Genomic DNA, 144,179 nt, shown 5'->3' on the forward strand with positions numbered 1-144,179 from the left:
AAGTGTGCGCGCATGGAGGGTGATAAAGGCCCATAACTGGAAAACAGTATACACCCTACGATAAGTGGGCACTGTGTAAACGCATCCAAAGAGAGGCCAAAAAATGCTATAAGCCCAACTACATAGGCTGGCTCAAACATCCAGATAGGAAAAACAAGCGCTTAAATCGCGCCCCTGCCGGAATAACCCTATAAATGAGAATAATTAAATAATAAACAAAATAATAACAATGGTATGAACTGTGAAAAAATAATAAAGAGTAAGTAAAATAAAACAAAAAAGAAGAAATGATAATTAACATAATAATAAGAATAACCTATCCAACGAAATAAGTAATAAACTAAATATAAATAAATATAAAGTTAAATAAGGAGTACCACCAGATGTATTAAATGTACAAAGGACAAAAATGGTAACCCCGAATAGAGACTCTCAAAGAATGACAGAAAAAAGAATGAATAAGAAATACAGTTAGGGCCAGAAATATTTGGACAGTGACACAAGTTTTGTTATTTTAGCTGTTTACAAAAACATGTTCAGAAATACAATTATATATATAATATGGGCTGAAAGTGCACACTCCCAGCTGCAATATGATAGTTTCCACATCCAAATCGGAGAAAGGGTTTAGGAATCATAGCTCTGTAATGCATAGCGTTCTCTTTTTCAAGGGACCAAAAGTAATTGGACAATGGACTCTAAGGGCTGCAATTAACTCTGAAGGCGTCTCCCTCGTTAACCTGTAATCAATGAAGTAGTTAAAAGGTCAGGGGTGGATTCCAGGTGTGTGGTTTTGCATTTGGAAGCTGTTGCTGTGAGCAGACAACATGCGGTCAAAGGAACTCTCAATTGAGGTGAAGCAGAACATCCTGAGGCTGAAAAAAAAGGAAAAATCCATCAGAGAGATAGCAGACATGCTTGGAGTAGCAAAATCAACAGTTGGGTACATTCTGAGAAAAAAGGAATTGACTGGTGAGCTTGGGAACTCAAAAAGGCCTGGGCGTCCACGGATGACAACAGTGGTGGATGATCGCCGCATACTTAATTTGGTGAAGAAGAACCCGTTCACAACATCAACTGAAGTCCAGAACACTCTCAGTGAAGTAGGTGTATCTGTCTCTAAGTCAACAGTAAAGAGAAGACTCCATGACAGTAAATACAAAGGGTTCACATCTAGATGCAAACCATTCATCAATACCAAAAATAGACAGGCCAGAGTTAAATTTGCAGAAAAACACCTCAAGAAGCCAGCTCAGTTCTGGAAAAGTATTCTATGGACAGATGAGACAAAGATCAACCTGTACCAGAATGATGGGAAGAAAAAAGTTTGGAGAAGAAAGGGAACGGCACATGATCCAAGGCACACCACATCCTCTGTAAAACATGGTGGAGGCAACGTGATGGCATGGGCATGCATGGCTTTCAATGGCACTGGGTCACTTGTGTTTATTGATGACATAAGAGCAGACAAGAGTAGCCGGATGAATTCTGAAGTGTACCGGGATATACTTTCAGCCCAGATTCAGCCAAATGCTGCAAAGTTGATTGGACGGCGCTTCATAGTACAGATGGACAATGACCCCAAGCATACAGCCAAAGCTACCCAGGAGTTCATGAGTGCCAAAAACTGGAACATTCTGCAATGGCCAAGTCAATCTCCAGATCTAAACCCAATTGAGCATGCATTTCACTTGCTCAAATCCAGACTTAAGATGGAAAGACCCACAAACAAGCAAGACCTGAAGGCTGCGGCTGTAAAGGCCTGGCAAAGCATTAAGAAGGAGGAAACCCAGCGTTTGGTGATGTCCATGGGTTCCAGACTTAAGGCAGTGATTGCCTCCAAAGGATTTGCAACAAAATATTGAAAATAAAAATATTTTGTTTGGGTTATGTTTATTTGTCCAATTACTTTTGACCTCCTAAAATGTGGAGTGTTTGTAAAGAAATGTGTACAATTCCTACATTTTCTATCAGATATTTTTGTTCAACCCTTCAAATTAAACGTTACAATCTGCACTTGAATTCTGTTGTAGAGGTTTCATTTCAAATCCAATGTGGTGGCATGCAGAGCCCAACTCGCGAAAATTGTGTCACTGTGCAAATATTTCTGGCCCTAACTGTAAATAGTAAATAATAAGCAAAAGATGAGTAATAACCAAATGCATTGTAAAAAATACAAAAAGGAATAGAAATTTGATAATTTAATATAAATGAACACAAATATAGGGAAACCAGCAAGGTACAGATGTAACAGGCTCCCGTTGAAGCCCTATGTGGGCTGAAAAGCCTCATGGTAGTCCACGCACGTAACCCGTATACTGATGAGGACTAGCAAAGACATAGGAAAAATGGCCCCACTCAAATACACGAATACGAAAGCAAAAGAGCCATACTGACATCCCACTCGGATGAGTTAATAGGTTAACCCCTTCCCGACCCATGACGCCACGTAGGCGTCATGAAAGTCAGTGCCAATCCGACCCATGACGCCTATGTGGCGTCATGGAAAGATCGCGTCCCTGCAGATCGGGTGAAAGGGTTAACTCCCATTTCACCCGATCTGCAGGGACAGGGGGAGTGGTAGTTTAGCCCGGGGGGGTGGCTTCACCCCCCCCCTGGCTACGATCGCTCTGATTGGCTGTTGAAAGGGAAACTGCCAATCAGAGCGATTTGTAATATTTCACCTATTATAACGGGTGAAATATTACAATCCAGCCATGGCCGATGCTGCAATATCATCGGCCATGGCTGGAAATACTAATGTGCCCCCACCCCACCGATCACCCCCCCAGCCCTCCGATCTGCCCGGTACACTGCCCCGCTCCCCTCCATCCTGTGCTCCGCTCCCCCCGTGCTCTTGTCCGCTCACCCCCGTGCTCCAATCACCCCCCCGTGCTCCAATCACCCCCCCGCACTCCGATCCACCTCCCCGTGCTCCGTTCCACCCCCCCATGCTCCGTTCCACACCCCCCCGTGCTCCGTTCCACCCCCCCTGTGCTCAGTTCCACCCCTCCCGCGTTCCGCTCCACCCCCCCATGCTCCGATCCCCCCCCGTGCTCCCCCCCCACCCCATCATACTTACCGATCCTACCGGGGTCCGTCCGTCTTCTCCCTGGGCGCCGCCATCTTCCAAAATGGCGGGCGCATGCGCAGTGCAAAGTGCATTTTGATCACTGAGATATAATCTATCCCAGTGATCAAAATAAAAAAATGATAAATGACCCCCCCCCCCCTTTGTCACCCCCATAGGTAGGGACAATAAAAAAAATATAGAATTTTTTTTTTCCACTAATGTTAGAATAGGGTTAAGGGTAGGGTTAGTGGTAGGGTTAGGGCTAGGGCTAGGGTTAGGGTTAGGGGTAGGGTTAGGGCTAGGGTTAGGGGTAGGGCTAGGGTTAGGGCTAGGGTTAGGGTTAGAGCTAGGGTTAGGGTTAGAGCTAGGGTTAGGGTTAGAGTTAGGGCTAGGGTTAGGGTTAGAGCTAGGGTTAGGGCTAGGGTTAGGGTTTTGGTATGTGCACACGAATTCTGGTCCTCTGCGGATTTTTCCGCTGCGGATTTGATAAATCCGCAGTGCTAAACCGCTGCAGATTTATGGCGGATTTACCATGTTTTTTCTGCGTATTTCACTGCAGTTTTACAACTGCGGTTTTCTATTGGAGCAGTTGTAAAACCGCTGCGGGATCCGCAGAAAGAAGAGACATGCTGCAGAATGTAAACCGCTGCGTTTCCGTGCAGTTTTTCTGCAGCATGTGTACAGCGATTTTTGTTTCCCATAGGTTTACATTGAACTGTAAACTCATGGGAAACTGCTGCGGATCCGCAGCGTTTCCCGCAGCGTGTGCACATACCTTTAGAATTAGGCCATGTGCACACGGTGCGGATTTGGCTGTGGATCCGCAGCGGATTGGCCGCTGCGGATTCGCAGCAGTGTTCCATCAGGTTTACAGTACCAAGTAAACCTATGGAAAACCAAATCCGCTGTGCCCATGGTGCGGAAAATACCGTGCGGAATCCGCAGATGAAATCCGCACAAAAAACTGGAAATCCGCGGAAAATCCGCAGGTAAAACGCAGTGCCTTTTACCCGCGGATTTTTCAAAAATGATGCTGAAAAATCTCACACGAATCCGCAATGTGGGCACATAGCCTTAGGGTTAGGGTTGGAATTAGGGTTGTGGTTAGGGGTGTGATTAGGGTTATGGCTACAGTTGGGATTAGGGTTACGGGTGTGGGGGGGTTAGTGTTGGAGTTAGAATTGAGGGGTTTCCACTGTTTAGGCACATCAGGGGTCTCCAAACGCAACATGGCGCCACCATTGATTCCAGCCAATCTTGTATTCAAAAAGTCAAATGGTGCTCCCTCAATTCAGAGCCCCGACGTGTGCCCAAACAGTGGTTTACCCCCACATATGGGGTACCAGCATACTCAGGATAAACTGCGCAACAATTACTGGGGTCCAATTTCTCCTGTTACCCTTGTGAAAATAAAAAAATGCTTGCTAAAACATCATTTTTGAGGAAAGAAAAATGATTTTTTATTTTCACGGCTCTGCGTTGTAAACGTCTGTGAAGCACTTGAGGGTTCAAAGTGCTCACCACATATCTAGATAAGTTCCTTGGGGGGTCTAGTTTCTAAAATGGGGTCACTTGTGGGGGGTTTCTACTGTTTAGGCACACCAGGGGCTCTGCAAACGCAACGTGACGCCCGCAGACCATTCCATCAAAGTCTGCATTTCAAAAGTCACTACTTCCCTTCTGAGCCCCGACGTGTGCCCAAACAGTGGTTTACCCCCACACATGGGGTATCAGCGTACTCAGGAGAAACTGGACAACAACTTTTGGGGTCCAATTTCTCCTGTAACCCTTGGGAAAATAAAAAATTCTGGGCTAAAAATTATTTTTGAGGAAAGAAAACGTATTTATTATTTTCACGGCTCTGCGTTGTAAACTTCTGTGAAGCACTTGGGGGTTCAAAGTGCTCACCACACATCTAGATAAGTTCCTTTCGGGGTCTAGTTTCCAAAATGGGGTCACTTGTGGGGGGTTTCTACTGTTTAGCCACATCAGGGGCTCTGCAAACGCAACGTGACGCCCGCAGAGCATTCCATCAAAGTCTGCATTTCAAAACGTCACTACTTCACTTCCGAGCCCCGGCGTGTGCCCAAACAGTGGTTTACCCCCACACATGGGGTATCAGTGTACTCAGGAGAAACTGGACAACAACTTTTGGGGTGAAATTTCTCCTGTTACCCTTGGGAAAATAAAAAATTGCAAGCTAAAAGATCATTTTTGAGAAAATAATTTTAATTTTTTATTTTCATGGCTCTGCGTTATAAACTTCTGTGAAGCACTTGGGGGTTCAAAGTCCTCACCACACATCTAGATTAGTTCCTTTGGGGGTCTAGTTTCCAAAATGGGGTCATTTGTGGGGGATCTCTAATGTTTAGGCATACAGGGGCTCTCCAAACGTGACATGGTGTCCGCTAATGATTGGAGCTAATTTTCCATTTAAAAAGCCAAATGGCGTGCCTTCCCTTCCGAGCCCTGCCGTGCGCCCAAACAGAGGTTTACCCCCACATATGGGGTATCAGCATACTCAGGACAAACTGGACAAGAACATTTGGGGTCCAATTTCTCCTATTACCCTTGGCAAAATAGGAAATTCCAGGCTAAAAAATCATTTTTGAGGAAAGAAAAATTATTATGCGTTATAAACTTCTGTGAAGCACCTGGGGGTTTAAAGTGCTCAATATGCATCTAGATAAGTTCATTGGGGGGTCTAGTTTCCAAAATGGGGTCACTTGTGGGGGAGCTCCAATTTTTAGGCACACGGGGGCTCTCCAAACGTGACATGGTGTCCGCTAAAGAGTGGAGCCAATTTTTCATTCAAAAAGTCAAATGGCGCTCCTTCCCTTCCAAGCCCTGCCGTGCGCCCAAACAGTGGTTTACCCCAACATATGAGGTATCAGCGTACTCAGGACAAATTGGACAACAACTTTCATGGTTCAGTTTCTCCTTTTACCATTGGGAAAATAAAAAAATTGTTGCTAAAAGATAATTTTTGTGACTAAAAAGTTAAATGTTCATTTTTTCCTTCCATGTTGCTTCTGCTGCTGTGAAGTACCTGAAGGGTTAATAAACTTCTTGAATGTGGTTTTGAGTACCTTGAGGGGTGCATTTTTTAGAATTGTGTCACTTTTGGGTATTTTCAGCGATATAGACCCCTCAAACTGACTTCAAATGTGAGGTGGTCCCTAAAAAAAATGGTTTTGTAAATTTCGTTGTAAAAATGAGAAATCGCTGGTCAAATTTTAACCCTTATAACTTCCTAGCAAAAAAAAATTTTGTTTCCAAAATTGTGCTGATGTAAAGTATACATGTGGGAAATGTTATTTATTAACTATTTTGTGTCACATAACTCTCTGGTTTAACAGAATAAAAATTCAAAATGTGAAAATTGCGAAATTTTCAAAATTTTCGCCAAATTTCCGTTTTTATCACAAATAAACGCAGAATTTATTGACCTAAATTTACCACTAACATGAAGCCCAATATGTCACGAAAAAACAATCTCAGAACCGCTAGGATCCGTTGAAGCGTTCCTGAGTTATTACCTCATAAAGGGACACTGGTCAGAATTGCAAAAAATGGCAAGGTCTTTAAGGTCAAAATAGGCTGGGTCATGAAGGGGTTAAAAGACAAGAAGAACGGGCAGTGGTTCACTGGCCAAACGTATCACACACCTATTGTTTACACAACTTATTGTTTGTAAAAGCCAGTGAACAATAAATCTTCGTTGATGCCTATGGAAATGACACAATTCAAGTCGAAGATCCACTTTGATTCCCGCTTTAGAAGTTCAAGGGTGACATTACCGCCCCTAATGTTCATATGAACTGCTTCAAGTCCCAAAATCTTAGTGCCAGCCCATTGTGAATTGTGTTCAACCAAGAAATGCGCAGCCACTGATGTAAGGGTATTTCCTTTTGACTTGTCCCTTTTTGCCGTTGTAATATTGGAAAAATGTTGCTGTATGCGTCTTCTGAGCTCCTGTGTGGTTTGGCCCACATACACTTTAGGGCATGGAAACACCAACGCATAGACCAAATTCCGGGACCTACAGGTGAAATAAGCCTTGACGGGAGTCTGTGGAAACAAAGAAGGCACCATGATTTTTTCATCACCACTGGTGAAAGGGCAAATACTACAATTTCCACACGGGAAAGTACCCATGAGTCTGACCCCTCTACGGAGTTTTGTGACCGGTCGTTGGAAGTGACTGTGGCTTAAACAGTCCCTGAGGCTTCTAGTCCTCCTGGCTACCAGATTGGGTTGAGGGGCAATATGGGGGAGAAGCTTCGACTCACTCTGTAAGATACCCCAATATTTAGAGAGAATACCCCGTAGATCCCGCCTCTGGTTATTATAGATTGTTATAATTCCTAACGGTTTCTCAGTTGTCCTGGTTCTACTTTGTAAAAGGTCCTCCCTATTGCTGTTGTTGGCCGCGGAAAAAGCCCGGGAGATAACCCGTTTGGGGTAGCCCCTCTCCCGGAAACGTGCAGTGAGATCACGGTATTGTATGGTAAAATCCCCATGTTCACTGCAATTCCTCCTAACTCTATAAAATTGGCCCTTTGGAATACCTGTTTTGAGATGCAAAGGGTGGAAACTCGCAAAGTGCAGCAAGCGGTTAGTGGCCGTGGGTTTCCGATATAGAGTCATCAGAATTTTTGATTCCTTCACCTGCAATCTCAGATCCAAAAACTCAATATCCATCTGGGAATATTGTGATGTAAGGCAAATGTTCCAGGGATTGTCGTTCAATATGGCCACAAAATCATTACACTGTTCCAGGGTGCCTGTCCAGATAAACACAACATCATCAATATATCGGAACCACCTAATGACATGTTCAGGAAAGTAATCCAGACAGAACACCCTTGTGACCTCCCACCAACCCCAAAAAAGGTTGGCGTACAAAGAGGCGCAACGAGCCCCCATAGCAGTGCCCCTCACTTGCCTGTAGAAGACACGATCGAAGATAAAATAGTTTTGATCCAGAACGAACAGCAACAGATCCAAAATAAACAAATCGTGTCCTCTGTCTCCCGTGGTGTTAGAGTCCAGAAAAAAAGATACAGCGCGTATGGCCAATTCGTGTCCAATGCACGTTGTAAAGAGACTCTACATCCAGTGTAACAAGCCACGCCCCTGGCGGGATCTCCAAGTCCTGGAGTTGCAGGATGAGGAATGTGGAATCCTTGACGTACGACTTGAGAGACACAACTAAAGGCTGAAGAAAAAAATCAATATAAACACACGGCCATTCAAGTAACCCACCAATCCCGGAAACTATAGGCCTACCCGGACGAGCCTGTAAAGATTTATGCACCTTCGGGAGCATATAGAAGGTGGGAATCCTGGGATGGTGGTTAGTTAGAAAATCTTGTTCACGTTTGTTAATAATATTGCGTGTGTATGCAGCCTCCAATAGACGACTCAATTTACCCTGCAAGACACAAGTGGGATCAGAGGGAAACACTTGATAACACTCTGTATTGCCCAATTGGCGCATGGCTTCTTGTGTATAGAGGTCAACCGGCCAAATGACCAAGTTACCCCCTTGTCCGCTTCGCGCATGACAAAATCCCTGTTGGAACCTAATTTAGCCAAATTGACCTGATCCTTATGGCTAATGTTTCTCCCCATGGTCGGGTCAAGCTTGAGATCATGTACCTCTCTGCACACAGCATTGAAGAAGCTCTGTACCGCCGGGAACAAGGTAAACGGGGGAGTAGCTTGTGAGGGAAGCCTGCCGGTAAATTTTCTTCTGGGCTGGCACTCATCACCTTCATCCAGAAGGTCCAGGAGATCTTTCAGGACAAGTCTGTCAGCCATGGGCAGTTCATCTAGGGCCGAAGAACGGTGATAAAGCAGTTTAAAAGGTAAGCTGTTTGCAGAACAGATAGACATCTTTGATGAAAGTAAATTTATCAAGCTCACTGGAAGGGCAAAAAGAAAGACCCTTTTCTAACAAGGTAATTTCACGTTCTGATAAAACATATTTAGATAAATTAATGATTTGCAACTTACCAGTGGCTCGAGATGGATCTGATATTAGCGTCTCCTGTTCTGCCGAGTCTCCCGTTTGTACCGAGGCGACCATGCTTTGCGGTTCCGAGTGTGCCTCTTTTGAGATACGTCTCCTCCTCCGGCCCCTCCTCCTGCGCCTTCGGTGTCGCTCAGTTCGGACGATAAAAAAACGTCACTGGAGGGTATGTCCGATATTGTGGCAAAGTTATTCTCAGCCTGATCCGGCCCATTTCCAAACCTCCTATTCCCCTTATGTGTCTACTTGAAGGCTTGACCATTTTTGAAATCCGTTTGATCCCTCTTGAACTTCTGTCTCTTTTTGGTAGTAATGTCTTTTTCAAAACTATCTAAAGTAGTCTTGAGCTGCTCCTGAAACGGTTCCACCAACAATTTGCGGTCAAAACTATCCAATTTACCCTCACATGTTTGGAGTTTATCCTTCAGGGACCTAAGGACCCCCTGATCATGTTCAATCAACATGTCCAAAATAATGAAGGAGCATATGGACAGACCAGACTCCCAAGTCTTTTGAAACCCATCGTCAACCTCCCAGGCAGGGAATATTTGTACCCTAAGACCCCTCGGGATAATACCAATTCGCTTGTATTCTTCTAGGGTTTTTAAATTCCACCAGGTTTTGGCGTATGCTTTATGCAGATTAGTTAATTCCCTGGTCACCTGATGAAAGTCATCCATTCCAGACCCAATATCTGTAGCGCTCAAGATGTCATCATTAAACAAAATCTTCACCTTGCTACCCCATGCAGCTTCTCTAGCCGCCAAATCCTTCTTTATAATGAAAAACAAGTAATGCACAATGCTAGATTAAAAATACCTAATACAACACAACCGTGTGCCAACACCCAGAAGATGCGGGCAAAAGCAACCGCATATACACACAGTATACCAGAAAGAAAATAAATGGGGGCACCACGATCAGTGGGACTCAAACCAGGCCTAAAAACTACCAGATATATGCTAAGAGAAGAAAAGTAGGCCTTATGAATGGGGGTCACCACCAGACCAATACAAAATCACAGCTTTATTGAACAAATATACATACAAAAGGCAAAACACACTAAAAACATTTAAAGCAAGGGGATATGAAATAACCCCATACACACTAAAGCCCAAAATAAAGCAAAAAACCCGCGCAGACCCAAACAGAGTGAAATACACATGCCCATAGGAAAAAATGACCTAAATGACAGCATAATAGCAAAATATAGCCAGCCCAACCAGCCCCATATAGTCACTCACATAAAGAGACGTAATGAAACCTGGGAAAAAAGAACATAACCTGGCGAGCACCATACAATAAACGTGCCGTGATGACCACTAATAAAGCGGTACTACAAAAGCGGTACTACAAGAAACCTAAAGCTGGTCATGGTAATGATAAAAGTAAGGCTAAGGCTGCAAATGCAAATCAGAAGGCTGTCCACTACCCACCTAGAATGAGACCGTACGCCTAGAATGGAGTAAGTGCATAAAGTGCATAAATGGCTAAGTCCCATAGGCACCGGTCAAGGGCAGGATCAGAAGGGCATGTGTACCCTGAGCAAGGAGCGTGTGGACTGCAGACACCCAACGCGTGTCGCCACGCTCTGGTGGCTTCGTCAGGGGTAGTGCCTGCATGGCCAGCCACTCGCTTAAATATAGAATAATCACAAAGAATGAATGGCAAACTTGTTATTATAGTATTAGTTATACTGGAGACAGCCCAACTTTACATAAAGTCATTAGAGAAGTGTCACCTTGCCATGGTTGATGGGCACACATGACTTGGCCAATTTATGCGCTAAGAACCTTCATTTTTTTCTAAGTACATTTTATTGAGTAACAATATAGCTTAGACTTAATTTTTCCATTGTTTTCATATATATTGGCCCTTAAAGAGTGCTGTTGTGTTTTCTTTTATATATTATGCAGTCATTGCAGCTTGCACCTATTCAAACTAAGGAGGTGCTAGTCAGGTTTTTTTTTTTTTTTTTTTTACTATAAATAGGGTTTGTAAATGAATATTATATTGTCCATAAATATAAAAAATTAAACAAATTTCTTATAATGTTTTAATATTGTAAACGTACGACCCAAGCCCATTCTCCTATATCAGGGTGGGCAACACTTCACTAAATCTTTAAACATACTGACCAAATAGTCATTAAACTATACGACCCCAGGAAGAAGCAGGTGTGAAACGCGCGTCGGGGTTGTTTGGAGGCCCAGCACGCCACTGTGGCATCTTACCTTTAAGCATTTGGAGTCAGGTAATGTGTTTTTCAGGGGTTTTTTTACCTCTTCCTCTCACGTTCATGATCTGACATGTATGCTGTGGACTGTGATGCGGTGATTTGCATCTTCTATGAACAGTTTCTACAGGGTGAAAGTCAGCATTTGGGACTTGCTATTATGCTGGAAATTTTGAGCACGCACTCCCATATATAACATGGTGAATTAATTCCATGTAAACAATTGGCTATATCTATAGGTGACTATAAGCCTGTGATTATTTGGTGGCGTATATGACCTGTATACTACCTTAGTACCCTGGGCAACATGTGCAATAATTTTGTTTTGTCGTAGCAAGATTTTGAAGGGGAGGATGTTTATCCTATGAGCACGATATGATAACATATATCCATGTGCTTTAGCTGGCCCATATATAATTTGTATTCGGTTAGAGGCACTGTGTTTTTTATATATTTCTAATAAAGTTGTATTTTATTCTTAAAAACAATGACACTTGTTTGACTTTGTATAGTTTAATGACTATTTGGTCAGTATTTTTTTTTTTAAAATAATATTTTACAGTGTGAAAAAATGTCAGACTGATAATTCATGAAAATGTATTTAAATAAAATAAATAAAAAAATAAATAAAAAACAAAAGGGAATAAAGTATCATTTCTGCAATAGTTTTTAGGGAGATAAAACAAGGTCATTTTAACAATGTGAAAACACACAGGGAAATAATGGGAAGTGGAAATACAAACTCAATCAAGTACTATGAAGTTTCCGGAGAAGATCCATCATTGTCAGAACCCCTTTACTATATGAGTATCGTATGACCAGAGAAAAGACTGCTGACTGCGGAGGATATTGTTTTCTTCATATAAATATTAGCCAGTGAGTTCCCTGTGAGCAGATAGATCATGTACACAATATTTCAGCAGGTTTATAATAAACATTAATCAGTCAGTGACAAAAATTACCACTGATTTTTTTTTACTCTATGAAATAAACAGACAAAAAAAAAAAGTTGAAAATGTTTCCAAATGTTGCTGTTACCGGAACATGGTAAGTCGATGCTTCAAGTAAGCATGGCATCAGAGAGGGAAAGATTGTAGGATATGATCTCAACTAGAGGCAAGAAAACTTGTTCAGAAAACGTTTGCCAGTCTCAAATTCGGCACGAAAGTAGCTCGTTTGGATTCCCCAGCAGTTTCCCTAAAAATCAAACAAAGTTCGGTAAATGACAGAGTTCACAAGGGCTCTTTCACACATCACTGTCATCAGTGTGACACATACCGGCACCTGGCAATCAGTGGTACTTTTTGTGCTGTTCCCCAATGCCGGGGTGCTGAAATGAAGACAGCTCACATCACAATCCTCTGCTCGCACCGTGAGCAGCTCTATTAAGAGACAATGTTGAGAGTTGTATTCAATTGTTAACAGCGAGAGTAAGTGGTGGCTAATGGGAGTATTCATCAGCCCGCATCTATGCTATAAATAATTATATAAAAAAAAAATGACTTGGGGTTTCAGTGAGCCCTGAGACAATACCGTCCATGAGATTATTTGATAATAATTTGGTACGCGGTGTATAGTTTTGTGAGTAGACATTAATCGCAACTTCCTTATTTTCCCCGTTTAAAAAATTCCTGCTAATTTTAGATTTGGTAGTTGGTACTCAATAGGGGAATCCTAATCAATGAATGACTGTTCCTGAATAAGTCTGCATATAGAGATAGTCATCAGTCCCTGACTTCTAGTGCCCAATTGACTGCTAAGCCCAGTCAGTCTATTCTTCAAGTTTGTGAGTAAGAATAATAACATATGTAAGGATCTACTTGCCAGCCGCTATCTTCAGCTCATCCCAGTGCTGGTCTCATTCCTATCCGCCATCTTGCGACCATAACGTCTGACTGACTGGAAGTCATTGGTAACGGTCAAATGTTCTCAATGCAAATCAATGAGAGCCTCATTCTGGTTCTCATAAACTTACATTGAGCAGTGACTTCTAAACCAGAAAACAATGGCGTGATCCGGCCGGTCACAAAAGGCAGAAGATGACCAGGAAAATGCAAACAACAGTAGAATATTGCAGCAGGTAAGTATGACACTAGGGATAGCTTACATTAGTGATATCACTTCAGCGGTAAAAGGTAAAAATAAAAATTCAGGAGTGGTGCTTCAAAGGCGCACTCCCTTGTTTTGTGTATGTAATGTAGTGAAAATGTATTAATATACTCAACTACTGCTCTGTCCGGTGTAATGTTCTCCTAGGGAATCATAATATACATAATATGTATAACATAATCTATTGCTCTGGCAAAAATTAAGAGACCACTGCACAATTTTATAAAAATCAGCTTCTCTACATGTCTGACAGCCATTCCATTCCAGTGTCAGCTGAATTCCAACCAGAGTACACCTCATTCTAATTAATGTGCTTCTGATTAGGTGATCACCTGAACCAAATATTATTTAACGAAGGAAAGAATATAAAACACTGCTGTGATGTTCACAATCCTTTTGCAATGGGACAAGTTGGATGGCGAAACAAGTGCTAGTCATATCCCAAAAGTAATAGGAATAAAAAATAACTTTTAATCATGCCAAAGGAGTTGAAAAGAAAAGTTGAGTGGGGAAAACAAGGGCTCAGTTCTGACTTTCCTAGCAGAGGGACACAGTGAGCGCCATTGTTGCCTCCATCCTTAAAATTTCTAAGTCCATTACAACAAGGTCAAGCAGCAGACATTTGGGACAACAAAGCTACAGACCGGCAGAGGGCAAAAACGAATCTCCACTGACCAGGATGACCACCATCTTATTCGAATGTCACTCAGCAGCCACAGGATATCAAGTGACCTAAAAAAGGAATTTTCAAGTGACAGCTGGGGTGAAGTGCATGGCAAGAACAGTTCATAACAGGCACCTAGAGGCAGGACTCAAGTCATGTAAACCTAGAAAAAAGCCTTTCATCAATGAGAAGCAAAGGAGAGCCAGGCTGAAGTTTGCCAAAAACCATAAGGATTGGACCATAGAGGACTGGAGAAAGGTAATCTTCATTGATGAGTCTAATTTTCAGCTTGCCCAACACCTGGTCATCTAATGGTTAAACTGAGATCTGGAGAGGCGTACAAGCCACAGTGTCTTGCACCCACTGTGAAATTTGGTGGAGGATCAGTGATGATCTGGGGATGCTTCAGCAAGGCTAGAATTCGGCAGGTTATTATAAGATAACCTTGTTTGCAGCTTGCTTCATACGTCCTTCGCAATGTTCACCAACTCTGAAGACTGTTTTTTTTCCAGCAGGACAATGCGCCATGCCACACAGCTAGGTCAATCAAGGTGTGGATGAAGGACCACTACATCAACTCCCTGTCATGGCCAGCCCAATCTCCAGACCTGAACCCCATTGAAAACCTCTGGAATGTAATCAAGAGGATGATGGTCACAAGCCATCAAACAAAGAAGAACTGCTTACATTTTTATACCAGGAGTGGCAGAAGGTCACCCAGAAGCAGTGTGAAAGACTAGTGGAAAGAATGCCAAGATGCATGAAAGCTGTGAATAAAAATCATGGTTGTTCCACAAAATATTGATTTCTGAGCTCTTCCTGAGTTAAAACATTAGTATTGTTGTTTCTAAATGATTATTAACTTGTTTTTTTTTTACATTATTTGAGGTCTGCAAGCAATGCATGTTTTTTTGTTATTTTTATAATTTCTCCTTGTCAGAAAATACAAAATGTATTGCTTGGAACTTCGGAGACATGTTGTCAGTAGTTTATAGAATAAAAGAACAATTTACATTTTACTCAAAAATATAGCTATAAAAGAGAAAAATCAGTCAAAATTTTGCAGCGGTCTCTTAATTTTTGCCAGAGCTGTATGTTACTTAGCCTAGTACAAGCTATCTAAACATTGTTGCTGACCAAGAAAATCCCTTAATTGCACAAGTATTCCCTTTAGCAACACTAACAGCTTTTTATCTGGATTATCCTGATATACTAAGTGATTATAGTAAAAAAAAATAAAAAAAAAAAAAAATATATATATATATATATATATATATATATATATATATATATATATATATATATATATATATATATATATATATATATATATATATATATACACACGGTATATTTGTCCATAAACCACCTTAAAGAGGAGTAAATAAATACTTATTGGTGGCATTGCCCCTTTGTCCAGTAAACTTCAATATTAAGAATGTACACGGGGCCTTTTACTTTTAAATTCTCCAGTATTCGGACATTATGGGAGCAGATGACAAACTTTTGCCGGGGCTTAGTACAACTACACTGCTCTTAAGTCGAACATAATAGGAGTCCGTTTGTACTTAAACTGTGGTAAATGTGTTTTTCGGCCCAGTAGTAAGTTTTGTGACCTGTAACACAAGTCGATAAAAAAATAAAATAAAACCTGCAACATCATCTCCATATGAACTAAGCGTAATCCAGACCATTACAACAGCTGCGTAAAGTGTGAAAAAGGCACATGCATACAGCAATGTTCTGTAACTCTGTGATTTCATATGTAATAATCATTATTGATACACTAACCTATAAAACCGACGTGACAAATTACTGAACAATTCCGTTTCAAGGCAATACAGGGTTTTGTGAAGCTGTAAACCCTCCGATGGTTCCTGAGCCTCCTCTGGATGCTGGTACACACTAGAGAATATTACTTTGGAACTACACTCCTGCCACCTAGTGGTGAACACATTACTTACACAGAATTCTCTTATTTGCGACACATTAGAAAATAATGCGCACATGGAGTTATTGTTAGGTGTTTTTTGACACAGAAACTGAGCAAAGACCCTCCAAGTCTCAAAACTCTTCAAATACTTTGACTTTTTTGGGTTTTTGGAGCAGAAACTGAGTGGAAATAAGCCTATGGGTATGAACACATGAATTTGAAGATCCCATGATGAGTATTTGGCGAGTTTTTGATGTTCTGCAGCAATTGGCTAAATTGGGCTACTTGCTTTTTCCCCTTTACATTTGAGGGGTTTTACATATTTTTTTTATATTGTGTTTTGTCCCGATGTGATATATCATGTTTTAGATAAAACTGATTCGATTTGGAAACTTCCTGTTACTTGGCATCGATAAAACGTTATCGATAAAGTCATTTGTGGAATTATTGTATTTTTTTTGCATTTCCACTGCAGGGACACTAAAAAAAATGCATATACATTTTTACAATCTATGGATTTTTTTTCATTTATTTCAAGTCTACGAGGAACATGTGCAGCTAAAACTCATTTAGTGCAGAAGAAATTGATATATTGGGGATTTCAAAAATTGCCCAAAAGTCAGATTATGCTGCATTATTAACCCCTTCATGACTCAGCCTATTTTGACCTTAATGACCTGGCCGTTTTTTTCAATTCTGACCAGTGTCCCTTTATGAGGTAATAACTCAGGAACGCTTCAATGGATCCTAGCGGTTCTGAGACTGTTTTTTCGTGACATATTGGGCTTCATGTTAATGGTAAATTTAGGTCAATACATTTTGTGTTTATTTGTGATAAAAACAGAAATTTGGCGAAAATTTTGAAAATTTCGCAATTTTCAAATTTTGAATTTTTATTCTGTTAAACCAGGGAGTTATGTGACACAAAATAGTTAATAAATAACATTTCCCACACGTCTACTTTACATCAGCATAATTTTGGAAACAACACTTTTTTTTTGCTAGGAAGTTATAAGGGTTAAAATTTGACCAGCGATTTCTCATTTTTACAGCGAAATTTACAAAACCATTTTTTTTAGGGACCACCTCACATTTGAAGTCAGTTTGAGGGGTCTATATGGCTGAAAATACCCAAAAGTGACACCATTCTAAAAACTGCACCCCTCAAGGTGCACAAAACCACATTCAAGAAGTTTATTAACCCTTCAGGTGCTTCACAGCAGCAGAAGCAACATGGAAGGAAAAAATGAACATTTAACTTTTTAGTCACAAAAATGATCTTTTAGCAACAATTTTTTTATTTTCCCAATGGTAAAAGGAGAAACTGAACCACAAAAGTTGTTGTCCAATTTGTCCTGAGTACGCTGATACCTCATATGTGGGGGTAAACCACTGTTTCGGCGCACGGCAGGGCTTGGAAGGGAAGGAGCGCCATTTGACTTTTTGAATGAAAAATTGGCTGCACTCTTTAGCGGACACCATGTCACGTTTGGAGAGCCCCCGTGTGCCTAAAAGTTGGAGCTCCCCCACAAGTGACCCCATTTTGGAAACTAGACGCCCCAAGGAACTTATTTAGATGCATAGTGAGCACTTTAAACCCCCAGGTGCTTCACAAATTGATCTGTAAAAATGAAAAAGTACTTTTTTTCACAAAAAAATTATTTTAGCCTCAATTTTTTCATTTTCACATGGGCAACAGGATAAAATGGATGCTAAAATTTGTTGGGCAATTTCTCCTGAGTACACCGATACCTCACATGTGGGGGTAAACCTCTGTTTGGGCACATGGTAAGGCTCGGAAGGGAAGGAGCACCATTTGACTTTTTTAATGAAAAATTATCTCCATCGTTTGCGGACACCATGTCGCGTTTGGAGAGCCCCTGTGTGCCTAAACATTGGAGCTCCCCCACAAGTGACCCCATTTTGGAAACTAGACCCCCCAAGGAACTTATCTAGATGCATATTGAGCACTTTAAACCCCCAGGTGCTTCACAGAAGTTTATAACGCAGAGCCATGAAAATAAAAAATAATTTTTCTTTCCTAAAAAATGATTTTTTAGCCTGGAATTTCCTATTTTTCCAAGGGTAATAGGAGAAATTGGACTACAAATGTTGTTGTCCAGTTTGTCCTGAGTACGCGGATACCCCATATGTGGGGGTAAACCACTGTTTGGGCGCACGGCAGGGCTCGGAAGGGAAGGCACACCCTTTGGCTTTTTAAATGGAAAATTAGCTCCAATCATTAGCGGACACCATGTCGCGTTTGGAGAGCCCCTGTGTGCCTAAACATTGGAGATCCCCCACAAATGACCCCATTTTGGAAACTAGACCCCAAAAGGAACTAATCTAGATGTGTGGTGAGCACTTTGAACCCCCAAGTGCTTCACAGAAGTTTATAACGCAGAGCCGTGAAAATAATAAATACGTTTTCTTTCCTCAAAAATAATTTTTTAGCCCAGAATTTTTTATTTTCCCAAGGGTAACAGGAGAAATTGGACCCCAAAAGTTGTTGTCCAGTTTCTCCTGAGTACGCTGATACCCCATGTGTGGGTGTAAACCACTGTTTGGGCACACGTCGGGGCTCAGAAGGGAAGTAGTGACTTTTGAAATGCAGACTTTGATGGAATGCTCTGCGGGCGTCACGTTGCGTTTGCAGAGCCCCTGGTGTGCCTAAACAGCAGAAACCTCCCACAAGTGACCCCATTTTGGAAACTAGACCCCGAAAGGAACTTATCTAGATATATGGTGAGCACTTTGAACCCTCAAGTGCTTCACAGACATGTACAACGCAAAGCCGTGAAAATAAAAAATCATTTTTCTTTCCTCAAAAATGATGTTTTAGCAAGCATATTTTTATTTTCAAAAGGGTAACAGGAGAAATTGGACCCCAGTAATTGTTGCGCAGTTTGTCCTGAGTATGCTGGTACCCCATATGTGGGGGTAAACCACTGTTTGGGCACACGTCAGGGCTCGGAATTGAGGGAGCACCATTTGACTTTTTGAATACGAGATTGGCTGGAATCAATGGTGGCGCCATGTTGCGTTTGGAGACCCCCTGATGTCCCTAAACAGTGGAAACCCCTCAATTCTAAGGGTACCGTCACACTATACGATTTACCTACGATCACGACCAGCGATACGACCTGGCCGTGATCGTAGGTAAATCGTAGTGTGGTCGCTGGGGAGCTGTCACACAGACAGCTCTCCAGCGACCAAGATGCCGAGGTCCCTGGGTAACCAGGGTAAACATCGGGTAACTAAGCGCAGGGCCGCGCTTAGTTACCCGATGTTTACCCTGGTTACAAGCGTTATACTAAAAAAAAACAAACAGCACATACTTACATTCTGGTGTCCGTCAGGTCCCTTGCAGTCTCTGCTTCCCGCACTCAGTGACTGCCGGCCGTAAAGTGAAAGTGAAAGCACAGCCGCTGTGCTCTGCTTTCACTTTACGGCCGGCAGTCACAGTGCTGGAAGCAGACTGCAAGGGACCTGACGGACATCAGAATGTAAGTATGTGCTGTTTTTTTTTTTTTAGTTTAACGCTTGTAACCAGGGTAAACATCGGGTAACTAAGCGCGGCCCTGCGCTTAGTTACCCGATGTTTACCCTGGTTACAAGCGAACGCATCGCTGGATCGCATCGCTAGATCGCTAGATCGGTGTCACACACACCGATCTAGCGATGACAGCGGGAGATCCAGCGATGAAAGAAAGTTCTAAACGATCTGCTACGACGTACGATTCTCAGCAGGATCCCTGATCGCTGCTGTGTGTCAGACACAGCGATATCGTAACGATATCGCTGGAACGTCACGAATCGTACCGTCGTAGCAATCGAAATGTTATAGTGTGACGGTACCCTAAGGGTACCCTGCGCTTAGTTACCCGATGTTTACCCTGGTTACCCAGGGACCTCGGCATCTTGGTCGCTGGAGAGCTGTCTGTGTGACAGCTCCCCAGCGACCACACTACGATTTACCTACGATCACGGCCAGGTCGTATCGCTGGTCGTGATCGTAGGTAAATCGTATAGTGTGACGGTACCCTAACTCCAACACACCCCTATCCCATATTTCAACTGTAGCCATAACCCTAACCACAACCCTAACCCCAACACAACCCTAACCACAACCCTAATTCCAACCCAACCCTAACCCTAAGGCTATGTGCCCATGTTGCGGATTCGTGTGAGATTTTTCAGCACCATTTTTTAAAAATCCGCGGGTAAAAGGCACTGCGTTTTACCTGCGGATTTACCGCAGATTTCCAGTGTTTTTTGTGCGGATTTCACCTGCGGATTCCTATTGAGGAACAGATGTAAAACGCTGCGGAATCCGCACAAAGAATTGACATGCTGCGGAAAATACAACGCAGCGTTTCCGCGCGGTATTTTCCGCACCATGGGCACAGCGGATTTGGTTTTCCATATGTTTACATAGTACTGTAAACCTGATGGAACACTGCTGCGAATCCGCAGCCAAATTCGCACCGTGTGCACATAGCCTAATTCTAAAGGTATGTGCACACGCTGCGGAAAACGCTGCGGATCCGCAGCAGTTTCCCATGAGTTTACAGTTCAATGTAAACCTATGGGAAACAAAAAATCACTGTACACATGCTGCGGAAAAACTGCACAGAAACGCAGCGGTTTACATTCCGCAGCATGTCACTTCTTTCTGAGGATTCCACAGCGGTTTTACAACTGCTCCAATAGAAAATCGCAGTTGTAAAACCGCAGTGAAATGTACAGAAGAACCGCCGTAAATCCGTGATAAATCCACAGCGGTTTAGCACTGCGGATTTATCAAATCCGCTGCGGAAAAATCCGCAGAGGACCATAATATGTGTGCACATACCGAAACCCTAACCCTAACCCTCGTTCTAACCCCAACCTTAGTGGGAAAAAAAAATAAAAATTCTTTATTTTATTATTGTCCCTACCTATGGGGGTGACAAAGGGGGGGGGGGGGTCATTTACTGTTTTTTTTATTTTGATCACTGTGTGGGGGTAGCGGACAGGAGGACAGGGGAGCGGAGCACAGGACGGAGGGGAGCGGACCACAGATCGGAGGACTGGGGGGGCGATCGGTGGGGTGGGGGCACATCAGTGCTTCCAGCCATGGCCGATGATATTGCAGCATCGGCCATGGCTGGATTGTAATATTTCACCAGTTTTTTAGGTGAAATATTACAAATCGCTCTGATTGGTAGTTTCACTTTCAACAGCCAATCAGAGCGATCGTAGCCCCTAGGCTGTACTACCACTCCCCCTGTCCCTGCAGATCAGGTGAAATTGCAGTTAACCCTTTCACCCGATCTGCAGGGACGCGATCTTTCCATGACGCCACATAGGCATCATGGGTCGGATTGGCACCGACTTTCATGACGTCTACGTGGCGTCATGGGTCGGGAAGGGGTTAAAAACCCACAGTGAACATGCTATTGATATAAATCCCATACACTTTACTGGAACTATGTACATGTGTCAATAGTTAGTTACTGCATGGTTTCTACACATTGTTTTTATTCTAGGTTATATTTGTCCGTTAATGGCCACAGTGTGAATGTGCACTTACAGATTACACCATTATCTGCTCCGCTTCCCCCAGGCAGGTGTTATACACCGTTAGACCCAGCTCCTTTTCAACCTTTGTCTATTTCGAGGCTGGATTGGCACATAGTGATGTGAATTACTAGTAAGGGTTCATCCAGATTGGGAACACCTGGTCGCAGCAGGATGGCTTTTATGCTTGTTGTCTAAAATATAAAAAATGTCACCCAAGTATAATATGTGTTTTACATCTTACTGCTGGGTGCAGGGTTTCTAAGCGCTGTTTTTATTCTAGGCTAAATTTTACTTTACTGGAACTGTAATAATCTGCAGCAGCAAAAAACAAACAGTGGAACCAATGCACTAAATACTGTTGCAAAGACTTGGAAGTCCACATGGAAAGGGTCCTGGGGATACACAGGTTGGGTTTATAACAGAAAACGCTTATTCATGGGTATTCGAGCACTTTCCTGATGGATGGATGAATGAATAAAACACAAGTTAGGGATCTTTACAAAGCTCACGATCAATCTGTTTAGCATCTCCTGCTCCATCTATAACATGGTGCCCATAGGTTGCACAATACTTACAAGCTGCACAAATCCCATTAAGAACCTCCATTAGCCATCTGCCTGTACACCGTCAATGTGTAATGCTGTCTGCAGACTACTAAGCCAAGGATGATATACCAAAAATCCCAACTTGAACACAAAAAACCATAATAACCACATAATCAACCATATTGTATTCAAAATGTAAATAATTTTATTAAAGACACCAATCCAATTTTACACAAAGACACAATTAAAAAAAACATATAACAAATCTAAAAACAAGGAGAGCAGAGCACCACACGTACTCCAATTTAATTAATAATATACGGTACTATGTACATCCAGCTGGTCACAATAAATAGGAAAACATATTTCATGTTCATAATCTCATCATCTCAAAAAGTACTCAATAAAGTGCTATGAATATGTATCCAATACTAATAGTACCAAAATTAAATAAAGTGCATATATAATGGGTACATACAATCCTGAGGTATATCATAAGGTGGACATGTGCAAATAATTTGCAATTATTTCTAATAAAGGGGTTATAGAAACATGATATAGACATCTATATACTGACCAGGATTCATTTCCCAAGTGGTGCCGCTGCTACCCCTCACTCCAACGCGCGTTTCACACCTTGCTTCGTCAGGGAGTGATGGGATATGAGGGCTATAAATGGGTAAATATAGGTCCAAATGACCGAATGTAACTAATGGCATTAACCCCTTTCTGACATCGGACGTACTATCCCGTCCATGTGGGGTGGGCCCCTATGACCATGGACGGGATAGTACATCCAGCGCGATCGGCGGCGCTCACGGGGGGAGCGCCGCCGATCGCGACCGGGTGTCAGCTGCCTATCGCAGCTGACATCCGGCACTATGTGCCAGGAGCGGTCACGGACCGCCCCCGGCACATTAACCCCTGGCACACCGCGATCAAAGATGATCGCGATGTGCCGGCGGTGCAGGGAAGCACCACGCAGGGAGGGGGCTCCCTGCGGGCTTCCCTGAGCCCCCCGCAGCAACGCGATGTGATCGCGTTGCTGCGAGGGTCTTACCTCCCTCCCTCCCTGCTCGAGCCCCGGATCCAAGATGGCCGCGGATCCGGGTCCTGCAGGGAGGGAGGTGGCTTCACAGAGCCTGCTCAGAGCAGGCACTGTGAAGGCTGCAGCGCTGCTAGTCAGATCAGTGATCTGACAGAGTGCTGTGCAAACTGTCAGATCACTGATCTGTGATGTCCCCCCCGGGACAAAGTAAAAAAGTAAAAAAAAAAATTTTCAAATGTGTAAAAAAAAATAAAAAAAAATATTCCAAAATAATGAAAAAAAAAAAAATATTATTCCCATAAATACATTTCTTTATCTAAATAAAAAAAACAAAACAATAAAAGTACACATATTTAGTATCGCCGCGTCCGTAACGGCCCGATCTATAAAACTGGCCCACTAGTTAACCCCTTCAGTAAACACCGTAAGGAAAAAAAAAAAAAACGAGGCAAAAAACAAACGCTTTATTATCATACTGCCGAACAAAAAGTGGAACAACACGCAAACAAAAAGTGGAATAACACGCGATCAAAAAGACAGATATAAATAACCATGGTACCGCTGAAAACGTCATCTTGTCCCGCAAAAAACGAGCCACCATACAGCATCATCAGCAAAAAAATAAAAAAGTTATAGTCCTGAGAATAAAGCGATGCAAAAATAATTATTTTTTCTGTAAAATAGTTTTTATCGTATAAAAGCGCCAAAACATAAAAAAATGATATAAATGAGGTGTCGCTGTAATCGTACTGACCCGAAGAATAAAACTGCTTTATCAATTTTACCAAACGCAGAACGGTATAAACGCCTCCCCCAAAAGATATTCATGAATAGCTGGTTTTTGGTCATTCTGCCTCACAAAAATCGGAATAAAAAGCGATCAAAAAATGTCACGTGCCCGAAAATGTTACCAATAAAAACGTCAACTCGTCCCGCAAAAAACAAGACCTCACATGACTCTGTGGACCAAAATATAGAAAAATTATAGCTCTCAAAATGTGGTAACGCAAAAAATATTTTTTGCAATAAAAAGCGTCTTTCAGTGTGTGACGGCTGCCAATCATAAAAATCCGCTAAAAAACCCGCTATAAAAGTAAATCCAACCCACCTTCATCACCCCCTTAGTTAGGGAAAAATTAAAAAAATGTATTTATTTCCATTTTCCCATTAGGGCTAGGGTTAGAGTTAGGGCTAGGGTTAGGGCTAGGGTTAGGGTTAGGGCTAGGGTTAGGGTTAGGGCTAGGGTTAGGGCTAGGGTTAGGGTTAGGGCTAGGGTTAGGGCTAGGGTTAGGGTTAGGGCTAGGGTTAGGGCTAGGGTTAGGGTTAGGGCTAGGGTTAGGGCTAGGGTTAGGGCTAGGGTTAGTGTTAGGGCTAGGGTTAGGGCTAGGGCTAGGGTTAGGATTAGGGTTAGGGCTAGGGCTACAGTTTGGGTTGGGGCTAAAGTTACAGTTAGGGTTTAGATTACATTTACGGTTGGGAATAGGGTTGGGATTAGGGTTAGGGGTGTGTCTGGGTTAGAGGTGTGGTTAGGGTTACTGTTGGGATTAGGGTTAGGGATGTGTTTGGATTAGGGTTTCAGTTATAATTGTGGGGTTTCCACTGTTTAGGCACATCAGGGGCTCTCCAAACGCGACATGGCGTCCGATCTCAATTCCAGCCAATTCTGCGTTGAAAAAGTAAAACAGTGCTTCTTCCCTTCCGAGCTCTCCCGTGTGCCCAAACAGGGGTTTACCCCAACATATGGGGTATCAGCGTACTCAGGACAAATAGGACAACAACTTTTGGGGTCCAATTTCTCCTGTTACCCTTGGGAAAATACAAAACTCGGGGCTAAAACATATTTTTTGTGGGAAAAAAAAAGATTTTTTATTTTCACGGCTCTGCGTTATAAACTGTAGTGAAACACTTGGGGGTTCAAAGTTCTCACAACACATCTAGATTAGTTCCCTGGGGGGTCTAGTTTCCAATATGGGGTCACTTGTGGGGGGTTTCTACTGTTTAGGTACATTAGGGGTTCTGCAAACGTAATGTGACGTCTGCAGACCATTCCATCTAAGTCTGCATTCCAAATGGCGCTTCTTCCCTTCCGAGCTCTGCCATGCGCTCAAACGGTGGTTTCCCCCAACATACGGGGTATCAGCGTACTCAGGACAAATTGGACAACAACTTTTGGGGTCGAATTTCTCCTCTTACCCTCGGGAAAATACAAAACTGGGGGCTAAAAAATAATTTTGGGGGGAAAGATTTTTTTTTTTTAATTTTCACGGCTCTGCGTTACAAACTGTAGTGAATCACTTGGGGGTTCAAAGCTATCACAACACATCTAGATGAGTTCTTTAGGGGGTCTAGTTTCCAAAATGGTGTCACTTGTGGGAGGTTTCTACTGTTTAGGTACATTAGGGGCTCTGCAAATGCAATGTGACACCTGCAGACCATTCCATCTAAGTCCTCATTCCAAATGGAGCTCCTTCCCTTCCGAGCCCTCCCATGCGCCCAAACAGTGGTTCCCCCCCCACATGTGGGGTATCAGCGCACTCAGGACAAATTGGACAACAAATTGTGGGGTCGAATTTCTCCTGTTACCCTCGAGAAAATACAAAACTGGGGGCTAAAAAATAATTTTTGTGGGAAAAAATTTTTGTTTTATTTTTACGGCTCTCCATTATAAACTTCTGTGAAGCCCTTGGTGGGTCAAAGCGCTCAGCACACATCTAGATAAGTTCCTAAAGGGGTCTACTTTCCAAAATGGTGTCACTTGTGGGGGGTTTCTACTGTTTAGGTACATTAGGGGCTCTGCAAACGCAATGTGACACCTGCAGACCATTCCATCTAAGTCTGCATTCAAATGGCACTCCTTCCCTTCTGAGCCCTCCCATGTGCCCAAACTGTGGTTCCCCCCACATATGGTGTATCATCGCACTCAGGACAAATTGGGCAACAAATTTTGGGGTCCAATTTCACCTGTTACCCTCAGGAAAATACAAAACTGGGGGCTAAAAAAATAATTTTTGTGGGAAAAAAATTTGTTTTATTTTTACGGCTCTGCATTATAAACTTCTGTGAAGCACTTGGTGGGTCAAAGTGCTCACCACACCTCTAGATAAGTTCCTTAGGGGGTCTACTTTCCAAAATGGTGTCATTTGTGGGGGGTTTCAATGTTTAGGCACATCAGTGGCTCTTCAAACGCAACATGGCGTTCTATCTCAATTCCTGTCAATTTTGCTTTGAAAAGTCAAACGGCGCTCCTTCCCTTCCGAGCTCTCCCATCCGCCCAAACAGTGGTTTACCCCCACATATGGGGTATCAGCGTACTCAGGACAAATTGTACAACAACTTTTGGGGTCCAATTTCTTCTCTTACCCTTGGGAAAATAAAAAATTGGGGGCGAAAAGATAATTTTTGTGAAAAAATATGATTTTTTATTTTTACGGTTCTACATTATAAACTTCTGTGAAGCACTTGGTGGGTCAAAGTGCTCACCACACCTCTAGATAAGTTCCTTAGGGGGTCTACTTTCCAAAATGGTGTCACTTGTGGGGGGTTTCAATGTTTAGGCACATTAGTGGCTCTTCAAACGCAACATGGCGTCCCATCTCAATTCCTGTCAATTTTGCATTGAAAAGTCAAACGGCGCTCCTTCCCTTCCGAGCTCTCCCATCCGCCCAAACAGTGGTTTACCCCCACATATGGGCTATCAGCGTACTCAGGACAAATTGTACAACAACTTTTGGGGTCCAATTTCTTCTCTTACCCTTGGGAAAATAAAAAATTGGGGGCGAAAAGATAATTTTTGTGAAAAAATATGATTTTTTATTTTTACGGTTCTACATTATAAACTTCTGTGAAGCACTTGGTGGGTCAAAGAGCTCACCACACCTCTAGATAAGTTCTTTAGGGGGTCTACTTTCCAAAATGGTGTCACTTGTGGGGGGTTTCAATGTTTATCCACATCAGGGGCTCTCCAAACGAAACATGGCGTCCCATCTCAATTCCAGTCAATTTTGCATTGAAAAGTCAAATGGCACTCCTTCGCTTCCGAGCTCTGCCATGCGCCCAAACAGTGGTTTACCCCCACATGTGGGGTATTGGCATACTCAGGACAAATTGTACAACAATGTTTGGGGTCCATTTTCTCCTGTTACCCTTGGTAAAATAAAACAAATTGGAGCTGAATTAAATTTTTTGTGAAAAAAAGTGAAATGTTCATTTTTATTTAAACATTCAAAAAATTCCTGTGAAGCACCAGAAGGGTTAATAAACTTCTTGAATATGGTTTTGAGCACCTTGAGGGGTGTAGTTTTTAGAATGGTGTCACACTTGGGTATTTTCTATCATATAGACCCCTCAAAATGACTTCAAATGAGATGTGGTCCCTAAAAAAAAATGGTGTTGTAGAAATGAGAAATTGCTGGTCAACTTTTAACCCTTATAACTCCCTAACAAAAAAAAATTTTGGTTCCAAAATTGTGCTGATGTAAAGTAGACATGTGGGAAATGTTACTTATTAAGTATTTTGTGTGACATATCTCTGTGATTTAATTGCATAAAAATTCAAAGTTGGAAAATTGCGAAATTTTCATAATTTTCGCCAAATTTCCGTTTTTTTCACAAATAAACGCAGGTACTATCAAAGAATTTTTACCATTGTCATGAAGTACAATATGTCACGAGAAAACAATGTCAGAATCACCAGGATCCATTGAAGCGTTCCAGAGTTATAACCTCATAAAGGGACAGTGGTCAGAATTGTAAAAATTGGCCCGGTCATTAACGTGCAAACCACCCTTGGGGGTAAAGGGGTTAATCTTACCCATGTGTGTACTATCCGGCGCTTGATCCACCGCCGCAGCGAACGCAACCATGTCACCGGCCTCGCGGCAACATCACTAGAGGGCGCAGTCGCACCATCTGCAACGTCACAGGCGAGGCACGTCACCAGGTCTGCGTGCAGGGAAGGCAGACCAAGCGCACAACGCAAGAGCGGCCATTGGAGATAAGGGAAACAAAAAGGGCACAGGACAACGCTGATTTAATTAAAAACCCATATATCTACACAATTAATATTTACATGTGCATCAATAATTAATCATATAATGAATCATTAAGAATAAAAAACCACCATATAACAGAGAAACACCAACTCATATCGATATATCAAAAATATTAAGACTATACTGTGTAAAACAATATAATGTATAATAAATAAATATATAATCTGTCACAAGTGATACGTGTAAAGTGAATACAAATAGAAATACAATAAATAAGAATAAATAGACAATTTATTATAAAATAACTGTGAATAGTGAACCAATAAAGATAAATGCAGGTGAGATGAGATATATCAAAAAGCGTTTCCAATATACCGTATATATTTTCCAGATAGACTCTTTTTCATATCCGTGCAGTCTTCCAATCAAAATCAATCTTGTTATAAATAAAGTGCATGAGCCTGAAGACAAAAAATAATTTTAGATAAATATTTACCCAACATATAGATTCCTCATAAAAAGAGATTAAAATTAATAAAAGAAATAAAAACAAAACAAAAACAATATGTACAAAAGAACAAGATATCCAGTAATATAATTATCAATTATTCAAATACATAGAATATATGAAAATATATAATAAGCAAAGAGGCAAATGAGCAGCGACAGAAGGACCACAACCAAAACTACAAGAAGCTGGAGAAACCCCACTGATCATTCAAGCCAAGTGGCTTCATTGTTCTAAGTGTCGTTATCCAACGACATTCCTTCTATGTCAACTTATTCATCAAATGGCCACCAGGAGCTCCCAAATGAACAACATCAATGCCCTTTACTTGCATGTCAATGGTTCCTGTTGGATGAAATTCTCGATAATGTGAGGGTATTGTTTTCAACTTGGCAACTTCTTCTTTATGCAAATCCTCAGGACCAATTAATCTAGCTGCCCGTATATCCCTTATATGCTCCAAAACACGTACATGTAATTGTCTAGATGTAAGGCCTATATAAATAAGCCCACACGGGCAAGTAATATGATACACCACAGCTGTCGTTCTACAATTAATAGGGTGTACAATCCTATAAGTATGGGAATTTGAGGAATTCACAAACGTGTCAGCCTTGATCATATACCGGCACGCACTACAATCGCCACAGGGTCGCAAACCCCAAGTAGGTCCTTTAGAATTGAAAATAAAGTGAGATCTAGGAGGAATATAGTGACTATGCGTAATCATCTCACCTATGGTTTTACTCCTCCTTGCAACAATCCGTGGTGTATCTTTAACAAATTTAGTCAATTCAGGATCCTGTTTCAATATAGGCCAAAATCGGTTCATGATGTCACCCATATCCCTCCATCTGCTATGATAGTTAGTAATAATCCGCAGATGTGGCTCCTCTTTTCCCCATACTTGATCATGAAGAAGACTATTACGGTTCCTGCCTTTAGCCTGTTGATATCCCTTCTCAACATCCTCCATCTCATAACCACGACGAAAAAATCGTGACTTTAAGTCTCTGGCTTGATTTTCAAATTCCTCATCAGAGTCACAGATCCTTCTGGCTCTAATAAATTGTCCTTTAGGAATTGCTCTAATGGTGCATCTTGGATGTGCAGATCTCGCATGTAACAAGGAATTTGTACTAGTTTCTTTATGGTAAATAGTACTACGGATATTACCCAATTGATCAACCGAAAGTTGAAGATCCAAGAAGTCTATTTTATTTTCTGCCACTTTGAAAGTGAACTTGATATTCCAATCATTGGCATTGAGAGGTGTCATAAAGTCATCCAATTCAGCTCTGCTCCCCTGCCAAATAATAAGGACATCATCGATAAAACGCATCCAGCTTAAAACGGTTGGGCCCAATACATTAAATAAGATAACATATGTTCACGTTCCCAATGGCCCATAAACAAGTTTGCGTATGAGGGCGCGAAGCACACCCCCATCACCACTCCCCGTTTCTGTTTAAAATAACGGTCCTTAAAAATGAATTAGATGTGAGTCAGTGCATACTCCAATAACTCCAATAGGAGTTCCAATAATTCCAGATCAATACCCTTATTCATTAGAAAAAATCTAACGGCTGCAATACCTCTCTGGTGCTCGATACAGGTATACAGTGATTCTACATCACCAGAAATGAACAACATGTCTGGTTCAAAAGTGACACCCTGCAGTCTCCTTAGTACATCACCAGAATCTTTAATGTATGATGGTAAGTCCACCACACATGGCTTAAGATAATAGTCCAAAAAACGGGAAATCATCTAATTTAATCCACCACACCCGGAGACAATAGGATGAGCATGGATGTTTGCCCTGTCTGGGCAAAAAAAGGAAAATGACTATAGCCAAGAGCTCATGCTTACAGGTATATTACCGCTCTGTATATTGCAATACGGTATTACAGATTATACTGTGCTTCCCATAGCAATAAATGGGACTAATTGATGGAACATGCCATGCAGGGAAAGGCCAAGGTATTTTGGTGCCCTAGGCACATGAAGCAATAGTGCCTCTCTACCACCTAGATTAAAAAAATACTATAATTGGGGCCTGAGACGAAAGTAACAGATTTCCTAACTACCCTCTCATCCTGCTCTAGCAACTACTTCCACTAGAATGGTTATCTTTCTCTTCCAAAAATACCAGCAAAAGTTAAAAAAATAAATATAAAACAAAAGTGGTGTATTTTAGTGGTGAGGCTCAAAAGGGGGTGAGTTTTCAAAGTTAGATATAAAATTATCCACTGTTTGCAGACCATTTACACAATATGAGAGACAAATAGTGATATTGCTCCCTGACGTCCTATTTTTAAAAGTCAGACCCAAGGATAGTCATGGAACCTAATATAGCTTAAATATAATGGGGCTTTCCATTAAGGTGTCCAGCATTTAGTGGATATCCCAATTGAAACCAAAAAGACACTATTATAGAGAAAGGGTACGTTTGAGGGTTTTTAAGTCCATCATGTGACAACTACAGTTTGCAAATGGTGGTTTTGGTTCCATATTCCTTTAGGGATGGTGGATCTTTTGACATATTCATGTAGTGATTATTTTCATGGTGATGTATTTATCACAAGAACCATTATCAGTACATGAATACAAAAGTAAAATCATCATCAGTACATAAACAGCAAACGCTGCTGCAGAGAAGATATGAATGGCAGCTTCAGCACCAGATGCAGGGGACAGCGCTTATCTCTAGCTCTGTCTCCTGCACGGTGCGTGTGGTACCCAGTCGGCACACGGGCGGCACACATGTGCCGCACGTGTGCCACACTGATGTGCCACTGAAACGCACGGGCACACGGACACGGATAATTCCGGTACCGATTTTTCCGGTACCGGAATTATCTGGACGTCTGGGAGTGCCCTAAAGGTTTAAAATCCTGCAGTGGCCGCAAGGTCCCCCTGCTCAAGCAGGCACATGTGCAGGTCCATCTGAAGTTTGCCAATGAACAACTGGATGATTCTGTGAGTGATTGGGAGAAGGTCCTGTGGTCAGATGAGACAAAAAAATTGAGATATTTGGCATTAACTCAACCCACCGTGTTTGGAGAAAGAGAAATGCTGCCTATGACCCAAAGAACACTGTCCCCACTGTCAAACACGGAAGTGGAAACAAAGTTAAAGCAACAAAGGAGTGGCTCAAAAAGAAGCATATTAAGGTCATGGAGTGGCCTAGGCAGTCTCCAGACCTTAATCCCATAGAAAACTTATGTAGGGAGTTGACAAGTGACAACCTCAAAATCATAATTATTTACAAAAGATCTGCAAAGAGGAGTGGACTAAAATTCCTTCTGACATGTGCGCAAACCTCTTCATCAACTCCAAAAAAGTCTGACTCCTGTGCTTGCCAACAAGGGTTTTGCCACCAAGTATTAAGTCTTTTTTTGCCAGAGGGATCAAATACTTATTTCTCACTGAAAAATGCAAATACGTTTATATCATTTATTCAATGTGACTTTCTGGATTTTTTTTTTATATTCTCAATGTTAAAATTAACCTATCCTTAAAATTATAGACTGTTCATGTCTTTGTCAGTGAGCAAACTTATTAAAAACAGCAAGGGATCAAATACTTATTTCCCCCACAGTAGGTGACTGTGAGGATCTAGGGTTGTGGGTTGTAGTAATCACCTTGGCAGGTTAACAATGCAATTATTTTTTATTCCTTACATTCATGATTTTACATTAACTCCAGGTGTATGGCCCAAATAAAATGTCCCCAGTCCACAAGATCCCCTCCCCATGGCCAGTAATCCCACTGCCCCTGTAACAGGTGATACTGACTGTCTCCCAACTTTTGGTTGGCTCACAGATTTCTTATGTCCTGCTAGTGTAGTTACCCGTTCCAGATTGTGTATGTCACTTTATGTAACCTTGGACCGTGAGTAGCTTATGTACACTGCAATTCACTCCCAAATTATCCTTTTACTATTATATGGTTTAAATGAATCCAAAACTCACTAATCTCATATATTAGTCTCAATGTACGATCTCACACAGAATTGGGTATAGATCCTATTGGTCAGTGACCCTGTCACCAAGATTCAATAGGAGGAGCTACCTCCAGTCTCTGTCTAGACAAGACAGAGATCTGAAAAGTTCCCTGGAGAGACTGATACAAGATGTGACCCAGAGCAGACCTCAGTTAAGGGGTTGCCTGACCCCCTCCAGGCATCATGCCTGGAAGGTCATGCTTCTTTTTATGTTATGCATCTAAAGACTAACAGCCAGGCCTAATGCCTAGGATTTTTCCCTTGGCTTCTCCAGCCAAGATGGCCAAAGACTTTAACATTTTTCTTTTAACCCTGGGTTTTGCTCTGTCTGAATTTACCCATGCTTCTCCAGCGTTAGGTCGCACTGAAGTACACAGAAGAACCTATTGCCTCACATGTTGAGGAAATTGAGGGTCTCCCGCCTCACCGCAAATTATCCGTTATTTACTTCAAGTATATTTCTGCACGGACTGCGACTATACATCTCCTCTTCTACTCATATGCCCCAAAAGACTTTGACCTCTCTTATAATTACCTGCAAGTACTGCTTCTGACTAATACAGGTTCTAAAGCTCCAGAACATTAATTCTGTGTCATAATCCAGTCCTGACCTGTATTGGCCATGGATTCCCCAAGTGAACCATTACTACATGTTATATCTCCCTGTTCTGCTGAAGTAAAGCAGCTGTTATCCCCGAGACCTGTTGTCTGTGGATACTGCATGGGGGTGGATAAGAGGGAACGGAATAGCTCCATACCAGGACTATTGCACTAATATAGCCTGTAGTCACAGTTCACGCAACCAAATCCCATGTATGCAGCAGCAACAGTTGCAGTTAAGAAAGTTCCTGAATTCCAGATGACAGATTCCTCAACAGTAGCACGTGTCCAGCCCAGCCGGCAACTGATCTCCAAACTCCATAGGCCATCCATCCATGTGCTCCAGGACCTCATTGTCGATCCTCTTACTTTGACATCACTCTCCCCAACTCCCTGACTAAACAAGTGGCTTCTTCCTCCCCCCCATGGGATCAGCCCCCTGAATGGACAGAAGTGTTCAGACCCTCCCCCTTAAACATTTGCTTTTACCTCAAAGAATGCAAAATATTCTAGTAACCCATCATCTGGAATTGCCTGTGAGATCCCCTGTGATGACAACTCCCCTGGATCTACTATCTCCATCCACACAATGAACCTAGTGGCTGGGAGAACAATGTCTTAAGGCACCTGAGATACTGATGAGATTAATAGAATGATTGCTTTACATTTGTCTTCTTTGGAAATATCCTGTCTGGCCTTATGTATACATAAGATCCAACCAGCACGTCTTCCTGTGCTAGCTGTCACTGAATGGAAACATTGATTCCTGAGGCTGAACTGATGGGCAATCAAATCTCTAATAAAACACAACAATAATATTGACGTAACCATTGCTTAACCCCTTAACGACCGCCGATACACCTTTTAACGGCGGCAGTTAAGGGTACTTAAACCACAGCACCGTTAATTAATGGCGCTGTGGAAAAAGTGAATAGCGCCCCCCAGAGTCGGATTTTCTCTGGGGTCTCGGTTGCCGGGGGTAGCCGAGACCCCAGAGAACATGATTCGGGGTTTTTTTTACCGACCCCCGGGCTGCGATCGCCGGTAATTAACCGTTTACAGGCTATCACAAAAAAAAACAAAAAAAGCGATTTCCCATTTAATTTCTCTGTCCTCCGATGTGATCGCACATCAGAGGACAGAGAAATGGGGTCCCCAATAGCCCCCCGATACTCACCTGTCTCCCCCGGTGCACCTCGTGGATCCCGATGGGCGCCGCCATCTTGTTCCCGCCAAAAAATGGTGGGTAAACGCAGTGCGCCCGCCGGCTGACACCCGGAGGATCTTTGGGGTCTCGGCTGCCGGGGGTAGCCAAGATCCCAAAGAACATGATCGGGGTCGGTTTTTACCGACCCCTGTTTTGCGATCGCCGGTAATTAACTGTTTACCGGCGATCACAAAAAAAAAAGCGATGTAATTCTCTGTCCTCTGATGTGATCGCACATCAGAGGACAGAGAAATAGGGGGATTCGGGGACCCTATCATACTTACTGGTGTCCCTGGGTCCTCCTGCATCCTCTCCTGCCTACCAGCTTCTTCATCTGGTAAGAAAATGGCGGGCGCATGCGCAGTGCGCCCGCCATATTCTGCCGGCCAGCAGGTGGAGTAGTTGGGGCTAAATTTAGGGTTAGGGTTGGCTCTAAATATAGGGTTAGGGTTGGAGCTAAATTTAGGGTTAGGCTTCTTTCACACTTGCGTCGGTACGGGGCCGTCACAATGCGTCAGCCCGACATACCGACGCACGTTGTGAAAATTGTGCACAATGTGGCCAGCGGCTGCAGTTTTTCAACGCATCCGCTGCCCAGTCTATGTCCTGGGGAGGAGGGGGTAGAGTTACGGCCACGCATGCGCGGTTGGAAATGGTGGACGCGACGTACAAAAAAAACTTTACATTGAACTTTTTTTGTGCCGACGGTCCGCCAAAACACAACTGATCCAGTGCACAACGGACGCGACGTGTGGCCATCCGTCGTGATCCGCCGACAATACACACGATTATTCATATCTTCTCTACAGCAAACGCTGCTGCAGAGAAGATATGAATGGCAGCTTCAGCACCAGATGCAGGGGACAGCGATAAACTTTAGCGCTGTCTCCTGCACGGTGCGTGTGGTACCCAGTGGGCACACGGGCGGCACACGTGTGCCGCTCGTGTGCCACACTGATGTGCCACAGAAACGCAGGGGCACACGGACACGGATAATTCCGGTACCGATTTTTACAGTTCCGGAATTATCTGGACGTGTGAGACTGCCCTAAGATGTGGACTCCGCTCTACATGCATTGGTTCAATAGTGTTTAGTAAGAGACCATCTCCACACAGTGACATCTTCTGATTGAGTTTCTTTCATTTCATCTCAATCTTGCCATGATGCCTTTTCACATCCACAGATCTTCTCTGCAGACTTCCCCATTCTCCGCTCTTCTGCAGCAAATCCCAACATGGCAGCCTTAAAAATAAAAGTGTTATTAAAATGCTCTGAATAAAAATATCTGTCCATACCATGCCCTAAATAAGTTTCACACTGTCTGCATAATTGATCTATAACCACCACACTGTCCGCTGTTTTGAGCTATAGCTACCACTCTTTCTGCCATTAACTTTAACTGCAACACAGTCTGACCTTATGAACCATCACATATACCTTGGGTGTCCCCTCTCCACTGTTTTCACATACACTCTATCTCCACACTGTCCCCAGCCATGCTAACCTCACTCCATACTGTGCCTACACTTCACACTGCCCCCTCTTAATATCCATTCTGAGCTCCATGACACTATGCACTCCTACTGCTCACCACGTTCGTGTCTTCAAACTGTACCTCTTCATGGTATGATGGTCAAACATACACTAAGATATCCACTACAGCTCGTCATTATGTAGTAGGTCACCACTAGGGTTGAGTGAAACGATTGGACAAATTAAAAATTCACCGACTTTCGGCAAAGTCAGGTTTCAGGAAACCCGACCCGATCCTAGTGTGGGATCGGCCATGAGGTCAGCGATCTGCGCGCAAAAGTTGCGTTTCGTATGACGCTTTCAGCACCATTTTTCAGCCAATGAAGGAGGACGCAGAATGTGGGCAGCGTGATGACATAGGTCTCGGTCCCCACCATCTTAGAGAAGGGCATGACAATGATTGGCTTGCTTTCTGCGGTGTCACAGGGGCTATAAAGGGGCGTGCACGCCGGCTGCCATCTTACTTCTGACGATCGTAGCATAGGGAGAGGTTGCTGCAGCTTCATCAGAAGAAGGGATATAGTTAGGGAGGGAAGATTAACCCCCAAACTGCTTGTGCTGTAGCGATTTCCACTGTCCAACACCACCATTTTTTTGCAGGGACAGTGGAGGCTAGATTTTTGTGCATCAGCTCTGTAGCTTATTAGGCTGCCTTATAAGGCTCCCTGATAGCTGCATTGCTGTTTGCACGCTGCTGTGCAAACCAACTGCTTTTTAAAAGCAAAAATCCCGTTGCTCCTTTCTGCACAGTTACCTTTTTATTTGTCTACACTTTTGGGTGCAGCAGGCCTTTTTATTGCTGCTATACTTTTCCTGAGATCATTGTAGGGAGATTGAAATTGTACTACAGTCCTTGTATTTTTTCATATATCTTCCAGCCACTTTCTGCCACTTAGATTGCATTGTTATATACACTGGGCCTGAGTTTTGGTTCAGTCTCCCCCCCAAAAAAAGTGAGATTCAAATTTTCACAAAGTGGATATACTGCAGTCCTGTTAGTTTGTCGTATGTCAGCCAGCCACTTTCTGCCACTTACATTGTGTTGCATTACAGGAGCTCGCTTGCCCAGCTGCTAGTGTGCTATCAGAAAGAGTCTTCAGTGCTGCTGGTTCAATACTGACCAAAAAAAGGACACGTCTGGCTACCCAGAATGTTGATGATCTAACCTTCATTAAAATGAACCAATCATGGATTTCAAATTATTTTGCCCCACCTTCCCCTGCTGACACGTAGCTGGCCTGAAAAATATCTTGCTTTTGGCCTCCTCTTACTGACTTCTCCAATTCCGCTATTTGCAGCTGCTGAATGTCCACCATAGGCCATTTTTATACCTCACTAAATGGGCTGACTCCCGCCACAGGGCCGTGGTCACCACCTGGCGCAAGCACCCGTGCGAGTGCCGTTTGCCTGGTCAGGTGGGTGTGCCCACTCTTGGGCGACTGCACTGGCACATGGTCCCTCATAGTACAATGAAGTGTCTCTGACGGTGGTGGTGCACAACCAACGTCACACACCGTCGTAATATGAGGGGTCCTGTGCCAGTACCGCCGCCCACGAGAGAGTGTTCCCCCCCAGCTCGAACAGTGCTCTACCACTTGCAATACTTACAGTGGGGCAAAAAAGTATTTAGTCAGTCAGCAATAGTGCAAGTTCCACCACTTAAAAAGATGAGAGGCGTCTGTAATTTACATCATAGGTAGACCTCAACTATGGTAGACAAACTGAGAAAAAAAAATCCAGAAAATCACATTGTCTGTTTTTTTAACATTTTATTTGCATATTATGGTGGAAAATAAGTATTTGGTCAGAAACAAAATTTCATCTCAATACTTTGTAATATATCCTTTGTTGGCAATGACAGAGGTCAAATGTTTTCTGTAAGTCTTCACAAGGTTGCCACACACTGTTGTTGGTATGTTGGCCCATTCCTCCATGCAGATCTCCTCTAGAGCAGTGATGTTTTGGCAACACGGACTTTCAACTCCCTCCAAAGGTTTTCTATAGGGTTGAGATCTGGAGACTGGCTAGGCCACTCCAGGACCTTGAAATGCTTCTTACGAAGCCACTCCTTCGTTGCCCTGGCGGTGTGCTTTGGATCATTGTCATGTTGAAAGACCCAGCCACGTTTCATCTTCAATGCCCTTGCTGATGGAAGGAGGTTTGCACTCAAAATCTCACGATACATGGCCCCATTCATTCTTTCATGTACCCGGATCAGTCGTCCTGGCCCTTTTGCAGAGAAACAGCCCCAAAGCATGATGTTTCCACCACCATGCTTTACAGTAGGTATGGTGTTTGATGGATGCAACTCAGTATTCTTTTTCCTCCAAACACGACAAGTTGAGTTTCTACCAAACAGTTCCAGTTTGGTTTCATCAGACCATAGCACATTCTCCCAAAACTCCTCTGGATCATCCAAATGGTCTCTAGCAAACTTCAGACGGGCCCGGACATGTACTGGCTTAAGCAGTGGGACACGTCTGGCACTGCAGGATCTGAGTCCATGGTGGCGTAGTGTGTTACTTATGGTAGGCCTTGTTACAATGGTCCCAGCTCTCTGCAGTTCATTCACTTGGTCCCCCCGCGTGGTTCTGGGATTTTTGCTCACCGTTCTTGTGATAATAATAATAATAATAATAATTTTTATTTATATAGCGCCAACATATTCCGCAGCGCTTTACAAATTATGTGATCATTCTGACCCCACGGGGTGGGATTTTGCGTGGAGCCCCAGATAGAGGGAGATTATCAGTGGTCTTGTATGTCTTCCATTTTCTAGTTATTGCTCCCACTGTTGATTTTTTCACTCCAAGCTGGTTGGCTATTGCAGATTCAGTCTTCCCAGCCTGGTGCAGGGCTACAATTTTGTTTCTGGTGTCCTTTGACAGCTCTTTGGTCTTCACCATAGTGGAGTTTGGAGTCAGACTATTTGAGGATGTGCACAGGTGTCTTTTTATACTGATAACAAGTTTAAACAGGTGCCATTACTACAGGTAATGAGTGGAGGAAAGAGGAGACTCTTAAAGAAGAAGTTACAGGTCTGTGAGAGCCTGAAATCTTGATTGTTTGTTTCTGACCAAATACTTATTTTCCACCATAATATGCAAATAAAATGTTAAAAAAAACAATGTGATTTTCTGAATTTTTTTCTCAGTTTGTCTCCCATAGTTGAGGTCTACCTATGATGTAAATTACAGACGCCTCTCATCTTTTTAAGTGGTGGAACTTGCACTATTGCTGACTGACTAAATACTTTTTTGCCCCACTGTACCTCTCCCTGCTCCACCACTGTAGTCTGTGCTGTTAAATCCTTCAATGGCACTGCCAATACAAATTTGTTGAAATGATAGATGATAGTTAAAATATACAGGGGCCCTGGCTTCTATTTAGACCATTTAATACTTTGCGCCTACTACCACTGTCTGCTACTCAGCAGAGGAGCCCACCCCTGTACCTAGCTATGCCACCTGTTTAGTCCTCTTACCAATTTGAACTGCATTTAGCCTACTTTAGTATTTGGGCCTACTAACTGTGTCTGTCACTCATTACAGTTGTCCTCAACTGAACAAAGCAATGCTGCTTGTTTAGTCCTGTTACCAATTTTGAACTGCATTTAGCCTACTTTATTATTTGGGCCTATATCTGTGTTTCCTCCTCATCCTGCCCATTGCTCAGCCACTGCTAGATGAGTCTGCTGGTACATTGATACAGCAAGGGACAAAGACCACCACATAGTGGAAGGCTCCCAAACTGACCTGTCAAGGGGATTTCCATCTGTCTTTGGGCTGCCTGGACTCCGTCTTTACCTGTTGCCTGTACCCTGGACTGAGGCGGCTTAACACCAGTAAACCAGGTAAAGACTGCAACCCTGTATCCTCCATTTATTTGCCGGAATCCACCATCCCTGCCAAATACACCGGAAGCCCTGGGGACACCGCTTCACCTGTGGGAAGCGACACCATCTTTGCTGCAACACCATCACCCCCAGAGGACACCTTTAATCAGCGTTGGTCACCTCTGACCAGAACCACAGGTGGTGTCATGAACTTTCACTATTTCCACAACCCCTTTAAAGACCGTCCCTTTTACTTGGGCGCCCAGGGCCATGGATCGGGTCGCTGCCACCATGACCACCCCTTTAATTGTGACCGGACCCGGTACCGAGTACCCCACGGCCCGGACGGGTGACTCACATCTGACAGATGCAATTGCATGCATGTACTGAGCGACGGCAGGGGGCAGGCAGAAAGAGGGTTGGGTGGTGTCAGGGAATGACACTGCTCCCCGGTGTGCCTGCACTCCGGCTGTCACCATGTTGAATGTCTGTGGTCGGAGGAAGGTGCTGAGCAGCCAGTCATTCAGTAGTGACAGGGTTTTTTCCCTTAAAATGCACCCCCATTGGGGAGGCAGCACCATAGGCAGGTGCCTACCCCTTGTTCTGGACCGGATGCCATGTATGGTTCCCTTAAGAATTTGAAAGAAAAGGCAATGACACTATCCTAGTTGCTTAGTCTGCTTTTCTACTCTATGATGCTGTATGGGTCCCATTAACATGGCTCAACTATATGCATGAAGCTTAAGTTAAGAGGTGCATGCAGAGGGAAGACACTAGAAATCTTTACCCACAAATTTCTAGGTTGGCTAAATTTAAAATGTGCCCAAAAAAACAAATTTATCATCCAAGTATAAACCACTGAAAAATGTGAAGGATTAGTTCTACCAGCCTAGTTAGGATTTCATTAGTTCAGTGAAGCTGAATGTTAACAGGCTTAGTTTCCTGTTCTCTTGGGATCTCACACAGACAGCTCTCTCCAGCGACCAACGATCAGGGGAAAGACTTCGGCATAGTTGAAACTGTCTTCAACGATGCCGAAGTCCCCCCCGCAGCACCCGGGTAACCAGGCTTCCCCTGACGAAGCCTCATTTGGGAGGCGATACGCATGGGGCTATGGTCCACCCAGCCCCCTGGATACTACGGCCTGTCAGTTTATAGGTCGGTTCATACTCTACCACAGGTATTATGCCTTTTTGACTCTCATATGGGATCTTCCTTTTCCACCATTATATATGGGTGGTTTGTGGCTACTTAGCCCAATTCTTCTTTAGGGTTTGTGAGTTACCGTTGTTATATGGTTACACTTAGATTCCCTATGAGCCGTTAGGTAGGAGAGTATTATTATATACGCTTTGTATATCATATGTGTATATTGACAGGCTGTATCAATTGCTTGTATATAGAAATGTGTATTCTGTATCCAGGTGGTCTGCGGTGGCGTAGTGTTTTTAACTGTTTTTGCCAATAAAGTGTTTTTGTATTTTGCTTACATATTGGGTGGTGTGCATTTCTGTAGCAGTGTTCTTTTATTTCTCTTGTTTATGCAAGGGATGCAGGCCGTCATTAATCCTAAGACTTTCATGCCGTCTCTGAGAGAATTCTGGCTTTGAGCAAACTGATGGACTTTTTCTATTATGCCCCTTAGCCTGTCTTCTGGTAGGTAGGACATCCTTGTCTCCAAACCAGGGATTCAAGCTTCAGGAGGCTAATTTGCATATTCCAGGTGCCTTCTGGGAGAAGCGAAGTCTCCCTAAGCTAGAAGATCGTTGGGTACAGCCGGGACCAGCTGCTTCGAAAGCATCACCAAACCAGGGATTCAAGCTTCAGGAGGCTAATTTGCATATTCCAGGTGCCTTCTGGGAGAAGCGAAGTCTCCCTAAGCTAGAAGATCGTTGGGTACAGCCGGGACCAGCTGCTTCGAAAGCATCACCAAACCAGGGATTCAAGCTTCAGGAGGCTAATTTGCATATTCCAGGTGCCTTCTGGGAGAAGCGAAGTCTCCCTAAGCTAGAAGATCGTTGGGTACAGCCGGGACCAGCTGCTTCGAAAGCATCACCAAACCAGGGATTCAAGCTTCAGGAGGCTAATTTGCATATTCCAGGTGCCTTCTGGGAGAAGCGAAGTCTCCCTAAGCTAGAAGATCGTTGGGTACAGCCGGGACCAGCTGCTTCGAAAGCATCACCAAACCAGGGATTCAAGCTTCAGGAGGCTAATTTGCATATTCCAGGTGCCTTCTGGGAGAAGCGAAGTCTCCCTAAGCTAGAAGATCGTTGGGTACAGCCGGGACCAGCTGCTTCGAAAGCATCACCAAACCGCGCGCCGTAATTTTGCCTGTAGGACATTATTGCAAGAGAGCTTGGCTGAGTAGATTACACAAGAAGGAAAACACACAGCAAGTCAGCAGGATCTAGGAGCAACATGGCAGATGTGACAACCTACATGGTGAGCTGCAGCATGTGCTACATGTTCACAGATCGACCAGAAGAAGAATCCAATTTCACCTGTCAGAAGTGTAGACTAGTGGCCCTTTTAGAAGAAAGAATAGCAACTTTGAAACTCATCAAAGAGAATGAAGACTTTCTAGACAGAACAGAAGCATCTCTACTGGTCACAGAAGGTGCAAAAAGTGTCAGAGAACCTCCAAAAGCAGATGAGTGGAAGCATGTGACCAAAAGAAGCAAGAAGACCATGGAGAAATCACCAACCACACAACTGAAGAACCGATATCAAATCTTTGTAGAGGATGAAGATGGCACACCTAAGAATGAAGCAATACCAGCAAGCAAAAAAGAAAAGGGCACACAGCAACAAGTGACAGCAAAAAGTACAGCCAAGAAGCAACGAAGAGTGGTGGTGGTGGGAGACTCACTACTGAGAGGCACCGAAGCAGCCATCTGCAGACCGGACATAACTGCAAGAGAAGTATGCTGCCTTCCAGGTGCGATGATCAAGGATGTGACCGATAGGATACCAAAGCTCTTCAGCTCCAAGGACGTCCACCCATTTCTTCTGATACATGTTGGCACCAATGACACGGCAAGGAAGGACCTACCGACAATCTGCAAGGACTTTGAAGAGTTGGGGAAGAAAGTAAAGGAACTGGATGCACAGGTAGTTTTTTCTTCTATCCTTCCAGTAGACGGGCATGGCACCAGGAGATGGAACAGGATCCTTGATGCAAACAACTGGCTAAGACGATGGTGCAGACAACAAGGATTTGGATTCCTGGACCACGGTGTGAATTACTGGTATGATGGACTCCTCGCCAGAGACGGACTACACCTCAACAAACCTGGGAAACACACATTCGCCAGAAGACTCGCTACACTCATCAGGAGGGCGTTAAACTAGAAGAAGAGGGGACGGGAAGAAAAACATTAGACTCGAACAAAGACGACCCAGGAAAACATACTCAGAAGGGAGGTAAGAACATTTCTAAAACAATCCACAGTGAGGAGATTGGAACAAAACAAAATCCTCTAAACTGCATGCTCGCAAACGCCAGAAGCCTGACAAACAAGATGGAAGAACTAGAAGCAGAAATATCTACAGGTAACTTTGACATAGTGGGAATAACCGAGACATGGTTAGATGAAAGCTATGACTGGGCAGTTAACTTACAGGGTTACAGTCGGTTTAGAAAGGATCGTAAAAATCGGAGAGGAGGAGGGGTTTGTCTCTATGTAAAGTCTTGTCTAAAGTCCACTTTAAGGGAGGATATTAGCGAAGGGAATGAGGATGTCGAGTCCATATGGGTTGAAATTCATGGAGGGAAAAATGGTAACAAAATTCTCATTGGGGTCTGTTACAAACCCCCAAATATAACAGAAAGCATGGAAAGTCTACTTCTAAAGCAGATAGATGAAGCTGCAACCCATAATGAGGTCCTGGTTATGGGGGACTTTAACTACCCGGATATTAACTGGGAAACAGAAACCTGTGAAACCCATAAAGGCAACAGGTTTCTGCTAATAACCAAGAAAAATTATCTTTCACAATTGGTGCAGAATCCAACCAGAGGAGCAGCACTTTTAGACCTAATACTATCTAATAGACCTGACAGAATAACAAATCTGCAGGTGGTTGGGCATTTAGGAAATAGCGACCACAATATTGTGCAGTTTCACCTGTCTTTCACTAGGGGGACTTGTCAGGGAGTCACAAAAACATTGAACTTTAGGAAGGCAAAGTTTGAACAGCTTAGAGATGCCCTTAATCTGGTAGACTGGGACAATATCCTCAGAAATGAGAATACAGATAATAAATGGGAAATGTTTAAGAACATCCTAAATAGGCAGTGTAAGCGGTTTATACCTTGTGGGAATAAAAGGACTAGAAATAGGAAAAACCCAATGTGGCTAAACAAAGAAGTAAGACAGGCAATTAACAGTAAAAAGAAAGCATTTGCACTACTAAAGCAGGATGGCACCATTGAAGCTCTAAAAAAACTATAGGGAGAAAAATACTTTATCTAAAAAACTAATTAAAGCTGCCAAAAAGGAAACAGAGAAGCACATTGCTAAGGAGAGTAAAACTAATCCCAAACTGTTCTTCAACTATATCAATAGTAAAAGAATAAAAACTGAAAATGTAGGCCCCTTAAAAAATAGTGAGGAAAGAATGGTTGTAGATGACGAGGAAAAAGCTAACATATTAAACACCTTCTTCTCCACGGTATTCACGGTGGAAAATGAAATGCTAGGTGAAATCCCAAGAAACAATGAAAACCCTATATTAAGGGTCACCAATCTAACCCAAGAAGAGGTGCGAAACCGGCTAAATAAGATTAAAATAGATAAATCTCCGGGTCCGGATGGCATACACCCACGAGTACTAAGAGAACTAAGTAATGTAATAGATAAACCATTATTTCTTATTTTTAGTGACTCTATAGCGACAGGGTCTGTTCCGCAGGACTGGCGCATAGCAAATGTGGTGCCAATATTCAAAAAGGGCTCTAAAAGTGAACCTGGAAATTATAGGCCAGTAAGTCTAACCTCTATTGTTGGTAAAATATTTGAAGGGTTTCTGAGGGATGTTATTCTGGATTATCTCAATGAGAATAACTGTTTAACTCCATATCAGCATGGGTTTATGAGAAATCGCTCCTGTCAAACCAATCTAATCAGTTTTTATGAAGAGGTAAGCTATAGACTGGACCACGGTGAGTCATTGGACGTGGTATATCTCGATTTTTCCAAAGCGTTTGATACCGTGCCGCACAAGAGGTTGGTACACAAAATGAGAATGCTTGGTCTGGGGGAAAATGTGTGTAAATGGGTTAGTAACTGGCTTAGTGATAGAAAGCAGAGGGTGGTTATAAATGGTATAGTCTCTAACTGGGTCGCTGTGACCAGTGGGGTACCGCAGGGGTCAGTATTGGGACCTGTTCTCTTCAACATATTCATTAATGATCTGGTAGAAGGTTTACACAGTAAAATATCGATATTTGCAGATGATACAAAACTATGTAAAGCAGTTAATACAAGAGAAGATAGTATTCTGCTACAGATGGATCTGGATAAGTTGGAAACTTGGGCTGAAAGGTGGCAGATGAGGTTTAACAATGATAAATGTAAGGTTATACACATGGGAAGAGGGAATCAATATCACCATTACACACTGAACGGGAAACCACTGGGTAAATCTGACAGGGAGAAGGACTTGGGGATCCTAGTTAATGATAAACTTACCTGGAGCAGCCAGTGCCAGGCAGCAGCTGCCAAGGCAAACAGGATCATGGGGTGCATTAAAAGAGGTCTGGATACACATGATGAGAGCATTATACTGCCTCTGTACAAATCCCTAGTTAGACCGCACATGGAGTACTGTGTCCAGTTTTGGGCACCGGTGCTCAGGAAGGATATAATGGAACTAGAGAGAGTACAAAGGAGGGCAACAAAATTAATAAAGGGGATGGGAGAACTACAATACCCAGATAGATTAGCGAAATTAGGATTATTTAGTCTAGAAAAAAGACGACTGAGGGGCGATCTAATAACCATGTATAAGTATATAAGGGGACAATACAAATATCTCGCTGAGGATCTGTTTATACCAAGGAAGGTGACGGGCACAAGGGGGCATTCTTTGCGTCTGGAGGAGAGAAGGTTTTTCCACCAACATAGAAGAGGATTCTTTACTGTTAGGGCAGTGAGAATCTGGAATTGCTTGCCTGAGGAGGTGGTGATGGCGAACTCAGTCGAGGGGTTCAAGAGAGGCCTGGATGTCTTCCTGGAGCAGAACAATATTGTATCATACAATTATTAGGTTCTGTAGAAGGACGTAGATCTGGGTATTTATTATGATGGAATATAGGCTGAACTGGATGGACAAATGTCTTTTTTCGGCCTTACTAACAATGTTACTATGTTACTATGTAAATCTAGCATGACTTCTAAGAACTTTATTTTGGACTTGGGTATCAGATCCAATTTTGTCCAATTTATGATCCACCCAGACTCTCCAGTGTGGAAATGAGGGATTGACAGTTGATCCTGAGCTGGTTTACTGAGTCTGCCGCTATTAGAAAGTCGTCTAAGTAAGGAATCACAATTATGTTCTGATTTCACAGATATGGTATAGGTGGTGGCATAAGTTTTGCTAGGCCGAAGGGGAGGCAGCGAAATTGAAAATGGTAAATTTTGCCTTCCATATTTACCGCAAACCTCAGAATCTTTTGTTGACTTGGATGAATAGGTACATGGTAATATGCACTCTTTAGATCCAGAGTATACATTAACATACCCTTTCCTAACAGGGGAATGGTTGACTGAATTGACTCCATTTTGAATCTATTGTACATCACCCATTTGTTTAAATGTTTCAGATTTATTATTGTTCTTGACTCTAGACGGTTTTATTATTGAGAAGAGATTTGAGTAATGACCTCTGTACTCTTCCTGAGAGGGTACCGGAACAATTGCTGCCATGTTCAGGAGGTCGTGTATATCTGACCACATGGGGGACGCCGATTTTAGATGGGAGCTGGAAACCAGGAATCTTTCGGGAGGGGGAGATATAAACTCTATTTTGTATCCCTGGGACACCACCAGTAAGGCCCAAGGACTTGTCACTTCCAGCCATCCTCCCAGGAATTGGGCTAGATGACCCCCCACTCTGATGGCGTCATTTCCTTCGGTAACTAGACCCTGAACCTGAGTAGCTCGAGTCTTTGCTTTTAAACCTGTTCTCCCCACCTTTTTGATAACTCCATCTACCCTGCTTTCCTTTCCCCCTGTAATCTGGCTTTTGATTATAGTGGGGTCTACGAAAGGGTTGGAATTTTTTAGGCTTTTCTTCAGGAAACCCTTTCTTTACATCTGAGACCTTCTCTAAAATATCATCGAGGACCGGTCCGAAGACCCTGCCCCCGCAAAAAGGTATAGAACACAGCTTATTCTTAGAATGCATATCTCCCGACCAGCTCTTGAGCCAGATAGCTCTTCGGGCTGCATTAGATAGGGATTGACCCCTAGCTGCAAACCTAACTGATTCTGCAGAGGCATCTGACAAAAAGGTGGTTGCCAATTTTAACAGAGGCAGGGATTTCACGATAGTTTCCCTAGGAGTCTTGGCTGTTAACTGATCCTGAAGATCATCTATCCATAGGTGCATGGAGCGAGCAACTGATGTTGCCTCTATATTGGCTCCAATGACTGCGGCTGAAGCCCTTTTTAAAAGGCCGTCTGCCTTTCTATCCATGGGTTCTTTTAGGTTGGAAGAGTCCTCAAAAGGAATTGCAGTCCTTTTGGACACTTTAGCCAGCGGGATGTCTATTTTAGGAATGTCCACCCATTCTTTAACCTCTTCTGGATCAAACGGCAAGCGGAGTCTGAAGTCTTTAGGAATTATCAGTCTTTTCTATGCTTCCTCCCACTCCTCTAGAATCATGGACCTTAGAGGTTTGGGAGCGTAAACCTCCAAACATCTCATCCTGTACTGAACAAGTTTGTTGAGGCTCTTAAATCTGCATAGTATGCCTTAAAGCCTCTAAAAGTTCTCCCGTGTCTGCAGCGGAAAATAAATATCTTCTCCCTTTTTCGGAGGCTCTTCTCCTATAATCTTGCAGGTGCACGCTTCACACAGGGGTTTCTGCCAGGTATCCATTTTAGCCGCACAGCTTAGATACTTTTTATTCCTGCTGGGCTTCTTTAAGGTTTTATCAGGCAAGGAGGCACCCTACAAGAAATATAGCTTCTGCTACTATTGTGAATTATTTTGTAAGGTTCCAAATATTACAGGGCTTCAGCCCTCACTTACTGGTGCTATGCTCTCCTGCCCCACATCGGATCTAGCCGCGTCCTTCATGATACCAGCTTGGAGATCGCCTAATGCTCACCCCCCCCCCTGCCAAACTTCATACCTTTATGTTCTGCTCATCTGATGCAGCGCTTACGCACCATCCGACCGCTCCGGCTGAAGAGACGCCGCCCGCCCCCCTTGGCCGCAAACCGGAAGTGACGCGCAGCCGGAACTGAGAGCGGTGTAACGTGGCCTGACTTCCCCCGGCACAGCCGCATGGAGATGCCACCATCAGCAGAGGCAGCCGCCGAGTCCGGATACACCAGGGGGTACGGCGGAAGGGTCGAGAGACCCCTGCAGGAGGAAGCGACCCTCAGACCAGGAGCAGTGCTACACTGGTAGGCAGAGGGACCCTTAGCGGGTGTCGGCTGGCAGGTGCCTCATGGTGGGAAGGGTGAAGCCAAGCCCCCGATCCACACCTCCCGCATAGAACGGTCAGTCTTCTCTCTTCCGTTCCTATCCATAATGGGACAGGAAAAACACTGAAGGGTGGTAGGGGGAGGGACCTTTTAACCTCTCGCGTTTCCTGACCCATGATGGATAAGGACGTCCTCCAGTGTGCCGTCAGGTGGTGACCTGGAAATGTAGTTGTTACTTTTTCTTCACCACTCAACGGTGGGGGGCAACGTTAGTCCGCCTCCATGTGGTGCACCCTGGGTAACGCTAAAGGACTAACAATTTTGACGACCAGACAATCAAATTACATCTAGATCTCTTGGTCAATATATTTTACATCATTTCGACTCTGATTTCTGTTCCTTTGTCCCCTTTCAATCAGTTTATTATTTAGTATTCATTCTTATATGAAGTTAAAATATATGTTCATACGATTAAATAAATAAACCACTCAACAGTGTAAAATTTTGTTAAACACCTGTGGTGCCAACATGCTCATTGCCTCCCTGGAGGAATTCATTTTAAGATGTAGTTTGTAAAATGGGGGTCACTTATTGGGGAGGGGGGGGTTATGTTCTGGCACCTCAGGGACTCTGCCACTGTGAGATGGCACCCGCAAACTACTCCAGCAAAATCTGCATTTCAATATGGTTTTAATTTCAGGCACAGTAAAAAGATCAAAAGGATATTTACAACCACACGTGGGTTGTTAGCGTATTCCGAAAAAAAAAAAAAAAGGATCCCATATTTTATTGTACCATTTCTCTTGTGAAAATAAGAAGTTTCGGCTAAACCAACATGTTCATGGTAAAAAAAATTTTTTTCACAACCCAAGATGGTCAACACATACATGTCTGCGTTCTCCAAGGAAACCAATAAAAAAAACAAAACCAAAGAGAACGGTACCACAACCCTTGTACGATCTACATGCTTTCATTCATACAATGTCACATGAAGTTTAAAGGACCAAACCAACTGACCAATGCTGTGACCTGAAGAAAAACCTTTATTAACCCACATACAGTTTGCACAAAAAACCCTTTATAAAGTAACAGTTAAAATACACATTTTCAGTCCATTTGTTTCAGGTATCCACCTTTCATGTAGTTGTCAAATCGCTGTACTGAAAATTGCGCAGCAATCTTACTATCCGAGCAGAGCCGTTCTGTTTAGTGGCAAATCTGTCAAGGCAATGCACATTTAGACAGGGGTGTAAATGTGCCCCAGAGTATTAAGGTACCGAACATTGTGTGTTCACGTCCTGCGGCTCTACAGCTGGTATTGTACCACAAGTACCAGCGTGCTATGAAAGTTCATGTCATGTTCAACACGTCATGTTGATTTCTGCTTCAGTGATACACGACCAAGTTAATACTTTAATGATCTGCTTCACCTCAAACCAAAGAATAATTAATAGAGAGAAAACTGTCACAGAAGTACACACTAAGCATAAGGATTTCATTTTGTCTTTTCCTTATTGACTTTCTACAGGGTAAAAAAAAAAATCATGTTATTTGACACATACTATGACCACAGTCAGCCACTGTAGCAGTGATAGGTACATTTCTATAACTCTTATTTTAAAGAAAAAATTAAAATCCTGCTTGCATGAATTTTTGCACTGTAGAAAGTCTGAACTTAGCACCTCATCCACAAATGTTTATACATGTTACACAAGAGGTAAAAATAATAAATATACACAAGAAAAAAAAAAAAAAAAAAAAAAAAAACAATCTCTGAAAACACCACCTGAGATTTGAAAAAGTGCTTCAAAAATGCTAGAAGGAACGATCAGCACAGCGAGTTGTTTTGGCATTGCTGTGTACTGTATATGTTCAGTCTTGAGCTTTTTCTATCCACTTTAGGCTTTGAAAGTTGCAAAGCTGTTAATAGCGAGCTGAAAATTCAGGCAGCATCTACCTGGAAGATACTCATTACGTTATACATAGAAAAACACCACCAGCTTTTTCCTGAAGCATCTTCTGCTTGTAAAAATTCAATGGTCATGATGGCATCAGACATTGTGTGCACATACCCTAAAATAAGATATTACTAAGAAAATAGCCATGTATTGCATGTATAGGTGTTACAGAGAACATAATCCAACTGTCCCGTGAACAGATCACCAGGATTTAAAAAGACTGTTCTGCCTGCAAGTGGTTCTAAAAAATTTTTTGGACCGTAGGACGCACCTCAGCAGACAAAGCAAAAAAAAAAAAAAAAAAAATTATTCAACTAATTAAAACGTCTCTGGTGTTAATATCACCATTAATGCACTAGTGTAGAATATGGAGAAACCTTTTTAGGCCGTATGTACACAATGAGCCTTTGATGCTGCGGGGTTTTTTTGGCCGCATCAAAATTGCAGTGCTTTACAATCCCAGCAAAGTGGATGGAAATTCTAGAAATCTCTCTCACTATTTATTTTGTTACACTGACCTGCGGCATGTTTCAATTCTGCAACATGTCACTGTCTAATGGGTATGTGCACACATTGCGGTTTTGCCTCTGGAATTTTCTGTGTGGATTCTGCATCTCTTGGCAGAAAACGCAGGTGCAGATTTGATGTGTTTTTCTTGCGGTTTTCCTGCTGATTCTGTGTGGATTTCATGCGTTTTTACCCCTGCGGATTTCTATTAGGCCGGTTTCACAAGTCAGTGGCTCCGGTACGTGGGGTGACAGTTTCCTCACGTACCGGAGCCACTGACACACGTAGACGCATTAAAATCAATGCATCTGTGCAGATGTCATTGATTTTTTGCGGACCGTGTCTCCGTGTGCCAAACACGGAGACATGTCAGTGTTCGTGGGAGCGCACGGATTACACGGACCCATTAAAGTCAATGGGTCCGTGTAAAACACGTCCTGCACACGGACGTTGTCCGTGTGCCGTGCAGGAGACAGCGCTACATTAAGCACTGTCCGCCCCCACTGGTGCTGAAGCCGCGATTCATATCTTCTCTGCAGCAGCGTTTGCTGTAGAGAAGATATGAATAATTGTGTGTAAAATCAAGATCCAGGTCCCAATCCCCCTCCCACCCCCTGTGCGCCGACCCCCCACCCCCCGCTGTGATTAAAATACTCACCCGGCTCCCTCGCAGCGCCCTGTCCTGGCCGCACCTTGTACTGTATGAGCGGTCACGTGGGGCCGCTCATTTACAGTAATGAATATGCAGCTCCACCCCTATGGGAGGTGGAGCTGCATATTCATGACTAATCGGCGGCCCCACGTGACCGCTCATACAGTAGAAGGTGCAGCCAGGACAGGAAGCAGCGCCAGCCAGCGAGGAAGCTGGGTGAGTATTTTCATCACAGCGGGGGGTCGCACAGGTTTTGATGACCTGGATCTTGATTTTACACACAATTATTCATATCTTCTCTACAGCAAACGCTGCTGCAGAGAAGATATGAATGGGGCTTCAGCACCAGATGCAGGGGACAGCGCTAAACTTTAGCGCTGTCTCCGGCACGGTGCGTGTGGTACCCAGTGGGGACACGGGCGGCACGCGTGAGCCGCTCGTGTGCCACACTGATGTGCCACTGAAACGCACCGGCACACGGACACGGATAATTCCGGTACCGATTTTTCCGGTACCAGAATTATCTGGACGTGTGGGACAGCCCTTATGGAGTGGGTGCAGAAACGCTGCAGATCTGCACAAAAGAATTGGCATGGTTTTTTTTCGAATCTGCTGCGTTTTCCGTGCAGAATTTTCCGCACCATTAGCACAGCATTTTTTTTTTACATTGATTTACATTGTACTGTAAATCACTTGCAGATCTGCAGCGTTTGTGCAGAAAAAACGCTGCAGTTCTGCAGGAAATCTGCAACGTGTGCACATGGCCAATGAGATTCCGAGTTTTATGTGCAGCTTTTTCCCATAAATTTGCACTAAATATAGAAAATCTTCAGAAAAAAAATGCATGTGTTTTTAGTGCCTTTTCGCAATGTAAATGCATCAAAGTCACACCTAATACACACGACTAGCAAAGTTGTGTCAAAGCTAAACACCAGGGAATATCAAAAACAATGTAGTTTTGTGTACACTCTGCAGCGCACAGTATATACCCGCAGTTCTGCTACATGCATGCACATCTTTGCTGCCTGTGTATATACTACCACATTATTTAAGTGCCTTACCGGCATAGTTAGGACCTTCAGCATCCGTACAGCTTAGGCTACTTTCACACTAGCGTCGGGCTCGGCCCGTCGCAGTGCGTCGGGCCGAGGTTACCGACGCTAGCTTTGTTTGCGCAGCACAACGGGTGCAGCGGATGCAGATTTTCATCGCATCCGCTGCCCCATTGTGAGGTGCGGGGAGGTGGGGGAGGAGTTCCGGCCGCGCATGCGCGGTCGGAAAAAGCGGTCCGTCGGCAGCAAAAAAACGTTACATGTAGCGTTTTTTTGCTACCGACGGTCCGCCAAAGCACGACACATCCGTCGCACGACGGATGCAACGTGTGGCAATGCGTCGTCAATACAAGTCTATGGGGAAAAAACACATCCTGCAAGCACTTTTGCAGGATGCGTTTTTTCTGCAAAACGACACATTGTGACGGATTGCAGTTAACGCTAGTGTGAAAGTAGCCTTAGTGATGTGCAGTTCTGGTAACTCTCTCCTGTCCTGCACCTGTATAAGCATTCTCCCCAATCTAAAGCCCGGAGGCAGTTAACTACGAGATGCACACTTTCACTAGAGGATTTTTTTATTTCATTTTTTAGCAAAAAAGTAAAGGGAGTCTTCTAGTCTCCAAAATATAGTAATAGTATCATACGTGTATAATTTCCAGACAATCGTCAAATGAAGTCAGCCATATTAGGTGTTGGAAATACAAAAAAACAAAACAAAAAAACCATACAAACAGGTCGCCAAAATTCCCCATTGCTCTTTTTCCTGTTGTGCCTTTAAGTATTCAGGTTAATTTATTTTTTAAAAACAGCCATACGTTTCCCGATAGATTGGCTTTTTTAGGGGATGAAGAGGGATTTCTATGGTTTTACCAAGAAGACTGTGGCTCAGGGTAATAATGCAAAGCAGTCGTAAGACCCGACCAGAGAATCCTGTGTAAGCCACGTCCCCTTGTTAAAAGGAGAATAAAAATTAGCACTAAATTACCAAAAAAAAAAAAAAAAAAAAAAAAGAAAAGCCTGGCACTGTATGGCAAATAAAAAAAAAACAACAAAAAACAAAACCCTCATGCATTGCTTGGGGAAACCGCAGAAATGAAACAAGAGCATGTTGCAGAGTTTTCAGAGCAGAACCTTGGAGTGGAAGCGCTCCAAATCCTTCTCAAAAACTTGGCTTCTGCTCCAGAATCTTAAAAAAAAAAAAAAAACAAAAAAAAAAAAAACCCACACATTAAGGCTATGTGCACACGTTACGGAAAGGTGTGCGGATTTTTCCGCACTGATTTTGGTAAATCCAGACTGCGAATTTACTGCAAAATTACCACGGTTTTTCAGCGGATTTCACCTGTGGTTTTACACCTGTGGATTCCTATTATGGAGCAGGTGTAAACCGCTGCAGCATCCACACAAAGAAATGATATGCTGCAGAGTAAACAACGCAGCATTTCCGCATGGTATTTCCCGCATCATGTGCACTGCGTATTTTGTTTTCCATAGGTTTACATGGTACTGTAAACTCATGGAAAACTGCTGCGGATCCGCAGAAAAATCCGCAATATGTGCACATACCTTAACACAAACATGAAGATGGATCACCTCTTCTGGAGAAAGTAGTAATTTTCAGAAACTGAAATGCCCAGACATACATTGCACCTTACTTCAAATTTGCCTGTAACAATACATTTCATATATTAAAATTAGACATCTTTTTCAATACATTTAGAAAGTTTTCATAAATATTACATTTTACCAGGTTACAATATAGAAACACATTTACACCTTTTACTTGAACATTTCCTTCCACATGAGTCCAATGATTAATAGTTCTATGCAATTTGTGCTTTCTTACAGAAACACCATCACTTACAAGTGGAATAAAGGTATGTGCACACGTCAGGATTTTCTTGCAGAAATTTCCTGACAAAATCAGGACATTTCTGCCAGAAATCCACATGCGTTTTTTGCGCGGATTTTACGTGTTTTTTGTGCGGATTTTTAGCGTTTTTTTTCCGGACACTCCAATTTAATGGGAAATCCGCAAAAATAATGAACATGCTCCTTTTTTTTTTGCGGGAATGTGTTTTTTTTTGCGGAAAAAAACGCAAACGTGCACAAAACATGCAGAATGCATTCTAAATGATAGGATGCATATTGTTTGCGTTTTTTTAGCGATTTTATAGCGTTTATCGGGAAAATCCGCAAAAAAAAAACGCAAAAAATCCTGACGTGTGCACATACCCTAAAAGTTGTACACTTTGTTTTTTTTAAATATCACTTTAGCCAAACACATGAAACTTCCTTAAAAAGGTATTGTCCATTACTTTTTAAAAAAAGGAATCTGTCACCACATTTAACCCATTTAAAGGGAACCTGTCACCCAGTTTTTTCAAGATGAGCTAAAAATAGCGTTAAATAGGGGCAGAGCTGTGCTTTACATTAGTGTATTTTGTGAGCCTTTATTCCCCACCTATGCTGCCGAAATACCTTTGTAAAGTCGCCGTTTTGGGCTGTCACTCACGCTGGTCAGGTGATATGGGCGTGGTGACAGCGCTGTTTCTCCTCCAGATCTCCGTTGGTGGCGTAGTGGTGTGCGCATGTCCAACTGGTGAATCCACTGCACAGCTTGAAGGAAATAGCGCGATCTGCGCTATTCAGCCGTTTATCGTGGGTGCGGCCATCTTTGTGAGGCCGCGCGTGCACAGATGGTTCTTCTCGGCTTCCCGGGGCTTCAGGAAAATGGCCGCCGAGATCTCCATGTGCGCACGCGCGGCATCCCGCGGCCATTTTCCTGGAGCCCCGGGAAGCCGAGAACCATCTGCGCACGCGCGGCCTCACAAAGATGGCCGCGCCCACCGATAAACCGCGGAATAGCGCAGATTGCGCTCTTTTCCTTCACCTGCGCACTGGATTCGCCTGTTGGACATGCGCACACCACTACGCAACCAACGGAGATCTGGGGGAGAAACAGCGCTGTCACCACGCCCATATGACCTGACCAGCGTGAGTGACAGCCCAAAACGGCGACTTTACAAAGGTATTTCAGCAGCATAGGTGGGGAATAAAGGCTCACAAAATACACTAATGTAAAGCACAGCTCTGCCCCTATTTAACAGTATTTGTAGCTTATCTTGAAAAAACGGGGTGACAGGTTCCCTTTAATCCATTAGGCCGGGATCACACTACAGCGAGATACGGCCAAGCCTCGCAGGTGAAAACCCAGCTCTGGCGCCGGCACTCCGGAGCGGAGCGTGCAGCTCCATGTATTGCTGTGCGGCTGCCGGAGTGTCAGTGCCAGAGCTGGGTTTTCACCTGCGAGACTCGGCCGTATCTCGCGTATGTGTGATCCCGGCCTTAATATGAACATGCAGGTTATAGAATGCTGAAACCAGTCATCCCTGCCTCACATCAGCTGAGTTGTTGCTGGGAAATCCTCTTATTACTTTACATAAAAGAGATCTTCCAGGGTCTGGGGAGGACGCTAGTTATACTTACCGTAACATCTGCAGGTTCCTCTCAGCCTCCATCTCACAGGCACACAGAATTGCAATATTGTTACAATACAGCAGAGCTCAGAGAGCTGCAAAAAATGTGTTTTCAAGAAGACTAATTTAATTTCTCCTGTTCTGTTCTAGTTACTTGTCTCACTGGTAACTCCCCCTTCATGCAAAATAAGTATCTAGGGGCAAAGTTATTATCCAGACAACATCATCCCCAAGAAAAATCCGGAGTTCTCTGGAATAAGACATCAGATTGCAGATATCAAGGTGTCGTGTAGACCGCTTAGGAGGGTTGATCTTACAGATTCTCTTCAAAAGATTATTAATGGGCCAGATTGGAGAAAGCAAAAAGAAAAAAAAAAATATATATATCTGTGCGCGCAAACACTTTCCACCGATTGACTGCAGTGGTCACCTAACACCCTCACATCCCACCTGAAAGAGGAAGCCGGGTGACAATTGGGGATAGCACACAAAGTACAGAGGAACATCAGAGGACCATATTTACTGTATGTTGTTCTACAACCCTGGGCCCATTAATAGTCTTCCATAAAGCAGTAGTATTACCTGTAATGTGTCATTCCTTCAAATTGGAAGAAATTGTTAAAATGGAAGAAAATGGCAAATTATAATCCACCTATAGAAACATTTTTAAGCACCACAAATAGTACAGGAGTCCCTAGCGCACATGTGATTTACTGTTACACTTTTTACACTTGATCTTAGTACCTACACTGTCTTTTTAGCGATCAGGGACCCCCCCACACAAGAATACCGGTAAAATAGTTTAGTATTCTTTAGATCGTTCTAGATTTACACTTACAAACTGTGCACAATACAGTGTAGTTTACAAATCACCGAGTTATTCCTTGATAGGTACATTCACACTTGATAACATCTTACAAAATCTTATTTACATGCTAAAATAATCCATTCCAGAGAATAAATGGACTGGTGGCAAGGATCTGGCATCCACAATGAGTCAATTGATCCCGTAGATTTTCAGTGGATCCCCATCCGCCTTTTAATGCAAAGGTTGAAATTTGTGGTAATTTGTACAACTTAGCACCAAAAGTGACAGTGTTCGGTCAACTGGGCCAATAGTTTTCTAACACGCCAAAGTAAGTTTTAATCGTGGATAAAGAACTGTTGTCTAAATTTAAGGGGCTGTCCAGGACTTACATCACCAATATGAGGTAGCTGGGGGTCAGACCCTCCCATCTGCTCTAGCAGCGGACAAAACACAGCAACCCTACCAGGTACTAAACCATCTCCTGTTTACTCACCACTAAGCAGTGTATGGGGCTGCTGTGCTCTGCCCCATACATAGTCCAATTCTGGCCACTGCAGTTTTGGGCTGATTTTAGGAGGTGCCATGTGTCACACCTTCACTGATGTCATATTGAAGCAGCAACCATTAGTAGGTCACCAATTGTGAAGTCCTGCACATCTCCTTTTACAAAGCAAGTAATAGTACAGGAGCCATTTCCAAGAAGGTCTTTGCAGAGTACATAAAAAAACTAATCAGATTGGACACCAGCTGCTTGTTGAAATGAAGTCAAACAACTGTCTTAGGGCTCTTTCACACATCCAAATATTTCTGCTACTGGAAAAACCTGTCCTGGAGATATCAGTGTCTGTGTGTATCATACATGTGGCAACTGTGTGTCGCATCAGTATGACATGTACTGGCGCTTGGGAATCAGCAGTACTGTTCACACTGTTACCTGGAGCCGGGTGCTGAAGACAGCTCACATCACTGTCCCCTGCTCACGCTGCAATCAGTGCTAGAAGGGGACAATGTTTAGGGCTCATACTCATTTGTAAGAAAAAGGGACAAGTGCAATCAGATAAAATTGTTATTCAGTGGGTTACATCTCATCTGTGATTTTTTTCTCAGCTGAAATCGGACTGAGAAAAATGAATAATAAATAATCGCAGCATGCTGTGAATCTCAGACAAGACTCGCCAATGCAAGTCAATGGGTGTGGGAAAAATAAAATAAAAAAAAAATATAGAAAAAAAAAAATTAAAAAAAAAAAAACACACAAAAAAAAACAATCGCATGGCATACGGACTATCCGTATGCCGTACGTTTTTTACAGATACCTTACCACTCGGACATAGAACACTGTAAATGGTCCTGTAAATGATTGTAGAAAAATAGTTGCAAAGAAAAAAAAAAAAAAAAAAAAAAAAGCATACAGTTGTCATACAGATGCTATGTGAGAAAAATCACATTGTACAAGCATGACACTCATCCGTTTTTGTTTTTTTTTTTCGGTCCAGATTAGACCTTTTTTTTCCCCCCACAAATTAGTATGAGCCCTTAGGCCAGGATCACACATGCGAGAAATATGGCAGAGTCTCACATGTTAATACCTGGCATTGCCGCCGTCACTCAGGAGCGGAGCGTGCGGCTCCATGTATTGCTATGCGGCAGCACGCTCCGCTTCTGAGTGACGGCGGACATGACGGGCATTACCATGCGAGACTCAGCCGTATTTCTCACATGTGTAATCCCTGCCTTACAGCTGTATTCAGCTGATCACAGCGAGAACAGCCGCCGCCTGTGCGATAAATAAAAAATAACGGCGTGGGTTCCCCTGTATTTTTGATAACCAGCCAGGCAAGACTGGCAGCTGTGGGCTGCAACCCTCAGCTGTCAGCTTTCGGAAGTGTCTCCGGTACGTGTGAAAACTGCTACCACACGTACCGGACACGCTGACATGTGAAAGAGGCCTTACAGCCTGCTTGAACTGCAGATCTAACGAACAGATGACAAGGTCTACATTTTTGGCTTTAAAGCATCACTGTAAATGTTATCACTTGGAAACTACACAAAAATAAATTAAAAGCAGCATTGATCATGGCAACAACTAGTTAGAAACCATCCATGTAACTTAAAAAAAAAAAAACTCATGTAACATTAACATAGTTCAATTAAGACTTTGGTCACTCAAAAATATGGATTATAAAAGTTCACGATAAGAAGTCTTTAAGCAAATTAAAATAAAAAAACAAAAAAACAAAATATATATTTAGAAAACTGAAAGGCCGGTCTGAGACACTAGGTTTCCTCTTCATCCACAAGCAATGGCTCCACTTCCAGTGCCAGTAGGTTAGACTGGGTGGTCCGATGCTTTCGATAGAAAATGAACTGTGCAGTCATCTGGGGTTTTTAAGTTAAGGAAATCACAGACAAAACATTAGCATACACTTGATAGAGGTTTTGACATCAAAACTAAACATCTGTAAATGTATAAACGTTAATTCAAAAAAATTTGCATTTGGCATGAAGTCATATACTGTAGGTCAGCAATGAGGTTATCCATTGTAACCAGTGTGGGACCAGTGGCCATCAATTGCTCACAGATGTCCATTCACCCTTAGCGGCCAACACAAGTTACTATTACACACACACACTTTAAAACAAAAGTCTACTACATTATTTCAGACTACCCCCCTTTCCCACCTTTGGGGAGGACTACCAGCTTGTTCTTGATGGATGCCAAGGAAGATCTTTTGGGCTCATTTTCGAGTTTGCCAAAAGACATGTGGGAGACTCCCCTCAAATGTATGGAGGAAGGTGCTGTGGTCAAATGAGACCAAAATTGAACTTTTTGGCCACCAAGGTAAACGCTATGTCTCACGTCAAACCAACAAAGCTCGTAACCCCAAGAATACCATCCCCACAGTGAAATATGGTGGTGGCAGCTTCATGCTGTGGAGATGTTTTTCGGCAGGAGGGACAGGAAAAACAGTCTAAGGCAAGGTGAAAATGGACGGTGTGAAATACAGATCTAGTCTTGAGAAAAACCTGTTTTAGTCATTCAGTGATTTGGGACTGGGACGGAGGTTCACCCGACAAGAAAATAATACAGTTCAGAACCCGTGGGCAGCCTTGAAGATTGCTGTTCACCAGGGGATATCTTCCTTGAAGGAGCTGGAGCAGTTTTGCCTTGAGGAATGGGCAAAAATCCCAGTGGCAAAATGTAGAAAGCCCATAGAGACTTATCCAAAAGTAACTTGCAGCTGCAATTGCCACAAAAGGAGACTCTTCAAAGTACTAACTTTAGGGGTGGGGTGAATATTTATGTACACTTAAGTTCAGTTATTTTGTCCTATTTTTTGTTTGTTTCACAAAAAGAAAAACTAAATTTTCAGTTGTTGGCACGTTCTTTACATAAACTGATGCAAATTGCAGGTTGTGAGGTCGCAAAACACGAAAAATGTCAAAGTGGGAGAAAACTTTTGCAAGTCTAGGGCTATGGAGTTGGTGTCAGTGTCCATTTAAAATATATGATAGATTTAGCACCGTAGTACAATCCAGGATGTGCTGCAAATGTTTTCATAAGAATTTTGGAAAGTTATGAAATGTCCAATAAATGTCTGTTCTGTTCCTGATCTCGGGATCTCTGCTTTTAGTTGAGATGAATCTGTGCTGCACTTTATGTACATGTCAGTAGTGACCAGTGCTGTGGAGTCAGTCATGGAAAATTGAGGAGGTTTGGCTTACCGACTCAACAGCCCTGTGCAAGCCACTGTACATTTAGCTAAACTGAACTGATTAAGCATGTTTTATTATAAATTAGTAAAACCTTGACATGCAGTTTAGTGGTCTGATGAAGCAGGCCACAATTTGTTTTCAGTCAAATTCATGGGAAAAACCACATACACACACCTTACGGGCATCATATGTCCTCGAAGGTGAAAGACAAAGACCTCAGTGGGTAGAAACAAAATGTGAAAAAGGTTCCATTTAGGTTAGTGTTCATATGTAACATTTTGGGAGAAGGGATACGGTTTATTTCTCCCCGCTCCACCTGCATTAATATAAACAGGTCATCTGTGGAAGGCTCATCCAGGCCATGACACCGCACTGTGCAGCATCACCTGTCACAGCTCAGTAAAAATTTACCATTCACCGGTATTACTGGTCATAGAAATGCAACTACATGAAGGATACAAAAAAGTCGAGTACAAGAACACCAAAACTTCCAATGAGCCAGGGCAAATGGTGTAATATATAGCGATTCTTACTATATGGAACTGAAGGCAATTTCAACATAAGACTCAACCCGTACGTAAAGTTTCCAAGCATGGCTAATGCAAACAACATATATGATAATCCCTCTGTAGATTTCTTCTGAAACTGTAGGAAGAAGAAGAACAAATCTGGTTACAATTATTCTTTATAAAAATTAATAACTTCGCAAATCCACAAGGGAGCAGAAAATAGAAGTAACCACGGTTCACCAGTATCTAATAGGGATGCACAGTTTACTCCTTGTTACTAGAAGCTGGGGAATGAAGGAACCGCAAACGGTTTTTAGGCTGAAGGAACTGGGAGGACGCTCTGTAAGATAACCGGCCATCCTCCAGGTGTCCTTTGAGCCTCCACATTGCCAGCTTCTTTTAGCTTTCTCTCCATGTTTGCGTGGGTTTCCTCCGGGTTCTCCGGTTTCCTCCCACATTCCAAAGACATACTGATAGGGAATTTAGATTGTGAGCTCCATCGGGGACAGTGATGGTAATGTGTGCAACCTGTAAAGCGCTGCGGAATATGATGGCTATATAAAAATAAAGATTATTATAAAAATAAAGATTATTATTTATGTCAAACTTGTCATGTTTGCAGCACATACTTCTGTAACTTACATTTTAAAAGGGAACTGCACAGGAGACTCATGCTGCCTAAACCACGGGCAGCATAAATCAGACTGGCTGCGCTACTGTAGAAAGTGTACGCTATTCCCACAAAAGCTGCCCGTGTCACAAAACACACTTAAAAGCCAATATGGGACTTGGTGTCTCAGCAGACTAGTCCGAGAGGCAGGGGCCAGACGGCTTCTTCATGCCTCTCCCTATACAAACACAAAGGGAGAGAGCCGTCAGTCTAGGAGACCTGGGCAGGGATATGCTACAGACTTTCAGAGTAAAACAAGGCTGCAATAACGCAGCCAGTGTCGGATTCTGCCGTGGCTGGGTGACTCTCCCATGAGAGTCCCTGTAATCAAGGAAAACCATGAAACTAAAATAGTCAGGCGTTAACCAATGACTAATGTAGACGCTCGTTCCTGGAAACGTCGCTCATGAGGAGCTCACTGAGCAGAGATGGCTCTGCCATTATCAGAAAACTTCTCAAATGTGTAACTTTAAGAATGACTTCATCTAAAGTAGAAAGCTAAAAAGAGCTACTAATATTCATGCAGATGTACGGGCCTCTGGCCACTTAGAAATATGATTACGGTGCAGACCCCGCAGTCCGTGCCGTCTCCTAGCTTTCTGCCTCCAGGACTGCACACTACAATGGAGGTAAGGGCTCATTTGCACACGCGAGATACTCGGATGAGTCTCGCACGTCAATACCCGGCACTGCCCCCGACACTTAGGAGCGGAGCGTGCGGCTGCATGTATTGCTACGCGGCCGCACGCTCCGATCCGAGTGCCGGGTACTGATGTGCGAGACTGATCAGAGTTTCTCGCATGTGAGAATGAGCCCTAAAGAGGGTCCGTGCGGCTATTTCCGGCTCCGGCACTACAGCCGCGTTTCCCTACAGCTGGAGGACACCTTTCAGGTTCTCTAATCAGACATATACTTACATTTTTATGGAGTTGAGGAAAACGAGAGCCCAAATAAAAAACAGAAGAAACATAACCGCAAATAAACCCGGACATCTCCGTAACTCCAAGCGAATGCTAAAAGGAAAAGAAATCATTGCATTTTAAATATTCTCTTTTTAAATTGATGCAACATTTCTATTCGTGATATAAGCATAGAAATTAACTGCACAATGTGTCACAACCATAATCCCACTACATCAACCATTACAGCAGGTTTTGTGCTGCGCCGCTGGAAACATGGGGCAACGAGCTCACTTTACCATACATTGCGATTTAGAAAAAAGTAGTTTTTGCTCATGTGGGAAGTACATGGGACCAGAAAATAAAAATCCCTATTCGAAAACGGTGTGCAGTCATTTTCATGCAGAGCACAACTGCTACATGCAGGCTGAAGTCTTCTTATAATAATACAGGGGTATTCTCAAGTTGTCTCTTGAGCAGCTCGTGATGTAATCTTCTTAGTCTCATTACGTCCTGGTTTCTAGCAGGACGAGCTCTCCTACTATTCACTAGAATGGTCATCCAGAGAGACCTGTAGTATCAGTAGAATTATACAGCTCAGCACAAGTTCTTCTGGAACACCAGTGGTTGGTTCCGAGCCTACACTGCCTTACAGAGTTAACAATGCGTGTGAACATAGCTCTGGAGCAGAGGTTAGGAGATGAAAGCTACAGGCTGGTGATTTATAACCGCATCTCTTCAGGAGATGGAGAGGAGGGAGGAAGGTGAGCAAATAACTGCTGTATAGAAATAAATGGGCTGGAGAGAGCCCACTGGGATGTCAGACTAGTTAACCTTGCTCTTGGAATGTAACTATTGCCCGCTCAGCATAGCTCCATAGAAACGAGCTGTAAACTATAAAAGATAAAAGCTATCGCAGGAGAATGACAGCACGAACAGAAAGAAAGTCCATTGAAAACTTGCTTATTTCACGTTGTGCAACTAAAGCAATTTAAGAACTTGAGAATACCCTGTCAAAGGGAACCTGTCCCTACATCATGCTGCTCTCCGATTAGGTGGCAAAAACCTGGTCAGAGACCCCGAATCTAGCAATGTGTCACTTACTAGGCTGCTTGTTGTATTCTCAATTAAAAAAAAAAAAAAATCATCAGCAGGAGGCTGTCACTACAGGACTAGTAAACCTGCTGCTAGGTAGTCCTTTAAATTAATGAGCTTTGTATAACCCCACCCTCACCATTGGTTGGCAGCTTTCTGTTTACACAGTACATGGGCAGAAAGCTGCCAATCGGTGTTGTGAGCGGGGTTATAGAGACCTGAGCATTCTGAGAACTGCTAGATCTGCAGCAGCGAAAACAGTGATTATATGAAAATGGCAGCAAGTGACATTACTGAAATCAAGGTATCTGCTCCAATATTATACTGTTCTTGGATGATGCAGCAAAAACCTGGTGACAGATTCCATTTAAGGAACAGACACTTGTCTCAGTCATAAATGTTTTATGGATTACAGGCTCGCAGTTCACTTCAACATCTAAAACAGCCTATAACACAGTTGTCATTTCCCAGCAACCACAGATTTAACCCCGATGGCGGCGCTCATTCATTCAGCAATTCTGCTACATACAGGTGCTGATGAGCTTAAGACAGCGTCTAGTCTCCCATGGACTACTAAAGCATGATATATATATGTGCGTGCAAATCACCCCCCTTCTGCCTTAACAAGTAAAATAAACATACACATATTTGGTATCGTCGCGTTCAGAATCACCTGATCAATAAAAAAAATAAATTGTTAACTTGATTACTAAAAGACGTAATGAGAGAAAAAAAAAAAAAAGCACCAGAATTCTGTTTTTTAGCTCCTACAGATCAAGAATAACTACCCTAGCTGCCTACACAGGAACAATACTGCATACATACCTCTTTTCTTTCTCACCTGCCTGTTCACCATCTTCCTCACTCCCTGCCACTATAGGGCCCAGTAGGGTGAGCAGAGAGGGCCGTCGAGGAGCGGGGGCGCCACTGCGCAGGTTTAGGGTGCCAACCTCCGCAAGTAGGTAGGTTGAGTTTAGGCCAGATTAGGGGCAGGCACTCCCCCTGGTTGTTTTTCTTTCTTGTGGTGTTGGTGTGATGTCAAGTTTATATTAGATATTTTATTAAGGTTTAATAAAGGTTTAAAATTTTTAAGTAAAGGGTGGATATCTGTGAGCCTAAAACGAATAATCCCTCTGACATTTATATACAAGTTATTAGTAATCTACTGTATAAGAAGTGACGTTCCCATCAGTGTCTTCCTGCTGCAAATCTCGGCAGGTACGCCGTGTGTAAAATCCATCATGTGCACATACCGCTAATGCATGAAAAAACTCGAAACTATGCATCAATACTAAACACAGTTTATCCAGCTGCAGTATCCGTGCAAGACAAAATGCTGTAGTAATGGATAATATTAGGCTGTAGATTACCGTATATACTCGAGTATAAGCCGAGATTTTCAGCCCCAAAAAATGGGCTGAAAGTGTCCCTCTCGGCTTATACTTGAGTCATGGAAGACGTGGGGGGGTCGGCGGGTGAGGGGGAGCGACGCCTGTCAAATACTCACCTGCTCCCAGCACTCCTGACGCGGTCCCTGCATGTCCCACGGTCTTCGGGCACCTGCAGCTTCTTCCCCTGTTCAGCGGTCACTGGTACCGCTCATTAAAGTTATGAATATGGACTCCACTCCCATAGGGGTGGAGCCGCATATTCATTACTGTAATGAGCTGTACCATGTGGCCGCTCACTACAGGAAGAAGCTGCCGCTCCCGGAGACGTGGGACATGCAGGGACCGCGTCAGGAGCGCCGGGAGCAGGTAAGTATGTCCTATTCACCATTCCGCGTACCACCACCGCCTCGTCTGCCCATCCTCTTGCTGTTACTGTTCAGGTCAGAGGGCGCGATGATGTATTAGTGTGCGCGATGATGTATTAGTGTGCGCGCCGCCCTCTGCCTGAACAGTCAGTGCGGAGAGACGGGACGCTGAGGAGCAGCGACGAGAGGTGAGCATGTCATTTTTTTTTTTTTTAGTGCAGCAGCATTACATGTGGCACAATGCATGTCAAGAAATGCATGGAGCGTCTATGGGGCCGTAACTGCATGGAGCATTATATGGGGCATCTATGGGGCCACAACTGCATTGAGCATTATATGGGGCATCTATGGGGCCGTAACTGCATGGAGCATTATATGGGGCATCTATGGGGCCACAACTGCATGGAGCATTATATGGGGCATCTATGGGGCCATAACTGCATGGAGCATTATATGGGGCATCTATGGGGCCATAACTGCATGGAGCATTATGTGGGGCATCTATGGGGCCATAAAGAACTGAATGGAGCATTATATGGAGCATCTTATGGGGCTATAATGAACTGTATGGAGCATTATATGGGGCCTATTTTGTATGGAGCATCTTATGGGGCCATAATGAACTGTATGGAGCATTATATGGGGCTCTTGATTCAATATGGATATTCAAAAACACTTAACCTACTGATGCCTCAATTTTACTTTTATTGGTATCCATTTTTATTTTTAACATTTACCCGTAGCTGCGGCATTTTCCACCCTAGGCTTATACTCGAGTCAATTAGTTTTCCCAGCTTTTTGTTGCAAAATTAGGGGGGCGCGGCTTATACATGGGTCAGCTTATACTCAAATATATACAGTAATTTGTGCAAAGTAAAATGTTTGTGGTGATAGTAAATTACACTTGAATAGGATATGCCAGCTTTTAATAAAGATGAGCCTTCACAGTTCTCCCATATTAGTACTACTGATCATGCGCTGTGCAGTGATCTGCAGCCGGCCCCATTTACTTCAATGGAGGTGTGCGACATTTCCCTGCACCACGGGCACATGGCAGTGCCGGTATGAAGGAAAAGCACAGGGGGTGTCCCTGCATTCATTGTTGTAAATGTTCAACATAAAACATCAAGTTATCTGTTTTCTATTTAAATATTAAGGAAAAAAAAAAAACTGCTACATTTTCTCGGGTTAAATAATTTACCTGCTCAACATCGGCAATTCTCTCCATGTTCCTCAGAAGCAGCTGACTAGGGAGGATAACAGACAGTGTGATGCATAAGACCACCCATCCTATACAAAAACCTTTCAGGCTTGTACTGCCTATAAAAAAAAAAAATATATATAACATATGTATTAATAAAGACATCTTAAAAGGTGAACTATAACAGTCACAAGTTTACTTTTGTTAACATGTACTGAAGATCATGTCACTGCTAATGTGTTGAGGACTCTCAGGTTGCATGGACGTGTCCCTCGATCCACAAACTTAAATCTTAAAACATACAAAATGATCAGCAATATTGAGATAATCCCATAAGAAGCAACTTTCATTACATCATACAAAATCCAGAAGGCAATGCACTGACCCACGTTTATCAGAAGGCCATGCCTAAGGGTGGTTTCACACTTGCGTTTTTGTCTGCAGCGTTTTTTTTCAAAAAAAACGCATGCGTTTTTTTTCCCTATCTTTAACATTGAAAACGCATGCGTTTTTTTGTGTACGCGTTTGGTCGCGTTTTTTGACGCGTGCGTTTTTTTACTGCATGCGTTCATTTTCTGAAATGCTACTTGTAGTATTTTTAGAAGCGTTTTTTGGACCAAAAAAAAAAAAACGCATGCGTTTTCATGCGTTTTTTGGGGGTCAAAAAATACATTGGAGTCAATGGGGACGCATGCGTTTTTTGGTGCATGCGTTTTTTGCGGTAAAAAACGCATGCGTTTTTTTATTAAAAAACCAGAAAACACACTGATATGCCACCCCCCAACATAAAGGTGATAAAGGGAACCTAACCCTACCCCTAACCCTACCCCTAAGGGATCCTAACCCTACCCCTACACCTAACCCTACCCCTAACCCTAAGGGATCCTAACCCTAACCCTAATCCCTTTATGGTTAGGGGTAGGGTTAGGGTTAGGATCCCTTAGGGTTAGGGTTAGGGGTAGGGTTAGGGTTAGGATCCCTTAGGGTTAGGGTTAGGATCCCTTAGGGTTAGGGGTAGGGTTAGGGGTAGGATCCCTTTAGGGTTAGGGTTATGATCCCTACCCCTACCCCTAACTGTTTCTGTTTATAGTGGGTTTTTTACTTTATTTTGATGATTGGCAGCTGTCAGACATTTCTCAGCATGCATTTAAAAAACGCAAACGCATGTAAAAACGCATGTAAACGCGTCAAAACGCTGCTTTTTTTCACCACATGCAAAAACGCATGCGTCAAAAAAACGCAGCGTTTACACGCGTTTTTTCACCATGCGGTTTTTTGCGTTTTTTACCGCAAAAACGCACCCCAAAAAACGCCAATGTGAAACCAGCCTAACTCAAGCTTCTCTCCCTCTATGAAGCCTTGTCAGGCCAAGTCCAGACGGCCACATTGGAAGTTAGGCCTACTGCTTCTGTAGCTTGGGGACGTGTCGAGCTTGGTGTGTGTTCGCTGCGGACATGTGCTGGAGCTGCCTTTACATTGTCCACTTTATAAACTGGTGTCACACTTGGGTATTTTCTATCATATAGACCCCTCAAAATGACTTCAAATGAGATGTGGTCCCTAAAAAAAAAAAAAAAAATGGTGGTGTAAAAATGAGAAATTGCTGGTCAACTTTTAACCCTTATAACTCCCTAACAAAAAAAAAAATTTTGGTTCCAAAATTGTGCTGATGTAAAGTAGACATGTGGGAAGTGTTACTTATTAAGTATTTTGCGTGACATATCTCTGATTTAATTGCATAAAAATTCAAAGTTGGAAAATTGCAAAATTTTCGCCAAGTTTCCGTTTTTTTCACAAATAAGCGCAGGTAATATCAAATAAATTTTACCACTATCATGAAGTACAATATGTCACGAGAAAATGTCAGAATCACTGGGATCTGTTGAAGCGTTCCAGAGTTAAGGTACCGTCACATTTAGCGACGCTGCAGCGATCTAGACAACGATGCTGATCGCTGCAGCGTCGCTGTGTGGTCGCTGGAGAGCCCTCACACAGACAGCTCTCCAGCGACCAACTATGCGAAGTCCCCTGGTAACCAGGGTAAACATCGGGATACTAAGCGCAGGGCCGCGCTTAGTAACCCGATGTTTACCCTGGTTTCCAGTGTAAATGTAAAAAAAAAAAAAAAAAAAAACACTACATAGTTACATTCCGGTGTCTGTCCCCCGGCGCTCTGCTTCCCGCACTGACTGAGCGCCGGCTGGCCATAAAGCACAGCGGTGACGTCACCGCTGTGCTTTACGGCCGGCCGGCGCTGACAGTACAAAGATCTATCCTTCCTACACTCATGTGTGGCTGCTAGGTATTGGATTAGGCACCTTCTGACATCTAGTGTATGTAATACTCTCTTCCCTGTTCTTTGGATTGGGGCAAAAAGAAGGGATGGAGATCTCCTAAGATGCATGAAAATGCAACACCACTTTTTGTAGGTTGGCTGTGTCGGTCTTAAGAATAACTATCCTCCAAGATTTCTGTGAAGGTAGGGGCCAGCCAATAATGCCTGGATGTCATTGACCCCATGAACTGACGTGAGCTACTAAAAGTGAGGCCTTAAGGGACAGGATTCTCAGCGAAGCGTATGCCAGAGGTTCGGTCAGAGCGGTAAGGACCAAATTTAAATCCCAAGGAGGAGTATTCTGAGGGGATGGGTCTAGACCTGGCCAATGCCTTCATGAATCTGGATATCCATAGATTCCTAGCCAAGTCAAAATTGTATAGGGCCCCTAATGCTGCGGCTTGAACCTTAATAAATATTTTATTATTAAATCTTTATTTTTATATAGCGCTAACATATTCAGCAGCACTTTACAGTTTGCACACATCATCATCACTGTCCCTAATGGGGCTCACAATCTAAATTCCCTATCAGTATGTCTTTGGTATGTGGGAGGAAACCGAAGTACCTGGAGGAAACTCGGGCAACCACGGGGAGAACATACAAACTCTTTGCAGATGTTGTCCAAGGTGGGATTGGAACCCAGGACTCCAGTGCTGGAAGGCTGCAGTGCTATCCACTGAGCCACCGTGCTGCCCTTTAAAGTACTTGTAGCTAGGCCCTGTTCCAACCCCTTCTTTAGGAACTCTAAGATGGCCGTTAGAGGAACCCCTCCTAGCTTGGAACCTGAAAGGAATTTTCGCGATGTTTTCCCATAAAGTTTGGTGGTTACGGGTTTCCTACTTTGTATTAACGTGGAGATTAAATTTTGGGGAAAAAAATCTCTTATTACCCAGCAGAGCCCTCAAATTCCAGGCTGTCATGCATAAGTTTGGTACCTGAGGATGAAGAACCGGTCCCTGGTAAAGAATGTTTGCAAGCTCTGGAAGTCACCTAGGGTCGGAGATGGACATCATCCTCAGCCAAGAAAACCATGTCCTCTTTGGCCAGAAGGGGGCCATAAAGATCACTTTTGCCCTGTCTGACCGAATTTTACTCAGAACCGCCGGAATCAGGGCAATCGGAGGAAAAGCATAGGCTAGATGGTGGTCCCATGGAATCATGAAGGTATCTATCCCTATGGGGTTCCCTTTGGGGGTCTATTGAGCAGAATGTGACTACCTTCCTGTTCTGACTGTTGGCGAATAGATCTATAGAAGGACATCCCCACTTTTCTGTGATCTGATCAAACACTGACTTATTCAGTTCCCAGTCTCCCTGTCTTATCTGGGTCTGACTCAGGAAGTTCGCTCTGTGATTTTCTGTCACTCTTATCTGGAGTGCAGATAGAGACCCAAATTTGCCCTCGACTAACTGAAAAAGACCTTGTCACTTCCATGAGAAGGCAGGACTGGGTTCCTCCCTGGTGATTTAAGTACAGGTCCTTCTCAAAAAATTAGCATATAGTGTTAAATTTCATTATTTACCATAATGTAATGATTACAATTAAACTTTCATATATTATAGATTCATTATCCACCAACTGAAATTTGTCAGGTCTTTTATTGTTTTAATACTGATGATTTTGGCATACAACTCCTGATAACCCAAAAAACCTGTCTCAATAAATTAGCATATCAAGAAAAGGTTCCCTAAACGACCTATTACCCTAATCTTCTGAATCAACTAATTAACTCTAAACACATGCAAAAGATACCTGAGGCTTTTATAAACTCCCTGCCTGGTTCATTACTCAAAACCCCCATCATGGGTAAAGGTACCTTCACACATAACGATATTGTTAACGATATCGTTGCTATTTGTGACGTAGCAACGATATCGTTAATGAAATCGTTATGTGTGACAGCGACCAACGATCAGGCCCCTGCTGGGAGATCGTTGGTCGCTGAATAAAGTCCAGAACTTTATTTAGTCGCTGGATCTCCCGTGGACATCGCTGGATCGGCGTGTGTGACACCGATCCAGTGATGTCTTCACTGGTAACCAGGGTAAACATCGGGTAACTAAGCGCAGGGCCGCGCTTAGTAACCCGATGTTTACCCTGGTTACCATGCTAAAAGTAAAAAAAAACAAACACTACATACTTACCTACAGCCGTCTGTCCTCCAGCGCTGTGCTCTGCACTCCTCCTGTACTGGCTGTGAGCCGGAAAGCAGAGCGGTGACGTCACCGCTCTGCTTTCCGGCTCCCAGACAGTACAAGAGGAGAGCAGAGAAGCAGAGCACAGCGCTGGAGGACAGACAGCGGTAGGTAAGTATGTAGTGTTTGTTTTTTTTTACTTTTAGCATGGTAACCAGGGTAAACATCGGGTTACTAAGCGCGGCCCTGAGCTTAGTTACCCGATGTTTACCCTGGTTACCGGCATCGTTGGTCGCTGGAGAGCGGTCTGTGTGACAGCTCTCCAGCGACCAAACAGCGACGCTGCAGCGATCCGGATCGTTGTCGGTATCGCTGCAGCGTCGCTAAATGTGAAGGGGCCTTAAGACTATCGACCTGACAGATGTCAAGAAGGCCATCATTGACACCCTCAAGCAAGAGGGTAAGACCCAGAAAGAAATTTCTCAACAAATAGGCTGTTCCCAGAGTGCTGTATCAAGGCACCTCAATGGTAAGTCTGTTGGAAGGAAACAATGTGGCAGAAAACGCTGTACAAGAAGAGGAGACCGGACCCTGAGGAAGATTGTGGAGAAGGACCGATTCCAGACCTTGGGGAACCTGAGGAAGCAGTGGACTGAGTCTGGTGTGGAAACATCCAGAGCCACCGTGCACAGGCGTGTGCAGGAAATGGGCTACAGGTGCCGCATTCCCCAGGTAAAGCCACTTTTGAACCATAAACAGCGGCAGAGGCGCCTGACCTGGGCTACAGAGAAGCAGCACTGGACTGTTGCTAAGTGGTCCCAAGTACTTTTTTCTGATGAAAGCAAATTTTGCATGTCATTCGGAAATCAAGGTGCCAGAGTCTGGAGGAAGACTGGGGAGAAGGAAATGCCAAAATGCCTGAAGTCCAGTGTCAAGTACCCACAGTCAGTGATGGTGTGGGGTGCCATGTCACTGCTGGTGTTGGTCCACTGTGTTTCATCAAGGGCAGGGTCAATGCAGCTAGCTATCAGGAGATTTTGGAGCACTTCATGCTTCCATCGGCTGAAATGCTTTATGGAGATGAAGATTTCATTTTTCAGCACGACCTGGCACCTGCTCACAGTGCCAAAAGCACTGGTAAATGGTTTACTGACCATGGTATTACTGTGCTCAATTGGCCTGCCAACTCTCCTGACCTGAACCCCATAGAGAATCTGTGGGATATTGTGAAGAGAAAGTTGAGACGCAAGACCCAACACTCTGGATGAGCTTAAGGCCGCTATTGAAGCATCCTGGGCCTCCATAACATCTCAGCAGTGTCACAGGCTGATTGCCTCCATGCCACGCCGCATTGAAGCAGTCATTTCTGCCAAAGGATTCCCGACCAAGTATTGAGTGCATAACTGAACATTATTATTTGTTGGTTTTTTTGTTTGTTATTAAAAAACACTTTTATTTGATTGGATGGGTGAAATATGCTAATTTATTGAGACAGGTTTTTTGGGTTATCAGGAGTTGTATGCCAAAATCATCAGTATTAAAACAATAAAAGACCTGACAAATTTCAGTTGGTGGATAATGAATCTATAATATATGAAAGTTTAATTGTAATCATTACATTATGGTAAATAATGAAATTTAACACTATATGCTAATTTTTTGAGAAGGACCTGTATGCTACCACTAACCAGTTGTCTGAGAATACTCCTACTTAACTTGTAGGATCGCTACTTTCAACAGGTGGCGCTATATATAGTTCAAGTCCTCTTTCTCTCTGAAGTGGCAATTGCACAATAATTCTAAAAAAGGTGAACTTTACTGCCAATAGTTCCTTCATGTTTGAGGATGCTGATCTTAGGTCCTCTATCCAGACTCCCTTCGCTATCTGGTCGTTCAGGCGAGCCCCCCAACCTCTGGGGCTTGCATCTGTGGTCTGAACCTGAGAGATTGAAGTCGCCCATGGAATGCCCCAGGTTAAAGTTGTTTATTCTCATCCACCATTGTAAAGAAAGTACAGTTTGACGACAAGGTTAACTGCCCTTCAAAATGCCCTTTTAGAGTTTTCGGCTGATAACATTTCCTATTCTAAATCGCTGGTGTGTGTCTGAGCCCATTGAACTGCCAGGATACAGGCAGTCAAGGAACCTAGGATGGACATCCATGACTTTCTTGTTGGTTCTTGCAATGCTGGGGAAGTTGCCCATCAGAAAATTGTCTAGGAATGAAGCATAGTCTTGACTGTGGAGATCTCCTAGCCAACATTTAAGTCAAAGGGCTAGCAGAGCTGCATTAGAGAAGGCTGCTGATCTAACTGCCAGCCTGACCGAGTCCGCTGATGCATCAGCCAAGAAAGTAGCAGCTCCATTCATTACTGGGATGGAGTCTAGTATATTGTCCCTAAAGGTTCTCTCTCAGCTGTGATTCCAGCTAGTCTAGCCAGACCATCAGTGACCTGGCCGTTCAAGTGACAGCTGCCGCAGGTCTTAGTTCCCCCTTTGCGGTCTCCCATGAACTTTTCAGAAAGGCATCTGCTTTTTTGTCCATGGGATCCTTCAATAACCCCATGTCTGCAAAGGAAAGGGAAAACCTTTTGGAAGCCTTAGCAATTGCCACATCTAATTTTGGTGTCTTCTCCCAAAGAGAACATGCCAGGTCATCGAATGGATATTTCGAATGGCCCTTTCTCTCTGGTTTCTTCCACTGTTAATTAGGGAGTGGATTTTCTCATTAATGGTAACTGACTGCTTTAAGGAGGCACCATTTCCTCTAAGGGGAAACAGCTACGACTACCCATGCCCCCGGATGAAGATGCTGATGAATTGGATGTGTCAGAGTCCCTCTCCATCCTCTGAACTGCTAGATCTGGAATCTGGGGACCTGTCTGGACATTTTTTTTTTAAATTCGTTTATTAATTTCAGAATAGACAAACATTGCACATATTACATTTATCATTATTAAACATACCATCAGATACAAATGATTACAAACATCATCGCATCCAAAGTTCAGAGGCAATAGACTGTGCATGTTGAATCACTAGTACCTACAAAATACCTACTATACAACTTAAACAACTTTAACCTTTAGTAATAAGTCGCCAAAAGAAAACAGATTCAAGTTTGCTCTGCAACGATGACCCCAAACCCCATGCCCTCCTCCCCGTGCATATATCTAATCCACGCAGACTACAGAGTATGATGAGATGAGTTCCATCTACCCCAAATTTTTTCGAATTTACCTGGGCATCCTCTATTATGGTACAGTGTTCTTTCATATGGGATAACCGAGTTCACCAGGTCAATCCAAGCTCTGAGAGACGGGGAGGAGCTACCCATCCACCTTAATGCCAGTACCTTTCGTGCTAAGAAGAGCGTTTCTCGAAGGAAGATCCCAGTATGGTGATCCCAGGTCTCTGTATCCCACACCCCAAATAGGCAAGTCAATGGTTCAAGTGGGACAGGGATTAACAATAAAGACGTTAACAATGTCGTGACTTCTTTCCAATAATGAAGGATTACCGGGCACCGCCATATCATGTGGGTAAAATCCGCATCATGTGCGTGACACCGTAAGCAGTCTGACGTCTGAAGGCGGCCCATTTTAAAAAGTCGTGTCGGAGTCAGATAAGTCTGATATGTAATATATAGCTGGGTCATCCTATTGTTAACTGAGGGAGAAACTTTAGTTGGAGATTCCAAAATATCTTCCCACTCCTCTCCCAGTGTATCGGGAAGGAGTCCCTCCCATTTCTTTTTTAAGGTGTTAATAGTGAGCCCATCTCCCACGGATAATAGGTATGTGTATAAAGAGGAAATGAGTCCCTGAGGACCCTGTGATTTGAGAATGCCTATAAGGGGTAAAGATGAAATTGCTCGACCTGCACCTGCATTTCGCATATGTGACTGGAAAGCTGACCTCAGCTGTAAATAACGGAAGAATTGAGATCTTGGGATATTGCAGGTATCCCGCAATTGTTCAAAGGACACAAAAACATCCTGGTTATATAAATTACCTACCGAGAGAACACCACATGAGATCCAGAACTCAGTAGACGGGTGATTTAGTAATTCTGGAAAATAACTATTATACCACAGTGGCATTTCGGCTATTATATCTGTATATTTAATAACTTTTTTAATTTGTCTCCATATTAATCTCGCTTGTCGAAGCAATGGCAGCAAACGGGGAGCACTGACTTTCTCCATTTCCAAAAAACCCAGTGGACAGTCAATACGGGCAGAATGGATTATATGGCTTTCTGAATTAGGTAGGGAGTTGCTAGGCATCCATTTGCTTATCGCCCTAGCCTGCCCAGCAAGATAATATAGATAAAAGTCTGGTAAGGCTGCCCCTCCCCCCCTTGTCGGTCTCTGTAGAGTAGATAGCTTGAGTTTGGGTCTAGTCTTCCCCCATATAAAGGACGTGGTCAGGGAGTTTAAGTTTGCAAAGAAAGATTTGGGTATTGGCACAGCACTATGTTGGAGACAATAATTAAATTTGGGGAGCAATATCATCTTAACTAAATTAATGCGACCTGCAACGGAGAGAGGGAGTTTGCTCCAAGCTATGAATTTAGATTTGGCCAGGTCCAATAGTGGATAAATATTAAGTCGTAGGTCCAGCTGACTATATTGAGACATATGTATTCCTAGATATTTGAAATTGGAGACTACAGGTAGTGACGAGAGATTTTCGAGACGGGGCATCGGCGCATGAGACAGAGGCATCAGAGCAGACTTATCCCAATTGATATAGAGACCAGAGAATTTGCTAAAATTATCTATAGTCGTTATTACTCGCGGTAGTGTTTCTTCTGTTTTATCCATAAATATGATCATATCATCAGCATATAGACCGATGGTATCTACACGATCCGCAATACTTATTCCCTTGATATCCGTGGAAGACCTTATGCGTATTGCCAATGCTTCTATCGCGAGGGCAAAGAGGGCCGGGGACAGAGGACATCCCTGACGGGTTCCCCTATGTAAAGTAAAGGAATCAGAGATAGAATTATTCACAATTACCCGTGCCCTAGGATTCCTATATAGTGTATCTATCCCTCTAATAAATTTATCTCCAAAACCGTATTTCTGCAGACATGCAGAAAGAAAAGGCCATTCAAGGGAGTCAAACGCTTTAGCTGTGTCTAGGGATGCCAGAGCCCAGTTATTATCCAATTCTAGGGAGCTATATTGAATCACTGATTGGACCCGCCGAATATTAATAGAGGTACTTTTCCCAGGCATAAAGCCTGTTTGATCTGGGTGTATAAGATCTAATATGATTGTATTTAGTCTAGTGGCCAATATTTTAGTGAAGATTTTATAATCTACGTTCACCAATGATATGGGGCGATATGATCCACATTCCAAGGGGTCCTTTCCCTCCTTCTTAAGTACAATGATATTTGCATCATAAAATGTTTCAGGCATAATTTCTCCCTCCCATATATTCTGAAGCACCTTCAATAAGAGTGGTGCCAGGTGGTCCCGATATTTTTTATAGAACTCAACGGGAAACCCGTCAGGTCCAGGGGCCTTCCCGGTGGCCATATCCATTATAGCCTGTTCCACCTCCTCCAGAGTAAACTCGGCTTCCATAAAAGCTTGCTGGGTTGGGCTCAGTAAGGGGAATGCCATGTCTGATAGATAGTCTATACATTCAGGGACCCCAAGACCACTACCCGATTTGTACAGTGACTTATAGTAATTACAAAAACTTTGAAGAATTTCCTCGGTGGAGGATACCAACGAACCATCGAGTGTCCGAATCTGTAGTACCGTGTTGGAGGTGTTATGCTGACGTACCAAAAAAGCTAGGAGTTTACTGGCCTGATTCCCCATTTCAAAATAAGACTGACGGGTAAAAAATAATTTACGTTTTGATTTAGTGTCTATATTTTGGGTGTATAATCTTTGGGAAGTGAGCCACTCCACCCTGTTGCCGTTAGTTTGATTGGCCACATAGGCGGCTTCCGAGTCCTTCAGCCGTCGCTCAATCTCGTCATCTTCCCCCGCCGTCACCCTCTTTATATAGGAGATTGTAGAGGACAGACATCCCCTCAAATATGCCTTTAGAGTGTCCCAGAACAGATTGAGATTCGAGGGGTCTGGGTGAGTAGAGACAAAGCAGTTTAACTGATCAACCGTTCTATCACTAGCATCTATTAGTTTCAGCCAGAAGGGATTCAATTTCCAAGGTATATTATTATTTGACTGACCGTATTTAAGTTTGAGAACAATTGGGCTGTGATCTGATATCCCCCTGTTACCATGTTCGACACTATTCACCCACAGCGCTAGGTCGCTAGATCCAAATATGTAATCTATACGGGATAGAGACTGTCTAGTTGAAGAATGACAAGTATATTCCTTTATCTCAGGGTGACGTATTCTCCATAGGTCTAACCATCCGCTACCGTTCATAAATGATGCCAATTGAGAGGGAGATTGAGAAAGGGGCCCCCTTGACATCTCGCCGTCTAGTCTCAGTCTGTCTTTAAGATTATCCATGACTAAATTAAAGTCTCCCATACAGATAACACTAGCATTAGGATAATTTAGGGAGAAACCCAGTGCCATGCGGAGAACCGATATGCCGGCCGGGGGTGGGTTATAAACACATAATATCACATATTCCTTCATATTAATAAAGGCATGAACAAAAACAAAGCGACCTTCGGGATCGCGTCGTGACTCTCTAGCCTCCCACCTGACATTCCTATGTACCAACAGGGAGACCCCTCTGGAGTAACTGGTGTGAAATGCGTGAAGGGACCACTGCACCCACGGCTTTTGCGTACACTTAGCTGTGTCTCTGGTCAAATGCGTCTCCACAAGTGCTACAATATGTGGATGATACCTTTTAATTTGTGAAAATACCTTAATTTTCTTTCGAGGAGTCTTAATACCCCGTACGTTCCACGTCATACATACAATCTCAGATCCCATATCTACGTTCGGGAAAAGGCATAACATACACCACAGCCTGGGCGGGAATCAGGAACATCATACAGAGCATAAGGTTATCACTGGCGACTAATAAACATAACAAACAATTGAAACTGGTGTAAAATACCAAACCAAACAACATTTGAACAGTGGAGGAGTGTAATCCTACACTCCTATAGTTGAGTAGAATAGGGGATACCCTCACTGGAATCAGCGTCCGGTATAGTTGACAAACTCAGCACCCACATAGAGAGCTCTAGATTATGTTGCCATCAGATAGAAAGAGCTACTCAAGAGTCCGGGGTACTAGGCCCCTTGTATGACCGTAACCATTCGACCGCCTCCGCCGGGTCAGTGAAGAACAGGGAGGAGCCTTCATGAACAATACGGAGTCGAGCTGGATAAAGCATGGAGTAAATGATGTTTTTATCCCTGAGCTGCTTTTTGACTTCCATAAATCGAACTCGCTGCTTTTGAAGTTCCATAGAGAAGTCCGGGAAGATTGATATAGTGGCGTTATTGAATTTAATAGGGGCCTTCTGCCTTGCCAAGCGAAGAATTGCATCCCTGTCTCTGCAGTTAAGGAGACGTGCCAGAAAGGGTCGGGGCGGAGTTCCAGGAGGAAGAGGTCTCGTTGGGACCCTATGGGCCCTTTCCACAGAAAATGTTGAGGAGAATCCGTCTCCCAGGGAGGTTTTAAGCCAGTCCTCTAGAAATTGCTCAGGTTGCTGACCCTCCGAGCGTTCTGGTAGGCCAATAATTCGGATATTATTACGGCGCAGCCTGTTTTCCAGGTCATCTGCCTTTTGCTTCCAGGCATTCACAGAGCCAGTGGCCTTTGATAACTTAGCCTCCATTGGGGCAATGGTGTCCTCTATCTGAGACACCCTTGTTTCAACCTCTGAAATACGCCCTCTCATAGTTTGTATATCTTGTCGCAGACGGCCCACTTCAGTATGCACGTCTTCTATTTTCTCAGTGAGAGAGGACCTGGTGAGAGATATAGCCTGCATCAACTGCTCAGATGCTTGTTTAAGAGTCAGTTCGTCTTGTTCTCCCTCCTCATTGCTGTCAGAAAGACGATTTTTGCGTTGACTCTGCGTGGGATTATTTCTGAGAGAGCGTGTATTATCTGGGGCATCTTCTCTGGCATATTTCCTCAACTTGTCAGCAGCCCCCGCTCCTTTAGGATGATGCATGGTGATTGGCAGAAGATCCCCACCAAATGACCAAATTTATTATGGCAGTCTATTCTCCACTAGCAGACCGGACAGGGCCAAACACCGGGATGCACCCCCGAGAGGCAGCAAACCAAGCAAAGAGTCTCAGATGTCTGCAAATGTATCAACTTAGGAGTTTGCCCAGGCACTGTGTCCCAGAGCAGCCACAGTTCCCCAGGAAGAACAGCAGGGAGGGGGGAACGATCCCTCCAAAGTAATGGTGCAAGCAGGGGTTTTGATAAGGGGAGTGCAGGGCCCAATTTTCCAGGGCGCACACCGCTCTGCCCCTTTTAGTGTTTCAGGCCGGTAGCTCACCTCCTGAATGCACCGCAGTCTTGCTATATAGCGCCTCTCTCCTTGCTGCTGGAGAGTGCGCTGTGGTAATGGCCGCCGTCTCCCAGGGCCCGCCCGCCGCTCCAGACCCGGCACCTGTCTCCTGCTCCTCGATGTTCCACAGCGTCCCCGCTGTATGTAAGTGCCTGCCGTGCTCCCCGGGGGATCCACCCGGCTTCAGCCGCCGCCGGCACTGCGTCCCGCCCGTCGGAGCCGCGCTCAAAGATGGCCGCCGCAGCCCAGGGACCTCGCCGCTCCTCCAGGCCGCCACAGATATCGGCTCTCCAGCGTTCCACCGCCGCCACCCGGGGGGGTCGCCGGTCTCCCGAGCTTTCAGAGCACCGCCTCAGCCGGTGCAGCTGCAGTTCAGGGGGATAAATGGCCGGATTCAGATCAGGATAATGGGAGCCTCCAAAAGGTGCGTCTTCTCTCTTGGCTTACATAGCCACGCCCCCACCTGTCTGGACATTTGCAGTTTTTTTTTCCCTTATCCTGAAATTACCTAAAAAGTATTTTCTACCAGCGACTTTATTAAGGACCTAAGATCTGAGGCAAACGTCAGGGTCTCTTCACAGTGTTCTATACAAGAGCTACAGAGTCTATTTTCCCATGTAGAAGTAACTCCTCTGTGCAAAGTGCACAGGTCCTGTGTTCAGTCTTACCCGCACTTTTCCTTCAATGAAGAATAGAAGAGAAAAGAGGAGGGACAGTAATTATGAGGTGGACTTTGAAGTAGCTCACTTACCATTCTGACGGAAGAAGGGTTACCGGGTTAGGAGGAGGAACCATTTTTGTAGACTGGTCCTCTCTTGCATTCGACGCCACACTGGAGTCCTTGCTGCACTGGGACTATCTGTCAGAATGCCCACTCCCATTACAACGCTCGTGATGATGGGAAGGGTCCTTTTTATGTCCGTTGTCGCTGTTGTGGCTGCGACAGTGGCTGCTGCTGGGGTGGTGACTGGACATGTAGCATCTGCACCTCCTGGTGCTCCTGTTCGCTCATGACTTAGGGTGGGGGGGTTGATTGCCAGAGCTCTATCAAAAGCACTGTACTAGTGCTTTCTGGTGCTAAATATGCCCTGGCACTTCCCCTGCACCACCCCAGCATACTTGTGCTGTTTCAGCGTGTCATTAGGCTTAGATATCCGTACGCTCTCCATAGGGCCGCCCTCAGGAAGGTGAGGGGGGGTGCGGCACACATGCAGACAGTATTGGCACGGCACATACACTGCCAGTGAGGACGTGAGCATGCGCCAGCTGGATTTCCCAGTCATACCTTGCAGCGCCGCGTCATAGGGACGTGCCTGCATGCCGGCGCGTGCACACTAGACCCCGGAAGTACCAAGCACACGTTTCACATCAGCCTACAGCATCAGCCTAGCAGAGCTTCCTGCAGAGCAGGTACACAGATTCCATGAAAGGCAGCATACCCAGCGGTGCATCTTTTGTGCTGCCTCTTCCTGTACACCCTAGAGCAGAGGTCCCCAACTCCAGTCCTCAAGGCCCACCAACAGGTCATGTTTTCAGGATTTCCTTTGCATTGCACTGGTGATGCAATTATTACCTGGGCAAGACTAAGGAAATCCTGAAAACATGACCTGTTGGTGGGCCTTGAGGACTGGAGTTGGGGACCTCTGCCCTAGAGGCCCACTGACCCCAGCGGTGGTGCCTCAGGATACCGCGCCAGCCAAGGCAGGGAATTCCCGCTGTATGGATCGGTCTGGCCGGGCCTGGCATCAAACAACGATCTCTTCCTTTGCAGGTGTGTCAACTGTAGGTTCCCAGTTAAGGACAGGAAATCAACTGATGCGGGAGAGGTACCGCCTTTTTATCTGTAAGTTTCCTGTCCTTGAAGGACCGATCCCCTCTCTCCGTGGTGCAGTCATGGTGGAAGGAGAAAAACGCACCAAAAACACAGGCATCTGGTTCTGCATTTTTTTGTGCCAAAACCAGATTCTATAGAATAGGACTTTCTTCCCCAACACTAAACTATCAGCATGCAAAAAGGACAAATCTAGCATGCCAAAACCACAAGCAAGAACCTGTTCAGAGGTTATTTATTAAATATCCTTATTTTAGTAGAATATATACTGCCAAAATAACAAATATACAAGAAACACATACTGTAGTCATTTACTCTTCAGGTTGCAGTACTCTGAGTATTGCTGTTCCGTGAGACACATACCTCACAATGAATACAAATGTATAATTACCTTTTAGCTTCTTGTGTTTCAATTTGTAGTAGGCAAACTGAGATATCATAATTATATCCATGCTGACATAACAAATGGCAGTGACAACCTGAAAAGAAACAAGTAAAACTAAATTAGCATGGAATCTAGAGGATCAGAAACCTAAAATAATTGAGACAGTGGTTGCCTCTTGTGACCAGGTGTCATTGCGGTGTCCATTTTCTACTGCACAGCAAGCATGACTGTGGTGTTAAAGAGATGCTTGAAGGACTATACCTCCGATATCTACGCTCTCTGGAAACCTTCCCCACTGATCAGCTGTTAATACATCCTGCAGGTGGCTGAAATACAAAGAGCCAGAGCACCACAGCGCTGAACACTGCAGGTCAATTCCCACTCACTTTAAAAGAAGTTGTGCCGAGAGCAGCCACAATACGGTGTATGAATATGGGGTGTTCTGGCATCTGGTATTGAGGACTTTATACCATGACATGGTTGTGAATATCATGGTCCCGGACAAACCAAGTACAAATGCCATAGGAAAATATGTCCAGGAGTCTTGCATAACTCACTCCATTACTACACAGGTTAGGGTTCATGCAGACATCCGTGGATCTTGGTGCAAATACGGAATGTATTGAATGGACTGTCGCGGGCCTCTCAACCAGCGCACAACAGATTCATATATTTTTATGAGGCCGTCAAGCCTGGGTGGGGAGATCCACGGCCAGTCAGTGCACGGTGGTCCATCGTAGGACTGAGAGCAACAGATATCTGCATGAGGCCTTAGGAAAAAGGAATTATGGACTCTATCAGTAACTTTGGGCACAATATTTGATGCAACGACCTCACATTGGGTTCTGACTGATGTACCTGTATTGGAAGCTGTTTGGTTAAATAGGACCCGACAAAATTTGTGACGTCCCCTCCGAACCAACAAAATAGAAATCCAAGAGAAAGTGCTTGATCCACTCTTCCGTTCTTGTGGGCAACATACAGCTGGCTGAAGGGAAAACAAAGTCACAGTGTAATAATGACTGACATTGCAACTCCAACAATGGCTGCTCTACACTCCTGAATGGCAGGCTGGCCTGGTTATGGAGTAATATATTCCCGGCTCATATCGCAGCTACGGAGACAGACCACTCATAAAATCCATTTGAGATCCATCTGCATGGTCTCCACATTTGCTGATCACACACAAGGGGTAACAGACAGCCACGCTCTTCTTGGTGACCGCCATCTCCCAATTGCATACTTGCAGTAAAGCCAACCTGATTCACTCAGGGTTTTATCGAGAGAAAACAAATGAGACGCTAGCCGGCTGCAAATATGCAATTCACACCTGGCAGCCGCATGAACCGACAAGTGGAGCTGAATCCCACCAGTGTGTATATTACACATGGTTAGAATTGGGAAAGCTGCTCTGCTTGATGATAGTATTTTAAATGTTTTTTTTCCACTCCAGGGCACACTATGTTGTATTTTATGCTACAAAATGACATAACAGTAGCTAGAATAAAATCCACACTCAGAAAGTGAAGTTTCATGCAAAATTATTACAAATTGTAATGATAATAAAGACAAAAAAAAAATACAATGATGTACAGGATCTACAATAAAAGGTTATAATAATTCACCTTAGCCCTCACCCTGACACCAAAGTACGAAATATTGGAGATATTACAGAGATTGGTCAAACTATGTACTGTACCAGCATGCCTCCAGATTAATCTGCGCCCATCATCTCACTGCAGCATTCTTTATTATTTAAGAACCAACAGACGTTTTCCTAAATATCAAGCAGGACTGAGATCCAGACATCCGAGTCATGGAATCCCACATTTCTTGCACGTATTAGGCCATGTTCACACAGTGCGTTTTTTTCTGCGGAACCGCAGCGTTTTTGCCGCTGCGGTTCCGCAGGTGTTTTCCATGCAGGGTACAGTACAATGTACCCTATGGAAAACAGGAACCACTGTGCACACGATCCTGAAATTCAGAAAAAAAGCCGCGCTGAATAGCTGCGGGAAAAAAGAAGTACCATGTCACTTCTTTTTTCGGAGCCGCAGCGGTTCTGCACCCATAGACCTCCATTGTGAGGTCAAACCCGCAGTAAAACCCGCAGATCAAAAATATATCTGCGGGTTTTATTGCGGTTTGTGGTGCCGAACCGCTGCAGCAGGAAGTGCGGGGAAGCGGGCGGAAGTGCGTGGGCGGAGCGTGGCTGCCCCGATCCCAACCCCCCATGCTCCGATGCCCCCCCCCCGTGTCCTAATCTCCCCCCCTTATACTTACCCGGCCTCCCGGTGTCCGTCCGGCTTCTCCCTGGGCGCCGCCATCTTGCAAAATGGCGGGCGCATGCGCAGTGCGCCCGCCGAATCTGCCGGCCGGCAGATTCGTTCCAAAGTGCATTTTGATCACTGAGATATAACCCATCTTAGTGATCAAAATAAAAAAAAATAGTAAATGACACCCCCCCCCCCCCTTTGTCACCCCCATAGGTAGGGACAATAAAAAAATTAAGAATTTTTTATTTTTTTTTCCACTATGGTTAGGGTTAGGGGTAGGGTTAGGGTATTTTCAGCCATTTTAACCCTAAAAAACTCCCTAGAAAACACACAGACTCTGCATAGAAAACTGCATCAAAAAACGCATCAAAAAACGCATCAAAAAACGCATCAAAAAACGCATCAAAAAACGCATCAAAAAACGCATCAAAAAACGCATCAAAAAACGCATCAAAAAAAGGACCTACGTTTTCTGCAAAGAGCTGCGGTTTTTAGTCCTGAAAAAAAGGATGGAAATCAGGAACGTGTGAACATACCCTTAAGACCCGTACACACGTTGCAGAGTTGTTGCGTTTTTCTGAACAAATCTTGAAGGGTTTCCTGATGTTGGCAAAGTGAATGAGAATCCTGAAGTCTCATGCACATGTTGCTTATTTTTTACTTTGGTGCAGATTTAGATCTGCATTATGTAAATTTTTTAAGTGTTTTTGCAGCAAATTTCACCCATTCTAATGAGTGGAGAAAAATCTGCACCAAAAACATACGTAAAAAAACCATTTACCGTATATATTCGAGTATAAGCCGAGTTTTTCAGCCCATTTGTTTAGGCTGAAAGTGCCCCTCTCGGCTTATACTCGAGTCATTGTCCCAGGGGGTCAGCGGGGCAGATGACACATCATACTCACCCCTTCCCGGCGTGGTCTCTGCAGTCCCTGCTTCTCCGATGGTCTCCGGCAACCAGCAGTCACGTGGTACCGCTCATGAATATGCACTCCCATAGGCGTGGAGCGCATATTCATTACTTTAATGAGCTGTACCACGTGACCACTGAACACAGGAACAAGCTGCCGGCGCCGGAGTCTATCGGAAAAGCAGGGACTTGCAGAGACAGCGCCAGGAGGGGGCGAGTATGACGGGGGAGGGTGAGCCATGCAATATTCACCTGTCCTCGTTCCACCACCACGCTCCGTCTTCTGCGTCCTCTGTGACGTTCAGGTCAGAGGGCGTGATGACGTGGTTAGTGTGCGCCCTCTACCTGAACAGTCACTACAGAGACCCGGAAGACAAAGCGGCACACGGTGCACCTGGCCCCTAGCGACAAGAGGAGCATATGTAATTTTTTTTTAAACCCCTTCACGACATGCACCGTACTAGTACTGCGCATGTCGTGTCTCCCCCTTTGATGTGGGCTCCGGCGCTGAGCCCACATGAAAATCCAAACTGAAGAAAAGGACAGCGCGACACTGGATAGTGAAAAGCAGCTCACATATTCTCATTCAATCAAATATTGCCCCGGATATCTCCACCCCAATACCGGCTATTGAAACACATAATAGATTCCTAGCATTTGAAAATAATGATAATACCCCTGGGATTTCCAGGGAAGAATCTAATTCACAACCTCTACGACAGAAACAGGCGCCATCTTTCATGTTAGGACAGAAAGATAAAAAATTACAACAAAATTAAACCAAAAACCACACAAAGCCATCTCCCTCCTTTTTTTCAAAAGGGACAAAGAAAAAACGAAAAAGGGGATGTAGGGGCGGGAAATCAACCAAAAAAAGAGAGATCAGTGCATCAACAACAGGAAAACATCTCAGCGCAATTAAAACAGAAGATCTTCAATCTGAGTAATCACACATTGAGCAACAATGAGGTTTGCTTACTCAATAGGGGCCTTAAATACGCACCGAGTACAAAGTTCAATAAATTTCAGGCCTATATAGGGGTGAAACTGTTCATGAGGAAACTGGCTATTAAGAAACACTATCTAAAGAAGAAGCTAAGCATGGCAAATAATGATGGATCAATGGATACTTTTGATCCGTATGAACACACCCATCTCAAAAAGAAATCAAACTTTAACCCGATCCAGGAATATTCTGAGGCGTTTGAGGCCTTTCAGAATAACGTGACTCGGGATATTAGAAAAATTTCGGACAGAAAATGTTCTCAGTTCAAGTTAACTTGTCTAATCAAGAACGCAGGGCGATTCAACAACTTCAAGACAACAAACAAAACCATCAGACCGGCCGATAAAGGGGGTGGTATAGTTATACTCAACACTCCCGATTATGATAAAGAATCCCTACGGCTGTTGAGTGACAATCGCACCTATAAAAAACTAACCATGGACCCATCAGCTAACTATTTAAAAGAAATGCAAAGCTTGATACAAACAGGTTTCCAAAAGGGATTTTTAAATAAGAATGAATTTGATTTTGTAAATAACATGCATCCCCGGGCTCCATATTTTTATTATTTACCTAAGGTCCACAAAGATCCACTGCATCCACCAGGCAGACCGATTATATCCGCCATAGGAGGCCTCACATCTAACCTTTCTAAATTTGTGGATTGCTACCTACAGAGACTGTGTCCCCACCTTCCATCCTATTTGAAGGATAGTGCACACATTTTAAATATTCTGCAGAAGATACAATGGGAAGAACACTATATCATGGGGACTTTAGATATAACTTCCCTCTATACTGTGATTGAGCACAAAAAGGGATGTGAAGCAGTTGAATATTTTATGTCAAAGAATAGCCAGACACCCAGGGATCAGAATCTTTTTATTCTAGATTGTATCGATTTTATACTCACTCACAATTATTTTAAATTTGGGGCGGACTACTACTCCCAGGAATGGGGTACTGCCATGGGTACCAGGTTCGCCCCTAGTTACGTCAACCTTTACGTAGGGAGGTGGGAAGAAGAAACCATCTTCAGCGGGGGTGAGCTACGGGCGAACCTGGTCCTATGGCAGAGGTTCATTGACGATATCATATTTATTTGGTCCGGGGGCCCCATTTTATTAAATGATTTTATTCAACACCTAAACACAAATGATTACTTTTTAAAATTCACTTCAGTTATAAATAATAAAGAAATAAATTTTTTAGACTTAAGAATTTTTATTGATAGCAACAAAATACATACTCAAATATATCATAAACCCACTGATTCTGGAAACTATATAGCCTTGGACAGTTGTCATCTTCCCAGTTGGCTTCTCAATGTTCCAAAGAGCCAATTCATCAGGGCACATAGAAATTGCTCTAGACTGGACGACTATAACCCCTTCATGACCCAGCCTATTTTAACCTTAATGACCTGGCCGTTTTTTGCAATTCTGACCAGTGTCCCTTTATGAGGTAATAACTCAGGAACGCTTCAACGGATCCTAGCGGTTCTGAGATTATTTTTTCGTGACATATTGGGCTTCATGTTAGTGGTAAATTTAGGTCAATAAATTCTGCGTTTATTTGTGATAAAAACGGAAATTTGGCGAAAATTTTGAAAATTTCGCAATTTTCACATTTTGAATTTTTATTCTGTTAAACCAGAGAGTTATGTGACACAAAATAGTTAATAAATAACATTTCCCACATGTCTACTTTACACCAGCACAATTTTGGAAACAAAATTTTTTTTTGCTAGGAAGTTATAAGAGTTAAAATTTGACCAGCGATTTGTCATTTTTACAACGAAATTTACAAAACCATTTTTTTAGGGACCACCTCACATTTGAAGTCAGTTTGAGGGGTCTATATGGCTGAAAATACCCAAAAGTGACACCATTCTAAAAAATGCACCCCTCAAGGTGCTCAAAACCACATTCAAGAAGTTTATTAACCCTTCAGGTGCTTCACAGCAGCAGAAGCAACATGGAAGGAAAAAATGAACATTTAACTTTTTAGTCACAAAAATTATCTTTTAGCAACATTTTTTTTATTTTCCCAATGGTACAAGGAGAAACTGAACCACGAAAGTTGTTGTCCAATTTGTCCTGAGTACGCTGATACCTCATATGTGGGGGTAAACCACTGTTTGGGCGCACGGCAGGGCTTGGAAGGGAAGGAGCGTCATTTGACTTTTTGAATGAAAAATTGGCTCCACTCTTTAGCGGACACCATGTCACGTTTGGAGAGCCCCCGTGTGCCTAAAAATTGGAGCTCCCCCACACGTGACCCCATTTTGGAAACTAGACGCCCCAAGGAACTTATCTAGATGCATAGTGAGAACTTTGAACCCCCGGGGGCTTCACAAATTGATCCGTAAAAATGAAAAAGTACTTTTTTTTCACAAAAAAATTCTTTTAGCCTCAATTTTTTTCATTTTCACATGGGTAACAGGATAAAATGGATCCTAAAATGTGTTGGGCAATTTCTCCTGAGTACACCGATACCTCACATGTGGGGGTAAACCACTGTTTGGGCACATGGTAAGGTTCGGAAGGGAAGGAGCGCCATTTGACTTTTCGAATGAAAAATTATCTCCATCGTTAGCGGACACCATGTCGTGTTTGGAGAGCCCCCGTGTGCCTAAACATTGGAGCTCCCCCACAAATGACCCCATTTTGGAAACTAGACCCCCCAAGGAACTTATCTAGATGCATATTGAGCACTTTAAACCCTCAGGTGCTTCACAAATTGATCTGTAAAAATGAAAAAGTACTTTTTTTTTCACAAAAAAATTCTTTTCGCCTCAGTTTTTCATTTTCACATGGGCAATAGGATAAAATGAATCCTAAAATTTGTTGGGCAATTTCTCCCGAGTACGCCGATACCTCATATGTGGGGGTAAACCACTGTTTGGGCACACGGCAGGGCTCGGAAGGGAAGGTGCGCCATTTGACTTTTTGAATGGAAAATTAGCTCCAATTGTTAGCGGACACCATGTCGCGTTTAGAGAGCTCCTGTGTGCCTATGCATTGGAGCTCCCCCACAAGTGACCCCATTTTGGAAACTAGACCCCCCAAGGAACTTATCTAGATGCATATTGAGCACTTTAAACCCCCAGGTGCTTCACAGAAGTTTATAATGCAGAGCCATGAAAATAAAAAATAATTTTTCTTTCCTCAAAAATGATTTTTAGCCTGGAATTTCCTATTTTGCCAAGGGTAATAGGAGAAATTGGACCGCAAATGTTGTTGTCCAGTTTGTCCTGAGTACGCTGATACCCCATATGTGGGGGTAAACCACTGTTTGGGCGCACGGCAGGGCTCGGAAGGGAAGGCACGCCAATTGGCTTTTTAAATGGAAAATTAGCTCCAATCATTAGCGGACACCATGTCACGTTTGGAGAGCCCCTGTGTGCCTAAACATTGGAGATCCCCCACATATGACCCCATTTTGGAAACTAGACCCCCAAAGGAACTAATCTAGATGTGTGGTGAGGACTTTGAACTTCCAAGTGCTTCACAGAAGTTTATAACGCAGAGCCATGAAAATAAAATAAAAATTTTATTTTCTCTAAAATGATTTTTTAGCCTGCAATTTATTATTTTCCCAAGGGTAAAAGGAGAAATTTGACCCCAAAAGTTGTTGTACAGTTTCTCCTGAGTACGCTGATACCCCATATGTGGGGGTAAACCACTGTTTGGGCACATGTCGGGGCTCGGAAGTCAAGTAGTGACATTTTGAAATGCAGACTTTGATGGAATGCTCTGCGGACGTTACGTTGCGTTTGCAGAGCCCCTGATGTGGCTAAACAGTAGAAACCCCCCACAAGTGACCCCATTTTAGAAACTAGACCCCGAAAGGAACTTATCTAGATGTGAGGTGAGCACTTTGAACCCCCAAGTGCTTCACAGAAGTTTATAACACAGAGCAGTGAAAATAATAAATACGTTTTCTTTCCTCAAAAATAATTTTTTAGCCCAGAATTTTTTATTTTCCCAAGGGTTACAGGAGAAATTGGACCCCAAAAGTTGTTGTCCAGTTTCTCCTGAGTACGCTGATACCCCATATGTGGGGGTAAACCACTGTTTGGGCACATGTCGGGGCTCGGAAGTCAAGTAGTGACGTTTTGAAATGCAGACTTTGATGGAATGGTCTGCGGGCGTCACGTTGCGTTTGCAGAGCCCCTGGTGTGCCTAAACAGTAGAAACCCCCCACAAGTGACCCCATTTTGGAAACTAGACCCCCCAAGGAACTTATCTAGATATGTGGTGAGCACTTTGAACCCCCAAGTGCTTCACAGACGTTTACAACGCAGAGCCGTGAAAATAAAAAATCATTTTACTTTCCTCAAAAATGATGTTTTAGCAAGCAATTTTTTATTTTCTCAAGGGTAACAGGAGAAATTGGACCCCAGTAATTGTTGCCCAGTTTGTCCTGAGTACGCTGATACCCCATATGTGGGGGTAAACCACTGTTTGGGCACATGTCGGGGCTCGGAAGTCAAGTAGTGACGTTTTGAAATGCAGACTTTGATGGAATGGTCTGCGGGCGTCACGTTGCGTTTGCAGAGCCCCTGGTGTGCCTAAACAGTAGAAACCCCCCACAAGTGACCCCATTTTGGAAACTAGACCCCCCAAGGAACTTATCTAGATATGTGGTGAGCACTTTGAACCCCCAAGTGCTTCACAGACGTTTACAACGCAGAGCCGTGAAAATAAAAAATCATTTTACTTTCCTCAAAAATGATGTTTTAGCAAGCAATTTTTTATTTTCTCAAGGGTAACAGGAGAAATTGGACCCCAGTAATTGTTGCCCAGTTTGTCCTGAGTACACTGATACCCCATATGTGGGGGTAAACCACTGTTTGGGCACACGTCGGGGCTCGGAAGGGAAGGAGCACCATTTGACTTTTTGAATAAAAGATTGGCTGGAATCAATGGTGGCGCCATGTTGCGTTTGGAGACCCCCTGATGTGCCTAAACAGTGGAAACCCCTCAATTCTAACGCCAACACACCCCTAACCCTTATCCCAACTGTAGCCGTAACCCTAACCACAACCCTAACCGCAACACACCCCTAACCACAACCCTAACCCCAACACACCCCTAACCCTAACCACAACCCTAATTCCAACCCAACCCTAACCCTAAGGCTATGTACCCACGTTGCGGATTCGTGTGAGATTTTTCCGCACCATTTTTGAAAAATCCGCGGGTAAAAGGCACTGCGTTTTACCTGCGGATTTACTGCGGATTTCACCTGCGGATTCCTATTGAGGAATAGGTGTAAAACGCTGCGGAATCCGCACAAAGAATTGACATGCTGCGGAAAATACAACGCAGCGTTTCCGTGCGGTATTTTCCGCACCATGGGCACAGCGGATTTGGTTTTCCATAGGTTTACATGGTACTGTAAACCTGATGGAACACTGCTGCGGATCCGCAGCGGCCAATCCGCTGCGGATCCGCAGCCAAATCCGCACCGTGTGCACATAGCCTAATTCTAAAGGTATGTGCACACGCTTCGGAAAACGCTGCGGATCCGCAGCAGTTTCCCATGAGTTTACATTTCAATGTAAACCTATGGGAAACAAAAATCGCTGTACACATGCTGCGGAAAAACTGCACGGAAACGCAGCGGTTTACATTCCGCAGCATGTCACTTCTTTCTGCGGATTCCACAGCGGTTTTACAACTGCTCCAATAGAAAATCGCAGTTGTAAAACCGCAGTGAAATGCGCAGAAAAACCGCGGTAAATCTGCCATAAATCCGCAGCGGTTTAGCACTGCGGATTTATCAAATCCGCTGCGGAAAAATCCGCAGAGGACCAGAATACGTGTGCACATACCGAAACCCTAACCCTAACCCTACCCCTAACCCTACCCCTAACCCTACCCCTAACCCTACCCCTAACCCTACCCCTAACCCTACCCCTAACCCTACCCCTAACCCTAGTTCTAACTCCAACCTTAGTGAAAAAAAAAAAAAATTCTTTATTTTATTATTGTCCCTATCTATGGGGGACAAATGGGGGGGGTCATTTACTGTTTTTTTATTTTGACCACTGTGATAGATTATATCACAGTGATCAAAATTCACATTGGAACGAATCTGCCGGCCGGCAGATTCGGCGGGCGCACTGCGCATGCGCCCGCCATTTTGGAACATGGCGGCGCTCGGGGAAGAAGACGGACGGGACCCCGCCAGGATCGGTAAGTATAAGGGGGGGAGATCAGGGCACAGGGGGGGGGGAGATCAGGGCACGGGGGGGGCGTCGGAGCACGGGGGGGGAGGGATCGGAGCATGGGGGAGAGTGATCGGTGTGCGGGCGGGTGGATCGGTGTGCAGGGGGGGTGGATCGGTGTGCAGGGGGGGTGGTTCGGAGCACGGGGGGGGATCGGAGTGCGGGGGGGTTTGATTGGAGCATGGGGGGTGTGACTGGAGCACGGGGGGAGCGGACAGGAGGACGGGGGAGCGGAGCACAGGACGGAGGGGAGCGGGCCACAGATCGGAGGGCTGGGGGGGCGATCGGTGGGGTGGGGTGGGTGCACATTAGTATTTCCAGCCATGGCCGATGATATTGCAGCATCGGCCATGGCTGGATTGTAATATTTCACCATTTTTTTAGGTGAAATATTACAAATCGCTCTGATTGGCAGTTTCACTTTCAACAGCCAATCAGAGCGATCGTAGCCACGAGGGGGTGAAGCCACCCCCCCTGGGCTAAACTACCACTCCCCCTGTCCCTGCAGATCGGGTGAAATGGGAGTTAACCCTTTCACCCGGCCTGCAGGGACGCGATCTTTCTGTGACACAGCATATGCGTCACAGGTCGGATTGGCACCGACTTTCATGACGCATACGCTGTGTCACAGGTCGGGAAGGGGTTAAAAACCCACTGATTCTGGAAACTATATAGCCTTGGACAGTTGTCATCTTCCCAGTTGGCTTCTCAATGTTCCAAAGAGCCAATTCATCAGGGCACATAGAAATTGCTCTAGACTGGACGACTATAATAAGGAAGCAAACCTCCTGGTGGAGAAATTTGTAATTAAAGGATATGACAAAAAATTCCTGTTAGAAACTAAGGAACAGGTTGGAGAACACCCGAGGGAAAGGTTCCTGATGCAGATAGAAAAGAAGTCAGAAAAAATGAATGGATAAAAATGGGGAGATTATGAGATTCCAATTATAATGCAATATAATTCTAAAAGTGGAATGCTGAACAAGATTGTAAATAAACATTGGAACATACTCAAAGAGGATAAGATAATTGGGGAGTTACTACCAGTGCGTCCAAAATTCGTTTTCAAAAGGGCAAAAAATTTGGGGAATCTAATTGCCCCAACGATATGTAGACCTCTGGAGAAAGAAGAAAAAAATCATCATTTTTTATCAAAACGCCCCAATGGCTTCTTCCCATGCAACAAATGCTTATCATGTAAGAAACTAGGCACAAAAAAACAAATCTCCATCTCCAATCAGTCAACAGTAATTAACCCCTTCCCGACCTTTGACGCCACGTAGGCGTCATGAAAGTCGGTGCCATTCCGACCCATGACGCCTATGCGGCGTCATGGAAAGATCGCGTCCCTGCAGATCGGGTGAAAGGGTTAACTCCCATTTCACCCGATCTGCAGGGACAGGGGGAGTGGTAGTTTAGCCCAGGGGGGGTGGCTTCACCCCCTCGTGGCTACGGTCGCTCTGATTGGCTGTTGAAAGTGAAACTGCCAATCAGAGCGATTTGTAATATTTCACCCATTATAACGGGTGAAATATTACAATCCAGCCATGGCCGATGCTGAAATATCATCGGCCATGGCTGGAAATACTAGTGTGCCCCCACCCCACCCCTCCGATCGCCCCCCCAACCCCCCGATCTGGCCGGTACACTGCTCCAGCTCCCCTCCGTCCAGTGCTCCGCTCCCCCCCGTGCTCGTGTCCGCTCCCCCCGTGCTCCAATCACCCCCCCGTGCTCCAATCACCCCCCCTGCACTCCGATCCACCCCCTCCCGTGCTCCGTTCCACCCCCCCGTGCTCCATTCCAGCCCCCCGTGCTCCGTTCCACGCCCCCCGCGCTCCGATTCCCCCCCCCGTGGTCCCCCCCCACCCTATCATACTTACCGATCCAGCCGTGGTCCCGTCCGTCTTCTCCCGGGCGCCGCCATCTTCCAAAATGGCGGGCGCATGCGCAGTGCGCCCGCCGAATCTGCCGGCCGGCAGATTCGTTCCAAAGTGCATTTTGATCACTGAGATATAATCTATCTCAGTGATCAAAATAAAAAAAATAATAAATGACCCCCCCCCCCCCCTTTGTCACCCCCATAGGTAGGGACAATAAAAAAATAAAGAATTTTTTTTTTCCACTAATGTTAGAATAGGGTTAGGGTTAGGGGTAGGGTTAGGGTTAAGGTTAGGGCTAGGGGTAGGGTTAGGGTTAGGGTTAGGGCTAGGGTTAGGGCTAGGGTTAGGGCTAGGGCTAGGGCTAGGGCTAGGGTTAGGGCTAGGGCTAGGGTTAGGGCTAGGGTTAGGGCTAGGGTTAGGGCTAGGGTTAGGGCTAGGGTTAGGGCTAGGGTTAGGGCTAGGGTTAGGGCTAGGGTTAGGGCTAGGGTTAGGGTTAGGGCTAGGGTTAGGGCTAGGGTTAGGGCTAGGGTTAGGGCTAGGGCTAGGGTTAGGGCTAGGGTTAGGAATGTGCACACGTATTCTGGTCCTCTGCGGATTTTTCCGCTGCGGATTTGATAAATCCGCAGTGCTAAACCGCTGCGGATTTATGGCGGATTTACCGCGTTTTTTTCTGCGCATTTCACTGCGGTTTTACAATTGCGATTTTCTATTGGAGCAGTTGTAAAACCGCTGCGGAATCCGCACAAAGAAGTGACATGCTGCGGAATGTAAACCGCTGCGTTTCCGTGCAGTTTTTCCGCAGCATGTGTGCAGCGATTTTTGTTTCCCATAGGTTTACATTGAACTGTACACTCATGGGAAACTGCTGCGGATCCGCAGCGTGTGCACATACCTTTAGAATTAGGCTATGTGCACATGGTGCGGATTTGGCTGAGGATTCGTAGCAGTTTTCCATCACGTTTACAGTACCATGTAAACATATGAAAAACCAAATCCGCTGTGCCCATGGTGCGGAAAATACCGCGCGGGAACGCTGCGTTGTATTTTCCGCAGCATGTCAATTCTTTGTGCGGATTCCGCAGCGTTTTACACCTGTTCCTCAATAGGAATCCGCAGGTGAAATCCGCACAAAAAACACTGGAAATCCGCGGAAAATCCGCAGGTAAAACACAGTGCCTTTTACCCGCAGATTTTTCAAAAATGGTGCGGAAATATCTCACACGAATCCGCAACGTGGGCACATAGCCTTAGGGTTAGGGTTGGAATTAGGGTTGTGGTTAGGGTTAGGGGTGTGTTGGGGTTAGTGTTGTGGTTAGGGGTGTGTTGGGGTTAGGGTTGTGATTAGGATTATGGCTACAGTTGGGATTAGGGTTAGGGGTGTGTTGGGGTTAGTGTTGGAGTTAGAATTGAGGGGTTACCACTGTTTAGGCACATCAGGGGTCTCCAAACGCAACATGGCGCCACCATTGATTCCAGCCAATCTCGTATTCAAAAAGTCAAATGGTGCTCCCTCACTTCCGAGCCCTGACGTGTGCCCAAACAGTGGTTTACCCCCACATATGGGGTACCAGCATACTCAGGACAAACTGCGCAACAATTACTGGGGTCCAATTTCTCCTGTTACCCTTGTGAATCTAAAAAAATGCTTGCTAAAACATAATTTTTGAGGAAAGAAAAATGATTTTTTATTTTCACGGCTCTGCGTTGTAAACGTCTGTGAAGCACTTGGGGGTTCAAAGTGCTCACCACATATCTAGATAAGTTCCTTGGGGGGTCTAGTTTCTAAAATGGGGTCACTTGTGGGGGGTCTCTACTGTTTAGGCACACCAGGGGCTCTGCAAACGCAACGTGACACCCGCAGACCATTCCATCAAAGTCTGCATTTCAAAAGTCACTACTTCCCTTCTGAGCCCCGACGTGTGCCCAAACAGTGGTTTACCCCCACATATGGGGTATCAGCGTACTCAGGAGAAACTGGACAACAACTTTTGGGGTCCAATTTCTCCTGTAACCCTTGGGAAAATAAAAAATTCTGGGCTAAATAATTATTTTTGAGGAAAGAAAACGTATTTATTATTTTCACGGCTCTGCATTATAAACTTCTATGAAGCACTTGGGGGTTCAAAGTGCTCACCACACATCTAGATAAGTTCCTTTCAGGGTCTAGTTTCCAAAATGGGGTCACTTGTGGGGGGTTTCTACTGTTTAGGCACATCAGGGGCTCTGCAAACGCAACGTGACGCCCGCAGAGCATTCCATCAAAGTCTGCATTTCAAAACGTCACTACTTCAATTCCAAGCCCCGGCATGTGCCCAAACAGTGATTTACCCCCACATATGGGGTATCAGCGTACTCAGGAGAAACTGGACAACAACTTTTGGGGTCAAATTTCTCCTGTTACCCTTGGGAAAATAAAAAATTGCAGGCTAAAAGATCATTTTTGAGAAAATAATTTTTTTTTTTATTTTCATGGCTCTGCGTTATAAACTTCTGTGAAGCACTTGGGGGTTCAAAGTCCTCACCACACATCTAGATTAGTTCCTTTGGGGGTCTAGTTTCCAAAATGGTGTCATTTCTGGGGGATCTCCAATGTTTAAGCACACAGGGGCTCTCCAAACGTGACATGGTGTCCGCTAATGATTGGAGCTAATTTTCCATTTAAAAAGCCAAATGGCGTGCCATCCCTTCCGAGCCCTGCCGTGCGCCCAAACAGTGGTTTACCCCCACATATGGGGTATCAGCGTACTCAGGACAAACTGGACAACAATATTTGGGGTCCAATTTCTCCCATTATCCTTGGCAAAATAGGAAATTCCAGGCTAAAAAATCATTTTTGAGGAAAGAAAAATTATTTTTTATTTTCATGGCTCTGCGTTATAAACTTCTGTGAAGCACCTGGGGGTTTAAAGTGCTCAATATGCATCTAGATAAGTTCCTTGGGGGGTCTAGTTTCCAAAATGGGGTCACTTGTGGGGGAGCTCCAATGTTTAGGCACACAGGGGGCTCTCCAAACGCGACATGGTGTCCGCTAACAATTGGAGCTAATTTTCCATTCAAAAAGTCAAATGGCGCGCCTTCCCTTCCGAGCCCTGCCGTGTGCCCAAACAGTGGTTTACCCCCACATATGAGGTATCGGCGTACTCGGGAGAAATTGCCCAACAAATTTTATGATCCATTTTATCCTACTGCCCATGTGAAAATGAAAAAATTGAGGCGAAAATTTTTTTGTGAAAAAAAAGTACTTTTTCATTTTTACAGATCAATTTGTGAAGCACCTGGGGGTTTAAAGTGCTCAATATGCATCTAGATAAGTTCCTTGGGGGGTCTAGTTTCCAAAATGGGGTCACTTGTGGGGGAGCGCCAATGTTTAGGCACACAGGAGCTATCCAAACGCGACATGGTGTCCGCTAACGATGGAAATAATTTTTCATTCAAAAAGTCAAATGGCGCTCCTTCCCTTCCGAGCCTTACCATGTGCCCAAACAGTGGTTTACCCCCACATGTGAGGTATTGGTGTACTCAGGAGAAATTGCCCAACACATTTTAGGATCCATTTTATCCTGTTGCCCATGTGAAAATGAAAAAATTGAGGCTAAAAGAATTTTTTTGTGAAAAAAAAAGTACTTTTTCATTTTTACGGATCAATTTGTGAAGCACCTGGGGGTTCAAAGTGCTCAATATGCATCTAGATAAGTTCCTTGGGGCGTCTAGTTTCCAAAATGGGGTCACTTGTGGGGGAGCTCCAATTTTTAGGCACACGGGGGCTCTCCAAACGTGACATGGTGTCCGCTAAAGAGTGGAGCCAATTTTTGATTCAAAAAGTCAAATGGCGCTCCTTCCCTTCCAAGCCCTGCCGTGCGCCCAAACAGTGGTTTACCCCCACATATGAGGTATCAGCGTACTCAGGACAAATTGGACAACAACTTTCGTGGTTCAGTTTCTCCTTTTACCATTGGGAAAATAAAAAAATTGTTGCTAAAAGATAATTTTTGTGACTAAAAAGTTAAATGTTCATTTTTTCCTTCCATGTTGCTTCTGCTGCTGTGAAGCACCTGAAGGGTTAATAAACTTCTTGAATGTGGTTTTGAGTACCTTGAGGGGTGGTTTTTAGAATGGTGTCACTTTTGGGTATTTTCAGCCATATAGACCCCTCAAACTGACTTCAAATGTGAGGTGGTCCCTAAAAAAAATGGTTTTGTAAATTTCGTTGTAAAAATGACAAATCGCTGGTCAAATTTTAACCCTTATAACTTCCTAACAAAAAAAAATTTTGTTTCCAAAATTGTGCTGATGTAAAGTAAACATGTGGGAAATGTTATTTATTAACTATTTTGTGTCACATATCTCTCTGGTTTAACAGAATAAAAATTCAAAATGTGAAAATTGCGAAATTTTCAAAATTTTCCGTGTTTATCACAAATAAATGCAGAATTTATTGACCTAAATTTACCACTAACATGAAGCCCAATATGTCACGAAAAAACAATCTCAGAACCGCTAGGATCCGTTGAAGCGTTCCTGAGTTATTACCTCATAAAGGGACACTGGTCAGAATTGCAAAAAACGGCAAGGTCTTTAAGGTCAAAATAGGCTGGGTCTTGAAGGGGTTAATATTAAAGATTTCATCACCTGCTCCACTAAAGGAGTTATTTACAGTATTATGTGCCTTTGCAAGAAATTGTACATAGGTCGCACTATTCGCCCTATGAATGTAAGGATTAGAGAACATTTGTGCAACATTAGTAAAAAATTCTCGGAACACCCTTTATCTCAACATTTTGCCAAATATCACGGGGGTTCACTTGAGGACATCTTAGTCACTGGATTGAAAATAGTGAAAAAAGACTGGAGAGGTGGCAACTTTATTCACCAAATGTCAAGAGAAGAAATGAGGTACATATTTGAACTGAATACTTTGGCACCCCACGGTCTAAATAGTGAGATAGAACTGTTTGCTTTTATCCAATGAGCAAATAAAGAAAAAAAAAAAAAAAGTGGCACGCTATATAAAGCACACATCTTGCACACAGCACCATCCCTGATGAAGGAGTCAGTGACTCTGAAACGCGTAGGATTAGTTGGTCCTGTGTGCTATTCGTAGCTCCGTAGCTTTGCAGCTGGTCACGTGTACACATCACGTGACTGTGACGTCACACAAGGTCCTGCACCTTGTCGGCTTCAGCTCTATACTAGCGGCCGCCACTGCCTGTGCACGGCAGTTACCAAGCTCTGGGGGAGCACGCTAGTCACCGGCCGGGACAGCGTCTCCTATACTACTATTTGCTCTGCAACATATTGGATATTTCCGGAACAGAGATTCAGAGAAGACTTCAGATACCAACCTTTCAGCACATGAGTGAAGGACCTTCCCGCATGTCAGCACTGGACACAGATTTCCTTTTCTTTGATATTAAGGTAAACACATCTTGTTAATCACAGTCCTGTATGGGGAACCTTGTTTATGACATTTCCTAGTATTTTAACTATTTATGGCTTCATATAGGTGAACTTAGCGCAAATATCACATATAGTTTTCTTTGATTAACCACTTCTGGGACGATTGGGAGTGATTTCGTCCATATATTTGCTGCTTATTCACCTGAAGCAACTAAGCAGCGCCGTATGGTTCATTTTTAGACACATTTATTCTGCCTCCTGCGGCAACGTTTCGGTCCGAAGACCTTTGGGCTTGACAAAGGTCTTCGGACCGAAACATTGCCGCAGGAGGCAGAATAAATATGTGAGCTGCTTTTCACTATCCCGTGTGGCGCGGTCCTTTTCTTCAGTTTGGATTTGGATGTTCTGTCTGGCATGGACCCCCTGGTGAGGACGTGCGCCCCGATGTCCATAGAGACTATATAATTATAGGGTGCGGCTTTACTGCTTTCTTTGAGCCCACATCAAAGTCGCGACATGTCAGCTGTTTTGCGATTCCACCTGCCGCTATTAACTAGTTAAATGCCGCTGTCAAACGCTGACAGCAGCATTTAACTACCCAGTCATATGATCTGGGGTCTGCATGACAACCTGAGGTCTCCTCGAGACCTCTATGGTTGTTGATGCAGGCTTGCTGTGAGCGCCACCCTGTGGTCGGCGCTCATAGCAAGCCTGTAATTCAGCCACATAGCAGCGATCTGATCGCTGCTATGTAGCAGAGCCGATCAGGCTATGCCAGCTTCTAGCCTCCCATGGAGGCTGTTGAAGCATAGAAAAAAAAAAAAAAAAAAAAAAAAAAAATATAATAATATATATATATATATATATATATATATATATATATATATATATATATATATATATATATATATATATATATATATATATATATATATAACACCCCCTTTCGCCTCATAAAAAAAAAAAAATGCTCAGATTCAGATCTCGTCCCGAGATCTCGGGAGACGAGATCTGAATCTGAGCATGCGCCACCCCCAGCGGCCATTTTCCCGGAGGCCACCACATCGCAGCAATGGAGCTGCCGGCGCCTCCGGGCTTTCAGGAGATGCCGGTGGAGCCCCGACTGACTCTGCGGGAAGATACACCGCCGTTGCCGCCCCACAGCACAGAGCCCCGACGCTGTACGAAGAGGAACCGCCGCCCCACAGCACCCACACGGCACAAAGAGGAGCAGCCGCCGCCGCTCCCCAGCACCCCACGCTGACGCTGGCTGCAGCTACAATGTCAGGTAATGGGGCGTACTCCACTCACACTTTCCTGTGAGACGCCCCCTCCGACATCAGGACCACTCCCCCCCCCAAAAAAAAGGCACATTAATCACCGGCCCTATAAGACGACATACAGCGTATAAGACCACCCCCGACTTTTAAGAAGATTTTATATTTTAACTGGAAAAGTTGGGGGGGTCGTCTTATACGCCGGAAAATACGGTAATAAGTAACATTTCCCACATGTCTACTTTACATCAGCACAATTTTGGAACCAAAATTTTTTTTTGTTAGGGAGTTATAAGGGTTAAAAGTTGACCAGCAATTTCTCATTTTTACAACACCATTTTATTTTTATTTTTTTTAGGGACCACATCTCATTTGCAGAGATTTTGAGGAGTCTGTATGATAGAAAATACCCAAGTGTGACACCATTCTAAAACCTGCACCCCTCAAGGTGCTCAAAACCATAATCAAGAAGTTTATTAACCCTTCAGGTGTTTCACAGGAATTTTTGTAATGTTTAAATAAAAATGAACATTTAACTTTTTTTTCACAAAAAATTTACTTCAGCTCCAATTTGTTTTATTTTACCAAGGGTAACAGGAGAAAATGGACCCCAAAAGTTGTTGCCCAATTTGTCCTGAGTACGCTGATACCCGATATGTTGGGGGGGGGGGGGGGGGGGGGAACCACCGTTTGAGCGCATGGCAGAGTTCGGAAGGGATGGAGCATCATTTGGAATGCAGACTTAGATGGAATGGTCTGCAGGCGTCACATTGCGTTTGCAGAGCCCCTAATGTACCTAAACAGTAGAAACCCCCCACAACTGACCCCATTTTGGAAACTAGACCCCCCCAAGGAACTTATCTAGATGTGTTGTGAGAACTTTGAACCCCCAAGTGTTTCACTACAATTTATAAAGCAAAGCCTTGAAAATAAAAAATCTTTTTTTCCCCACAAAAATTATTTTTTAGCCCCCAGTTTTGTGTTTTCCCAAGGGTAACAGGAGAAATTGGACCCTAAGGCTATGTTCACACTTTGCGGATTTTGCTGCGGATCCTCAGCGGATTTGACCGCTGCGGATCTGCAGCAGTTTCCCATGAGTTTACAGTACAAAAAAACGCTGTGCACATGCTGCGGAAAAAAAACATGCGGAAACGCAGCGGATTACATTCCGCAGCATGTCACTTTTCTGCGGATTTTCACCTGCTCCAATAGGAAACTGCAGATGAAAATCCGCAGAAGAAACCGCAGTAAAAACCGTGATAAATCCGCAGTAAAAACCGCAACGGGTTTTCACTGCGGATTTTGGAATTCTGCTGCGGAAAAATCCGCAGTGGAATCCGCAAAGTGTGAACATAGCCTAAAAGTTGTTGTCCAATTTGTCCTGAGTACGCCGATACCCCATATGTTGGGGTAAACTCCTGTTTGGGCACACAGGAGAGCTCGAAAAGGAAGGAGCACGGTTTTACTTTTTCAACGCAGAATTGGCTGGAATTGAGATCGGACGCGATGTCGTGTTTGGAGAGCCCCTGATGTGCCTAAACAGAGGAAACCCCCCAATTATAACTGAAACCCTAATCCAAACACACCCCTAACCCTAATCCCAACCGTAAATGTAATCCAAACCCTAACTTTAACCCCAGCGGGAAAATGGAAATAAATACATTTTTTTAATTTTTTCCTAACTAAGGGGGTGATGAAGGGGGGTTTGATTTACTTTTATAGCGGGTTTTTTAGCGGATTTTTATGATTGGCAGCCGTCACACACTGAAAGACGCTTTTTATTGCAAAAAATATTTTTTGCGTTACCACATTTTGAGAGCTATAATTTTTCCATATTTTGGTCCACAGAGTCATGTGAGGTCTTGTTTTTTGCAGGATAAGTTGACGTTTTTATTGGTAACATTTTCGGGCACGTGACATTTTTTTATCGCATTTTATTTCGATTTTTGAGAGACAGAATGACCAAAAACCAGCTATTCATGAATTTCTTTTGGGGGAGGCGTTTATACCGTTCCGCGTTTGGTAAAATGGATGAAGCAGTTTTATTCTTCGGGTCAGTACGATTACAGTGATACCTCATTTATATCATTTTTTTTTATGTTTGGCGCTTTTATACGATAAAAACTATTTTATGCAAAAAAAAAAAATATATTTTTGCATCACTTTATTCTGAGGACTATAACTTTATTTTTTCGCTGATGATGCTTCCCTTTAAATGTTGTTTATGTGCCTATCACCACTATTTCCACAGGTAACTGGTGTTGTGGAAGGTGCCCCGTTCCCTTTACCACAGTGTAAAGGCTCAGCTTTGGGCCTCGCTCATTCCCGCATATAAGATGGCCGAGTGCAATGCGATGTTATATCGGATAGCACTCAGATCAATGTTATGATATGGGGCAGTGCAGACCTGCGATTATTTTCTCATGCCGATTCAGTCAGCACGCCCCTATGGCTGAAAATTGTTCCCTCCAAATTCAGGTGACAGAGTCCCTTTAATCAGGAGACAGCTTCCACTACCTTGTACAGCAGCAACTAGATAGCAGCAGACCGGATGATAAGCAGAGAGCGGCGGCGGGGGTTCTAAGGCTTCTTTCACACTTGTGTCGGTACGCGGCAGCCGCTAAGTGTCGGCGCAATGTACCGATGGACGTTGTGACAATTTGACACGACGTGGGCAGCGGATGCAGTTTTTCAACGCATCCGCTGCCCATTCTAAAGTCTGGGGAGGAGGGGACGGAGTTCCGGGCGCGCATGCGCGGTAGGAAATGGCGAATCCGATGTACAAAAAAAATGTTCCCTTGAACGTTTTTTCATGACGACGGTCCGCCAAAACACGACGCATCCAGTGCACAACGTGTGGCCATACTTCGCGATCTGCCTCTAATACAAGTCTATGGGAAGAAACGCATCCTGCGGGCACATTTGCAGGATGCGCTTTTTCTCCCAAAACGACGCATTGTGACGGAACCCAAACGACGCAAGTGTGAAAGACGCCTTAGGGTCACATGCGACTTATATGAACATCACAGACTGCTTGTATTGGACTCACAGCTGCATTAGAGGATTCATCGCAGACTGAAAACCATGGAGATGACACTCTGCTAACGTGATAGGAACCAGAGGAACAATGGAGGCCAGCAGTGAACCCCATTCTCCTTCTAACAGAATTCCTGGGCACGAGGCTCCTGGCATCCTCTCCAGGACGCCTGTGATGGCGGGATGGTCCGGATCGTATGGATGTGGGGCGCCTGTCGCTTCAGATAGTGCTGCATGGTGGGCTGGTAGTCAGATGGCCATTAGGGTGACCGCTCCGCAGTGGGCTCCATTATAGCACAGTGGGGTCCAGCGCTGCACTGAGGATTCAGGCCCCTACTTGGGCAGCAGGGCACAGGCCCATCCGCTGGCAGGTCCCCCATGCCCAGCACTGTCACCCACACCATGCCTACTTACGGCAGAGCTGCAAACAGGAAGCAGCAGATGGACAGCAGTCCTACGGCCACACTCCAGCGCTCCCATACATCCCGCACACACTGCTCCAGCAGCTGCCAGACCCACGGGCTCCCGTCCGGACACAGCAGCTGTCTCGCCTCTGCCCGTGACATATTCATCCCGACCAGGGGCCGGTACCGGGGCCCGCTGTCTGCCATCCTACCCCGGAAGGTGAACAGCGCTGGGCCCCGCGGTCCCCGGAGTCTGCCGTCTATGAAGCCGTCCTCTCAGCTGCGCCGGCCGCACGGGTAATCCGGCTCACTGATTGGTGGAGCAGACTCCGCCCCCTCCGCTGCTGTTCCCTCCTAAGTACGTGTCGCTCTCTACGTCACCAGACAGCGGCGCCTCCTATACTGAGGGGAGTGCCGGTGTGTGAGGAGGGTCTGCATTGTAGGGGCGCCTCCATTATAGGCCCGTCGCCTCCATTATAGGCCCGTCGCCTCCATTGTAGGGCCGTCGCCTCCATTGTAGGGCCGTCGCCTCCATTATAGGCCCGTCGCCTCCATTATAGGCCCGTCGCCTCCATTGTAGGGCCGTCGCCTCCATTGTAGGGCCGTCGCCTCCATTATAGGCCCGTCGCCTCCATTATAGGCCCGTCGCCTCCATTATAGGCCCGTCGCCTCCATTGTAGGGCCGTCGCCTCCATTGTAGCAGGTGTCCTGCTTCTGGAATAAAAGCTGCCCTGCACTGTGCTATATTCTACTTTATCTTCTGGGCTGCTCATGGCCAGGAAATGGCTACAGATGAATCGCTCGATAAACCCAACGTCACCAGGCAATTTCTCGTTGCTTCTGCTCCAAGAACTTGTGTCATTCCCGGCCAGCAGAGACGCCATTGTCAGCCGAGCACGCACACGTCAGGGATCCCTCACACTTGTGTAACTGGTCCCATTCTCATCCAGGACAGCAGGACGATATTTTGTCATCCGTGTGCAGTCCGTATACAATCTGCTGTTGTCAAAGGCGTAGCTAGGGTTTTGGTTCAGGTGGGGAGAAGCTTCTGATTGGGCCCCTAACCAGGTAACCTTGATTACAACTGGGTGATGCGCCCTAATAGTGGAGGAGAACCTCAGCAGATGACCGCGCTATTACTGAAGATAATCACTATATAAAGACCAACATGGATATTACCGCCATATGGTCAGTGGTAGATACCAGCCCTACAGAGCATATAAGAGATCACAGTACAGTTACAGATAATGACTTACCTCTGATGGAATCGTCACGTTTCCCATCTTTTCCATCTGGCCCAGACCGACATAACAACTTCTCCAGCCAGGACTCCTCTGCAGAGAACACAACAAAGACACATGTGACTCCTCATTCCAGCTATCACCATCTATTCCCAACCTGAACAAACTCCTCATCCTACTGATACCCCAATACTGAGCCGCTGCTGCCGTATGTGTCCCTATTACTGCACCTGATACCCCGATACTGAGCCGCTGCTGCCGTATGTGTCCCTATTACTGCACCTGATACCCCAATACTGAGCCGCTGCTGCCGTATGTGTCCCTATTACTGCACCTGATACCCCAATACTGAGCCGCTGCTGCTGTATGTATCCCTATTACTGCACCTGATACCCCAATACTGAGCCGCTGCTGCCGTATGTGTCCCTATTACTGCCCCGGATACCACAATACTGAGCCGCTGCTGCTGTATGTGTCCCTATTACTGCCCCGGATACCACAATACTGAGCCGCTGCTGCTGTATGTGTCCCTATTACTGCCCCGGATACCACAATACTGAGCCGCTGCTGCCGTATGTGTCCCTATTACTGCACCTGATATCACAATAATGAGCTGCTGTTGTCGTATGTGTTCCTATTACTGCACCTGATACCCCAATACTGAGCCGCTGCTGCCATATGTGTCCCTATTACTGCACCTGATACCCCAATACTGAGCCGCTGCTGCCGTATGTGTCCCTATTACTGCACCTGATACCCCAATACTGAGCCTCTGCTGCCGTATGTGTCCCTATTACTGCACCTGCTGTGTAAACTCTAAAGCACCCCTCTATAATATAGTAATGCCGGGTGCAAGTGCCCTGGAAAACAGTGCCCATGTTTTGCCCCATAGAAAGTAATATTGCCCTGTGTGCCCCTTTGATAGTGACAGTAGCCCAAGTTCCCCTATAACAATAAGTGCCCACTTTACATTTAACCCCTTAATCCCATATGACGTACTAGCCCGTCGAGGTGACCTGGGACTTAATTCCTAGTGACGGGATAGTACGTCATATGTGATCGGCCGTGCTCCCCCCGTGTCAGTTGACTATCGCAGCTGACATCTGGCACTATGTGCGAGGACCACATTAACCCCCGGAACACTGCGATCAAACATGAGCTCACCTTGTACCGAGCGTGTCCTCCCTGCAGGCCCCGGATCCAAAATGGCCGCGGGGCTACTTCCGGGTCCTACAGGAAGGTGGCTTACCAGTGCCTGCTCAGAGCAAGCGCTGGAAAGCCTGCAGCCCTGCGTGTCAGATCGCTGATCTAAAGGTACCGTCACACTAAGCGACGCTGCAGCGATACCGACAACGATCCGGATCGCTGCAGCGTCGCTGTTTGGTCGCTGGAGAGCTGTCACACAGACAGCTCTCCAGCGACCAACGATGCCGGTAACCAGGGTAAACATCGGGTTACTAAGCGCAGGGCCGCGCTTAGTAACCCGATGTTTACCCTGGTTACCATCGTTAAAGTAAAAAAAACAACCACTACATACTTACCGCTGTCTGTCCCCGGCGCTGGGCTTCTCTGCTCTGGCTGTGAGCACAGCAACCGGAATGCACAGCGGTGACGTCACCGCTCTGCTTTCCGGCTGACCAGCTCTCACAGCCAGACCAGAGGAGCACAGCGCCGGGGACAGACAGCGGTAGGTAAGTATGTAGTGGTTGTTTTTTTTACTTTAACGATGGTAACCAGGGTAAACATCGGGTTACTAAGCGCGGCCCTGCGCTTAGTAACCCGATGTTTACCCTGGTTATCAGCGAAGACATCGCTGAATCGGCGTCACACACGCCGATTCAGCGATGTCAGCGGGAGAGCCAGCGACGAAATAAAGTCCTGGCCTTTCTGCCCCGACCAGCGATATCACAGCAGGGGTCTGATCGCTGCTGCCTGTCACACTGGACGATATCGCTAGCCAGGACGCTGCAATGTCACGGATCGCTAGCGATATCGTCCAGTGTGACGGTACCTTTACACAGTGCTCTGCAAAGTGTCAGATCAGCGATCTGACCCTATAACATGATGAAGCACCCCCCTCCCCCCCGCCCTGGGGCAATGTTATAAAGTAAAAAAAATATATTCACATATGTAAAAAAAAAATATTGTTCTCATAAATGCATTTCTTTAAATAATAAAAAAAAACAATAAAAGCACACATATTTAGTATCGCCGCGTCCGTAACGACCCCACCTATAAAACTGTCCTGCAAGTTAACCCCTTTAGTGAACGCGGTAAAAAAAAGGCATAAAACAACACTTTATTATCATACCGCCGAACAAAAAGTGGAATAACACGCGATCAAAAATAACCATGGTACCGCTGAAAACGTCTTCTTGTCCTGCAAAAAACAAGCCACCATACAGCATCATCAGGGAAAAAATAAGAATGCTATAGTCCTCAGAATAAAGCGATGCAAAAATAATTATTTTTTCTATAAAAAAACTTTTTATCGTATAAAAGCGCCTAAACATAAAAAAATGATATAAATGAGGTATTGCTGTAATTCGACTGACCCAAAGGATAAAACTGCTTTACAGTTTTACCAAACCTGGTATGGTATAAACGCCCCCCAAAAAGAAATTCATTAATAGCTGGTTTTTGGCCATTCTGCCTCACAAAAATCTGAATAAAAAGTGATCAAAAAATGTCACGTGCCTGAAAATGTTACCAATAAAAACGTCAACTCGTCCCGCAAAAAACAAGACCTCACATGACTCTGTGGACCAAAATATGGAAAATTTATAGCTCTCAAAATGTGGAGACGCAAAAACTATTTTTTGCAATAAAAAGCGTCTTTTAGTCTGTGACGGCTGCCAATCATAAAAATCCGCTAAAAAACCCGCTATAAATAGTAAATCAAACTCCCCTTTATCACCCCCTTAGTTAGGGAAAAATAATACAATTAAAAAAATGTATTTATTTTCATTTTCCCATTAGGGTTAGGGCTACGGTTAGGGCTAGGGTTAAGGTTGGGGCTAGGGTTAGGATGAGGGAGTTAGAATTGGGGGTTTCCACTGTTTAGGCACATCAGAGGCTCTCCAAACGCGACATGGCGTCCGATCTCAATTCCAGCCAATTCTGCGTTGAGAAAGTAAAACAGTGCTCCTACCCTTCCGAGCTCTCCCGTGTGCCTAGACAGGGGTTTACCCCAACATATGGGGCATAAGCGTAATCAGGACTAATTGAACAGCAACTTTTGGGGTACAATTTCTCTTGTTACCCTTGGGAAAATAAAAATTTGGGGGCATAAAAAATAATTTTTGTAGGAAAAAAATATTTTTATTTTCACGGCTCTGCGTTATAAACTGTAGTGAAACACTTGGGGGTTCAAAGCTCTCACAACACATCTAGATAAGTTCGTTAGGGGGTCTACTTTCCAAAATTGTGTCACTTGTGGGGGGTTTCATTGCTTAGGCACATCAATGGCTCTCCAAACGCAACATGGCGTCCCATCTCAATTCCAGTCAATTTTGCATTGAAAAGTCAAACGGCGCTCCTTTCCTTCTGAGCTCTGCCATGCGCCCAAACAGTGGTTTACCCCCACATGTAGGGTATCAGCGTACTCAGGACAAATTGCACAACAACTTTTGGGGTCCAATTTCTCCTGTTACCATTGGTAAAATAAAGCAAATTGGAGCTGAAGCAAATTTTGTGTGAAAAAAAGTTAAATGTTCATTTTTATTTAAACATTCCAAAAATTCCTGTGAAACACCTGAAGGGTTAATAAACTTCTTGAATGTGGTTTTGAGCACCTTGAGGGGTGCAGTTTTTAGAATGGTATCACACTTGGTTATTTTCTATCATGTAGACCCCTCAAAATGACTTCAAATGAGATGTGGTCCCTAAAAAAAATGGTGTTGTAATAATGAGAAATTGCTGGTGAGCTTTTAACCCTTATAACTCCCTAACAAAAAAATATTTTGGTTCCAAAATTGTGCTGATGTAAAGTAGACATGTGGGAAATGTTACTTATTAAGTATTTTGTATGACATATCTCTGTGATTTAAGGGCAGAAAAATTCAAAGTTGGAAAATTGCTAAATTTTCAAAATTTTTGCCAAATTTGTTTTTTTCACAAATAAATGCAAGACTTATCGAAGAAATTTTACCACTATCATGAAGTACAATATGTCATGAGAAAACGATGTCAGAATCATCAGGATCCATTGAAGCATTCCAGAGTTATAACCTCATAAAGGGACAGTGGTCAGAATTGTAAAAATTGGCCTGGTCAATAACGTGCAAACCACCCTTGGGGCTTAAGGTTAATAATGTCCTGAGTCTCCCCTTGTACAGCTCCTTTATACACAGTATGATGCCCCCTCACTGTATAGTACCACCCACACAGTATACTGACCCCTTAGTAGACTCCAAACTGTTTGATGGCTCCAACACTGTATGATGGCCCCTTCACTGTAATCCCCACACTGTATGATGGCCCCAAAGATAACCTCCATATAGTATAATGTGCCAGATCATCCTCAATATAGTACAAGACAGTGCCCCTATAGGCAAACCCTGTAGTATAAGACAGTACCCCTATAGGCAGACTCTGTAGTACAAGGCAGCACCCCCACAATGGCAGATCCTGTAGTGTAAGACAGCACCCCCATAGGCAGATCCTGTAGTGTATAAGGCAGCACAACCCCCATAAGCAGACTGTAGTATAAGGCAGCACCCCCCCGTAGGCAAATCCTATAGTGTGTAAGGCAGCACCCCCCATAGGCAGATCCTGTAGTGTATAAGGCAGCCCCCATAAAAACAATACTCACCTCTCTTCCTCCTTGTTCCAGCGGTGCTCCCTGCTCTCACTCTTGTCCTGACAACGGGCGCAGGGCGGTGATGTCATCGCTACCGCTGTCAGTGTCGGCGTCTGTGATGTCAGGCTCCTTCCCTCATCAATGCGGTGAGCTGTAGCGGCTAGATGCCAATACAGCTCACCATGCGATGATGGGCGGGGGGCCTTTGGCTGGCACCGAGCCCCCCTGCCTGCTCAGGGGCCCCATTTCAGCAGAGGAGGGAGATTGATTCTCCCTGCTCTGCCGCAGAATGTAACTGTATCGGCGCACCGTGTGCGCCGATGCAGTAACCATAGCATAGCTCCGGGTGGGCCCCCTCAGAGTGTGGGGCCCTGGGCGACCGCCCCCTCTGCACCCCCCCGGTAACTACACTACTGGCTGTTGTGCTCAGCAGCTATTAGGGTATGTTTCCACTGTCAGTATTCGCTGTGGATTGGACGTTGCTTACTGCCGCATCGGCCAGATGTTACAGCATAGTGGAGGGGATTTTATGAAATCCCATCTCCACTATGCGTGAACGGACGCCCGTGGCTTCCCTGCATTTACGCACATGCGGCAAGTCTTTCTAGACCGCAGCATGTCTATCTTGCAGAGACGCTCAGTCTCCGCAAGATAAATATCACAGTCCTATGTATAGGGTGCGCATGGTTCAATGAACACATGTGGAATCACCACGCATAAAAAAGCCGGAAGCGCTTTGGACGGAGCTGCGTCCAAACCGCTGCCATTACTGACCGTGGAAACCTACCCTTAGGGTATGTGCACATGTTGCAGGTTTGCCTGTGAAATTTCTGCATCTCTAGGCAGGAAACGCAGGTAAAAATCAGCGCAGCTTTGCTGCAGATTTTCATGCGGATTTGTATGCGTTTTTGTAAGCTAAATAAAAGTCTATTATTTAACAATAAAAAAAAATTGTCATGTCATTTCTTGACCAACCTCTTCATTTACATACTCCATTGAACAATAATATTTACACACAGAAAGATAGATTAATAGATAGATAGATCATTGGATAAGAAAAAAGAGAATTAGAGCAACACAAAGAAAAAGTCCGGGTGCAGAGCCCCCCAGGCAAATACCAAACCTCAATTATAGCAATTATGGCTTGAGAAAGGTTCCTGTTGGGACCGAAACGTCGCTTTCTGGGCTGATTAAATAAGCTCTTTTTCACTACAAATGGTGTGCTGCCTCCATCTTTTCTTTTTTAGATCATTGGATAAATAGATCTATAGATAGATAATAGATCTATAGATAGATAATAGATGATAGATAGATCTATAGATAGATGGATGGCTAGATAGATAATACCAAGCCCAAAGTTTCTTAATAAACATAATAAAATGGTATGCAGCGCCCCAGAGACCTGGTCGTTGCAGTATGGCGCTCTGCCGCTAAGGGGAGCAGCAGTACGTCTGATGGCACTAAGGAGTTCTCCTGACCAGGTATCACCAGAACACATTACACTTCACACTCCGGCCACTTACTTGTGGGAGAAAAAGGCTTTATTTATTGGGCCACTCCTCACACTGGTAATACTACGGGCTGGGGAGGAAGTTAGTCAGAAGCTGACTGGGTTGGAACCAGGCAGCATCCCGTGGCAGGGGGTGTTGCAGGGAGAAGGCACAGGGGGGTCCCTGTCAGGCGTGGGAACCTGGCAGGTGCCTAGCGAACAGAACAGAACGTAACGGAACCGCGCCTGCACACCCTGCGGCGGTATCCTAAGAAAGAGACACGAAGGGAAGGACATTGTGGAAATGTGTAAACGAGATCAGCACAAAGGAGAGCCAGTAAGAGTCGTGCCAAGAGAGGAAGGCAACATCTTACTGAGGCGCGTAGTCGGTGGCCGGATCACCGTAGGAGTAACTGACTTCAGGCCTTACTTCAAATTCCGCTGGAAAGTTATTCATAGGTTGGCTGTCTACCTTCTACACCTACGAAGACATAGGGGGCAACATTGGGAGAGGGGCGTCTCTAGGGTCCCGGAAGACCTCCAAGCCTTCCCGTCAAACGGGTGGCGTCCTAGCCATAACATATCTGGGGGACGTTAGAAACTAGTAACATCTGGAACCAAAGAACGAGAGAGAGAGAGAAAGCTGTAGAGAACGAACGAACGAGAGCAGCAGTTGTGAGGACTATTCCGAATGCTCAGCAGGGTAGGACTAAAACACACAGGCGCTATTGGTAGGCAACGATTTCCATCTGCGAAGGAACCTCTGGATGTGCCCATCGGACCGGCCGGTCTCTGATAGCCTGGTTGAACGTGCTCTGGACTGAGGATATTGAAGCCATCAGTAAAGAGGTAAAGAGACTGCAACCTTGTGTCCTCGTTATTGCCTGCACCTCACACCATCACCATCTACCTTACTGAGAAGCCCTGGGGACATACTTCACCTGTGGGAAGGTATACCATCCAGATGCCATTCCATCACCCCAGTGGACCCCACAGCAGCGTCGGTCACCCTGACCGAACACCACAGGTGGCGTCACGAACCCCTGACAGACTGTACCATCACCTTTATTGGACGCCCCTTAGCAGGGTCACGACCGGGTCCAGCCACCGTGACAACCGCATAACCGAGCAGAAAGGACCGGCACCGAGTGACTTGTGGCCCTGCATCTGGGGGCGCTCCAACTTGGCGTCACGAACAGGATCGTACTTAAGCCTGAAGAATTGGGTCATGTGTGCCTTGGGACTGTGATTGAGACGTGTTGGAAGTGTGATTTATTGCAAGGACTGTGAATTGCTATTGACGCATGATTCCCGCCAAAACTGCCGCCATTGCCGCGCCACGAGGAGCACAGGAGAAGAAGAAGGACGTGTCATGGGAGGAGATCGAGAAAACGGCGCGAACAGCAGAGCCCGCCCACTCCAACTACGGCTGCAGGAATGGAGGAGCTCAAACCCCAGAGGATGATGGAGCCTCGTGCGTGTGCTGCCGCAGACCCAGGGGTGGAGCTGATGACCAGCGGGTACCTGAACGACGACGAAGTGGCCCGGGAGCACCGCAGCCCGGTGGAGCCGGCCCAGGGAACCCGGATCCCCTGGAGTTGCCGGAGGAGGCCCCGGACCACCCGACTCCAGACGAGGGGTTGGCGACGGCGAGGAAATTGAAGTCGGAGCTGTGCTGGAAGGCCGCCCAGGGGGAGTCGTGGTCCGGGATGCAGCGGACTCCAGCGTCCTCATCAGCGGAGCCGACCGACATCGGTGGAACCACATCAGACGAAGGTACCAACATCGCACCTGCCCCACCGCCCGTTCCGGCTCCGGTGACCGCTCCCCAGCCCATTGATGACTGGTGTCCCGCTACTGAGATCGTGGTGGCGGCCCTTTACGCCATGAAGGGGATCCTGCCCCCACTACCGACACCTCTGGGTATACCGATCAACATCAGCCCCAGAGGAGTGGTCTTTGAGTGGAATGCTCCCCGGTTTCAGCCAGACGGGTCCTGACAGGAGGGCTCCTACGTCATCAGGCTCACCTGGGATCAGTATAGGCGAAGCCTGATCTCACAATGGGAAGATCGGGAGCGAATGGAACAGACTGTCCGACCAGAGGAACGAGTGCCCCTCGTCAATTGCTGTCCTGAGAGTTTGATAAAACAGGGGATTGTGCTGGCCTTCCACCGGGGGAGGGGTTGTGGCTTCATATTAGAGCCAGGGCTGCTGACCGAGGTCTATGTGACTAGCTGCAACGTGGAACTCCAGTCCCGCAGTATACCTCCACTCCAAAACTTGTACAGAGGGGACCATGTGACCTACACCCGCCACTGGAGTGAGCGAGGGTGGTATGCCAAGAGAGTCAAACGCTGTGCGCTAGTGGTCGCACCATCTACGATCACGACTGAAACTGGTGGCGGGATTCCCCTGACCCCACAGGACCCAGCACTACCACCTTGGCGCGTGGTGTCCTGCTTGCGGAGTCTGCCATCGGCATCACCGCTCGTACCCAGACCGCTGCTGATCCGACGACGCCGGTGCTGGACTGTGACACAGTGCCAGACCTTCCCCGGCTGGGACGTGGTCACCACCGGCTGATGTCGTGTCACCTATTACAGCACTAAACCTCGAGGATCCGAAATATGTATATAGTTCACTGCTTCCTGCTGCTACATTTAACCCGTCCAGGGTTAACTCCTAGGGATTCCTTTGTTTACCCGGGATCCCTATTGTTTTCCATTGTTTTTCTACTGTTACACCACGTTCATCATTGTTTTAAAAACTGCCGGATCATGGACGGTGAATGATTCAGAACTGCTTTGTAAATAGTTTGCACCTTCTTAAAGGTGCTCCCTACTGGTTTTATAAGCCAAAGAAGACATTGCGAAGACATGATGCAGAAGGACTTGCTTGCTGAAAGAGAATCTGCACCAGAGACTTGGGTCCCTCTTAAAGGGATGTTTGATGATTACTTTGATAAAGGTTGAAACGTTAATAATGTTGAAGAATTTAGATAGTTTAATAATGTTAATAAAGATTGAGGACAGGAAAGCTTGAAGTAAACCAGTAGGGGTTAGAGAGAGAGTCCTCCTGAGAGATGTAGAAAGATGGTCGGTACAATGACAGTAGGCCCAGCCAAGGAGCTAGGCGGTCCTGCATTGGGGAAGTTGGAACAGAAAGAAAAGTTGAGTTATGTAGCATTCTGTGGTAGACCTTTAGTGGGTTCAGCGAATACGCCCTTGAAGGAAGAGTTAGTTTATTGTTCAAAAATTTGCACTTAGTAGAATACCCGGCTGGGTACTGAAAGTTATTTATACTCTAAATGTTATTTAAAAATATTTAATCTTGTTATTGTTTGTAACGTTGCTGATCGCTGCTATGTAGCAGAAATGGAGGTGTGCTGTGAGCGCCGACCACAGGGTGGCGCTCACAGCCACCGGTCATCAGTAACCATAGAGGTCTCTGGGACCTCTATGGTTACAATATACAAGCATCGCCGACCCCCGATCATGTGACGGGGGTCGGCGATGACGTCATTTCCGGCCGCCCGGCCGGAAGCGGTAGTTAAATGCCGCTGTCTGCATTTGACAGCGGCATTTAACTAGTTAATAGGTGCGGGCAGATCGCGATTCTGCCCGCACCTATTACGGGCACATGTCAGCTGTTCAAAACAGCTGACATGTCCCGGCTTTGATGCGGGCTCACCGCGGAGCCCGCATCAAAGCAGGGGAGCCGGCATCGGACGGTATAGTACGTCCGATGCCGGTAAGGGGTTAAAATAGGGGGACCCCCCCAAAAAATGATGTTGGGTCCCTATATAATTAATAGTCAGAAAAGGCTATGCAGACAGCTGCGGGCTGATATTCATAGCATAGAAAGGGACCATGGCTATTGCCCCCCTTGGCTAAAAACACCAGCACACAGCTTCCCCAGAAATGGCGCTTCGTAAGATGGACATCTCACAGACCATACACATGTAAGGGGTACGACGAGACGGCAGGTACCTACGTGCCGGGTCTGGAACTAGAGAGGCTGCATACACTGTTCCTAGGGGTTAGCTGTCCGAGGGAAGCGCTAGTGAGGAGCACCTCCTACTTACCGAGGGGGGCGGAGAAAGAGGAAAAAGAAGCGTGTGCAACAGAGGTATTTGGCGCAAACTGAAGGCAGCACCCAGTCAGGTGAGCGGTGCGCTCCGCTCCTTATCCCCACACAGAATACCGGTGCTGCGACATTTCGTGCTGCAGCAGACCAGAAGGACAGGGACTGCTGCGCTGAGGGAAGCAGTGTGCCCTGCAGCAATCCAGAGAGAGGGACCACTGCAGAGTGTGCAGAACTAGGTGTGCGCAGCAGCAGCTAGGAAGAGAAGTGCTCCGTCCCAGGAGCATCAGCATTACACAGGCCTGCTTCCGTACAGCAGCGGGACCAGAGAGCTAGAGGGACGTGCAGTGTGTGCCTGGTGGCTAATCAGGAGAAAGGCGCCACACGCTAAGTATCCGTGAGTATGGCACATGCGCCACATAAGAGGGACCACATTCAAGACTGACACATGCGCCCTGACTTTAATAGCGAATATTTTCCCAGACACTTGTGACCAGACTTCACCTGGAATATAGTTGCAGAGCCATGTTGGGCTCGTACAGTATTGTGGCTCATACCCTTGTCAGCCACAGCAGTTTATGGACTAGGCCCAGTGGAAGGTACCGGAGACCGACCACTGCCGCCAGAAGACGGGGTATTGTTGTTTACCGGACCCCATTGGAAAGGACACTGCGCCTGCCGTTGTTGGCGCTATTCACTTTATGGACAGAGGAACCAGAGACTTTCACAGGAATGGCCGTGATCTGTACTGTCGTTCTTCTACTTACAATATCCTTTGCCATCTAAACTGTTGAATCCCCTGTTTAACCCTTTACCTCCCAACATCCTTTTCCCTTTATACTGTTTAACCGTTTACCTCCTTAAGTGGAGTATTCCCATTATTAAACTTGTTAACCCTTGCTCTGCCTCCTGTCCGTAACTGCATCCCACGTTCCTGCTATCTAAAGGTACCGTCACACATAGCGACGCTGCAGCGATACCGACAACGATCCGGATCGCTGCAGCGTCGCTGTTTGGTCGCTGGAGAGCTGTCACACAGACAGCTCTCCAGCGACCAACGATCCCGAGGTCCCCGGTAACCAGGGTAAACATCGGGTAACTAAGCGCAGGGCCGCGCTTAGTAACCCGATGTTTACCCTGGTTACCATCCTAAAAAGTAAAAAAACAAACGCTACATACTTACCTTCCGCTGTCTGTCCTCGGCGCTCTGCTTCTCTGGTCTGGCTGTGAGCGCCGGGCAGCCAGAAAGCAGAGCGGTGACGTCACCGCTCTGCTTTCCGGCTGACCGACGCTCACAGCCAGAGCAGGAGGAGAGCAGAGCACAGCGCTGGAGGACAGACAGCGGTAGGTAAGTATGTAGTGTTTGTTTTTTTACTTTTAGGATGGTAACCAGGGTAAACATCGGGTTACTAAGCGCGGCCCTGCGCTTAGTTACCCGATGTTTACCCTGGTTACCAGCGAAGACATCGCTGAATCGGTGTCACACATGCCGATTCAGCGATGTCTACGGGGAGTCCAGCGACGAAATAAAGTTCTGGACTTTCTTCCCCGACCAGCGATCTCCCAGCAGGGGCCTGATCGCTGCTGCCTGTCACACTGGACGATATCGCTAGCGAGGACGCTGCAACGTCACGGATCGCTAGCGATATCGTCTAGTGTGACAGTACCTTTACACACAGACCACACATGGACCTCTCACAGACCATACACAGATTACACATGGACCTCTTACAGACTATACACAGATCACACAGACCTCTCAAAGACCACACATGGGCCTCTCACAGACCACATATTGACCCCTCACCCAATCACAGACCACACATGAGCCACACACAAACCTCTCACAGACCATACACAGACCACATATCGACCACTTACTCAATCACAGATCACACACAGACTTCACATGGACCTCTAAAAACCATGCACAGACTACACAAGAACCTCTCACAGACCACACATGGACCTCTCACAGACCGTACCCAGACCAAACATGGACCTCTCATAGATTGTACACAGACCACACATGGACATCTCACCGAATCACAGACCACACATGGGCCACACACACATAAACCTCTCACAGACCATACAAAGACCACATATAGACCACTTACCCAATCACAGATCACACACAGACTTCACATGGACCTCTCACAGACCAAACACCTACTAACCATGAACCTCTCACAGACCGTACACAGACCATACATGGACCTCTCACAAACCGAACACAGACCACACATGGACCTCTCACAGACTGTATACAGACCACACATGGGCCTCTCACAGACTGTACACAAACTACACATGGATCTCTCACAGACTATACACAGAGCACTCATGGACCTCTCGCAGACCACACATGGGCCTCTCACAGACTGTACAAAGACTACACATGGACCTCTCACAGACCATACACAAGCCACACATGGGCCTCTTACAGACTGTACACAGACCTCTCACAGACTGTACAAATGTGAGCAATTTGCGGGATGCAGTAATTGATAGGAGACAGAGCAAGGATTAAAATGTACTTTACTATAACAGGGGTATACTCCACGCAGGGAGGAGATAAAGTATAAACAGGTGGTATTAACACGTTTGTTACACCGACGGAGGTAGTGAGGACAAAGCGTATAAACAGTGTTCAACAGTAGTAAACTTATTGGTCTGGCGACTTCAGAGTGAGGGGTCTCAAACACGCACGGTGGTCCCGACACGGTCAGCATGTTATGGCAACGATGCAGGATTGTAGGCGTCGGTGGTTCGGTTCCTGGCGATGACGTAGAGTCCTCGTTCTCTGTCCCGGGGTCCTGAGTAGCAGGGAAAAGAGCAGTACTGTGCACTGCCGGGGCTGGGCAGAGGCCAACAGTAGTAAGCGGGTGAGTAAGGGTAAAGTTCTAGATAAGTCACCCAGTATCTTTTAGGCGGCACGCGCGAATTATACGGTGGCCCGAGACGTGTAGTTACTTGAGCAGAAGGAGCCAACGGGCGGAAAATGGTTCTCTGGTCACATTCCTGTAGGGAGCAGCCGGGATAATGTAGCGGGGCCCTGCGCTGTTACGGTGCTCAGAGGACAGAGCACCTAAATTCCTCTGCTGGACGCTGCATCTTCCCACCAAGTCGTCTGCCTGCCGTTTTGCGCACTCTGCCCTTTTTATCCTCACTCTGTCCCCTGCTGTCAAGTGCAAACATCGGTCTGGGTCTCTAAGCTTTCCCCAAGACGACAAAGGTGACAGTCCCAACAGTTCCGACCCCGACATGAAAAATGTACCCCTGATCCGGGCTCTCTTCTTACACTCCCCCTCTCCTTTTTCTCCCCATTCCACGGGCAAGAGTTCTGGTAGTTTGCGTTGACAGCTTGCTGGGCCTTGGATGACTTGTTGCCAAATAAATTGGTCCTGATGATATCTATTAGGGGGTATCCTGGCTGTGGCCCGCTCAGAGCGCCTTTAAGTTAGAAGGGGTAGTTAAATCAGGTTGAGTAGTCGAGTCAGGATGAATAGACAAGGGCAGAGATGTGCCCATTTCCACAGGAACTGTCATTTCGGGAGCCTCAGGAATCTGTTCCACTGCCAAATCTTCAGGTGACTTCATCTTCGCAATCAACAACAGATGGAGTATTGATGGAGGTATTTCAGGAGCACTATTCTCTTCTTCAATTTGTTTGGGATCTCTTGACATACAAGGGTGTATCATATTTCGATGGACTACTCGAGTGGGGGCATCTTTTTCTCCTTCAGGTTAAATCTCATAGATGGGCTCCTCTGAGCTGATCCTTTGCTTTACTCGATACAGGGTTTTTTCCCACCAGCTTCCAGTTTGTCCTTTGGATGTTTTTCTTGAACCAACACTTGTTGGAGAGCTGTCCCTTGAGTTTCTGGAACCTGGTTTGCGCCAAGCGATGCAACATCTGCAGCCGATGACGATGTTCTCGGACCCAGGTGGACACCCCTGTCCATGGGTAGTCCTCTTCTGGGTCCAGTTCTAGCTCGATGATCTCTCTTGACCCACTCACCCCGAAACTGCCCGAGAATGCTTTCCCGAGTAGCTGTCTGTACCTGTTCCTGCGTAGCTGCCAATACCCTGGCAGTATCCCGGAACTCAGGAACTTCTTGTGCCTCCAATTCTTCATCCTGATTGGGTCCAGGTCTTTCATGGGACACTCTGGATAGGGCTTCAGCGTGAGTATTCTCAGCTCCCCTCTTGTCGGTGATTTTACATTAGAATTTCATCATCCAAGTTACCTAGCGCTGTTCCAGAGCTCCAAGCTTCATGTTTTCTAGGTTTACCAAAGGGTTATTATTGGTGCAGACTAAGACGTCAGAACAGGACAAGTATTCCGCAAACTTCTCAGCCATGGTCCACACTAATGCCAACAGCTCTAGTTTGAATGAACTGTAATTGTCCGGATTCTGTTCGGAGTCGTGCAAAGATTTACTCGCGTAAGCAATCACCCACTCTTTTCCGTGTTGAATCTGAGATAACACAGCTCCGAGTCCATGCAGGCATCCATCTGTGTGGAGGATAAAGAGCTGGGAGAAACCTGCATAGGCTAACTCTGGTGCTTCAGTTAAAGCCATCTTCAATGCTCAAAATGCTTTCTCTTGACGCTCTCCTCACTGGATAGTCCTATTCTTTGTGCCAAATGGCACTCCTTTCAGTAGTTCCAGCAGTGGGTTCACAATGCGAATAAAAATTTTCACGAATCGCCGATAATATCCGGTGAGACCCAGGAAGGCCCGTATATCTTTCACTGTCTTTGGGATGGGCCAATCTTGCACTGTGGCAATTTTCTCATGGGACGGTCTCACCCCGTCTGCAGAGACAACATGTCCCAAGTGCTCAATCTGGGTGCTGAATAAATGACATTTCTGTGGCTTTACTTTCAACCCATGTCTTTGAAGACTACTCAGCTCCTGTTCTAGCCTTTGCAGATGTTCCTTAAAAGTGACGGCATACACTATGATACCATCTAGATAGATGAGAGTGGCCTCGAAGTTCAAATTACCTAGGCATCTCTCTATGAGACGTTGGAATGTACCAGGAGCGTTAGCCAGTTCGAACGGCATCCGGTTTAATTTGTACCGGCCCAGAGGGAGTATGAAGGCCGTCTTTGCTCGGTCCTGCTCAGACTTAGGTACTTGCCAATAACCACTGGCGAGATCCAACGATGAGAAAAATTTTGCACTCCCCAGCGCAGACAACAATTCCTCTATCCGGGGTAAGGGTAAATGTGCACATCCTCAAACAATATTTTTGAGAAAAGAACGGTACAATGCGAAAAAATATATTTTCTTTAAAAAAAATTTTCTTTATTATAATCTTACATAAAGGGATTTAGTTAACAAGAAAACAGGGAGGGAGGGAGCATGAAATCACAATTAATGAATATTTTTGCATGGCAGATAGACTGATTAGAGATAATCGTATATCAAAATTTATATGCCTTTCAATAAAAAATAATAAATAATAAATCACTTTTATAAAGTGCATAGTGCACCTGTAAACAATTATACTAAGTGAAAAAATTAATAAAGAAAAAATCATATGAAGTCGGGGTGAGTGGGTGAGTGGACGCGGGAGCTGGAATACATAGCACGCAGCACTTTATAGGTATTGCACTCCTTTCATTAATTTATTTATACTCATCTAATCATGATTGGAAGGGGATCGGATCACTTGATCTTATATATATTTGTAGCTACAATATAGAATCTCTTTACATGATCCCTTCTTTGTGATTTGTTCTATTTAGCACAATTGAACTATGCACTTTATACTGGTTTCTTTATATTGAGTGATATAGAACAGTGTTCACTATTGTGTATACATGGTACCAACAATCTAGATATAATTTTGATCATAGCACTTTTTCATTTTTGTTATTAGGGTACAGTATACAATCTTCATACGACTTCATATGATTTTTTCTTCATGACTTTTTTCACTTAGTATAATTGTTTACAGGTGCACTATGCACTTTATAAAAGTGATTTATTATTTATTATTTTTTATTGAAAGGCATATTAATTTTGATATACCATTATCTCTAATCAGTCTATCTGCTGTGCAAAAATATTCATTATAATTAATTGTGATTTTATGCTCCCTCCTTCCCTGTTTTTTTGTTAAATAAATCCCTTTATGTAAGATTATAATAAAGAAAGATTTTTTTTGAAAGAAAATATATTTTTTCGCATTCTACCGTTCTTTTCTCAAAAATATTGTTTGAGGATGTGCACATTTATCTTTAAAATGTACAGCAAAAACCGTCTATTCATAGGACTGTGTCTATTAATCCGGGGTAAGGGGTAGGAGTCTCTTTCATCTTTCTTTCGCACCAGCACAATGGGAGCAGCCCACGGGCTCTGACTCTCTCGAATGACACCATTTTGTTGCATTTGTGTAAGCATCACCTTCACCTTTTGGTACATTTCAGGTGAGATTTGTCAGTATCGTTCTCTGATGGGTACAGCATCTCATGGGTGATTGCCCTAGCGCAGCCGAAGTTGTCCTCATGTCGTGTAAACACATCTTGTTATCGCCCTAATAGAGCTTCTACTTGTTGGACCTGCTGTGGCATGAGTTCTGTTAGTTCAGCCCGCATTTGGTCCAGAATATGGCATCCCTCCCACAGGTGCTGAAGCTCTGGTGTCATAGACGTGTCTACAGTCACAGTCCACGGATCCCCCTGTTTCACTGTCAACTGAACAGCTTGTGGTGATATTAGTTCTTCAGGCATGCCCAGAACTTGTGCAACTTGACTCTGGGGCGACAGCATGAGGTTGTCTTCTCCTATATTTACACATCGCACTTGGACTGTCCCATCATGCACAGTGGCTAATGTCCACGCAAACAGGAGTCTTGGAGGTAATTGCTCCATAGAAGCTGGCTCTATCTGCATCTCTACTCCTTCCAAAGGGGTACAGGCTCGAATGTACAGAGTAAGCACAGTCTATCCTGGAGGCAGTACCAGTTTGCCTGCAGCTGGAACTATCACTCTTCCCAGCATCTTCCCGTCAACAGCGGTTTCTTGAGCTTTAGCAGTCCGCGTGAGCTATTGAAACACCCTCCTTTGAGGAATGTGCGGACTCCATTGTTTTAGGAACACTTCTGGAGACTCATTGATTAGAAGACTTCTGAATTCCTTTAACATGTTCATCCCTAGAATGACAGCATGTTCGTTCATCTCCGGCAGTTAGCACCACTCCCTTTCGGCCCAGATCTTTATCACAGACAGCTATTTGCATCCATACCACCTCTGCGTCCAGGATGGGAAGATGATTGGCAGCCGTCAACTTTATTACTGGGCTCCACTCGGGCCGCATCGCTTCAGGAAAATGATGGCGGAAGTACTCTTCATGCATCGTGATCACCTGTGAGCCGGTGTCAAACAGACATCATAAGGCCCAAACATCCATCTCAGCCCAGATGAGAGGGTACTTGGAAACTAAACTTGTTGGACTTCTGACCCGTTTAATAGATGGCGCTGCTGAGGTCAGCTTCATCGTTTATAGCCCCGTGCTATATGTCCCAGTTCAACACAGTTGTAGCATGTAGGGGGCTCTGCTCCGGGAGACATCCTAACTTCACGACGAGCTTCAAAGACAGTTCTACCCCCGGCCTGGTTGGATGGAGCTACTTTCTTCTGGGAATTTTCCATTTCCTCTCGTATCTCCTAAATTTCTTTCTTAATTCTTTTACCCATCTTGGTTCCGTGGCCATTATCACGGATAACTCCCTGCTGTGAAACTTGGGACTGTCGCCCCCTGCTCCTGCTTGCGCGTGTGTGCTTCACTCCCCTCTTCAGAGAGGGATTCAAGCTTCAGGAGGCTAATTTGCATATTCCAGGTGCCTTCTGGGAGAAGCGAAGTCTCCCTAAGCTAGAAGATCGTTGGGTACAGCCGGGACCAGCTGCTTCGAAAGCATCACCAAATTTTTGCCTGTAGGACATTATTGCAAGAGAGCTTGGCTGAGTAGATTACACAAGAAGGAAAACACACAGCAAGTCAGCAGGATCTAGGAGCAACATGGCAGATGTGACAACCTACATGGTGAGCTGCAGCATGTGCTACATGTTCACAGATCGACCAGAAGAAGAATCCAATTTCACCTGTCAGAAGTGTAGACTAGTGGCCCTTTTAGAAGAAAAGGTGCGGGGTCTGGAAGAAAGAATAGCAACTTTGAAACTCATCAAAGAGAATGAAGACTTTCTAGACAGAACAGAAGCATCTCTACTGGTCACAGAAGGTGCAAAAAGTGTCAGAGAACCTCCAAAAGCAGATGAGTGGAAGCATGTGACCAAAAGAAGCAAGAAGACCATGGAGAAATCACCAACCACACAACTGAAGAACCGATATCAAATCTTTGTAGAGGATGAAGATGGCACACCTAAGAATGAAGCAATACCAGCAAGCAAAAAAGAAAAGGGCACACAGCAACAAGTGACAACAAAAAGTACAGCCAAGAAGCAACGAAGAGTGGTGGTGGTGGGAGACTCACTACTGAGAGGCACCGAAGCAGCCATCTGCAGACCGGACATAACTGCAAGAGAAGTATGCTGCCTTCCAGGTGCGATGATCAAGGATGTGACCGATAGGATACCAAAGCTCTTCAGCTCCAAGGACGTCCACCCATTTCTTCTGATACATGTTGGCACCAATGACACGGCAAGGAAGGACCTACCGACAATCTGCAAGGACTTTGAAGAGTTGGGGAAGAAAGTAAAGGAACTGGATGCACAGGTAGTTTTTTCTTCTATCCTTCCAGTAGACGGGCATGGCACCAGGAGATGGAACAGGATCCTTGATGCAAACAACTGGCTAAGACGATGGTGCAGACAACAAGGATTTGGATTCCTGGACCACGGTGTGAATTACTGGTATGATGGACTCCTCGCCAGAGACGGACTACACCTCAACAAACCTGGGAAACACACATTCGCCAGAAGACTCGCTACACTCATCAGGAGGGCGTTAAACTAGAAGAAGAGGGGACGGGAAGAAAAACATTAGACTCGAACAAAGACGACCCAGGAAAACATACTCAGAAGGGAGGTAAGAACATTTCTAAAACAATCCACAGTGAGGAGATTGGAACAAAACAAAATCCTCTAAACTGCATGCTCGCAAACGCCAGAAGCCTGACAAACAAGATGGAAGAACTAGAAGCAGAAATATCTACAGGTAACTTTGACATAGTGGGAATAACCGAGACATGGTTAGATGAAAGCTATGACTGGGCAGTTAACTTACAGGGTTACAGTCGGTTTAGAAAGGATCGTAAAAATCGGAGAGGAGGAGGGGTTTGTCTCAATGTAAAGTCTTGTCTAAAGTCCACTTTAAGGGAGGATATTAGCGAAGGGAATGAGGATGTCGAGTCCATATGGGTTGAAATTCATGGAGGGAAAAATGGTAACAAAATTCTCATTGGGGTCTGTTACAAACCCCCAAATATAACAGAAAGCATGGAAAGTCTACTTCTAAAGCAGATAGATGAAGCTGCAACCCATAATGAGGTCCTGGTTATGGGGGACTTTAACTACCCGGATATTAACTGGGAAACAGAAACCTGTGAAACCCATAAAGGCAACAGGTTTCTGCTAATAACCAAGAAAAATTATCTTTCACAATTGGTGCAGAATCCAACCAGAGGAGCAGCACTTTTAGACCTAATACTATCTAATAGACCTGACAGAATAACAAATCTGCAGGTGGTTGGGCATTTAGGAAATAGCGACCACAATATTGTGCAGTTTCACCTGTCTTTCACTAGGGGGACTTGTCAGGGAGTCACAAAAACATTGAACTTTAGGAAGGCAAAGTTTGAACAGCTTAGAGATGCCCTTAATCTGGTAGACAGGGACAATATCCTCAGAAATGAGAATACAGATAATAAATGGGAAATGTTTAAGAACATCCTAAATAGGCAGTGTAAGCGGTTTATACCTTGTGGGAATAAAAGGACTAGAAATAGGAAAAACCCAATGTGGCTAAACAAAGAAGTAAGACAGGCAATTAACAGTAAAAAGAAAGCATTTGCACTACTAAAGCAGGATGGCACCATTGAAGCTCTAAAAAACTATAGGGAGAAAAATACTTTATCTAAAAAACTAATTAAAGCTGCCAAAAAGGAAACAGAGAAGCACATTGCTAAGGAGAGTAAAACTAATCCCAAACTGTTCTTCAACTATATCAATAGTAAAAGAATAAAAACTGAAAATGTAGGCCCCTTAAAAAATAGTGAGGAAAGAATGGTTGTAGATGACGAGGAAAAAGCTAACATATTAAACACCTTCTTCTCCACGGTATTCACGGTGGAAAATGAAATGCTAGGTGAAATCCCAAGAAACAATGAAAACCCTATATTAAGGGTCACCAATCTAACCCAAGAAGAGGTGCGAAACCGGCTAAATAAGATTAAAATAGATAAATCTCCGGGTCCGGATGGCATACACCCACGAGTACTAAGAGAACTAAGTAATGTAATAGATAAACCATTATTTCTTATTTTTAGTGACTCTATAGTGACAGGGTCTGTTCCGCAGGACTGGCGCATAGCAAATGTGGTGCCAATATTCAAAAAGGGCTCTAAAAGTGAACCTGGAAATTATAGGCCAGTAAGTCTAACCTCTATTGTTGGTAAAATATTTGAAGGGTTTCTGAGGGATGTTATTCTGGATTATCTCAATGAGAATAACTGTTTAACTCCATATCAGCATGGGTTTATGAGAAATCGCTCCTGTCAAACCAATCTAATCAGTTTTTATGAAGAGGTAAGCTATAGACTGGACCACGGTGAGTCATTGGACGTGGTATATCTCGATTTTTCCAAAGCGTTTGATACCGTGCCGCACAAGAGGTTGGTACACAAAATGAGAATGCTTGGTCTGGGGGAAAATGTGTGTAAATGGGTTAGTAACTGGCTTAGTGATAGAAAGCAGAGGGTGGTTATAAATGGTATAGTCTCTAACTGGGTCGCTGTGACCAGTGGGGTACCGCAGGGGTCGGTATTGGGACCTGTTCTCTTCAACATATTCATTAATGATCTGGTAGAAGGTTTACACAGTAAAATATCGATATTTGCAGATGATACAAAACTATGTAAAGCAGTTAATACAAGAGAAGATAGTATTCTGCTACAGATGGATCTGGATAAGTTGGAAACTTGGGCTGAAAGGTGGCAGATGAGGTTTAACAATGATAAATGTAAGGTTATACACATGGGAAGAGGGAATCAATATCACCATTACACACTGAACGGGAAACCACTGGGTAAATCTGATAGGGAGAAGGACTTGGGGATCCTAGTTAATGATAAACTTACCTGGAGCAGCCAGTGCCAGGCAGCAGCTGCCAAGGCAAACAGGATCATGGGGTGCATTAAAAGAGGTCTGGATACACATGATGAGAGCATTATACTGCCTCTGTACAAATCCCTAGTTAGACCGCACATGGAGTTCTGTGTCCAGTTTTGGGCACCGGTGCTCAGGAAGGATATAATGGAACTAGAGAGAGTACAAAGGAGGGCAACAAAATTAATAAAGGGGATGGGAGAACTACAATACCCAGATAGATTAGCGAAATTAGGATTATTTAGTCTAGAAAAAAGACGACTGAGGGGCGATCTAATAACCATGTATAAGTATATAAGGGGACAATACAAATATCTCGCTGAGGATCTGTTTATACCAAGGAAGGTGACGGGCACAAGGGGGCATTCTTTGCGTCTGGAGGAGAGAAGGTTTTTCCACCAACATAGAAGAGGATTCTTTACTGTTAGGGCAGTGAGAATCTGGAATTGCTTGCCTGAGGAGGTGGTGATGGCGAACTCAGTCGAGGGGTTCAAGAGAGGCCTGGATGTCTTCCTGGAGCAGAACAATATTGTATCATACAATTATTAGGTTCTGTAGAAGGACGTAGATCTGGGTATTTATTATGATGGAATATAGGCTGAACTGGATGGACAAATGTCTTTTTTCGGCCTTACTAACTATGTTACTATGTATGTTACTATGTTAAGGTCATACGTGGATTCACACATAAGCGCTGGCACAAGGTCTGCTTTAGCAGTACATCTCGCAAGCCTATCACCAACTGATCCTGTAGCACTATGTCCATAGACCCTATAACCCTGCCGTCTTTCCTAGTAATGGCAGTGCGGATTTCTTGGAGCGCGTTCATGTCTGCTCCTCCTTTTGTACCCGGCAAAATAAACGCATGCATAACTCCCCTATGTCCGTGGGGTCCCCATGTGTCTCCTCCAATATCAGTAATACCTTATCAAGAGTATCCCGCTCTCGGGGGGGGGACCGTAGCATGACAGAGTCCCTCTCCATCTAAAACCATCATGGCAATCTCCACCTCTAATGCAGGCATCATGGAGGGCAACCTCATCATGCCTCGGATCCACTCAGTACAACTCCATAATATCACGGTATTATTACCAGTAAACTTCGGTAGGTTACTTAACATGGCTCTTAGAGATATCCTGGACCTTGCCCCCCCCCCCACTGCTTAGTCTGCTGCCTCCATGCTGTTGGACTGCCGATTACACCAAGTGTGAGCAGGTTGGATGTAGTAACGGATAGGAGACAGAGCAAGAGTTAAAATTAACCTTACTATAACAAGGGTATACTCCACAAAGGGAGGAGATAAGGTATAAACAGGTGGTATTAACAGGTTCCTTACACCAACAGAGGTAGTGAGGACAAAGGGTATAAACAGTGTTTAACAGTAGTAAACTTATCGGTCCGGCGACTTCAGAGGGAGGGGTCTCAAATGCGCATGGTTGTGTCGACACGGTCAGCACATGATGGCAACAATACAGGATTGTAGGCGTCAATGGTCCAGTTCCTGGAGATGACGGAGAGTCCTCATTGTCTGTCCCGGGATCCTGAGTAGCAGGGAAAAGAGCAGTACTGTGCACTGCCGGGGCTGGGCAGAGGCTGGCAATAGTAAGCAGATGAATAAGGGTAAAGTTCTGGGTAAGTCACCCAGTTTCTTTTAGGATTCACGTGCACGTTATATGGTGGCCCGAGACGTGTAGTTAGTTACTTGAGCAGAAGGGGCCAATGGGCGGAAAACGGTTCTCTGGTCACAGTCTTTGTAGGGAGCAGCCGGGACAATGTAGTGCAACCATGCGCTGTCACAGTGCTCAGAGGATGGAGCACCTAAATTACTCTGCTGCACGTTGCGTCTTCCCGTCAAATCTGCCTGCGGTTTCGCATGCTCTGCCCTTTTTATCCTCACTCCGTCCCCTGCTGTCAAGTGCAAGGGTCGGTCCGGGTCTCTAAGTTTTCCCCCAGACAACAAATTTGATATTCCCGATAGTTCCGGCCCCAGCGTGAAAAAGGTACCCCCGATCTGGGCTCTCTTCTTACACACAGACCACACATGGACCTCTCACCCAATCACAGACCACACATGGGCCATACATAAACCTCTCACAGACCATACACAGACCACATATGGACCTCTTATCCAATCACAGATCACACACAGACTTCACATGAACCTCTCACAAACCATACACAGACTACACATGAACCTCTCACAGACCAATGGATCTATAGAAAAATACTCCAGCCACGGACTCGGTCTTTCCGGATATTTTCCTCACTAAAGATACAGGTATCTCTTGATAAAGGCCCTCACTAAAGATACAGGTATCTCTTGATAAAGGCTTGGGAAAAGCCGAAGCGTTGATTTATGTACCTGATTAATTTGCATTACTTGATCACCGAGTGTTGGACATATAATAAATAATACAATGCTGTGCAAATTAATTGGGACAAAGCGAAAAAACACTTATTTTTGAATATTTAATAATAAAATGTTATAATGCACTATTACATACTAACTTTAGTAAGAAATACTGTATGTCCTCCTTTAGCAGACATGAGATTTTCAATGCGTTTTGGCATTGATTCTACCAAGTTTTTGCATAAATTCTTCAATTCTTCATCATGGAACCACACTTGTATGGCACTGTTTATCATGCGTTCTTTGGTTGTAAAGTCCATTTTGCCAAGACGTCTCTTCACATTGCTCCACAAATTTTCTATAGGATTTAAGTCTGGTGAATTTCCAGGCCAGTCCAGCACTTTTACTTTATTTCCAGGAATTTCTTCACACACTTGGAATTGTGGCATGAAGCCAAATCTTGTTGGAATGTCCCTTCAAATTTACACATGAATGGCACAATAAAACATTTTAAAACAGGAAATAAGCTCCCTGTACCATCAGCTGTAAAAAAGCCCCAAAACATCTGTTTTTGAGGGTGTTTTACAGTTTGTTGAATATGATCAGCTTGCAATGGTTCATTTTTGCTTCTTCTAACAAGACTTGCTCTGTACCCTTAAACAAAAAGATGGGTTTCATCACTAAAAATTACCTTTTTCCATTGGCTGGTTGACCAAGATTTATTTATTATACATTAAAACTGGTTTGAATCACTGACTGGTAACCAACTTACGATTTTACTTAAAAAATGTTTTGTCCCAATTAATTTACACAGCACTGTAACTTTGGAAATTGCAAGAAACCGTATCATCTGTTTTTAAAGTGTGCCGGAGTATTTTTCTATACATCCATTGGTATTTTTCTATATATCCATTGGTATTTTTCTCCAGAGCATCTTCCATAGCAGTGAGCACCCCTTATATTCTTTGATTATCCTCTCACCGACCATAAACAGACCACATATGGAACTCTCACAGATCGTACACAGACTGCACATGGACCTCTTACAGACCGTATATAGACTACACATGGACCTCTCACAGATCGCACACAGACCACACATGGACCTCTCACCAACCACTCATGGACCTCTCACCCAATCACAGACCACACAGAGGCCATACACAGACCATATATGGACCTCTTACCCAATCACAGATCACACACAGGCTTCACATGGACCTCTCACAGACCGTACACAGACGACACATGAACCTCTCACAGACTGTACACAGACAACACACGGACCTCTCACCCACTCACAGACGTGTGTTTGGGTGTGTTTTTTATATATGTTTTTATTGCAATTTTGATGCTATGGTTTTTGTCTCTTTTTGGTGGGTCATGTTTTAACGCCTTCCTAAAATGCGCCGTACTAGTACTGCTCTGCGGGAGGTGAGTTCCCGCAAAGCTCAGTACTAGGACGGTGGCACGATCGCGCGGCCTCACACTGAACGCCACGGCAATTGCATGCGGGTGTCAGCTGTATGTGATAGCTGACACCCCGCAGCAATGACTACAATCGGTGCTAGCAAAAATCGCAGGTATTTAAACCATTTGATGCCGCTGTCAGTAGTGGGAGGAGGTGCTGGCATGCCTCCTTTTCCTGCCTAGAAACAAATCTCGTAGGCACAACTAATCAGTGGTGCTCAAGTAGGTACCCAAGCTGTATTCAGTAATAGATAAACTTGGCACACACAAATCACTAGGTGGAGTGAAGATTTAATGAAATAAAGTACATACAGTAGACGTTTTGGTCTGTTTTGACCTTCATCAATGTCCTATACAGAAAATAAAAGGAAAAAGAACCAAATAAATAAAGTATATACAAATGTATGATATCACGGGTCCGTAAGTAAACATTTTCACAAACATGAATTCTACAATAGTTACACGGTATCTCGCATAGAGCAAGACCTTCATTCAGTAAACCGTGTTCCATCATAACCATTATAGACCAGTCTCAATGGTAACCAAAGCTATATCGCAGTGAGAGTTACAGTAGTAAGTTTTTAGCCGAGAAGTATATAATACCATGCAAGTGAGGTGTGCCAATGGAGTTAAAAAGATATCAGCAAATAATATACAAAATTGGAACATACAGTACCTTCAATAGAGTACTTATAGCGTATATGGGTCATATAGTGGGAATAAAGATTTCTAGATAAAACATAAATGGTATATTATTGATGAGCCATGTGTCGGGTATATAGTGCAGGTTATCTGTGGTGAAAACAAGTATATAACCTACCCCTCCATAAAGGACTGTCCGGGTATGCCGGGAATTAGCACTATAAAGTTAAAAATAGTATCGTATGAGCTCAAACCGTTATCACAGTGCAAAATGCCGAGATGTCAGTAGCAGTGATATGACGCCATTCCGTGAGTATATAGCTTACCAAAGTCTTGGTTGGTTCGTGGGTAACAGACGCAGTATCCACTGCTAGTCCCATGCTGACAGTGAGTGTTCCGGGGTCTGTTTTATCTGCGCTTGTCTCCAGAGTGTGGAGATCGCGCAACCGGAACTGCCCTACCGGAAGTGACGTCAGTGAGTCATGGTGACGGAGATCTGCGTTCCATTAGGTCAGTGTTCCCCAAGTCCGGTCCTCAAGAGCCATCAACAGGTCATGTTTTCAGGATTTCCTTAGTATTGCACAGGTGATGGAAGTGACCGCAAGTCCGAGATGCGATGCGTTATATGCGTTATTATGCGATGCATCGCATCTCAGACTTGCGGTGGATACCGCGTCTCCTCTCCTACCCTCAAGCCTTCTGCAGGCGTGATCGGCTTGTTTAGCCCTCTATTTTCAAGATCCCCTTTTGTTATCTCCAGTGCTCGACCAGCTAGTGTCAGCCCTCTATTCTTAAACAGCTAACCCTGTTTAACTCCAGCACCTGATGCAAAACTTCTGTATAAAGGGTGAATAGCATACACCCTTTGGCTCAAAACAATAGAGCACACTGATGAAGGTCTTCACAGACCGAAACGTTTGTGAATATAAATACTGTATGTATTAAACACCCTTTTTTGCATCAGACTCCCTGGAGTGTGCTAAGTATATTCTATTCCACAGACCCATAGACATGAATGTCCAAATGCCATCCGCTTATCTGAAGCAACGCGTGCATGCAGTGATTTTTTTTCCTTGGACTGAATCGGTCTCAGGAAAAAATCAAATATGAGCACAGCCTCAGTGTCCGTAATGATAGTTTCTTTTGCACCACTCCACAGGCTCTGTGCTTCCTTGGGACAACTTCCCACCAAGTTACCAGAAAATTCAGAGGCAAATTATTTCCAAGCCACCAGAGAGATGACTCTATTTCCTTTATTCATCCAAAATACATCACAGAAGCAAAGTTTCGGCCAAAACGCTGCCTTTATCAAGCATTAACAAAATGGCAGATGAAGCTAACATACATGCAGTACACAGTCATTTTATATCTGAGAACCTTTGGGCCACTCCTTCCGACTCGTACAGTAGGTCCTTCCCATGTTACCATGGAGACTGTATACAATTGAAAGACATAGCATTAAAACATAATACAATTAAAAACAGCTAGAGATGGGCAAACCCAACAGTAAAGTTCGGCGTCCGTACCGAACACCTACTCTTCAGGCACAGACACCGAACACGGACTTCACCAGTTAATAACAGTAAGAGCAGGAGCGGCGGATGGGAGTATTCATCAGCCTCTCCTGCACTGTAAATAAAAGACAAACCCGGAGTGGGTTCCCCTGTATTTTTATTAATCACAGCTGGGGGTTACAACCCTCAGCTGCCAGCTTCAGCAAGGCTAGTTATCAAGAACAGAGGGGTCCCCATGCCTTATTTTTTAATTATTGAAATAAACAAGTAAAAAAAACGGCACGTGGTCCCCCCCATTTTTGACAACTAGCCTTGCTAAAGCAGACAGCTGGGGGCTGGTATTCTGAGGCTGTTAAGGAGCCATGGATATTGTCCGCCCAGCTTAAAAATAACAGTCCACAACTGCCCAGAAAAGGCACATCCATTAGATGCACCCACTGTATCTCATATTTTAACATAGCCTAAACCCTTTAATAAATGTATCCATACTGTTCTTCACCATTCTTTGTAAGCTTATTCCAGAGATTTACAGTTCTTACAATAGGTAATGTTTTTATATTTTAAGATTACATTTTATGAAGTCACCTAGTGTTCTCTTTGTGATCCGTTAATAATTAGATATAAATCCTTATTTATTATACACTCTTCTATTTGTGCTCCATTCTGTACAAATATACTGGAATAACGAGAGTGCCTAATCTTTGTCCAAAAATGTGTTTCCTTAACCGGATGAATCATATCTGTTTTTTTGCTTCACTTGCAAATAATTTAGCCATTTCTACTTGTTATAACACTGCAGGGCACATTGTCATCTGCAAATGTGAAAAAAGCACTACAAAGTCGTTCTTTTTCCAACAGTTTTTATTATATTAATGAAGGCTTGCGCTTGCATCGTTTATAAGAAGGAACAGCTGGGACCTCCAATCTAAACTTTTAAACTCGAGTTTGCGCATATCTACTCAGAGCAGTTTATTACTGGTTTTGATATTTAGGTAAGATATATTCTATAAGTTATTGCTTATATGATTGCAATGTCAACCATCTGAGCGCATAAAATAACTGTCTTTAGTGTTAGTTGTATAATCCACACCAATGCCCAGCACGTTATTTATTAACATGACTTTTACTACTTAGTTAATATTTAGAGCTGAGATATACCACCAAAACGCCAGTGTATTTTAAGCATCACTGTACAGATATGGCTGGAAATATACAGTAGGTAAAAGATGTGTGGAAAATGAGCTGAGGTGAATGAAGACTCGTTTGCATGAGACCACATGAGAACTCCAGGGTAACTGAATAGCCTGTGCTTGGTTTGACAGACAATGCTTTGAGCCAGCAGACTCATTCTCACATACCAGAGGTAGGGGCTTTCAAGGGGTATCCAGACCACAGTAACGGAGGGCACCGGATGCATCTACAGACACTACCCAGACCCTATCTTTGCTTGTTGACAAAGGAAAGGAAATATCTTGAAAGATCAGAAAATCCTTTTGCATTGTATTTTTTTTTTAATATTTTTTGGGGTGAACAGTATTGAAGAACTGGAAATACCTGGGAAGGAATAAGTGCAGTACCCTGTAACTGTAAGTAGCGAGATTGTGTAGGATGCGTGTTCACTTGTGCATGTAACAGGTGGATCGTCACCATTTCATTCCTATGTATTAGGAGAATTTTACATGGCAAATGATGTGAAAAGAATGTGTGTATCATGTTACATTCTCCTTATAACTGTTTGTGCATTTTCTGAGTATTGTGAGATACACTGGCGGACACAGACAGAAAAGGGCCCCTGTGCAAGAACAATATATGGGTCCTTTGCAGCCCAAGAGCTCCTAAAAATGCAAAATTCCACCTGCATAGGAGGTAGAAACGGGCCGCAAACATCTTGGGCTCCTGTGCGGCTGCACAGGTTGCACCAATGATATGTCCGTCCCTGGTCAGATAGTTACATTCACCTCTTCAGACCTCCTTTGCCCTGCATGTTGCCATCATTTTTTTCCGTAGTACCTGTAATGGTTTTGTAGACAGAACAGTGATACATTGTCCTCGCTTTAAGTTGCAGATCAGCTTGTGAATTTAAATTAGGCTCAGAAAAGCTCAGGTTCTTCACATAGTTTCCGAAAAGAGATTGAACACATTGCTCTGAATTTCCCACACTCAAAAGCAGATGAGGAAAAGACGCTAAAACCATTGTGAGCAAACGTTTACTCAATACCAGACCTCCTCTAAAATGAATATGAATAATTTATAGCCAGGATCATGTCATATAGAGATGTATGTATTGACGTTTAGAATGTAAACCATTTAAAATATATAACTTCATATGTATGAAAGATTGAAAGATGATACTGTCATATATTACAATGCATTTACATAATCGTGGACACATATCCTTAACTTAAATATTTGGTTTCGATTAAAAAAGTAAGTTGTATTAAATTAGGTACAATATTTATTAATAGTTATTAAATTAGACTCTCGCAATGCAAAAACTGAACATAGAACCTTTGTAGTACAGACAGTCCTGTACTAACTGTATACAGTAACGTTTGTACACTTTTTACACATGTAAATATTTGGTGACTATATTATTATTATTATTATTTTTTATTATTATTATTATTATAGCGCCATTTATTCCATGGCGCTTTACATGTGAGGAGGGGTATACATAATAAAAACAAGTGCAGTAATCTTAAACAATACAAGTCACGACTGGTAGAGAAGGAAAGAGGACCCTGCCCGTGAGGGCTCACAATCTATATATATATATATGAATACTTTCATATTTTTTCATACATCATAATGTCACATTTTATTATACGTCTATATCCTAGCAGCATCAAGCCTAGCAGAAATATGACCTTATTTCTAAAGTTTTGTTTCCTCCGTGTGCTGCCAACCAGTATGTTTTCATTCAAGCTATCATTATGAAGCTAGATGTGTGCTTCTTCAGCCTTATCAATGGAAGGCATTGTTACCTTTGCAAGCAGCATGCAAGCGATCTCAATAGGTTAATGTTATACCGTAGTGTACAGTGAGTGATAATGAGCGCTGTTCTAGAAGAGAATAACATTTAATTTACAGCCTGGCACAGAGATAATGTAACCTAAGTATGGTCTATATATAGTATAGAACAAGCTGCGACTTTATAAACTATATTTGCTAAAGGTCACAAAGAAACTGCTTATTTGAAGCTAAATAATGTGGTTGTTAAAAATTACTATATGTGTCTGCAAGGTTGACAAGTTTGCGCATGCCTATGTAAACATTTTTCTTGGTGTTCTCTAATAGCATAACATCTACAACCCTTGTCAATGTTCCCTTCAACTTCATAGAAGAAGCTGTCCTGCTAAAGATTCACATCCTTGAGACTAGGGAGATTGCAGCTAGAGTTTGAGAGGCTTCTTGTCTGATGGATCCCTCCCTCCATGTGTCACATGGTTGATAATTCATTTAAGTAGGTGGTATGTAATATTGTCCCTGCAGCAGCCTAAGCATCTGCAAGAACTTCCTAAAACACATTTAAGTTGTAAGTCTCACAATCCTAAAGGTACCGTCACATTAAGCGACGCTGCAGCGATCTAGACAACGATCCGGATCGCTGCAGCGTCGCTGTGTGGTCGCTGGAGAGCTGTCACACAGACAGCTCTCCAGCGACCAACTATGCGAAGTCCCCTGGTGACCAGGGTAAACATCGGGTTACTAAGAACAGGGCTGCGCTTAGTAACCCGATGTTTACCCTGGTTACCAGCGTAAACGTAAAAAAAAAAAAAAACACTACATACTTACATTCCGGTGTCTGTCCTCTCCGGTGCTTTGCTTCTCTGCACTAAGCGCCGGCCGGTAAGCAGAGCACAGCGGTGACGTCACCGCTGTGCTTTCCGGCCGCTGCGCTCACACAGTGCAGAGAAGCAAAGCGCCGGAGAGGACAGACATCGGAATGTAAGTATGTACTGTTTGGTTTTTTTTTACGTTTACGCTGGTAACCAGGGTAAACATCGGGTTACTAAGCGCGGCCCTGCGCTTAGTAACCCGATGTTTACCCTGGTTACCAGTGAAGACATCGCTGAATCGGCGTCACACACGCCGATTCAGCGATGTCTGTGGGAGATCCAGCGACGAAATAAAGTCCTGGACTTTCTGCACCGACCAACGATGGCACAGCAGGATCCTGATCGCTGCTGCCTGTCAAACTCAACGATATCGCTAGCCAGGACGCTGCAACGTCACGGATCGCTAGCGATATCATTCAGTGTGAAGGTACCTTTACTCTGACCAGGGGAATATGCATCAATTTTAGTAAGAATAACGTTCAATGGAAAGGGAAAGGATAATGTACCTAGCATTTGGATCTGTCTTACAGCTAATTACTTGATGGGCCAATGACTTGTAGATCGTAATGGCTGCTCCTTTCGATCAGGAGATCGGGTAGTTGGCGAAATGCCAACTGATGTAGTGTTTGTTCCTAATAATTGGTGAATAATTTGTTTTAAAATGTTTTTCCTGAAAACAATTAAAAATAAACTTTGGCACTCAACTTAAGTATGTCGTAAATTTTATTAGCAGCCACTCGTACGGACGTTTCGGTCAGTATTATTGACCTTCTTCAGTGTACTTATAGTCAAAGGTAGCGAGAGTGTGGCTCAAAATGTAGATAAGGTCCTAGTGTAAGTTTACAGGGAAGGTCCTAATGTAGATCCCGTATACAAGTCACAATGAGGGTCATGTGTAGGGAAAATCCAATGGTGGCTCTTGACTATGGTAAGTAGAACTGAAACCTGTGAAAGTAAATGTATTGTATGGGTCTAACAGGTGAGCCAAAGGAGACCTCTTACCCAGGATCGGCAGTAGCTAAATATGGACCAAACAAGTGTGTTGTATGGATCTAACAGGTGGACCAAAGAACACCTCTTGCCCAGAATCGGTAGTAGCTATATGCGGACCATAGAAATAGAGCAGGAATATGTTCCTGTTCCAGGACGGATGATGGTGAGGAACGCGGTGTCCTGAAAACAAATGCAACGTACCTTACAGCGGTAAATGTGGTACAGGATGTGTACTCGTTTTGTATTGAGTCTCTTCACGTTGAAGGAGTCAATGTTTAGGTCCGCCATATTTGTTTGGTGGAATATTCTTCCTAGTACACTTTGGTGAAATATGTCCAAAAAGAGGAAAAGGTTTGTACATGGAAGGACGGAGAAAAAATCCAAGGGGACAAAAGCAGCTGTATAACTACTACAGCAGCAACTAGAGAAATGTAGTTGTAGCAAAGGAGCTGCTTGACCTTATGGGTCACAATAAACATGAGTTAGTACCGGTAATCAAGTGGAAGCAGAGTATGATAGCGAAGCGAGATCATATAGGAGGGTCAGGGACCACTAATTGGCTCAAGTATATGGATAATATTCACGCTTGGCTATGAAATAGGCAATAATAGGAAATATGAGAAAGTTCCTATGAGAAATCCACAGAAACAAGGGCCAAAACATCAATGTAACAGGAAACACAGGACGTTTTGAATTGTTCGGTATAATCAGGGATTACCTAATATTGTAGCTATTAAAGTCAGTCAGTGTCCAGGGTGCCATGAGATTTTTGTTGGGGTCTTTTCTGGCAACTGTGGCGGGAGTCACTTGGAGGGAGACCCTTCTGAGCTGTAGTTGTAGGTAAGGTAGAAGCACTTATTGGTCTTTAAATAGGACCCAAGATGCTAAGTGATAGGACGGCCAAATAGGAAGTAGAATTTTGGGCAAGCCCAGCTTGTGAAGGAAAGCGGTGAGGTCATCCGGAGAATGGAAGGTATAAGTACAAGACGCTTTTGTGTACAATCAGAGAGAAGGGAAATCCCCAGTGGAAGGGGATCCCTCTAGCCCTCAAGGCATCTAGCAGTGGTTTGAGAGCCGCATATTGTGGCAGGGTATGGCGAGAGAGAGTTCTGGCTTGATCCGATTTGGGATGTTGTTGTAAGTGAAGTTTACCAATTTTTGGGCTGTTTTAAGGATGGAATAAAAATGGAACTGATAAATTATGTCCCTGGGCCAGGAGTCATCTGGATCCACTTGACACAGGGCTCTATGTGCTCTATCAAGCTCTATTGCATGACCTTGTGGCATCCCAGGAGAACGTTAAAGAAAAATGGGAGGACAGAAGGAATATCAGCAAGGGTGATTGATTCTGGGAACCCTCGGATTTGTAGATTATTCCTATTCCTGTTCATGTTCTCCAGGTGGTCCACAATCAGTTGGAGAGAAAAGAGCTGAGGTTAGTGAAATTGAACTGTCTCTTGTAAGGCTTAAATGTCATCATAGTCAGCAGTTTGAGATCGATACAGGATGTCAACTCTGGCAGAGATAGAGAAGTATTTGGTTTGGTATGGTAAAATGAAAATTATTGTTTGCATTCCTCAACCACCTGTTTTACAATAACTTAGATGTAATTTCTTGTAAAGATGGACTGAAGAAGGAAACAGAGGTCTGCCACAGAAGCCGACCTGTTGTCATCAATAAACTGTGTTAAGCCAGATCCAGTAGCACCAGTGCCTTCATGTAGTTGTTGATTTTGAGAGGACATGTCATGGAACATCTAGTATTTGGGTAGACCTGTACTTCTATGTCCTGTTGATAAAATTAGATCTGAACAGAGCGAGATGGTGGGACCAGATGTTATTGTAGATGAGCACTTGTTTTCCAAGAGAGAGACCAGTTGAGAGGAGACAGGCAATGTTGTGCCTCCCTGTGCAGCCTGAGAGGGACAAGCATCCCAAGAAGAACCAGTTGACTATGCTGGTTAGGAGGTGAGAAATGGGGACAATATTAGGGAAGGCTGGACGTGAGAGTCTGCCCAGATTGGTCCCCCTAGATATATGAGAGAAGAGAGATCCTCAGCTTGGTTAGGGGACCACGAAGGGGTTAATGATGGAGGTCTGGAGGTTAGGTGCAAGATAATAGGCTTATTTGGCCTTGGAGACATGAGCCCATTATGCCCACTGCTCTCTGATGTTGTTCTTATGGGAGAAAAGTCCTGTTCATTGAAAGGCAGCATTTTTGGCACTTCAGCTGATAAAATTTAATGCATAATCTGTATTAGATGCATTAAAAAACAGGAAAGTGGGTGTTAGGAGTCGAGTTTCCTCTGCTGCACAGGGGGAATCTCGATCCGTGTCTGCTGCAGTCTCCCATTCGGTATCGGCCGCAGTGGGCTCTGCTCAGCGGAGACGTCGCTCCCAGCGTCTCGCTGGGGCTGATTCGGTGCATAGGGTCACTACTGCCTTTTCTGGCTTTCCTATGGTACCCTGCACTGATCTGCGGCGAGCGAGCCTCTCTGGGACTAAGTCCTTGTTTACTCACACTGAGCATGCCCAGGGCAGGGTCTCCCATTGGAGGTCGAGGGCCACATGTTCGGTCACGTGCTCAGGTGCTGCAGTACATTCCATTGGTCCTTCTGGAAGGTCCTGAAAGGGCAAAACATGGTCAGGTACTGCAGCACTTTCCATTGGTCCTTCTGGAAGGTCCTGAAAGGGCAAAAACTTCAGTAGCAGCTTCCTGTGCTGCAACTATATAAACTGCGCATGACCGCACGGCCATGCGCTAGTATTGTCTTATGTTATGTGCTTTGCGCCAGTGTGGTCACATGTATGTGTGTTCAGGGACCCGGCTGAAATAAGCCCCTAGAATGCTGGCTCCTCCGGCGAGGAGTTTTGTGTGTTTGTGTGACCACTGACTGCTCTCTGTTTGGGCAGTTAGCCTGTGCCTCTGTGGAGTCTAACAGGGCACAGTGCTTTCCTTTCACGGCTACTCAGTGAATTAACTGAGTTAGTCTATACCGCCATATAGCTCCGCCGTTTGCTAGCAGCAGGTACTCCTGCACGGTGGACCCCGGGCTGCGAACGCACCAATATCAATAAACATCTCTATTTACTCGGTGCGTTCCGCTAGCCCTAACAGAGGGTGAACTTAAAAAACAACGCATTTCTGGCTCTCACTATGTCCTTAGTCATGGTATATCACACAAATGACTAAACATCCTATTTTAAACATATTGAAACTAATTACCGTACCTTCAAAAGTGGCCATTACTTATATTAACCAATACAGCATGCTTCACTCCTGACTACTCAAAGAAAAATATTTAATACATTTGTGCAAAAAAAACTATAATACAAAAGTCCTTATAACACACAAATCACAAGAATTGTGATTACAAAATAGCAAAAGGTTAATGAATAAAAAATAAATCATTTCTGAAGTTCATGGCCTTAGGAAATTTTGAATCTATAGTCAAAATACAAAAGACTTCAAGCAAGGTAAGGTGTCTTTTCCAACTCCTCCCTTGAGCAAGGCATTTGACCTTTTCAATATCATAAAATTTAAAATGTAAATATTATTATATTAAAATATTAAAGATTTTATTAATTGTGATTCACATTGCGTAGTGTATTGTGTAGAAAGTGTATCCTATCCAGTGATTTGAAATATATAGGCTGTACCACCCGAAAGTAAAAAAAAAAACGCATTGCGCAACACATCACAAATATATAAAAGAAAAATAGTTCATATTCCAGTAGTACAAAGCACTTTGTTACTTTACACAATCAAGATATTTCACATTTTAAATTTTATGGTATTGGAAAGGACAAATGCCCTGTCCAAGGGAACAGTTGGCAAAGAAATCTTACTTTGCATGGAGTCTTTTGGATTTTGACTCAAGATGCAATATTTCCTAAAGGCATGAATTTCAGAAATTATTTATTCTTTATTTATTAATAGGTTCTACTTTTTGCTATTTTGTAATTTTCATGTGTTTTGCCTCTTTTTTGCAATTCTTGTGAAATGTGTATTGTAAGTTTTTTGTATTATAGTTTTTTTTTGCACAAATGTATTGTATTTTTTCTCTGAGTAGTCAGGAATGATGCATTCCGTATTGGTTAATATAAGTAATGCCCACATTAGAAAGTGATTAGTTTCAATATGTTTAAAATAGGATGTTTAGTCATTTGTCTAATATGCCATGACCAAGGACGTAGTGAGTGCCAGAAACACGTTGGTTTTTCAAGTTCCTCCACTTTCCATGTTTTTAATGCATCTAATATAGTGCCACAAATGCCGCCTCTCAATGAACAGGACTCTGCTCTCATAAGAACAACATCAGAGAGAAAAAAAAGCTAGGTTCAATTAGTCATCTATAGAGTGCTATAGAGTATTTTAGGCTGTCCGTTAAATTTTGGTGGTACATAACACTCCAAACAAAGATCACATTTTTTCCGGGATTCAATTAGTAATCTGTTGTGAATTCTGTGGCAGAGCTCCCTCCTGTGGTCACAAGTGGTACTTCAGCTGATTCTCTCTGTGAGCTTCCATTGGTGGAGGAAAGTGGTACTGCGGCTTCTGAGTTTCCTTCCTCAGGTGATGTGGTGAAGTCGTTAGGTGCTGCTCTATTTAACTCCACCTAGTGCTTTGATCCTGGCCTCCAGTCAATGTTCTAGTATTGGACCTGTCCCTCCTGGATCGTTCCTGTGGCCTGCTGCTCTGCATAGCTAAGTTCAGCTTTGCTATTTTGTTTGCTGTTTTTTTCTGTCCAGCTTGTCTATTTGTTTTTTCCTGCTTGCTGGAAGCTCTGGGACGCAGAGGGTGTACCTCCGTGCCGTTAGTTCGGTACGGAGGGTCTTTTTGCCCCCTTTGCGTGGTTTTTGTAGGGTTTTGTGTTGACCGCAAAGTTACCTTTCCTATCCTCGCTCTGTTCAGAAAGTCGGGCCTCACTTTGCTAAATCTATTTCATCTCTACGTTTGTCTATTCATCTTAACTCACAGTCATTATATGTGGGGGCTGCCTTTTCCTTTGGGGTATTTCTCTGAGGCAAGGTAGGCTTATTTTCTATTTTCAGGCTAGCTAGTTTCTCAGGCTGTGCCGAGTTGCATAGGGAGCGTTAGGCGCAATCCACGGCTGCCTTTAGTGTGGTTGGAGAGGATTAGGGATTGCGGTCAGCAGAGTTCCCACGTCTCAGAGCTCATTCTATGTTTTTGGGTTATTGTCAGGTCACTGTATGTGCTCTGACCTCTATGTCCATTGTGGTACTGAATTACCTTATTATAACAGTACTGGAGGCCAAAAGTACTAATGATTCTCAATAGAGGGAAAAAAGAAGTTCTGAGACCATTTTTTTTTCTCTGCACTGTGTTTTGCCTTTTTTTTCCCCTAGACATTTGGGTGGTTCAGGACACAGGTGTAGCGATGGACATTAAAGGTCTGTCTTCATGTGTGGATCAGCTCACGGCAAGAGTACAAAATATTCAAGACTTTGTGGTTCAGAATTCTATGTTAGAACCGAGAATTCCTATTCCTGATTTGTTTTTTGGAGATAGAACTAAATTTCTGAGTTTCAAAAATAATTGTAAATTATTTCTGGCTTTGAAACCTCGCTCCTCTGGTGACCCAGTTCAACAAGTTAGGATCATTATTTCTTTTTTACGTGGCGACCCTCAGGACTGGGCATTTTCTCTTGCGTCAGGAGATCCTGCATTAAGTAATATCGATGCGTTTTTCCTGGCTCTCGGATTGCTGTACGATGAACCTAATTCAGTGGATCAGGCAGAGGAAAATTTGCTGGCTCTGTGTCAGGGTCAGGATGAAATAGAGGTATATTGTCAGAAATTTAGAAAGTGGTCCGTACTCACTCAATGGAATGAAGGTGCGCTCGCAGCTATTTTCAGAAAGGGTCTCTCTGAAGCCCTTAAGGATGTCATGGTGG

The 144,179-nt window shown here is 44.3% G+C and overlaps 1 protein-coding gene across 1 annotated transcript; it reads right to left on the minus strand.

Annotated features, from left to right (window-relative positions):
• Window positions 1-57,225: 57,225 nt before the first annotated feature.
• Window positions 57,226-104,768, minus strand: LOC138638268 (lysosomal amino acid transporter 1 homolog). Its single transcript, XM_069727443.1, has 7 exons — window positions 104,486-104,768; window positions 82,910-83,039; window positions 82,058-82,145; window positions 66,861-66,979; window positions 62,827-62,922; window positions 61,190-61,375; window positions 57,226-59,392 (listed from the first exon to the last, which is right to left on the minus strand). Exons 1-7 carry the CDS (start codon window positions 104,680-104,682, stop codon window positions 59,291-59,293), a joined length of 918 nt encoding a protein of 305 aa, XP_069583544.1. The 5' UTR covers window positions 104,683-104,768; the 3' UTR covers window positions 57,226-59,290.
• Between the last annotated feature and the right edge of the window lie 39,411 nt (window positions 104,769-144,179).

Source organism: Ranitomeya imitator, chromosome 5 (assembly GCF_032444005.1).
Source record: "Ranitomeya imitator isolate aRanImi1 chromosome 5, aRanImi1.pri, whole genome shotgun sequence".
NCBI classification, from domain to species: Eukaryota; Metazoa; Chordata; class Amphibia; order Anura; family Dendrobatidae; genus Ranitomeya; species Ranitomeya imitator.

Bases quoted from the DNA above. Each gene is read 5' to 3' on its own strand.
- LOC138638268 (XM_069727443.1), bottom strand. From the start codon at position 104,682: ATGGCAGACAGCGGGCCCCGGTACCGGCCCCTGGTCGGGATGAATATG. The intron at 82,146-82,909 runs GTACATCAGTCA...GTTTCTTTTCAG, and splicing joins CCAAACAGCTTCCAATACAG to GTTGTCACTGCCATTTGTTA. The intron at 61,376-62,826 runs GTAAGTATATGT...TTCTTCCTACAG, and splicing joins TTCCTCAACTCCATAAAAAT to TTTCAGAAGAAATCTACAGA.